At 42.2% G+C, this 144,179-nt stretch overlaps 2 protein-coding genes across 2 annotated transcripts; both read left to right on the top strand.

Annotated features, from left to right (window-relative positions):
- The first annotated feature begins 56,635 nt into the window (after positions 1 to 56,635).
- On the top strand, positions 56,636 to 114,696 carry Mbtps2 (membrane bound transcription factor peptidase, site 2). Its single transcript, XM_070040720.1, has 11 exons — positions 56,636 to 56,838; positions 64,271 to 64,419; positions 66,043 to 66,277; positions 71,696 to 71,799; positions 76,616 to 76,743; positions 95,104 to 95,222; positions 96,398 to 96,578; positions 103,674 to 103,768; positions 105,102 to 105,297; positions 107,916 to 107,991; positions 111,269 to 114,696. The coding sequence occupies exons 1-11, from the start codon at positions 56,764 to 56,766 to the stop codon at positions 111,489 to 111,491; spliced, it is 1,581 nt and encodes a 526-aa protein (XP_069896821.1). The 5' UTR covers positions 56,636 to 56,763; the 3' UTR covers positions 111,492 to 114,696.
- Yy2 (YY2 transcription factor) lies at positions 91,153 to 92,785 on the top strand. Its single transcript, XM_070040721.1, has 2 exons — positions 91,153 to 91,278; positions 91,396 to 92,785. Exons 1-2 carry the CDS (start codon positions 91,213 to 91,215, stop codon positions 92,410 to 92,412), a joined length of 1,083 nt encoding a protein of 360 aa, XP_069896822.1. The 5' UTR covers positions 91,153 to 91,212; the 3' UTR covers positions 92,413 to 92,785.
- Positions 114,697 to 144,179: the final 29,483 nt, after the last annotated feature.

Genomic DNA, 144,179 nt, shown 5'->3' with positions numbered 1-144,179 from the left:
CCAGAGTTCAGGTCCACGACAGGCCAAACAAATAAATAAAAATAAAAAAATAAAATGATGTCGTCTTTAAAAAAAAAAAAAGAGTGTGGCCTGTTTATATGTAGCAGTGGCAAAACAGGATATTAAAAAAAAAAGTGGTAGAGCACTCACATTGAGCTGAAGAGCTCAGAGACAGCACTCAGGCCCAGAGCTCAAGACCCACAACCGACAGAAAAAAAAAAAAAAGAAAGAAAGAAAAAAAATAGGTAGGGCTTAGCAGTTCTTGTATAGGCCATTTTGACAAGAGATGCTGGCGCTGCTCTAAGGGAAATGGGAATTCTTGGAAGGCTTCAAGCAGTGGAATTACCTGGCTTGTGCTGTATTGAGCTCATTATTGTTGCTGCATTGAAAATGGTCTGTGGTCTAACCAGTGGGACAACATGGAGAACAATGAAAAGACTAGAGGTGATGGTGACCCAAACAATTAGGAGAAAAGAAAAGAGGCTGAAAATATATTTTAGTAATAGAGTCAAACGTTTCCTTGCTAATGGATTGGATATAGCAGAATGGAAAGAAAGAAATGCCAAGTGTCTTTTTAGTTTCTAAGTGGGAACGGGAACTGGAATACCGGAGCAGGACTGAAGACAGTAGTGACAAAAATACATTTTTTAAGTACTTGACACTGAGCCTGGCACATAGCAAGCTCTTAAGCTGGAAGACATTGGCCAGGTACCGGTGGCTCGCGCCTGTCATCTAGCTACTCAGGAGGCTGAGATCTGAGGATTGCAGTTCAAAGCCAGCCCGGATAGGAAAGGCCATGAGACTCTTATCTCCAATAAACCACAGAAACCTGGAAGTGGTGCTGTGGCTCAAGTGGTTGAGTGCTAGCCTTCAGCTGAAGAGCTAGGGGACAGCACCAAGGCCCAAAGTTCAGGCTCCACGACTGACAAAAAAAAAAAGATGGAAGACATTGCAATTAGGACAGATATATGTCTATTTTTGTCCACAACTCATGGATGATAACCTATCTGCTTTTTTTCCCCTTCCCATCCCATCCTCCCCCAACCCCCCCCACCCAACCCTCCTCCCACCCCCAACAAAATTGTAAAGTTCGTTTTCTGCTTTGATCTACCTTGTCTGATAGTAGGTCATGAGACCCTTTCATTCCAGAAGGTTTAGCCCCATATCCTGGAGGGAGGATAGCTACCGAGAAAAGCCCAGAAGAATCTGCACAGACCAGCTTTGCTAGATTTCCTCACACCATCTATTAGCAATCATGCATGGGCAATAATAGCGCCATAAAAATGCAAAATGACAGGGTTTGGAGCGCTTCCAGATCGCTGAGCATGGGGAGGGCGCTGAAGCATGTAAGCATGATGCTCACCTTTGGTCCTCAGCTCCACCCAGACCTAAGCTCCTCCCTGACCTGGAGTTGCTACCCTACAGCTGGCCCCTCCCTCTCTCCACCCAGACCCACCTGAACTCCCATCTACCTCACTTCCTACCCCCAGACCCTGCTGCTACCTAGGTAGCTAAGGTTGCCATGTGCAATATAGCTCCTCTAATAAACCTTGTCATAATCTTTCTCCTGTGCCTGCCTGCCTCCACGTGGTCCCCTGGCATGGATGTGATGGATCCTTTCATTGATCCTTTCAGTCAGGCCAGGTAGGGAGACTCTGCACCCCTTCTCTCATACCTCACCCTGTGCCTCTCTTCCCTTGTATTCCTTATTTTAAAAAACCTTTACAAGAAACCAGCAAATGTCTTTCCCTGACTTCTGCAAATCAGTCAAGCAAAGTAATTGAATCTGAGAAGGGGACTGTGAAAACTCTGTTTTAGAGCTGGTCAAGTAGAACCCAATGTAAAAACAACCTGGAGCCAGGGGCCAGTAGCTCACTCCTGTAATCCTAGCTACTCAGAGGCTAAGATCTGAGGATCAAGGTTCGAGCCAGCCTGAGCATGAAAGTCTATGAGACTCTTATCTCCAAGTAACCACTGAAAAACCTGAAGTGGAGCTGTGGCTCAACTTGGTAGAGTGCTGGCCTTGAGCGAAAAAGCTCAGGGACAGCGCCCAGGCCCTGAATTCAAGCCCCACAACCAACAAAAACAAGTGCTGGTGGCTCACACCTATAATCCTAGCTACTCAAGAGGCTGAGATCTGAGGAGGGCAGTTCAAAGCCAACCCAAAGCAGAAAAGTCTGTGAAGCCAGCCTAGGCAGGCAAGTCCGTAAGACTATTACCTCCAATTAACCATCAAAAAGCCGGAAGTGGAGCTATGAATCAAGTGATAAAGCACTAGCCTTGAGGGGGGGAAAAAAGTGCAGGGACAGTGCCCAGGTCCTGAGTTCAAGCCCTAGGACCTGCACCAAAAACACAAAACAAAACTGTTTCAAGGAAAAACTAGGAGCCAAGGGTATGATCCCAGACCCCACAGGGGAGGTCTGGAGCATACATTATACTGTGATGTTGTCCCAACTAAGACAAAGGAATAGAGGCTGTCACACTCCTGTGTTTACCAGTCATTGCTTAAGGGTTATCCAAGGTAACAAATCCACAGAGCTTCTTGCTCCCTTTCCTAGCCCTCAGTGCCCAGACCTCCCAACCTAAGCCAAGGTGTTGGAAGTAAAGGTACACTGAATCCAGAAGGAGACAACAGATGTCAAGCAAGGATCTGAGGGGATCAGGGCACTGCGTGTTTATTATCCACCCCAGCCTGTTTTCCATTAAAGCATATAGGCCTCAGCAAAGTTGTTCTTAATGACATTAACATCTTGTTTCCAAAAAGCCTAATCGATTTGGATTCGTCTTGCAAAGTTCTATTATTGCAATGCTGAGATGAGCACTTCTGTTTCTTATTGGTCATTTTCTAATGAGTGTTGAAATGAACTATTTTTTGCAGGGTTTTGGCAGCCTATAAGTCTATTTCGAGTTACTTTTTTTTTTTTTACTTTGTCACATGCATCTTCTATAACCTGGCCCTTTGTCTGAAGTGAAGTAATTCTAGTCCCTTTGGTGACACATGGCAGATGCAGTAAGAGGGGTTCCTCCTCCAGGGTCTGAAGCTGTAACAGTAGCTACCCTGGCACATACACCAGAGATCTCAAATGTTACAGAAACATCATTGCAGCCTATGTGCCATTGAACAAAATTCTTACTCAACTTGAACTTTACCCAAGGTCAGAATCTGCAATTGTGTCACACAACATGCAGGACAATTTTCCAAGTCTCCTTTCCCTTCTGCTCTACAGGCTTTTTTTTTTCTTTTTTCTTTTGTCAATCATGGGGCTTGAACTCTGGGTCTGGGCGCTGTCCCTCAGCTCTTCAGCTCAAGGCAAGTGCTCTACCACTTGGCCCACAGCACCACTTTCGGTTTTGTGAGTGGTTTATTGGAGATGAGAGTTTCACAGCCTTTCCTGCCGGGCTGGCGTTGAACGCCGATACTCAGATCTCAGCCTCCTGAGTAGCTAGGATTACAGGCGTGAGCCACTGGTGCCGGGCCCTGCTCTGCAGTATTTACTAAAAGAAAAGAAGAGAAAAGAAAAGAAAAGAAAACTAACTCTGTAAACACAAATGAATCAGTAACCTTATAAACAACTGAGACCTCCTGAAGAGAAAAAATAAAACAAGACTTGAACTTAAAGGATGTCTCAACAATGCCAATTCAATACTTGGTCCCCTCTTCTTGGCACCCAGCATCATTCCTAATTGGATTGGGACCATGCAATGAAGTTTTGGCCAATAGGATGCAAACCCAACTAACTGAAAGACTGGGCTTCATTTGCAAACTATCTTCAAATTCCTAGCATGTCTTCAATTCATGGCTCAAGCATAGTAGCATTTGTGGGGAAAGCTGTACTGATTGCTGGTGATGCTGCTCCCATGTCCCATCAGCCTATCTCTCTGTCTTCTCCAGTGTTTTTTCTCCTTTTCTACCTTAAAGTAATTTCTAGCACTGAGGACCTTTGACACCTTTAGACCATTGGATATTGGCAATGTCTGGAAACCATTATGCTTTTCATACTTTAGGGAGGAACATTACTAGCCTCTATGGGTAGAGGCAGGGGTGCTGATAAACATCCTCTGAATCACAAGATGGCAAACAAAGGACGATATAGTCTCACATGTCAATAGAACCAGATTAAGAGATTCTGATATTTGTCTTCCCTTCTAAACCTCTGATTCTTCCAATTTCTTTGCCAGCTCTTCATTATGTTTGTCTCCACTAAGATTACCCACTTCACAGTCCTTGTCCCTTCATTAAAAGGTTTAGGGTAGCAGCTTTAATCCCTGGGACAAACATGCTTACTTTTTGCTGGGATATATATATATATATATATATATATATATATATATATATATACATATATATATGTGTATATATACATATATATATATATGTTTATTTTTATTTATTGGTGGTGGTGGTGGTCGTGGGTCTTGAACTCTGGGCCTGGGCGCTGTCTCTGAGCTCTTCAGCTCAAGGCGAGCACTCTACCACTTGTGCCACAGTGCCACTTTTGGTTTTCTGAGTGGTTTATTGGCCATAACTGTCTCCCAGACTTTCCTGCCCTGAGCTGGTTTTGAACCATGATCCTCAGATCTCAACCTCCTGAGTAGGTAGGATTACAGGAGTGAGCCACCAGTGCCCAGCTGCTGGAATACTTTTTATCCCATTTCTTCCTGTTCAGATGGAAAAATATGGACTTCATCACTGAAGAGGATCAAGGCTCAACTTAGCTTTGGAATTAGAAAAGAAGACTGGTAGCTGGGCACTGTGACACAAGCCTGTAACACTTGCTACTTGGAAGGCAGAAATGGGGTAGGGGGTTCACCATTCAAGACCAGCCCAGGTATAACATTTCAAAAGACTCCAGCTCAAAGAATGACTGGGGTTAGGAGCATGTGCCTGGTATCCCAGCTATGTGGAAAGCACTGTGACTGGGTGCAGAGGTGTGTACATGTCATCCCCAGAGATACATGAAAGCACAAATAAGAGGATCACAGCCTGAGCATGAAGCAAACTCCTACATCAACCTGAGGCCATGAGTGGGGCTGAGAGAGATGGTAGAGAATAATAGGAGTGATATTGGTCAAGACATATTGTACTCATAAACTGACATGTTGAATTGAAACAACTATGTAAAGACAAATTTTTAGTTATATCAATAAAAAGAGCATCCGTCAAAAATAACTAATGCAAAAAGCTGGTACTGTTGAAGGACTAAAGAGCCTGTCTATAGCAAGTGTGAAATTGAAATGAAGGAAGGAAGGAAGGAAGGAAGAAAGAAAGGAAAAAACTTTTATTTCTGAACCTGGCAGAAAATAAAAGTATTGTCCATGTCTATGAGTTTGCAGGGTTTTGGAGCCTGTAATTGAGCCAAGAAGACACACAGCCTGACTTCTATTGCATCTGTTTTACCCTGGGGACCCCATTTGGTAGGAGGAAGGGGAGAACAACTAGTAAAAGATTGGGCCAGGTGCCGGTGGCTCACACCTGTAATCCTAGCTACTCGGGAGGCAGAGATCTGAGGATTGCAGTGCAAAGCCAGCCCTTGCAGGAAAAGTCCATGAGACTTTTATCTTCAATAAACCACCAGAAAACCAGAAGTGGAGCTGTGGCTCAAAGTGCTAGAGCACTAGCCTTGAGCAAAGGAGCTCAGGGATAGAATCCAGGCCCAGAATTCAAGTCCATAACAGATTTTAAAAAGAGATTAATTTGGATCTTCCTAAATCCCTACAAACTCTCTAGTTCTTAATTCTTAATATCATCTCAGAGCCAGATGGAAAAATTATTAACTACAAAGGTTCAAAGTAGGCATGTGCTCAGCACTCTAAACCCAGTCTGCAGAAAGCCAGAGAGTAAAAAGAAAGATATAGCCAAAACTAGATTACATAGAATCAATCTTACAGAATCTTCTCTGTGCCAACTAGAGTTCTAGGCACTAGGGATACCTCGGTAAACAAAACAGGAATTCCTGCTCCCTTGAATCTTACATTGTAAACAGAACCCTGAAATCCAGCTCTAAGCAAGCTGTGAATAGTGAAGCAGGAACTTGTGGGGTAGGGAACCCAAATGACTGACAGTTTGAGGGAAAGAAAACAAAATTTGTTTGGGTAATGTTAAGTTTGTGATGTCTAGTACCTATCTAAAATGGACCTGTTAAAAACTGATATCCCTGTATGGAGTTCTGGGAAGTCTAGGCTGTAATCCAAACTTAAGGATCACCACTGTGAAGATGGTGCTTAAGACTGTAGGCTATATTTAATTTTTTTAATTTAAAAAGCGGGCTGGGAATGTGGCTCAGTGGTAGAGTGCTTACCTAGCATGCATGAAGTCCTGGGTTCGAATCCTCAGTACCACATACACAGAAAAAGGTAGAAGTGGCGCTGTGGCTCAAGTGGTAGAGTACTAGCCTTGAGCAAAAGCAGCTCAAGGACAGTACCTAGGCCCTGAGTTCAAGCTCCAGGACTAATAAATAAATAAATAAGAATAAAAACTGGAGGCTAAACCAGTTGCCAGTGACTTAAATCTAGAATCCTAGCTACTTAAGAGGATGAGATCTGAGGATCACAGTCCAAAGCCAGCATAAGCAGGAAAGTCTGTGAGAACTCATCTCCAGTTAACCATTAAAAAGTTGGAAGTGAAGATGTGGCTCAAGTGGTAGAGCACTAGCTTTGAGCACAAAAGCTGAGGGACAGCGCCCAAACCATGAGTATAAGCCCCAGGACAGGCACCCAAAGAAAGACAGAGAGAGGGGGTGGGGAGAACTCAGATGATCTAGAAGTCAAGTAGAGAGAAGCAGAGAACTGGCATTGCATAGGTAAAAACGTTTGAGCTATGTAAGCATACCATGGCTGATTAGTTTGTTTTCCGTTTTTCAGGGGAGGGGTTCTAACAGAAAACATGGGATCAAGTCAAATATTGCAACCTTATATACTTCCTCCTTATGAAGAGATGGCTGAGAATAAAGGCCAGCAAGAGTACAGCCTGATCCAAAAGTGGTCACTAGCAACCCATCCTCTCCCACCTCAGGGAGATAGCTGGAACATCTTGTCTTGCTTCTAAGTTTAGGAAAACAGAGGCATAAATATTCTTCTTTTCCTTTTGTTCCATTATGACCATGCTATTTTAAAAAAAGGCTTTTTTTTTCTTTTTCTTTTTCTTTTTCCTTTTTCTTTTCAAACTGGTCTTGGAAGCTGAACTCAGGGTCTGAGCACTGTCCCTGAGCTTTTTCATTCAAGGCTAGTGCTCTCTCTTACCACTTGAGCCACAGCTCCACTTCTGGATTTTGGGTGATTAATTGGAGATAAAAGTCTCAATAATTTTCCTGAGTGGACTGACTTTGAACTGTGCCATTGGCACACAGAATGGATTTTTTCCTTTCTAAGTGCTTGATGGTGCAATGAGGTTGAAATCCATAGGCCAGTTAGATAAGGGAGGAACCATTTTCTTTCTTTTTTTTTTCTTTTTTTTTTTTTTTTTTTGCCAGTCCTGGGGCTTGAACTCAGGGTCTAGGCAATGTCACTTAGCTTCATTTCATAGCACCACTTCTGGTTTTTTTCTGTGTATGTGGTACTGAGGAATCAAACCCAGGGCTTCATGCATGCTAGGCAAGCACTCTACCACTAAGCCACATTCCCAGTCCTGGAAGGACCATTTTCCTCAACCTTTTTTTGTTACTTTTCTTTTGTTTTAAATATAATTCTATTGTTTCGCAATGGTACAGAGGGATTACCATTTGATAAGTCAAGTAATGAGTACATTTCTCCAGCCTAATTCGTGTTTGTTTGTGCTTTTTTTTGTTTTTGTTTTGTCGTTCATGGGGCTTGAACTCTGGGCTTGGGCCCTGTCTTGGTGCTCTTCAGCTCAAGGCAAGCGCTCTACTGCTTGAGCCACAGCACCACTTGAGCCACAGAGCCACTTCCGGTTTTCTAGTGCTTTATTAGAGATAAGAGTCTCACGGACTTTCCTGCCTGGGCTGGCTTTTGAACCACGATCCTCAGATCTCAGCCTCCTGAGTAGCTAGGATTACAGATGTGAGCCACTGGAGCCCGGCTTTCCAGCCTAATTCTTTAGGTCAACTGAAATGTCTTTAGGAATAAATGCTCAGTATAACTATGCAAGATTCCAGTACATACAAAGGTCAAGACACTGCTGTTGGTGAGGATAAAGAACATCATTGTGCAATAAGCAAGGTATGGTTAAGTTGACAGAAAAAGCACTGATTCAATTCAGTAATAATACTGCTGGCCACTGAAGAATACAATATAAAACATGTCTTCAAGGAATTCAGTTTGGTAGAGTCTCTCCTAACATGTTCATTAAAGCTTCTCTCAGTGGTGCCTAGAGTTGAAATCGAGGGTAAGCCAATGAATAATATATGTCAGATCATTTCAAAGGTAATAAAGCAGTGAGTTCTATATTATTTTTAATATTTATTACTTGATCATAAAAATCTCTCTAATCATATATAGCAGGGTTTGGCAAACAATAGCTCTATTGCCTGTGTTTATAAATAAACTTTCACGGGATCAGAGCCATTCCTATTCAATTATATATTGCCTAAGACTATATTCCTCCTACAAAAACAAAATAAAGTAGTTACAACAGAAATGGCATGGCCTACAAAGGCTAAAATATTTATTACCTTCCCTTTCCAGCGAAAGACTGCCTAACTCTGTTGCACTATCATGGCCACTTTCTCCAGGTCATTCAATTCTTCAAAATATTCCGTGTTTTCCCTATGGGAAATGGCCATGTTTAGTTCTATGTGTTAAAAAAAAAGAATACTCTTGTTCACGAAATGATTTATAATCATGTGCAAAGCACATTATGGTATATTTTTAACTCTTCCAGCAATATACAAAAACATATAATTATAACTATTGTTTATTGCCTCATATTTCACTGAATTATTTGAAATAAAATTTGCTTTTATAAATGAAAATGTATTCTACACGTGGTAACTAATTTTATAAAAAGGGAAACTTTTGTGCTTGAATTTTGACAAGCTCTTGTAGAACAAAGAATCACTCTGTGTTAATGTAAGTTGATTTATTCTATTTTTATTATTGCCCAGCAACCTCAGTTTCAAATCCCAAGTTCTAACTTCTTTTAATAGCCATAGAGGCATTATATGAGTTCCAAGGATTCATATTAAGCTCTTACAAAGTGTATTTTGAATGTAGCCCACACAAACACTGAAACATAACTCTGGGACAGCTGCATTAGAACTGAGGCTGGTTTCAGTTACATTTATTTTTTGAATATAGCAAATACCCAGCAGTGAAAAACCCTTTAACAAACTAAGATACTAGCTGGCATTAGATTAATACTTCAGTGGTCTTTGTGATCATCAGAACACTGGCGCCACAGCCAAGGGGCCTAGGAGGTGTACCATCATGGATTTGAACTTTCTTCTTCGCTGTCAATAATTATTTCATTCCCCCTATAACCAACAGGTCTACTATCTTTTGCTATGTGAATTGGGATTGGGATTTAGTGGGAAGGAGAGCTTTGGTTTTTTTTAAAAAAAATTGTATTGTTATTATAAAGGTGATGTACAGAGGGGTTACAGTAAGTAAGGTAAAGAGTAAGGTAAAGTAAGGTAAGTAAGGTAAAGAGTACATTTCTTTCTGGACAGTGTCACCCCTTCCCTCGCTCTCTCCCAGTTTTCCCTCCCATCAACACTCACAAATTTTTCAGCATAGTGTCTAGTGAGTATCACTGTTGCATTTGTTCACCCTTTGACAGTCCATTTCTGTTCCCACTTACCCTCCCAAAGACAGATAAATGAACAAAAAAGACAGAAATGAAAGCCAAGAGAACACTGGTTTGTTTTTGAGTTATGCATAAAGAAAATACTTCTGAAGCCCTGAAGAAATAAGAAGTAGGCAAATGTAAGCTTAGAAAACCTCACAGATAAGGAAATAGAGGTGTGGCTTAAGAGGTAGAGTGCTAGCCCCATGTGAAAAAGCCAAGCCAGAGCCTAAGGCCCTGAGTTCAAGCCCCAATAGTAACATAAAAATATCAAAAACCTCACAAGTGATCGTACTGAATATTCATAGTCTTCTTCATTATTGCCATATAGACACATCATTCTTCTAGTCCCTGAGTTCTCTTCTAATGGTTTCTTCTAGACGCCATTCATTGAGTGATTGGGGAGTGTTAGATCTCCTGCTCCAAAGGCTGATGTTGTCAGAGAGAGAGAGAGAGAGAGAGAGAGAGAGAGAGAGAGAGAGAGAGAGAGAGAGAGAGGCAAAGCCACAGAGCTACTCACTAGACACTATGTTAAAAATAAACTCTACAGCTTGTGAGTGGGGACAGGAGGGAGTGAGGGAAGGGGAGACATTGTCCAAAAAGAAATGTACGCTTTACAGTTACTTATGTAACTGTAACCTCTCCACACATCACCTTTACAATAACAATTAAAAATTTAAAAAGAAGCAACCTAGACCAAGTACAGTCTTAGGGAGAAGAATATGCCTTAACTTGAAAATATTTTGGAAAGTAAATCTTTTTCATCTGTCTTCAGAACCAAGGGCAGAATTCATTTGGGTTAGAGAAAGGACTTGCAAAGATTGTTGTTGATTCTGAATATATTGCATGTCCATATTTTATCAGAAGAGAGGAGTTTATCCATCAGCAATTTGCTTCTGTCGACAGAATCATAACTGGTACCTTTCTCATTAAATGGATAAAATTGTATCCTCACGGAATTCATATGCTGCTCTCCTAACCCCTAGTGCCTCTGAATGTGACCTTATTTGGAAATAGAGTCAGACAGTGATAATTAGTTAAGATGAGGACAGGCTAGAGTAGGTGAGCCCTAATTCAATATGACTAGTATCCTAATAAAAGGAGACATTTGGACAGACAAGTATATTGGTCGACATGTGAACAGCAAGTCAAAGATGAGGGTAATATATCTACAAGTTAAAGGGTACCAGCAAACCATCAGAAGCTGGATGGTGCAGATTCCACCTCAAAGCCTCAGAAGGAATCTACCCCATTCACATTTGACCTTTCTATTCTCCAGAACTGTCACATAGTAACATTCTGGTGTTTAAGCTGCACTGTTTGTAGGACTTTGTTACAGTAGCCTTTGGGAACTCATGGAATTGAATCCCCATCAGATATGCCTTCAGCACCTAGATGTGCACAACAGCACAACTCTAGTATATAGAACAGTACTCCCCCCCCCAGAGTTATTCCTTTAGTAGCCCATTCTAGAGAAAGCACAGTAAACTAGATAGAGATAGATACATAGATAGATAGAAGATAGATAGATAGATAGATAGATAGATAGATAGATAGATAGATAGATAGATAGATAGATAGATAGATAGATGCTAGATAAAAAGATAGCATCAACTTTATATTATTTAATCAACTATAGTATAGTATACTGTATATAGTATACAGTCAACTATATACTGTATAGATTCATGTTCTTATGTGTGATACTAGAGGTTGATCATCCCTAAACCTAAATTCCGTACTCCAAAATGCTTCTGCGTTCAGATCTAGGAGAATTTTGGATTTTGGATTTTCAGATTGAGCCTATTTAACTGGTAAAAACTATGTAAATATTCTAAAATCTGCAAAGCTCCAAATCTGAAATGTTTCTAGGCCCAATCTGTAGTTAGTTCGCTTTACCATTCCTCTGCTAGAGCAGCTATTTTTCACAGCTTATAAATGTTTTGCTTCCAGTATACAAACTAAAATGTCTTAGTAAATGAACCATAACCCATACATTCTGTCCTTATCTCTCACTGGATTAGAATAAAAATAATATCTGGAAAAAGCATTAGTTCCAAGACACAAATAACCAGGATACTCACTAAATGTTTTTCAAAATCAAAGTATACACAATTGCTTTTAGTATATACTCTCATTTTTTTACTTTCTATTATATTTTCATTATTTTTCTGATGAACAGTATATAGAACCCACCAAATCTTTGTGTTTGAAGAATTTTGCTTCACTAAGCTAAAATATCTCTAATGAATTATTCAAATTCTATCTTTATAACTATAATTAGATGATAAAAATCTTAACAAAAGAATAGTAGAAAAGACTCATGCCTGAGTGACTTGCTCCTGTAATCCTGGCTACTCAAGAAGCTGAGATGTGAGGATCACTGTTCAAAGCCAACCCAGGCAAGAAAGTCCTTGAGACTCTTATCTCCAATAAACCACCAGAAAAGTAGAAGTAGAGCTGTGGCTCAAAGTAGCCTTGAGCAAAAAAGTCCAGGGATAGTGCTCAGGCCCTGAGTTCAAGCCCCATGATTGAATAAGGAGGAGAAAGAGAAGAAGGGGAAGGGAGGAAAGGAGGAAGGAAGGAAGGAAGGAAGGAAGGAAGGAAGGAAGGAAGGAAGGAAGGAAGGAAGGAAGGAAGGGAGAGAGGGAGGGAGGGAGGGAGGGAGGGAGGGAGGGAGGGGGAAGAGGAGAAAAGGAAGAAGAAGGAGGAGGAGGAGGGAGGGGGAGGGAAGGGGAGGAAGAAGAAAGGAAAAAAAGAAGAAGTTGTAATCAGAGAAAAAGATTTGGAAACTTGTCTGTGAGCAAATCAATGACATGATTAAACTGGAAAAGAACATAATGGATGCATACGAGGCTAAGACATAGCCAATGTTTTCTCTGTTGCTTTTACGATATCAATCATTTCATTAGACAATATTGAAAGATAGGTACTACTATTATGTTCCTGACTTTATAGATATAGAATGTGAGACATGAAGAAATTCTATAGATAGCTGAAAGTCCCAGAACTAGCCAGTGGAGGGATTTCCCAGGCTGCCTGACTCCAGTCTCAACCTCCACCCACCCACCCCCAAGTGATGCAGCCCCTCTATATCCAGTCACACACACACTTAGATTTCATTTCTCTCCATCTGCATGTGGAAGTTGTGAGGCAATATTGAAAGACAGGGATTGCAGGAATGATTCAATGACATTAGAGGGTAAGATGAGTTGAGGAAACTGATTTTTCATTCTCTTAGAGTACTTAATTCTATTTTCTAATTGTAGGTTCGTTTTTATAATTCTTGTTATGGTTCTGAAAGGTAGAGTTGTTTGCCTGGCATAGGGATTGTTATGGAAGTTGCTTGGAAAGGACTGTTGCAGAAGTAGGTATGAGGGAAATAGGGTAACATGGGGTAGAGTCTTAGCAGGGATGTGGTCTCAGCTTTAGAGTACAAATGGCACCTCCACAATAAGGTGTCAGCAATGGCACTGCAGTATTTTGCACTCATTTCAGCGGTGGGGGGGGGCGGGGGGCGGGGGTAGGTAGTTCAAAGAGATAGTATTTGGCAAAGGGCAGCTCTTTACAACAAGCGTAGCCAATATGCCCTGTAGCGTGGGTGGAGAAAAATGAGGGCACTCACAATAAAGGGTCCCAGCAGCATCCATCTACAAAACGTATTCTTTTCAGAAGTTGTTTCCCTGAATCCTCCAGGTAAACCTGAGAGAATCTGCACTGTTTTCAAACTCAATTCTCACCATACCAAGGCCAAACTATTCATAGATTTTTTTTCCCTTTCAATGCTAGCAAGCAGGCTTCATATAATAAAAGCAGGGGATCTTTAACCAATACCAAAAATAGAAGAAGGCTAGCTGTCTATAATTTTGCAAGGAGGTCTCTCTATGCATTTGACATGAAGATCTGCCTCCTAGTATTTCCCCCTCTTTTGTTAGTTTGCTTTCTTCACTTCCCTTTCTCTACCTCTGTTATTTTTTTTTCTTTCTCTCCATTGGTTCTTTGGTGTCAGCTCTAACTCTATCCAAAGATACAAGTACAACACACCATGGACTTCCACCATGAACACTGAATGAGGTAAACTTCAAAATGAGTGACCATGAAATTATGTCTCTGGGTCAATGAACTAATTTCAAAAAAGTTAACCATGCTTTGATCCATTGTATACACTGATCAGCCATATGAGCTATTATTTGAAGATAGGGTTCACTGATCTGACAAGGATTCTAAAACACGGGTCTACCTCTACAATGTATTTCATTTGGCAATGTTGAATCCCTCTGTAGACCAAGGATTTTTTTCCTAATTTATAAAATTTTATGTTATGTGATAAATTATAAATTTATTTTTAAAGTCTATACCAAAAATATTTCTGGAAACACTTTTCCCCTGTTTGGTACAGAGTTGAGGTGAGAAGACAGACATTATTTCATATTCTCATGGTAAGCTCCCCAACCAGATAGTTAAACCCAGCTATTCATGTTGACATCACTTGATCCAAACATAACAGCATAAGCTCATGGATTCTTACTTGTGCCACAGACCCCTTTGCATCTAGTAAGCATATGAGCACCTTCTCTAAATTTTAATGTACACACATATAAAAATACCAATCACAAAGCTAATCAATTATATTTAAATAGCAATCAACATATTAAAAGGAAATCTGTGATTATATTTATTAGTGCTTTAAATACAAGGTCTAGGGATAATTTCATTAAGTGTTATAATTTCCAAATAATGAGTGTAAATATTTGAACAAATGCAACAATGACAATGTAATTGGAACAAGTATAATGTTCCATTGATTTACTATGGTTCATTGCCTACTCATAAGAAATAAATACTGCTAAGACTTGTATACAAAATGCCTACGTACACACAATACAAAAGACAAGTTTGTGTCGCTTTCCATCAAATTGAATGCCAGGACTAGTTACTTGGTTCTCAGGAAGCCCCAGTGGACAGTGTACCTTTTGGGACTAAAGATCTTTGGGAAGTCAAACAGATGACCACTGTCTCCTTAAAAAGCACAAATAAAGCATTTCTATGAATATTTGCACTTCAAAACACCCACAAACTTGGAATATGCAACTTCAGGAGTGCCAGGCATTGGTGGCTCACATCTGTAATCCTTGCTACTGAAGAGACTTACATGTATCATGGCTAAAAGCCAGCTCAGGCAGAGTAGTATGTGAAATTCTTACTTCCAATTAACCCCCAAATAGCCAGAAGTGGAGAAGTGGCTCAAATGATAAGCCAGCTGTGAGCGACCAAGTGAGAGTTCAAGGCCCTGAGTTGAAACCCTGGTACTGGCACACTCATAAAAGAAAAGAGAAAAAGAGGGCGAGGGAGAGGGAGAGGGAGAGGGAGAGGAAGGAAGGGAAAGAAGGGAAAGGAGGAAGGAAGGAACGAAGGAACGAAGGAAATAACAGGAAGAGGGGGGAGAAAAGAAGATCGATTCAGGGGTAGCAGATAGCTTGGCAACACAGTGTGAATTATGTGGTTTGTAAGATGTTAACTGCAGTTGGCTGTTCTGAGATGGGTGTTGTCCTCCATCTCTATAAAGCTGTTTCTGACCTGTTTTCTTTCTTATCAGTCTATCAGACAAAGCCTTTGAATTTGCTTCTAAGTGTTTCACTGGGTTCTTGCAATTAAAATACTTGATATTAGTGAGCAATTATGACCTAGATTGAATAAATTTGAGCTTGACTCATTTTTCTATTAATGTAATAATCCCTCATGTTTATTCATAATTCTTCCATTCTGTCTGTATTTACACATCTCCCTCACATGAAACATCTTCACAAAAAAGTATGCATAATAAATTTCAAACAGGTCATGTAAATTTCTGCCAAATTTGTTTTTTCATTGACATTTTTGGGTAAACATTTAATTCTCAAATGAACCTCAAGTGAAATCAGTCTCAATCTCATAAACTAACACACCAAATCTTTTTTTTTCCAATTCCCACTCTATAAGGTTTTTCTGCTCCTAGCAGAAAGCATATTTTATGCAGTTTGTGGCTGCTCAACTGTTCTGAGCTTTCATTTATTTATTCAACAAATATGTACTCCTCTTTGTTATCTGGAGATGTGATGATACATGAGGATTGTGACAGATAAACCTAGCTACACATTAACATGATTGATGGATGGAATAACAAAGAAAGGATCTGAATGCTTTGGAGGGTCCACTGAGAACATTAAAGAAAGACTTCAGGGAAATGGATGGAGCTAGAAGGAATCATGTTGAGCGAGGTAAGCCAAGAACGAAGAGACAAACAGTACATGGTCTCCCTGATAAGTGGATGCTAAATCCAAAATGTTAGGTGATATGACAAAACTAACAGGACTTAAGAAACAAAGAACTCCCACTCATCTGGTTGAACCACTACTAAATATCCCCATGCTGCTGATCACATATATGGTATATAACATGTGAGCACCGTTATATATTACAGACTGTGATAGACAATTTGCTCCAGGAAAGTTAGAATGAACTTGTGACTTTAAATGAGCATCATTATTCCACAATACTGTGAATTTCCTGAAATTATGTAATCACTTAATCACAATCAAAAAAAAAAAAAGAACCTGGGGAAGGGAGGGAGGGAGGGGATGGTAGGGGGAAAACAATGGAGGGGGTAACAATGTTCAAGAGGAAGTGTACTCATTACCTCACTCATGTAACTGTAACCCTCTGTATAGTATCTTTACAATAAAAAAATTAAATAAAAAGAAAGACTTCAGCAAGGTGTGGGTGCCTGTGTTCCTAGCAACTCAGGAGGCTGAGATCTGAGACTTGAGGTTCAGAGCCAGCCAGGGCAAGGAAAGTCCATGAGTCTCCAATCTCTGATTAATCACTAAAATGTCAGAAGTGGCAGTGTGGCTTGATTGGTAGAGTGCTAGCCTTAAGCAAAAAAGCTCAGGGACAGCATCCAGACACTGAGTCCCAGCCCCAGGACTGGCATATACACTCACTCACACACACACACATAGAACAATATAAAAGAAATGCATGAAAGTAATTGCCTCTAAGGAGGGAAGAAAAGTGAGAAAATAGCAGATTTCACGTTTATAATGAAGAAAAGTGGGAAAATAGCACATTTCAAGTTTCTAATGATTTACCTTTGCATAAAAGTGGAACACATTTGATAAAACATTCATTATTAGCAATTATGACTTGTAGTTTGGTCTTTGTACTTTCATATATTAAAAAAATAAGGGTACATTTCTAGAAATAAAATTAAAGATAAATATTTTTTAAACATAAATGAATTAATTTTAATACAAAATGGAGATGGTTCCAGTAGTTAATACTTGTGAAGAAAGTTTAGAATTAGGGCTGGGAAGGTGGCTTAGTGGTAGAGTGCTTGCCTTGTATGTATGAGACCCTGGGTTCCATTCCTCAGCACCACATAAGCAGAAAAAAGCCGGAAGTGGCGCTGTGGCTCAACTGGTAGAATGCTAGCCTTGAGCTGAAGAGCTAAGGGACAATGCCCAGGCCCAGAGTTCAGGCCCCACAACGACAAAAGATTAGAATTAGTTTTTATCCATCACTAATATGGAAATGTTATCAAACTCATAAATTTCATATCAAGGCGTCCTGAAATTTTACATGGTCCACTTCGAAACCATTTGACAACAAAATGCCTGAGTCCTGAAAGTATTCTTCAACTGACTGGCAACAAGTGGTAAGTAAATATTATAGCTTCCTTGATCTTTGGATGGGATCTCCCTGAAGTATATATTTTACCTCTACAACCAGGCTAAATTCTACTTGCCCACCCCTTGATAACACATGTTAGATTGACTGCCTTCCCTTCCTTTTTAAATTCCCCATCCTTTACTGGTATTTCCTAGAATCAGATTCCAAATAAATGATTTATATTTCAATTTCCATTATTGTATATATCAGTTAGGTGTTAGGAAACAAATGTGAATGGAGAAGTGAAAGGTTTAAAACTGAGTACCTGGCCAGACACAATGGCTCACATCTGTTACTCCAGCTACTTGAGAGGTAGAAGTCAGAAGGACCATGGTTCAAGGCTATCCCTGGCCAAAAGTTAGCAAACACACCCAACTCAATCTATAAGCTAGGCATAGCAATTTTTAGTGGCTATTGGAGACTCATGAGTCTCCAGACTTTCCTGCCCAAACTGGCTTGGAACCGCAATCCTCATATCTCAGCCTCCTGAGTAGCTAGGATTATAGGCATGAGCCACTGGTGCCAGACCTCTAACTTATTTCTAAGTCTCAAGTAAACTCCATGTTGTTGAAGGGAATCTACTCTTCAAAACAGATCAAAGCTGAGCCTTGACTAAAGATCTTAATTGTAAATTTATGAAGTATCTGAATTTACAAAACGTGACTCCTGAGAAAGTGAAATGTGCCTCATGATAAGCCCAAGCATAGAAAAATAGTAATATCCTGTTCCATTCATGTTGCTGAGATTGCTATCTTTTGCATTTATTTTAATTAATTTTTGTCTTAATGTTAATTGTTTCAAAATTGTTTATTATCTATTCCAGCATATTAGGACTAGCAATCTTATTTTCCATTTCCTGCCTTCTGTCCAAATTCAATATAATCATAAAATGGAAATTCATCTGATCCAATAAGCTTACCTTAAACAATACCATACTTATTGTTTTTTAGGTAGTAAATTGACAGATACTCATTGTAAAAGAAATGTAGAAACTGGGTTCCAGTGGCTCACACCTGGAGTTCTAACTACTTAAGAGGCTGAAATCATGGGATCTTGGTGCAAAGCCAGATGAGCAGAAAAGTCTGTGAGGCTATTATCTTAAAATTTATTGGCAAAAAGCCAAGATGGAAGCATGGCTCAAGTAGTAGAGTGCCAGCCCAACAAGCTCAAAAACACTGAGCTCAAAGCCGAGTACCAGAAAAAGAAAAGTGGAAATTTCCCAAAGGAGAAAGACGCTCATAACCCTACTAGAGAAATAATTATTATTAATGTACTGGCAAAAATGTCTTCTATACTTTTCTATATGTTTGTATGCCTTATATAATCAAGATCATAAAACACACATTCCACTTTGAAATCATATTTTTAATCCATTCAATGTCATTCAGTGTCTCAACATTCAATGCCATTCAATGTCTCAGCATCATTTTCAAAGTAGGTAATTTAGATAGCTAATTCCAATTTGCTGAAGATTTGGATTGTGTTTTCTGTTTTCAGTACTTCAAGGAACATTTGTCTACATTTAATGTTGGGCACATCTAGGATTGCACATCTAGGATTGCTCCTTTTAAAAGAGGATTTGTAGCCAGGTGCTAGTGGTTCACACCTGTAATCCTAGCTGCTCAGGAGGCTGAGATCTGAAGTTCGAGGTTCAAAGCCAGCTTGGGTAGGAAAGTCCATGAGATTCTTATCTCCAATTAACCACCAGAAAACAAGAAGTGGTGCTGTGGCTCACAGTGGTAGAGGGCTAGCCTTGAGCAAAAGAACTCAGAGACAGCACTCAGGCAGAGTTCAAGCTCATGGCCAACAATAACAATAAAAAAAGCCAGAAGTAGAGCTATAGCTCAAGTGGTAGAACCCTAACCTTGAGCAAAAGAACCTCAGGGACTAGCAAGATCAATAGAAAGCCCACGGATTGGGAGAAGATCTTCACTAGCCATACAATTGACAAGGGTCTCATATCTAAAATATACTTGGAACTCAAAAAATTAAATCCCCCAACAACAAATCCTCAAAGAAACAACTGCCCAATAAATAAGTGGGCAAAAGACTTAAAGAGAAACTTCTCTGAAGAAGAAAGAAGGATGGCCAATAGACACATGAAGAAATGCTCAACATCCCTAGCCATAAAAGAAATGCAAATCAAAACAACATTGAGATACCACTTCACTCCAGTTAGAATGGCAAAAATCAAGAACTCTAACAACAACAGATGCTGAAGGGGATGTGGACAGAAGGGAACCTTACTGCATTGTTGGTGGGAATGTAAATTTGTTCAACCACTTTGGAAAGCAGTATGGAGTTTCCTCAAAAGACTTCACATAGAGCTCCCCTATGACCCAGCAATCCCACTTTTGGGCATTTACCCAAATGTTTACAAACAAGACCACACTAAAGCTACCAGCACAACTATGTTTATTGCAGCCTTATTTACCATAGCTAAGATATGGAACCAACCCAGATGCCCCTCAGCAGATGAATGGATCAAGAAAATGTGGTATATATACACAATGGAATTCTATGCCTCCATCAGAAAGAATGACATTGCCCCATTTGTTAGGAAATGGAAAAACTTGGAAAAAATTACATTAAGTGAAGTAAGCCAGGCCCAAAGAAACATAAGTCCCATGGTTTCCCTTATTTGCAATATCTAGTATATGTATGAGTCAAGCAGAAAAGGTCAGATAATGTGATGTTAAAAAAATGAACCCTCACCTCCATGTTTATTGCAGCACTGTTCACAATAGCTAGGATATGGAAACAACCTAGATGCCCCACCACAGATGAATGGATCCAAAAATTGTGGTATCTATACACAATGGAATATTATGCAGCCATTAGAAATGACAAAATAATGGCATTTGCAGGGAAATGGATGGAGCTAGAAGGAATCATGTTGAGCGAGGTAAGCCAAGAACGAAGAGACAAACAGTACATGGTCTCCCAGATAAGTGGATGCTAAATCCAAAATGTTAGGTGATATGACAAAACTAACAGGACTTAAGAAACAAAGAACTCCCACTCATCTGGTTGAACCACTACTAAATATCCCCATGCTGCTGATCACATATATGGTATATAACATGTGAGCACCGTTATATATTACAGACTGTGATAGAAAATTTGCTCCAGGAAAGTTAGAATGAACTTGTGACTTTAAATGAGCATCATTATTCCACAATACCGTGAATTTCCAGAAATTATGTAATCAATCACAATCAAAAAAAAAAAAAGAACCTCAGGGAAGGGAGGGAGGGAGGGGATGGTAGGGGGAAAACAATGGAGGGGGTAACAATGTTCAAGAGGAAGTGTACTCATTACCTCACTCATGTAACTGTAACCCTCTGTATAGTATCTTTACAATAAAAAAAGAAAAAAATGAACCCTTAGATATGTATTTTAATGTTTTTTTCTTTCATGCATGTGTTTCTAACGCATTTATAAGATTACTTCTTTGTTGCTTTGTATGTCCCTCCCCCACAGTATAACCCCTGCTTTCACTATATTTGATGTCAGTGTAACTTGTGGAGGAGATGGGGAAAAACAAGTCGTTTAAGGATACAGGTGAACCTGTAGCAACAATGAGAAGTACAAGTTGTCATGTGCAAAACGAGCTTTACAATGTCGGTGGGGGGGGGCGGGCGGGGGGGGGGGGGGAGGAAGGATTGGGATTGGGATTGGGAGGGGGGAGGCTGGGAAGGGATGTGAAGGGTAAACAAAGGAGGAGGCTGCAATGCTTGGTAAGAAATGTATGCATTATCCTGCCCATGTAATTGTAACCCCTCTGTACAGTATGTTCACAAATAAAATTAAATTAAATTAAAAAAAAAAAAAGAACCTCAGGGACAGTGCCCAGACCCTGAGCTCAAGTGGGAGGAGGGGTGTTAAGTTGTTATAGTTTTTAGAATCTATCACAATTGCAGTGAACTGACTCTTCTTGTAACTAGTTTTTTAAGTAATTGACTTCCCAAGTAGTAAAGTGCAGCATTTTAGCTTCCAATCTATATTTCCCCAACTGTCTTTCATGACTGAAAGAAATGTAACAATCTTTTCTTAAGACCATGTGTCTATGTGTTTAGTTTGAAAAGCCTGGTAGCCATAACCATATGTCTTGATAGCAAAGGGTTTAGTGAAGTTCTGGATTTTTGCACACCTAACACAGTTATGTTCACTATAGCCAGCAACTTCTATAAGGGCAGATATCTCTTGTCTCCTATGTCGGCATAAGGCATAGTCATTTCTCCATATCAGTGGGTTCCAGGATCCATTGTAGATACTGAAATCCGCAACATTCAAGTCAGTTATATAAGCCTAGTCTCAGTGACTCATGCCTGTAATCCTGACTATTCACAAGACTGAGATCTATAGAACTGAGTTTCAAAGTCAGCCCAGATAGAGCACTCTATAAAAGCCTAGCTCCAAAATAAACAGCAAAAATAAACAGCAGGGAAAAAGGCATGACTCAAGGAGTAGAGCACCAGGTGAGTAAGACAGAGGCCCTAAATTTAAACTCTAGTACTAGGAGGGGAAAAATACGCTTATATAAGTGTAGTACTTGTATAGAACTATATATACATGCTTATTTGTACTTTAAATCATTTATAGATTGCTTATAATATTTGATATAATGTAAATGGTATATACATTATTCAGGGTTTTTTGTTTGTTTGTTTTTGTCGGTCATGGGGCCTGAACTCTGGGCCTGGGCGCTGTCCCTCAGCTCTTCAGCTCAAGGCTAGCACTCTACCACTTGAGCCACAGCGCCACTTCTGGCTTTTTCTGTGTATGTGGTGCTGAGGAATTGAACCTAGGGTTTCATGCATGCAAGGCAAGCACTCTTCCACTGAGCCACCTTCCCAGCCCCATTATTCAGGTATTGTTTAGGAAATAATGACAAGAAAAAAATTGTATATATTCAGTACAGTTTTTCTTGTATTCGGTTGGATGTGAAAATGCAGAAACTATGGATAAAGAGGACCAACTAGCACATAGTAAAAGTCCCCAAGCCATCTATTGTCAGCAGTCATCTGGCAAGGTTTATCTCAATTTATATTCCAACCAATAAGGAGAGTGGCTTCTTATTCATAACCTCTACCAGCTAATTTGGGGGCAAAAATTCTGCATATCCTGTAAAGACTCAATTGTTTGAAAAGATACAATTTTATAGCTTAAACAAACAAAGCTACCACAAGGAGGCACTCAGCCAGACATTGCTGGCTCATGCCTGTAATCCTAGCTACTCAGGAGGCTGAGATCTGAGGATCATGGCTCAAAGTCAGCCTAGCAGGAAAGTCCTTGAGACTCTTATCTCTAATTTGCCAGCAAAAGGCCAGAAGTGGAGCTGCGGCTCAAGTATACAGCACCAACCTTGATTGAAAAAGCTAATCTAAAGTAATAGGCCCTGAGTTCAAGCCTCAGTACTGTCACAAAAAAAAAAGAAAAAGAAAAAAAGAGCATGATTTGTATTTAGATTTCATAAAAGTTATATAGTTTTTCCTTACTCAAACATTCCAAATAAATTTCAGTTTCTAATAACTGAATCAATGATCAATTTTAAAGTTTTCAATTCAATTTATAGTTCTTCATGGCCAGTGGCTATAATATTGGATAGTACTACAGAGGCTGGCCCTTTGAGTAATTGTCTTTTTTGTGTCCCATTAGCATTTAGCAAGTTACCCACCACTTGAGCATTATTATCCCTGTTTGCAGATGAGGACATGAGACTCGGAGTTGTCATTCATATAAGATCATATGACAAGGAATTTGTTCAGGCTCACATCTGTGCATTTGGATCCCAAAGGCTAAATCCTTTACTGATTCTACTAGCTGAGAGAACATTGGAATTAAACATCTGTGTTAGGTGTGTAAATATCTGGGACTTTCCTAGACACTTTGCTTTCATGACATATGGCTATGGCTATCATATTGCCCAACTTAAAAACACAGACACATGGTTTTGACAAAAGATGTTTGCACTTCTTTCAGGCGTAAAAGACAGTGAGAGACATAGTTTGGAAACCAAAATGTGGGAATTTGAGGACATTTCAATAATTTATGGCAGTGGCTTCCAACTTCTTTGAAGCAGTGGAGCCCTTTTGTCCATATCTTACATACATCCCCAATACATAAAATCATCAAAAGCGAAGCTTTTCTATTAAATCATAGGTAAAAGTTGCCGGAGCACTGGTCACTCATGAGCCTCTTTTGTCACACCTTCTCCTCACTATGCAGCCACTAAAGTAGTACCCCAGGACCCCACATCACCTGCAAAGAACATTTAAAACCCACATATCAGTTGGGCACTTGTAGTTCATCCCTATATCCTAGCTACTTAGAAGAGAAAGATCTGAGGATCACTGTTCTAAGCTAGCCAGGGCTGGAAAGCCCATGACATTGTTATCTCCAATAATATATCTTGTCCTCAGCCTTTCTTTCTTGTTCTCTTTCTTTCTGCTTTGTGTGTGTGTGTGTGTGTGTGTGTGTGTGTGTGTGTGTGTGTGTGTGTGTGTGTGTGTGTGTGTGTGTGTGTGTGTGTGTACACACTGGACTTAGAGCTTGAACTCAGGGCCTGAATGCTATCCCCAACCTATTGTGCTCAATACTATTGCTCTACCACTTGAGCCACAGCTCCCCTTCAAGCTTTTATTTTTGTCAGTTGTGGGCTTAAACTCAGGGCCTGGGCGCTGTCCCTGAGCTCTTTTGCTCAAGGCTAGTGCTCTACCACCTTGAGCCACAGTACCACTTCCAGTTTTCTGGTGGTTAATTGGAGATAAGAGCCTCACTGACTTTTCTGCCCAGACTGGCTTTGAAATGATCCTCAGATCTCAGCCTCCTGAGCAGCTACCAGCACCTGGCTTTCTTCTTCTTGACTTGTATAAGGTACACAGATTTCCTCTGCCATGCTAACTGCCATAACATACTGCCTCACCACAAACCCAGAAACTGTGAGCCCAACTAACCACAGATTAGAATCATGAGTCAAAATACATCTTTCTTTATCTCAGGTGTTTTGTCACAGAGATGGATAGCTTACTAATACAAGCAAAAATCTAGTGCTGGTGTAGTTCTCAATGTTATAGAAGAAAAATTTAAGACAATCACATTACAAATCAGGAAGTTTAAGTGAATGGACATAAAGTTGTTACACTCCAGTTGAACTGTTAAAATATTGCTCAAAATGAATTATAACAAGATATATATATAGAGAGAAAGATATATAGAGAGATAAAGACATACATAGACTTTATTATGTGTATGTATATACATATGCATACACATACATATGCAACATCTAAGTATCCTTGATGGTTTGGCCAATGCAATGACTATTGCCTCCATCAAAAACATTACTGTGCCTTCAGTAGATACCTATTTAAAAATATTTACAGGGAAGAATATGGCATGTTGAAGTAGACTGTGGAATCAGAATGACTGGATTTGAATGCCTAATTTGTCACTTACTAACCCAACTTTCGGTGAGATCCTGAACTCTGGAACTGTACAGTTTTCACCTCATACTGAAACTTTGTCTAGTAAAAGCTAAAATAAAGGTAGATGGGATAGGCAAACTAATACACTAGTCTCTCAATCTTGGAAGCAAGAAGCAAATCTGATTCACTTTTGTCTCCCTAGTATTTAATCCAGTAACACACAGGAAGTGATTACTATTACCTAATTGTTTAAAAACAAGGATTCTAAATTCTCAAAGGCCAGGGCTCCATCTAGTCCCATCATTTACCAACCATGTGAATTTGGACACAAAATTTCACTCCCTGATATCAATCTCTTTGCTTATAAAATGACAAAATTGAGTGACACTATTTATAGAGATGATGTATCTCAGTGGGTGGCACATGGTAGAAGCCAAAAAAATACTAAGCTAGCTGGGTGTAAATGGCTCATGCCTGTAATCCTAGCTTCTCAGAATGCTGACATCTGAAGATTGTAGTTCAAAGCTAATTGGAAAAGGAAAGTCTGTGAGATTCTTCTGTCCAATTAACATCCAAAAAGCCAGAAGTGGAGTTGTAGGTCAAGGGGTAGAGCACTAACTTTGAGCATAAAAGCTCAGGGACAGCACCCAAGCCCTGAGCCCAAGCCCCAGGACTGGCAAAAAATAAGCTAAAAGCAAATAACTGTTTAATTAAATTGACCTGCTAAGTGATTGTAGGCTGAATTTACCTTTCTGAGTGACTTGAATCTCAAATCAATTTAGGGTGAGGAGAAAATACTGGCTTTCAGAGTGTACATTTCATAGCTGAAATGTACAGTGTGCTATTTGGGAAGTGTGAATTCACCAGGTGAGCTGAGGGAAGACAAAGAAATCTTTTCAAACTCTCCTGGATAAACACAAAATACTGTGCAGAAGGCTGTGTGTGTGTGTGTGTGTGTGTGTGTGTGTGTGTGTGTGTGTGTGTGTGTGTGTGTGTGTGTGTGTGTGTGTGTGTGTGTGTGTGTGTGTGTGTGTGTGTGTCACCCAGCCTATGGGGGGGTATTGATTTGTTGTTTCCAGGAAGAAATGCACGTTATTCATTTTTAAATAGGCTGTCTGGTTTGGGAAGGTAACTTAGTGACTTTGAAGTAACACACTTGTGAGTTTTAGGCCTTGGTTCCTTTGGAAAGAAAGGGTGCTGCTTGACTCCGTGATTCCACAAGAGAGGTCTGAGCTTGCTACAATGATTAATGGAGGAAATTTACCTGGTCCTGGTCTTTACCTGTTCCTTGCTCTATTCTCAGTACACCATCAAGCTAGAGTTCATTTTGGTGATAACTTGCATTGTACTGTCTTTTCCCATCCAGACAAATGTGTTGTTCTCCATGAGGGCTTGAAAATTTCCTAGTCCATGATCACATCACCTGGTACTTATTTTGTTTCCAAACATTTCTGCAACTCTGCACAAGTTTGTCCTCATAACTACCCAGTATATTAACATATTGACCTCTTTCAGCCTGGGGAAACTAAGGCACAGGTGTAGAGATGGAAGGCAAAAGGCATGAAGCAAGGGGAGCTGCAGAGACACCTAAGACCTAATTAATAGATTAATTAGGTTAAGTAATTGCATAGCAGATGGTGGTTTTTCTACTAAGAGAGCCACAGGAAAAATAGTAGGAAAGTAAACTAGTACAACAAGAAGTAGTGGTGTGGCTCAAGTGAGAGATCTAACCTTGCGGGGAATAAAAATCTGTAGGATAGCACGTAGGCCCTGAGTTCAAACTCCAGGACTAGCACCAAAATAAATAAACAAACAAAGAAAAATTCCCTACTCCAATTCATCTATAGTATATGAAACTCCTTAATAGGCTGGGTGTCAATGGCTCAAGCCAATGATCCTAGCTACTCAGGAGGATAACATGTGAGGATCATGGTGTGAAGCCACCTCTAGCAGGAAAGTCTGTGAGACTATTTTTTGGACAGTCCTGGGGCTTGAACTCAGGGCCTGGGCACTGTCTCTGAGCTTCTTTTACTCAAGGCTAGCACAATACCACTTGTGCCACAATGCGACTTCTGGCTTTTTTGGTTTATGTGGTACTGAGGAATTGAACCCAGGGCTTCTTACATGCTTCTCAAACACTACCACTAAGCCACATTCCCAGTCCTCTGTGAGACTCTTATCTCATATTAACAACCAAAACACTGCAAGTGAATCTATGGATCAAGTGGTAGAACCCTAGCCTTGAGCACAAAAGCTCAGAGAGAGTGTTCAGGCCCTGATTTCAAGCCCCAGGAGCAGCACACACGGAAAAAAAAAAGCAGTACGGAGGTACCTCAAAGAACTAAACATAGATCTACCATACAATCCAGTGATACCACCCTTGAGCATATAGCCAAAGGAATGTGAGTCAGGATACAACAGAAGCCCCTGCACACCCATGTTCATTGCAGCACTAGTCACAATAGGCAAGCTATAGAAACAGCCTAGATGCCCTCAACAGATGAATGGATCAAGAAAACATGACATAGGTCAATATATGTCTATATATGTGTGCATATATATGTATATATACACAATAGAAAATGGACTATTTATTATTCAGCCATAAGGAGAATGAAAATTTGCCATTTGTAGGGAAATGGACGGATCTGGAACCCATTATATTAAGCAAAGCAGGACAGGTTTAAAAGGTAAAAAAAAAAAAAAAAATCATGTGTTTTCTCTCACATGTGGATCCTAGACTTAAAAGATGGAGATTTCTCTAAACATGTGTGGGATCCTATGTATATATGATCAAACTGATTAAAGTACACTATATGCATGTATGCAATGGCATGGTAAAGAACCATTTTGAATAATTAGCATGTCCTCTCTGGGGTGGAGGGAGGGAAATGAGCAGACATAGAGGGTAAAGGAGGGTGCATGTGGTCAAAATGCTTTATGTACAGAGGTGAAGATGGAACATGAAAGCATGCTGAGACTGGTCAGAGAATGGAGTGGGGCGGGAGAATGACAAAGGAATGAAGTGGGTGAATCTGATCAAGATTCAATGTATGCATAAATGAACATGTTATAATGAAATCTCTTGTACAAGTAATGGATGCTAATAAAAGAAAATTAGTCACAGCAAAAGCTCACAGATTGGGCTGGATTAGTCTTCACCACTTCTGGCTCCAGGGAGAATTAGTCCAGAAGTCCCCTTTTAAAAACACCTGGACATCTGCCAGGCCCTGAGTTCAGTCCCCAGCACCACAAAAACAAACAACAAGCTGGGCGCCAGTGGCTCAGGCCTGTAAAATCCTAGCTACACAGGAGCTTGAGATCTGAAGATTCAGGTTCGAAACCAGCCTGGGCAGGAAAGTCTGTGAGACTCTTATCTCCAATTGACCACCAGAAAACCAGAAGTGCCTGGTGCCAGTGGCTCACGCCTGTAATCCTAGCTACTCAGGAGGCTGAGATCTGAGGATCGCAGTTCAAAGCCAGCCTGGGCAGGAAAGTCCATGGAACTCTTATCTCCAATAAACCATCACAAAACCAGAAGTGGCACTATAGCTCAAGTGGTAGAGCGCTAGCCTTGAGCTGAAGAGCTGAGGGACAGTTCCCGGGCTCAGAGTTCAAGCCCCTAGACCAACAACAACAAAACACACACACACACACACACACACACACAGACACACAGACACACACACACACACACAAAACCAGATGCAGCACAGTGGCTCAAAGTGGCAGAGCACTAGCTTTCAGCAGGAAAAACTCAAGGACATCACTCTGAGGTCAAGCCCTACGATTGACTTCCTAGTCACCCCCACACACACACAAAAAAATGAGGTAATTTTCTTTTCTTTTCTTTTTGTCAGTCATGGGGCCTGAACTCTGGGCCTGGGTGCTGTCCCTCAGCTCTTCAGCTCAAGGCTAGCACTCTACCACTTGACCCACAGCGCCACTTCTGGTTTTTCTGCTTATGTGGTGCTGAGGAATCAAACACAGGGCCTTATGCATGCAAGGCAAGAACTCTACCACTGAGCCACCTTCCCAGCTGGTAATCTTTTTTAAAAAAATGTTTTGAGATTAGACCATCCTAGAGTTGAATAGCCTTGTTTGGTTGAGCCTCTAAGTATAGATGCACAGAACCCTGAGCTCAAGGCTCACCTCCCCTGCAGCTGTTCCCCTGGCTGTCATCACTAGATGACCTTTCCTAACCTTGCTCCTGCTGGAGGGACAAAACTAAAGACGTGTTGTAAACACTTTTTCCCAGCAGGCTCTATGTCAGGGGGATTAGGATGCCACCTGGATTGTACCCTGATGGAATTACTGACCTCAGTGCCCTAGAATGGCCTCTGCAGTTATTTTTAAGCCAAGTAGTTGAGAATTAGTCATCACCTAGAGTTTAAGATGTGTATTCCCTGGCCCCATCACTGAAAACGTTGCCCAGTACACGTGTAATATATTTACCCTCCAGTGTAACATCTAAGAAAACTGCTGCTTTGTAACAGTTTGTGTTCTAAGCCAGCAGGATGGATCATCTTCAGTCTTTGACTGCCCATGTTGGTCTCCCAAAAGAAATTGCTTCTGTTTTTTTTCCTACAAGAAGGCTTGGGGCAGGTGGGATCTGCCATCATCCTGATATCACACAAACCTAGAGCAGTCAGAGAATTTCTCCCTGGATCAGCAGATTGGTAGAAAGGATAGAAAACAATTTCTAGCTTGGGAACAATTTCCATAAAAGCAAGGCTTTGGGGTTGAGGATCTGTGCTGCTGCTCTTTTTGTATGGCCCCTAAACTCTAGTCTGCCAGGCCACTTGGTTCCTGTGGGCTGAGTTCTTGGCAAGCTTGGCATCTCACTGAACAGCATGGTCCTCCTGTAATATCTGCCAGATTCACTGCAGCCTTGCCCTCTGCCTGTTGCCTTCCTAGCTGCTGAAACTCTATCCACCCTTCCCTGGAGCTCCTGAAATCTTTCTACAAAGAGAAAGTTCAATGGACTCTTATGGATTCATGAAGGTTATACCCTCATCAGGGACCTACTTGAATCACAGCATGTTGTAAGGGAAAGTGCATGGTCTGTCCTATCATGGTTCAAAGCCAGCCTGGGCAGGAAAGTCCATGAGACTCATATCTCCAATTTAAAAAAGCTGTAGGGTGCCATCCTTGAGCAAAAGGAGCCAAGGGAAAGCCCAAAGTTCAAGAAGTCCCAGGACCGGCAAACAAAAAAGAAGAGCTGAGGGGGTGGAGGGACTAGTTATTTAGTGGGTACAAAGTTTGTGTTGGAGATGCTGGAAACATTTATGCTACAGATAACAGTGCTGGTTATTCAACACTGTGAATGTAGTTGATGCCACTAAATTGGACAGATCTTTTGTTGTGTGTGTCAGTACTGGACTTGAACTTGAGCACTGTCACTTAGCTTTTATGCTCAAGGCTAGTGCTCTACCACTTGAGCCACACCTCTACTTCTGGCTTTTTGGTGGTTGATTGGAGCTAATAGTCTCATGAACTTTTCTGCCTGGGCTGGCTTTGAACTTCAGATTCAGCCTCCTGAATAGTAGGATTATCAGTGCTCAGCTGAAATTAGTTGTTTCTAAATGGTATAAATAATAAATATTGTTATGTGCGCTTTAGCACATTTTTTAAAAGTTAAAGCTGTGCAGTATGAGTCACTGTGAGCAGGCTTTTTTGCTTTCAGCACCTTCCACCTGCTTTTCCTCTCAGTACATCCATGGACAGCAGTTGGCACCTAGAAATGCTCAGATTCAGAAAACAGACGAACTTACATATGAAGGAGAAAGGGAATGTACACTAAAGAGCTCATCGCTTCAAGCAGAGTTCTGTTCACCAGCGCTGCCATGGCCCCACAGAGTTACAAAAACACTTGTCATAGAGAGTCAATGCCTGTGTTCCTAGAGCAGCAGAGAGGAGGAGAAGTCAAACAGGAGGGAGGAAGGAAGGAAGAAGATACCTTCCCCTGCAGCAGGTGGGAGGCCGGAGCTCATGCCTGAGCCCCACTCGTCTCTTACACTTCTTGTGCTGCACAATAGTGGGAGAAACCTCAGCTCGTAGCAACCATTCTGTCCCAACAAGGCAGCTTCTCTGGTGTTTGTCCAAGAGTAAAATGGCTCTTTAGGGATCAAAGACTTAATTCACATGACAAGCAAGGTTTACAGCTGGGCAGAATTACAGTTTGGTGCTTCTTTTCTCCTTTCTGTAATTTATTTCTAGTGTGTTAGAAAACCCAGATTTGGGGGGGGGGGGGCGGAAATGAATGCAAGTTTCTTTTTCAATTAAGATTATCTGCAGTGAAATTTCCATTACACCCTCAAACCTCAAGATTTTAAAAGACACCATGAATACTTATAGATATGTCTCTCGATGTGCTAAATAATTCCTTGAAGGTAATACTCTACAGTTTTTGCTGTGTCCCTGAGCTTTCTCCAGAGGCACATGGCAGTTTCAGGCAAAGATCAACACTCCAAAGAACAGTAGCCAGTGGAAGCCTATTTTGGTTTGATTGGGAGAGGCAGGACTGAAGCCAAAACCTCCTGACTTAAAAAATCCAGGCCTCTTTTCCAAAATACCCGTCTGAACAGATGCAATGCAAGGCTTAAGATCAGATTTCTTGGCCAGAATCAAAACCACAAGTCATCAATATGAGAAGCTCTGAGGAGAGAGAAATAAAGCACCTAAAATTCAATATCTTTAGAACTAAAAGGAGTTGATTCAGACCTTAATCCTTCAGGCTGTGCTTGTCTCCAGCAGCAGGGGCTTAGCTGCCAGTGTGCATGTCACCTTGGTTGAAGGTCTATCAGAGAAGCATGAATAGGCAGAACTGGGTGGACCTAGCACTGAGGGAGCTTCCATTGCCTTAGGTTATCTATAGTTTAAACTACAATGTCGAAATAATAGGGAAACCTTGGATTTGGAAAGGCATTCACACAAAAGGAGTATAAATTAGGGCTGGGAAGGTGGCTCAGTGGCAGAATGCTTGCCTTGAATGCATGAGGCCCTGGGTTTGATTCCTCAGCACCACAAAAGCAGAAAAAACTGGAATTGGTGCTGTGGCTCAAGTGGTAGAGCACTAGCCTTGAGATGAAGAGCTGAGGAACAGTGCTCAGGCCCAGAGTTCAGGCCCCATGACTGACAATAAAAAGTATAAATCAGTTAATGAGACATCATGGGGGGAACATTGTCCAGATTCTGAGCTGCAGTGCAGGAAAGTAAGGCATCCTGGGTCTCAGCTAGCAATGAAGAGTAACCAGGGAAAGAGGAAGAAGGCTAGGAAAGCTATTCCAACCAGTGCCTGATTCAGAAGAATCAGCAGTTCTCGGACACAAACTAGATGGTCACAGTAGAATTTGGCATCAAGTAACAGAGAAACAACTAATACTGGTCTAAACTTTGATTTGCTCAGCAGTTATAGGTGTCTGTGAGCAGTTCAACAATGTCACTGAAGGAAGTGGTGCTGTAGCTCAAGTGGTAGAGCGCTCGCCTTGAGCTGAAGAGCTGAGGGACAGTGCCCAGGCCCAGAGTTCAGGCCCCACGACCGACAAAAAAAATAAATAAATAAACAATGTCACTGAAATTTCAGGCTTTTTTTCAATCCTTTTCTACCATTCTCCAGCATATTGACTTTTTGCTCTTGAACGGTCACGTGACTTTTTGGATGACCTTTTAACCTAATGGTTACAAAATGGTTGCCACAGCCATTAGCACCATTTCCTCATATAACTATCCTCCATGGTGGAAAGGAAGGGAAAATATTTCTGAAAGAGTGCTTCTTATGCCGGGTGCTAGTGGCTCAGGCCAGTAATCCTAGTTTCTCAGGAGACTGAGATCTGAGGATCACGGTTCAAAGCCAGCCCAGGCAAGGAAAGTCCGTGAGACTCTTATTTCCAATAAACCACTAGAAAACAGTAAGTGGCGCTATGTTTCAAATGGTAGAGTGCTCACCTTGAGCTGAAGAGCTGAGGGACAGTGCCCAAGCCCAGAGTTCAAGCCCCACGACCGACCCAAAAAAAAAAAAAAAAAAAAAGAGTTGAGGGACAGCATCCAGGCCCAGAATTCAAGCCCATAACTGACACAAAAAAAAAGTGTGTTTCTTATGTTTTATTGCTAGAGTCACATCACTGCTCTCAAGAGAGAGTACCGCTTAGCCTTTTAATTTTTTTCTCTAATGTGAGGGGGACAAAGAAAACTAAGTAATCCTTCTTCTGGGATAATGTGGCCATAATATCTGCCACAGTGTGACAAGGAGAGTGCAGCTGGGATCTCCCAATCACACAACCCGGAAACCAGGCTTGGACAGACAGACCAATTCCACACCCCTAGTTTGCCTATGGAGAAGGGATTTGTAAGACTTTTATTCAAATGTGGAGCTAAGTTTTCAGTCGAAGGTCTTTAGTGCAACAAATGTAAAATTGCCTCTTAAAAAGCTTCATTTAGGGGCTGGGGGTTTAGCCCAGTGGAAGGACGCCCGTCCGGTGCGCAAGGCCCTGGATTCGGTCCTCAGCCTTGGACTGGGAATATGGCTTAGTAGTAGAGTGCTTGTCTTGCATGCATGAAGCCCTGGGTTCGATTCCTCAGTATTACATACACAGAAAAAGCTGCAAGTGACGCTGTGGCTCAAGAGGTAGTACTAGCCTCAGGGACAGTACCCAGACCCTGAGTTCAAGCCCCAGGATTTGAAGTTTCATTCATGAGATGCTTTCCTTATAAAAGAAAAATGTGGCCCTTGCCTGTAATCCTAGCTACTCTGGAGGCTGAGATCTGATGATCGTAATGAAAGCCAGCCAGGGCAGGAGCATCTGTGAGCCTCTTATCTCCAATTATCAAACAAACAAAGAAAAGCTGGAAGTGGAGCTGTAGATCAAGTGGTAGAGCTCTAGCCTTGAGCACCAAAGCTCAGGGACAGTGCCCAGACCTTGAGTTCAAACCCCATGACCGATGGGACTGAAGGGAAGGGAAGGGAAAAGGAAGGAAAGGAAAGAATGCTAAAATCCATCGTTATTCCCTGCCAGGACCAGGCTGCTGCTATCATTTAACTGCTCACCATTGCATCCAGGTTAGGAACCTCTAGCTTCTCACAGGTGAGGGGTAATATCATCCTGCAGCTGCCCGACCCCTTCCCAAGAAGTATGATTGGATGAAATCGCTCCTTTTAAAGCCTCTCACACTTTTGTCAGGTGGCAGTGGCTCACACCTGTAATCTTAGCTACTCAGGAGATTGAGATCTGAGGGTTTGAAGCCAGCCCTAGTAGGAAAGTCTGTGAGGCTCTTCAGTCAACCACCAGAAAACAAGATGAACTGTAGCTCAAAGTGCTATAGTGCTAGCCTTGAGCAAAAAAGCTCAAGGATAGCATCCAGGCCCAGAGTTCAAGCCCCAAGACCAACAAAATAAAAATAAATACTTATAATTTTTTAAATGCCCCTTGGGAAGCCAGAGCCTCAAATTAGTTCCTGTGGCTTTCTAAAAATCTTGACAACTAAGTATCCTAACAAAACCAGATAAATTATCTTCTACCAACACAATTCCAAATCATAACGGTCAGCAGATACAATAGTTGCAACTGATATTTAGGTAGAATTTACTATAAGCCAGAAGCTTCGTTTCTTTCTCTTTTTTTAGCCAGTCCTGGGACATGAACTCAGGGCCTAGGCACTATCCCTGAGCTTCTTTTGCTCTAGGCTAGCACTCTACTACTTGAGCCACAGCACCACTTTTGGCTTTTTCTGTTTGTGTGGTACTGAGGAATCGAACCCAGAGTTTCATGCATGCTAGACAAGTACTCTACCACTATGCCACATTCCCAGCCCCCAGAAGAAGCATTTCTATAGCTCTTTTGGGAGGGGAGGTCCAGTCGTGGGGCCTGACCTCTGGGCCTGGGTGCTGTCCCTCAGCTCTTCAGCTCAAGGCTAGCACTCTACCACTTGAGCCACAGTGCCACTTCCGGCTTTTTTCTTTTTTCTTATGTGGTGCTGAGGAATCGAATCCAGGGCCTCATGCATGCAAGGTAAGTGCTCTACCAATGAGCCACCTTCCCAGCCCCTCTATAGCTCTTTTTATGCTCTACTTAGTCCTCAGAAGCAATCCTGTGAGGAGGTGCTTTTATCATCATCCACTTCACAGAGGGGGAAACTGAGGTACTGAGAAATTTGGGAACTTGCTTAATGTCACACAACTAATATAACAAAGCCAAAATTTTAATGTTGGACAGCCAGCCCCCCGAATCTATGCTATTAATCATTATACGGAATCTTTTTAGCCAGTCCTGGGGCTTGAACTCAGGGCTTGGGCTCTGTCCCTGAGGCTCTCTATGCTCAAGGTTAGCCCTCTACCACTTGAGCCACAGCACCGCTTCCAACTTTTTCTGTTTATGTGGTACTGAGGAATCAAACTCAGGGCTTCATGCATGCTAGGCAAGCACTCTACCACTGAGCCACCTTCCCAGCCCTCTACTGCCTTGTATCCCCAGAAAATGCTTAATGTTGTAATCAAACACAACCAAAATACTGAATAAACACAGCTCCCAGAGGCAGTAGAAAACGTGGAGATGACGAAGGAATAATAGCACTGTCCTCCTTTGTTTATTGGTGCCAAGGATCTGCTGTGGTTGTTAAGTCACAGCAGCATCTGTTGGGCTGCGGACCACTTCATCTGAACAGGGGCATGCTGTGTTAATAACAAGTCTAAGTGGAGAGTTTCTAATCCAAATATTTGTGGAGAAAAAGCGGTCTCTGTAGCTGGGGTTGCTCTGAGCCAAGCAAGAGCCGACACAGCATGTTACGATAGAGTTGTCATTTAGGCTGCGCTCCACATTTTCACATAATGGAGTCTTTGTGGATTTTTAAAAATATATAAACTAAACATGTTGTTTCTCATTCAGTTACTTCAGAGAGATTTTATGGCTGCCTGCCTAATGCTTACATGAAATAGCTTTTGTCTTAACACTCGGCATCATTTGGTATCAATATTTGAAACACAGTGTTTTCTCCATTGCCTTTAATTTACTTTGTACCTTTTTTGTTGTTTGTGAAGTGTCACATGCAAAAATCACTTTAAGAGCCGGGCGCCGGTGGCTCACGCCTGTAATCCTAGCTACTCAGGAGGCTGAGATCTGAGAATCGCGGTTCAAAGCCAGCCCGGGCAGGAAAGACCGTGAGACTCCTATCTCCAATAAACCACTAGAAAACCGGAAGTGGCGCTGTAGCTCAAGTGGTAGAGCGCTCGCCTTGAGCTGAAGAGCTGAGGGACAGCGCCCAAGCCCAGAGTTCAAGCCCCATGACCGACAAAAAAAAAAAAAAAAAAAAAAAAAAAAAAAAAAAAAAAATCACTTTAAGAAGGTGTTTATGCATGTAGATTTAATTCATAGTTCATTTTCAAGATTATTCATTAATTTATAAAACGTACAGGATTTGAGTTCTGATGGCTGTTTAGTGAGCTAATGTTTCTAGGTTATAATGGTGAAAGTAAATCAGTCTCTGACTTTGACAATGTCCTGAGGTAGCCCTGACTTTCTCAAGGGGAGTACAAAAACTCCAAAAGCTCAAAGATAATATTTAGGGGATGGAGGGTGTAGGTCAATGGTAGAGCAAATACCTAGCATGCACAAGGCCCAGGTTCAATGCTTAACACCAAAAATAAAAGAAAATTTATGTCAGATGTTCAGGATTTACAGTCATACAATATACTCAGCCAATGGATGACTCTATAATGACCTCATCCAATTCTGGGGACATGATTACCTCATCTTAAGCTGGCTCATTTCAACGACACAATGGGTGACATCAGTGACATGTGTGGATATAGATGATCACCAACAACTACCCTAATTCAACTTCTCTCACTATTAAAAACACACTTGACTATAAAAATATGAGCAGTCAGAATGAAAACCATTATGCACTGCTGAGATTGTTCAAAGTTAATGGTGGGGCTGGGAAGGTGGCTTAGTGGTAGAGTGCTTGCCAAGTATGCATGAAGCCCTGGGTTCCATTCCTTAGTACTACATAAAAAGAGAAAGCCAAAAGTGGTCTGTGACTCAAGTGGTAGAGTGCTCAGGGACAGTGCTCAGGTCTTGAGTTCAAGCCCCAGGAATGGCAAAAAATAAAAATCTCATTTGCGGAGTCCCACTACTGTAAAGAAGAGTCTGGAGTTGGGCAACAATGGCTTATTAACCTATCCTTTGCTTTACTCTAAGGCACAGTAGTTTTGTTTGACTTACTTGAATGGTGTTTATAATATTATTTTAGGGGAGGAGCTTAAGAATGGCTAAATCTTTGAGTGAAAATACACTTTCACCTCTAATCCACAGTGTTTAGTTAACATCAAAGAACTCAAATTAGTAAACTACATTCCAGGGTAGCTAGGCAAATATGGCCTTCAGAATCTGCTCCAGGTTGGGGGTCTGGAAGTTTGGTTTATTTTCTTTTGCTTGTTCTGTCATGTTGGGGTTTGAATCCAGAGATGCCCTGGGATTTTTCTGTTAACTTAGGGAGTTTTGTAGTACTTGATTTTGCTACCTTGCATCTTGTATATACATTTGTCTAATCTGGGGAGGGGAAGGGGAGTAACAAAAAGCTGAAACAAGGACACAGGATGACCCATGGCGACAAGGATACCCACAGGACAGTATATTGGAAACAAACTATACAACCTGGGGTGGGGGGTGGAGGAGTGTAGGAGGTGGGAGGAGGGAAGGGATAGTGGGACAACAACAAGGGAAGGAATGGACAAGTAATGTAGTCATTGCCTTACTCATGTAACTGTAACCCCACTGTATAACATCTTTACAATAAAATTAAAAATTTTGGGGGGTCCAGTCATGGGGCCTGAACTCTGGGCCTGGGCACTGTCCCTCAGCTCTTCAGCTCAAGGCTAGCGCTCTACCACTTGAGCCACAACGCCACTTCCGGCTTTTTTCTTTTTGCTTATGTGGTGCTGAGGAATCGAACCCAGGGCCTCATACATGCAAGGCAAGCACTCTACCACTGAGCTACCTTCTCAGCCCTAAAATAAAATTTTTAAAAGGTGTTTTAGAAATAATTTATCACTGACAGAAAGAGAAAAAAGAATCTAGCACACCTAGCATCTTAAGCACAGCATTTTTCATGCATTTTTATTGTTATTGTAAAGGTGATATACAGAGGAGTTACAGTTACATATGTCAGGTAATGAGTGCATTTCTTTCTGAACCATGTCACCCCTTCCCTTGCTCACTCCCAGTTTTTCCCTCCCATCCCCAACCACAGCTTATATAGTTCAGTTTCAACATAGTGTCTAGTGCGTAGCACTGCTACATTTGTTCACCCATTATCTCGCCATTTCTGTACCCTCACCTTACCTCCCAAAGCCAGATAAATGAACAAACAAGACAAAAGGAAAAGAAAACCAAAACAAAAGAAAAAAATCTCATTTCCATTTCCTGGAGTTCATTTCAATAAATAGTATTTTATATGATCAGATAGATACACGTAGGTGTTGTGCCTTTGTGATCCTCTCCTAAGAATATCCTCCTTTGGTCTCACTGTGTGTGAATGCCTAGAGACCTGTATACTGTATGTACTTTTTTACCATCCAGTGTGCCTACTTGTAGATAAGACCTGGCATTTTATGTGGTTTTGTTTCACCTTGCCTTTATAAAGTGCAATGGGGACTAATATGCCTCAAAGATTTGCTCCCCTGTTGTGTTAGTAAGACTTCATTGCTATGTCAAATACCGGATAAAAATAATTTTAAAACAGGAAGGATCTATTTTGACTCATCCTTTCAGAGGTTTCAATCCAGAGTTATTTGGCTTCTTAACATCTGGACCTTGGAATAATAATGATGGTGAGGAGCATATGGTAGACAGGAAGCAGAGGGAGTGATAAGAATCCAGGACAAGATACACCCTTCAAAGACACTCCCTTAGTGACCTACTTCTTCCAACCAGGACACACCAAAAAGCCCATTCCTAAAAGCTCATTCAGTAAAAATTTACCATTGGGTTACCCATTGATAAAGTTAGTTCCCTCATGATCCAATAGCGCCACCAACTGGAGAGCAAGCGTTCATCATACACAAACTAACGCCTAACTTCAGAATATTGCTAAAGCCTTTCAGAGTTAGCACAATAGTACTGTGTTTGATCCCATAATATTGCTAAGTCCACATTTAGTGCTTTTTGGAATATCTAAGAACTTGAGAGTGAAAAGGCCTGTTCCCTGTCTTGTTGCTAAAAATACTTGTACTGAGGCCAACCACTACGTGATAGGTCCTGTGGCCTCAGTGACCAACTTCTGCATCCATCCACAGGCCTGCCTCTTCTTTTTTTTTGTCGGTCGTGGGGCTTGAACTCTGGGCTTGGTTGCTGTCCCTGCGCTCTTCCACTTAAGGCGAGTGCTCTACCGCTTGAGCCACAGCGCCACTTCCTGTTTTCTAGTGGTTTTATTGGAGATAAGAGTCTTACACAGACTTTCCTGCCCCGGCTGGCTTTGAACAGTGATCCTCAGATCTCAGCCTCCTGAATAGCTAGGATTACAGGTGTGAGCCACTGGCACCCAGCATGATGATAGGGATGTTTAAGGTGATAAGATGTAACCAAGGTTACATGTTATGTTACATATTATGGCAATGTCCAACCCCCTCCCCAGAATGTGAACACAGTAAAAGCAGAGACCTGCCTCTTCTAAAAGAATACCTGAGACCACCAAATGGTACTGATAAAAGTGCTGACAAAATTCCTGGGGCCAAAGCCAGGAACCCCTGTAATCCTAGCTAGTCAGGAAGCTGAGAACAGGAGGATGGCAATTCAAAGCCAGCCAGTGCAGAAAAATCTGAAAGATTCCATCTCTAGGGGGAAAAAAAAGATGAACTGGAGGCATGGCTCAAGTGGTAGATGATCAGCCAGAAGAAACAAGCCAAATAAGAGCTTGAGGCACTGTGTTCAAGCATCAGAATGGGTGAAGAAACTCTGGGGCCAGGAAAATTGGCGTTAAGTCCCAATGCCTAGAAGTTTATCCAACAAAATAGTCCTCACCCTATGCTTATGTACAGGAGGATAAACAAGGCTGATGATCTTACCTTTTGGCTCCATGATGCTAGGACCTCCGTTTGAGACTGCTTAATTTTTTGAAGGAGCATGTGCACAATCATCCTGGTGGGCCCTAACAAACCTAGGCATGAATAAATGCACGTTACATAAACTCCACCCATCAATCAACCTGCCCATCAAATTTCATGCCAAAGAAAGGAACTTACAACTCCACCCAGACAACTTGCTGTTCTTTATTGACTTTTCCATAAAGGTAGGAAAGAATATTACCTTAGTTTCAGCACTTCCTCAGCAGCCTGCTTTTGTACTCTGGCAGGACACACTTTGGCTTTCAAAAGACTTTTCTACCACTTTTATTACACTTTCTGTCTTGCCTGGATTCTTCCCTCACTAGATGCAAGAACTGAGGATGAACCTGTGCTGACTTTCTCATGAAAATGTGTTTGGCAGAATTTGTTCTGTGATGTGTGTGTGTGTGTGTGTGTGTGTGTGTGTGTGTGTGTGTGTGTGTGTGTGTGTGTGTGTGTGTGTGTGTGTGTGTGTGTGTGTGTGTGTGTGTGTGTGTGTGTGTGTGTGTGTGTGTGTGTGTTTTATTTGGTGTCAGTCCTGGAGTTTGAATCCATGGCCTGGGTGCTATCCCTGAGCTTTTTTGCTCAAGGCTGGTGCTCTACCACTTGAGCCACACCTACATTTCTGGCTTTTTGGTTATTCATTGGCGATAAGAGTTTCACAGACTTTCCTGGCTAGCCTAGCTTTGAACCATGATCCTCAGATCTCAGCCTCCTGAATAGCTAGGATTACAGATGTGAGCCAGTGGTGCCAGGCTTTGTGATGTGCTTTTATAGGTATATCCCTCCTGCTGGGGGGGGGGGGGGTGGAAATGCAGAACTTTCACATCTATCTCTTACTATAACTATTTCCCTATATTTACCATAGGTTCTGGTAATCACTAAGGATCCATTCGGACTTAAATTTATTTACAAGATCTCTAAAGGTGCTAATGGTGGTGGCAGTATCACCAGTAAGAGAACTCTGGAGAGAAGGTAGTATTTAATAGGGGCTGGCTTCAAACTATTGATTCCATGTTACTAGTTATGCCTTAATTTAGCCAAGCAAGTCAGGGTAATTTTTTTAAGGTTCTGACTTCACACAAGAAGAAATTTAGAAAGAAAAAAAAAAGTAAATGCACAATTCTGTATACTGTAGCCTAGGATGGTAGGGACTTTGGGAAAAAATGGAAACCATTTGGCACTTTCAGTAGAGATTTCTTTTTCTTTTTTTTTTTTTTTTGGTCGGTCATGGGGCTTGAACTCTGGGCCTGGGCGCTGTCCCTCAGCTCTTCAGCTCAAGGCCAGTGCTCTACCACTTGAGCTACAGTGCCACTTCCGGTTTTCTGTTGGTTTATTGGAGATAGGAGTCTCACGGTCTCTCCTGGCCGGGCTGGCTTTGAACCGCGATCCTCAGATCTCAGCCTCCTGAGTAGCTAGGATTACAGGCGTGAGCCACCAGCGCCCGGCTCAATAGAGATTTCTGATCTAACATTTGGCCAGGATGGGATCTTCCAAGGCATTCGTGGTGTTCAATATGTTCTTATGTTGGCTTATGTTTCTCTTTCAATTGAAGTACCCAACTCCTAGAAAACATTTTCCTGAAATGAGACCAAATAGCTTAGGCCTCAGAAGCAAATCCATTTTGACTAATAAAAGGTTAATTTTCTAAATAAAGCAAGATGGTTTTTCTTACATGAGAATCTAATTGTGAAATCCTATATCCTTCAATCTAGCAAATTACCAGCATAGACATTTTTAAGCCTATTCAACTTGGATTTGATTTCTCAGCATCAGAAAGAAAAATAATTTCTTGATCATCAGAATCGGAAAGGAGCTGAAGGAACTTGGGCCTCAGCTGGCAATTACCTCCTGAAGTAAACAAATCCATATGCTGGAACCCCCAAAAGATTTGGATCTCTTCCATGACTTTGCTCATCCCTCCCCAACACCCTACCCCCACTGCACATCACCCACCAGCCAATCATTTTCCAATCCTTAATCAATGAACCTTTTGTCTGCCCTTTCTTGGAGATTAGGAATAGTTCCTGTCTTTAATGAGATTTTCTTCCTCAAATTTCTGAAACAAAATATTGTTCATATTTTCATGCAGAGTAGCTAGTCAGGTGTGACTGATCAACTCTCTTAGGCTTCAAGCCAGAATTGCATAAATTGACACACTCTAAAAAAGAAAATTAGCATGTAACATCTGGGTCTCTTTTCACTCAGAACTGCATTGATTAAGAATTAGTCTTCTGGCCATAAACAAATAACTTGGAGCATCATAACCTACAAAGGCAGAGCCTACCACTCCCTCCGGGGGATCGTGCCTTTGTCCCTGGGCATCTAATCAGCCATAAGAGCTAATCATGATTCCAAATGCATCCTTTGAATTGTTGCAAACATTAGCAGCCCAGTTCTGTCTTTTTTATTATAGTCACAGGCAAAAGTCTCCCTTTAAACTGCAGGGGCCACCTGTAGGCTGTCTTGCAGTATAATGTGTGAGCAACAAAACCCTAACAAAAGGAAAATTAGTGTAGTGAAAATAAACAGCAGAGAGCAGAGCAGACTTAGAATAAATGCAAGGGCACATATTTGGTTGTCGGGAGACTTGAGGACAGGCCTATACCCTCCACTTCTCTCAATCAATTCCTTTCAGCAGATCCAAGAACCAAACTGTATTCACAGTCACTTTTTCTCTCACTAATGTACGTACACATTTATTAAATGTGGAAGTGGCCCTGTGGCTCAAGTGGTAGAGTGCTCGCCCCCAGCTGTAAAGCTGAGGGACAGCGCCCAGACCCAGAGTTCAAGCCCCACAAATGACCAAAAGAAAAAATGTGCCAGGTGCTGGTGGGTCACACCTGTAATTCTGGCAGGCTAAAATCTAGAAGACTGAGGTTTGAGGCCAGCCTAGGCAGAAAAGTCTGAAACACTCTATCTCTAAAACAATCAGCAAAAAGCAGGATTGGTAGCATGGCTCAAGTGGTAGAGAGCTTAGCAAGCTCAGTGCCCGAATTTCAAGCCTCAGTTCTGCCAATAAATAAATAAATAAATAAATGGATAGATGGATAGATGAATGGAGAGATAGATAGTATTTCCTACGTACATAGCACTGTATTAGGTGCTAGGAACAGGATAGTGAGACGTCCACATTCTTAAACTCCGGAAGGTCATAGTCTAGAAAGAAGCCAATTAAATGTTTTTTTTAATGGCTGGGCATTTGATGGCTCACGACTGTAATCCTACCTACTCAGGAGGCTGAGATCTGACGATCACAGTTCAAAGCCAGCCCTGAAGAAATGTCTATGAGATTCTTATCTCTAGTTAACCACCTAAAAACCAGAAGAGATATTGTGGCTCAAAGTGGCAGAGCACTAGCCTTGAGTGTAAAAGTTCAGCAACCACACCCAAGCCCTGAGTTCAAGCCTCAGGGCTGACCCCCAACATTTTTTTTAGTATCTTTGTGATAAAGGCTCTGATAAATTCAAGTCAGGAGCCTCAGCAGTGTAGACAAGGAGAATCTAATTCATGCTAGCTGGAGGTGACATTTACTCTGCTGACCAGGTGGGACTGAGACCCTAGGGAAGAGAAAATAGAGAGGCACTAGCAAGAAGATAGAAGGAAGAGTGGATGGACAGGGTAACAGCCCTATGAAGGCTTGAAAATAACAGACAGTATATGCTGTCATTTTACCTGCAAGGTGACTAGAAGAACAGAGTGAGAAGGCAGTGTGAGGAGAGACTACAAGAGAAGAAACTGAAGAAGAAAAGAAAACAGACTGTGAACATTTCGGGACTTGACCCTAAGGTCAAGGTAAAGTAGAGTTGATTGGCACTCAGTACTTGCCCTTTTTATCCTGTTTTGTTCCTGAAGTTTCAGTTACCCACAGACAACAAAAAAAGAGCAAGCACAGGCTGGAAAGGTAGCTTAGTGGTAGAGTGCTTGCCTAGCATGTATGAAGCCCTGGGATCCATTCTTCAGTACCACATACACAGAAAAAGCTGAAGTAGCCGGGCACTGGTGGCTCACGCCTAAGCCTACCTACTCAGGAGGCTAAGATCTGAGGATCTGATCTGAGGATCACCGTTCAAAGCCAGCCCGGGCAGGAAAAGCCCGTGAGACTCTAATCTCGAATAAACCACTCAGAAAATCAGAAGTGGCACTGTAGCTCAAGTGATAGAGCGCTCACCTTGAGCTGAAGAGCTGAGGGATAGCACTCAGGCCCAGAGTTCAAGTCCCATGACCAACAACAAAAAAAAAAGAAAACGAAAAAGCTGAAAGTGGTGCTGTGGCTCAAGTGATAGAGTGCTAGCTTTGAGCAAAAGAAGCTCTGGGACAGTGCCCAGTCCCTGAGTTCAAGCTTCAAGACTGGCAAAAAAAAAAGAACAAGTACATTACATGTATATGTATATATATGTGTGTGTATTATGTATATGCATATATATACATATATAAATTTTTGTAGTACTGAGGTTTGATCTCAGTGCCTTTGGCCTTACTTGGCTTGCTTCCTTACGTGGCTGACACTGTACCATTTGAGCCACACTTCCAAACCATCCTTTTGCTGGTTATTTCTGACTTTCCTAATTGGGTTGGCTTCAAATCACAATCCTTCACAGTTCAGGTTCCAGAGAAGGTAGGATTATAGGCAGGAACCATCTGTGCCTGGCTCAGTACAATATTTTGAAAGAAAAACCATATTCTCACAATTTTTATTATAGTGTTGTATTATATTTGCTATATTTTATTAACAGTTCTTGTTGATAATCTTTTACTATGCCTAATTTAGAAATGACACTTTATCATGGGTATGTACATAGTCTGTATAAGGTTTCCAGATATCCTCTGGGAGCTTTTAGATGTATAATCAAAAAATAAGAAGGGAGTACTACATTTTTGCCAGCCTCCACTCTCTTTCTTACAGAGCTATGGTTCCTTGGCAGGCAACATGGACTTCTCTGGCCCTTGATATTGGGTGTAGCAAGGTAATTTGCTCTGATCAGTGCAATATTAGCAGAGAGAGACAGCAAAAGCAATGAATGAGATCGCATGGTTTGGCTTGCCTTTTCATACCCCTGGGATGATCGATGATGACAGTTTGCTTCTGGTAGCTGTTGCTCATGCAATGTAAGCCCTAGCTTAGTAAAGGTGCATGAACCAAACTTGAACCCAAACGGAAGCCTGAAGCCAGCCTCAGTGAGTCACACTGCTGCCAACCAACTGACCTGAAAGGATGAAAGGAAATATTGATTTTGTCAGGTACGGAGATGTGAGGGCTGTGGTGGAACAGGAAACAGGATAAAGTATAAAAACATTATAGTTTTAAGGGGGGAGTGTCATGATCTTTTTTTTTCCTGCCAATACTGAGGCTTAAACCACTGATACCCAGCTTGAGAGCGCCATGAGCATAATTGTATTTCACAATGTTCCTGACTCCATTACAGAGAACAAATTGAAGCAGAGAAGGTACAGAGACCAATTTGGAGATGCCTTTGTCAATCCAGAGACAAATGATAGCTCTGTCTGAGGTGTCTACAGTAAAGGATGGGAAGAATGAAAAGTCACCAAATTCTGTTTAGTAGTCTTTTGGCACAGCAGGACTGGGGGGGATGGGAGTTTCTTTTCTTTTCCTTGAGCCTTCTTGCTAGTACTCTTATCGCTTGAGCCACAACTTCATTTCTGCTTCATTTTTGTTTGTGGTTAGTTGAGATAAGAATCTCCAGGACTGGTAATGGGAAGGTGGCTCAGTGGTAGAGCGCTTGCCTTGCATGCCTGAGGCCCTGGGTTTGATTCCTCAGCACCACATAAGCAAAAAGAAAAAAGCCGGAAGTGGCACTGTGGCTCAAGTGGTAGAGCGCTAGCCTTGAGCTGAAGAGCTGAGGGACAGCGCCCAGGCCCAGAGTTCAGACCCCACGACCGGACCCAAAAAAAAAACAAAAACAAAAACAAAAACAAAAAAAAAGAATCCCCAGGACTTTCCTACTCTGGTTGGCTTCCACCATGATCCTCAGATCTCAGCCTCCTGAGTAGTGAGGATTACAAGTATAAGCCATTGGCACCTGGTTAAGGTGTTTTTCTCTGTTTAATATAAAATCGATTTGCCTCTAAGACCAATAGAAGCACAGTTGTCTTTGAGCACTTAGAGCTCCACAGCTCCTTTAGCAATCCTGTCTAGCTTTATTTTTCATTCATATATTCATTCTACTGCCCTATTTGAATACTGCCCTTGCCAGAATAAGATAGGCATCCTAGCTATCCAAAAGCCACAGTTCAGGAAAGAAAAACAGATATGTATAATTGCAGTAATGCATTCTAAGAGCTGCAATATGCTATAATAAAAGTCAGAAAAGCCTAGAGGTAGGTAGAGGAGCATGTGATCTTTAATGCTTATATTTCTAAACATTGAGACATTTATATTCTATCATGTGAGCCAAAGACTGTCCGTTAGTCATTGATATAACACAGCTGCCTAAATGAAGGTGCCTGGCATCTAGTAAATGCCTAATAAATATTGGGTTTGGCTCATATTTAACCTCTGCCATTTTGCAGTGTGGACTGCCTGTGATCTGAAATGATGATCAGCAGTTTTGCACATCAAAATGAATGTAGTAGCCAGGCACCCCTTGCTCATGTAATTCTAGCTACTCAGGAGGCCGAGGTCTAAAGATTGCAGTTCATAGCCAGCCCCAGTGGGAAAATCCATGAGACTATTATCTCCAATTTAACACCAAAAAGCTGGAAGTGAAGCTGTGGTTCAAGTGGTAGCCTGGAGCACAAAAAGCTCAGGGACAGCACCCAGGCCATGAGATCAATCCCCAGGACTGGCACCAAAAAAAAAAAAAGGTAGCTTGAAGTTTATGGAATCAGAGAAAACATAGAGGACTTCAGTGTTAACTCAGAATCAGGTTTTATTTTTTAATCAGGTTTTAATGACAGGGCTTGAGTTGTCAGGCATTTGGGATATTTATTGGGATTCACAGGCCACTCTGTCCCCAGGTCAGTGCATAGAAAAGCACTGTCCATGTTTACCTAGTTCCATTGCTAGCCTGCCTTTGTTTGTGATTGACACTTGGCTTTCCACAAAGCCTCTGTAGGCAATCCCTGGCATGAAGGCCATGGGGCCCCTGCTTGTGGAATGTTTGCCTATGGAATGGTTGAATGGGCAAATGCAATGTGTTAAAAAAAAATCAGCAAGTAAATTCACATGTGACTGGCTCTTCTTAACAAAGCTAGTTTTAGGATTACAATGCTGGCATACTGACAAAAGATTAAGGAAAATTTCACAACTATTTGAACAGTCCTTAGTCTTTCACTGAACCACAAAGTAACAAATGATCGTGTCAGTGATATGTTCACCTTGATCTCCCCCCAACCAGCCCACAGCTGACTAGGAAGTCTCCAGATAAAATTATGCAGCTCTGAATACAACGTAAGAGTTGGCATGGAAACAAGGATACCACCGATCACCATTCTTGTCGAACTTCACCTATGTGCATCTGTCTGTGCATTTATTACCATACAAAGGACAGTGGCAGGTCTGGATAAGGAAGAGGACCTCAGACTCACATGGGAATATTGAGGGGGCGTGGTCTCCTGCAAGCTGAATGGGAAGTACTTTCATATTTATTTAAAACTCTTGGTTTGTCTGTGAGTATTCCAACCACAGTTAGCACATGGTTTAAGCAGTGTGTTTTACTTTTGAGTTACTAGTCTTCAAATGCCTGGTTATTTAGGCCTGCAAAGTCACATTCTCATAGAGGTATGGCCTCCTTTTTCGCATACTATCTACAGGTAATGGGTGAAGGCCATTCCCTATCTGGGTCAGCTCCAAAGTTCAAGGGGCACAAGGAAAACGAGTCCTGCATCTAGGTATCTCAAATGCCAGAATTAGTCGCCTTATTTCCTTTCATTCCCCTCACTCCCAAGCAAATTCTTGATCAAGGCCATATCTTGGAACCTTCAGAGATACGCTGCATTTGGAGAAAGTACTCCAGCCTTTTGGAGGGTTTGTAGGCCCAAGACCAAGCAGTCCACTCACTTTCCAGCCACTCCTTACCCCAGGAAAGATTAGGCTCTGCCTCACATCTACATCCCTCCATAATCCCTGTGCAGTTCGCCTTGAGCATGTCCCTCAACAAAGATTCTGTGTCTGCTGTTTCTGTGTCTGTGTGTGTCTGTGTGTGTGTGTGTGTGTGTGTGTGTGTGTGTGTGTGTGTGTTTGCCAGTCCTGGGGCTTAAATTCAGGACCTGGGCATTGTCCCTAAGCTTTCTTACTCAGGGCTATCATTCTACCACTTGAGCCACAGCTCCACTTCTAGCTTTTTGGTATGTAAGTGGAGATAAGAGTCCCACAAACTTTGAAGCACAGTCCTCAGATCTCAGCTTCCTAAGTAGGTAGGATTACAGATGTGAGCAATCAGTGGCCCACCTGCACCTGCTTTTTTTTTTTTTTTTTTTTTTTTGGGTCCGGTTGTGGGGCCTGAACTCTGGGCCTGGGCGCTGTCCCTCAGCTCTTCAACTCAAGGCTAGTGCTCTACCACCTGAGCCACAGCGCCACTTCTGGCTTTTTTCTTTTTGCTTATGTGGGGCTGAGGAATCGAACCCAGGGCCTCTGGCATGCAAGGCAATTGCTCTACCACTGAGCCACCTTCCCAGACCCTGCACCTGCTTTTTAACAAGAGTTCTAAAAGTGTGCCAACCCCAAACTCGTTTTTGTTTTTTTGTTTTGTTTTGTTTTGTTTTGTTTTGGTCAGTAGTGGAGCTTGAACTCTGGGCCTGGGCGCTGTCCCTCAGGTCTTCAGCTCAAGGCGAGCGCTCTACCTCTTGAGCCACAGTGCCACTTCCAGCTTTTTCTGCTTATGTGGTGCTGAGGAATCGAACCCAGGCCCTCATGCATGCAAGGCAAGCACTCTACCACTGAGCCACCTTCCCAGACCCCCCCACCCCCCAACCCCTCCCCCCACCCCTGCAAACTACTTTTGATACCAATTTTTTATCTGAGAAAAGATGGTAATTATTAATTCTTACAGAATAGAGTTTTTTGACACAAAAGTGAGGCAAAGATAGAAAATTTGGGTTTTGTTTTTATCCCATAGCACATGGATGACATTTTCTTCTACTGAGCTGTAGTCTTTCTAGAGCTCCAAGTTTCTACAAATATTTACTTCTAATTCCCCATCCTGTCTGTGCCCACAGTCTTATCTCTTGACCTCTAAAGCTATTAATACCCAAAGGGAGCCTGGTCTGGTAGCTTATCCCTGTAATCCAAACTACTCAGGATGTGGGAGGATAACAGTTTGAGGGCAACGAAAACAAGTCAGTGAGACATTATCTTGGAGAATAAGCCAGATGTTAGTCGGGTTCTGATAGCTTATGCCTGTAATCCTTGCTACTCAGAAAGCTGATATCTGAGGACTGAAGTTCAAAGCCAGCCTAGACAAATTTAACCAGTGAAGAGCCAGAAGTGGAGGTATGGCTTGCATGGTAGAACACTAGCCTTGAGCAAAAAAGCCAAGCAAGAACATGAGGCCCTGAGTTCAAGCCTCAGTACTGGCACTAAAATACACATATGCACACACATATGCACAAACACACACACACACACACATACACACACACACACATACACATACACATACACACAGAGCAACAAAAATAACAAACCAAGGTCATTATATTATTCAAGAAGGCTATTTATATTTAGCTGGAAAATAATCTTTGAAATATTATTGTCAAAAGAAATAAATTTTTATTGGCACCCGTAGATATCTGTAGCTACAGATAAATGCCTTTTGATGACTAGCTATTTTCACAGTTAATTGGATAGAAAAGTTATTATTAGAGTTATAAATTATTATGTAGAAGACAATCCTATATTCTCAAAGGAAAAACAGATATTTGCACGATGTTTCCTCTATGAAAATTTTCCTGGACCAAACTTTTGCTGAGCTCTAGAAACATTTTAAAACTACTTTTGTTATCATTTGACTTGGTCTGTCAATATGCTGAAACCTAGTACCACCGCATTTGACCTTTGGCAGTTCTTTTTAGCTGAATGTATAATAATTCAGCAATTTTTAATTGTGTCATTGATAAGATAAACAAGTAAAAAAAAAATACAGCCACGTACAGCTGCTATCCAGTTTGCAGTTATTGCCCAAATCTGTTAAACCTGAATGGATAAAATGTCCTTTGTAAGTATGAGTAGACTATTGAACAAGATCTAAACAGAGCTAGGTACTGGTGGTTCACACCTGTAATCTTAGCCTATTGAGGTTCTTGGTTCAACATTTGTGAGACTCTTATCTCCAATTAACCACCAAAAGCCAGAAGTGGGTATGTAGCTCACGAGGTAGTACTCCAGCCTGAATGGAAAAAGCTAAGCGACAGCACCTAGGCCCTGAATTCAAGCCCTAGTATTAACTGTGCTCATATACTTATTCTTTCTCTCTCTCCTCTCTCTCTCTCCTCTCCCTCTCTGTCTCTCTGTCTCTCTCTGTCTCTCTGTCTCTGTCTCTGTCTCTGTCTCTCTCTCTCTCTCTCTCTCTCTCACACACACACACACACACACACACACACACACACACAAAAATTGTTCAATTTTTTTGGTCATCGGGGTCTGGCCCCAGACCTTGAGCTTTTCTGCTCACAGCTAGCACCCTACTACTTTGAGCCACAGCTCCACTTCCATTTTTAGATGATTAATTGGAGATAAGAGTCTCACAGACACCCCTACCCTGAGTAGCTAGGATTACAGGCGTGAGCCTCCAGCACTGGGTTGTTCCATCTTAATTATAATGTTCAGTGAAAGAAATCTGACCCAATCATCCATAATGCATGAATCCATTTTTTATTGTTGTTGTTGGTTGTGGGACTTGAACTCAGGTCCTTAGCACTGTCTCTGAGCTCTTTTGCTCAAGGCTAGAGCCTTACCACTTTGAGCCACAGCTCTACTTCCAGTTTTTTGGTGGGTTAATTGAAGATAAGAGTCTCATGGGGGGCTGGGAAGGTAGCTCAGCGGTAGAGTGCATGCCTTGCAAGCATGAGGCCCTGGGTTCGATTCCTCAGCACCACATAAACAGAAAAAAGAAAAGCCGGAAGTGGCGCTGTGGCTCCAGTGGTAGAGCGCTAGCCTTGAGCTGAAGAGCTGAGGGACAGCGCCCAGGCCCAGAGTTCAGGCCCCATGACTGGCAAAAAAAAAAGAGTCTCATGGACTTTCTTACCCAAGCTGGCTTTGAACCACAATTCTTAGATCTTAGCCTCCCGAGTAGCTAGGATTACAGGTGGCATGATTCCATTTTTATGGAGTTAAAAATCAAACAAAAATGATCTTTGGTGATAGCAGAAGTGTTTGCTTGCCTAACTTGGCTAATGGTACACGAGTGTACATAACATTGCGCAGTCTAGACTAAGCATTTCACTCCAAATGGCAGACTCCCTAGTGTATTCTTCCCCTGCCTTGGTAAACCTTCAGCCTTACCTTGAGTTGTATATATAATAAACAGTAGTCTTCATTGACCTGCTACCTCCCATCTGCACATCCTGCCAGGCCATGTGCCAGACACTAACAAAACATAAATCATTCTTGTTTTAAGTCTCTGGATATAGGATTTCTTCTCTCCCCACTCCCACCGCCCCCTCAGCGCAAAAAAACCACAAAACCCTAGCTTATCCTGATTGGTTCAATTTAGTGTCATAAATATATAGTGTAATGACCACAGAAGTAAACTATCAGCTTAGATTTCTGAGAAATAATTCTTTCTTTCTTTCTTTCTTCCTTCCTTCCTTTCTTTTTTCTTTGGCAGTTGTGGGGCTTGAACTCAGGGCCTGTGTGCTGTCCCTGAGCCTCTTTGTGTTCAAAGCCATAACACCACTTCAAGCTTTTGCTGAATAGTTTATTGGAGATAAGACTCTCACGGACATTCCTGCCCAAACTGGCTTTGAACTTCAATCATCAGATCTCAGCCTCCTTATTATCTAGGGATATCAGTGTGGGCCACTGGTCCCCAGCTCTGAGACTCTTATTGCCAATTAACCTGCAAAATACTGGAACTGGAGGCATGGCTCAAATGGTAGAATGCCAGCCAGTGAGCACAAAAAGGAGTTCAAGCCCCAGTATTGACGTGCATGCACACACATATACACACACTATTGAACACTAATATTTTAACCGACAAAAGTTGTATATAACATATAGCATGTTTTAAAATATATTACATAATAGCTAAAAATTTTAGTTTTAATTTGTATTGCTCACATGTTCTTTTATCTTCAGTTTATTACAATATGGTGGTTGAAAGGATCGTTCACGTCCATCCCAGGGGACCACCCAGAGGCAGGCAGGCACTGGAGAAAGACTATTACAAGGTTTATTACAGGAGCCGTATTTCCCAGGAGACGAAGCACATGACACCAGTCCCTATCAGGTGTAGGAGGGTATGGGGGCAGGAAGTGAGGTAGGTGGGTGCTCAGGTGGGGCGAAAGAGGGAGGGGCCAGCTGTAGGGCGGAAACTCCAAGGCTGGGAGGAACTCAGGTATGGGTGGAGCTGAGGACCAAAGGTGGGCATAATGCTAACAGTGATATTCTCATTTAGACAATATTGATTTTTACTATGCAGCTGGTTTACAGTTCAACCAAAATGCATATCTGGTGTCCCTCTAAAAATAACAGATTGAATAAAATTGATGTTAAGTAAAAAAAAAAAGTTCAGCTATGGGTCCTTTAAAATAGTCACTTGATAGAAACCTAAAGTGATTTGTAAGGGAACTCATAGCTTTATTCTATGGGGAAATACCTTGATGAATCACAATTCAGGCATTCCTGGATACCATTTTGCATCCTCTGTCTGGTTTCTTCTGCGGCTCCCAGCTGGCTTCTACTACTGCTAAATTCCAGCAACCAGCAGGATTCAATTCAGTGCTTTGTTTTGACTGCTGAGCTCCTGAGGAGAACACCAACTCAGATGAATAACTACATCTTTAGGCTGGGAACAGAATAGCACAATCAACTCATTCCCTACACATTTGAGGTTAAGGGATAGCCACCCCCAGTAGCTAGTACTTGTCCCAGCGAGTGGTCCAGACAAAGCTTCAGACTAACAAAAGAGAAGCCATTTCAATTCTTAAGTTAATATTCTCCTCCTAGAGAAAAAAAAAACTACAAAGTAAACTAGTTGGTCACAGAAGGGTCAATCTTGTAATCCTAGCTATTCTACTCAGGAGGCTGAGATTTGAGGATTACAGGAAGATAAATCCAAGAAACTCTCATCTCCATTTAATCAGCAGAAGCCGGAAGTGGAGGTGTGTTTCTAATGGTAAAGCACTAGCCTTTAGCACAAAAGCTCTGGGACAGCTCCCAGGCTGAGTTTAAGCCCCAGGACAAGCACCAAAAAAATATTTTTTTCAAAGCTTAAAATAGCACTAAGACTCCAGTCACAGGATGCCTAAATAGAAGCTTTTTATAATTCACACCCAGCCATGTCCAAAGAAAATTGAAATCACTCATAACACAACACACATACTTATATGCAAAGAGATGTAAAATTGAGCCATTTCTTTTTTCTAGTATTAGGGCTTAAACTCAGCTAGCACAGCTTTCTTGCTCATGACTGGTGCTCTACCAGCTTAGCTATCCTGGTTAATTGGAGATGGAATCTCATAGGCTTTTCTGACTAGGAAAATGGGCAGGAAAGGACGAGATCAGAATATTTATGCAATATAATTACACCAGCAACAGGAGGGACAGTAGTTCTTGGGTTTAGAAACTGTGGGGTGGGAATGTGGCTTAGTGGTACAGTGCTTGCCTAGCATGCATGAAGCCCTGGGTTCAATTCCCCAGTACCACATAAACAGAAAAGCCCTTAATGGCACTGTGGCTCAAGTGATAGAGTGCTAGCCTTGAGCAAAATAAGCTCAGGGACAGTGCCAGGCCCTGAGTTCAAGCCTAAGGACTGGCAAAAAAAAAAAAAAAGAAAAGAAAGAAAAAGAAACTGCATATTTGCCCACCAATTACGACGCCAGGATGTTAGTGCCCAAGAAAAAGAACATCTTTTGAAACTCTGCCCATGACTATTGGAAAAATACCAACCATTAGCCAACCCATTCCCCCCTCCAAAAAAAAAAAAAGGATCAATAAAAACCTACTTGCTAAGGGTCTCATCACTTGTTTGACCAGTTAGCTTCCTCCAGCTCCCAAACTGAAGTCTCAATAAAGGAGTTTGAGTTGTCTTTTTTTTTTTTTTTTTTTGCCAGTCCTGGGCTCAGGGCCTGGGTACTGTCCTTGAGCTTTTTTTTGCTCAAGACTAGCACTCTACCCAAATTAGACTCAGCTAGAAAACCACGTGGACGTCCAGGTGGACGTCCAGGTAGGAAGAACAAAGAAAGGTTTATTGCCAGTCAGGGGACAGACAAGACCCTATCTCACCAGGTGAGAGGAAGTGAGAAGTGCCAGCTATTGTCTCAGGTGACCTTTTATAACCTCCAGGATTTGGGGGAATCTCATTGCCTTATATGGTCATAGCTATCCCAACAGGGTTTTCTCTCAGGGAAAGGGAGCAGGGGCTGATCATTTGCTGCCTGTACTATGTGGGCCTAGTGTTGCCTAGGGAAACAGCATGTTAAGCTATGAGGGAGGAGGCTTCTGGGCTAACACTACCACTTGAGCTACAGCACCACTTCCAGCTTTATCTGTGTATGTGGTACTGAGGAATGGAACCCAGGGCTTTGTGCATGCTAGGCAAGCACTCTATCACTGAGCCAAACTCCCAGACCTGAGTTGTCTTGTTCATAGATGATTTGATCTCATTTCTACTGTTTCCATACCATAAGATCCTACTGTTCTATATTAATACATGTGTATTATGATCCCAACTTTTGGATATTAATATTATTGTGAAAGACTCTTTTCTACAAAAGTTGAAAGAAATTACTTTCAAAGCTGAAGGGAGATTGCAGCAGGAGGTAGTTGTGAAGCTGAGTGGTAAAGCACTTCCTTAGCTAGTATATTCCAAGCTGTTGGCCCCAACACTGCACATAAACAACAAAAAAGCAGAAAAACAGTGAATATTTGTTTTCTCTCCAGTTAGAGTAGTTCTAATTCAGTGAGTCTCAACCTTGACTGTATGCTGGAATGACGGCTAGATTAAAAAGTACTAAGCTTGGGTCCTTCCAAGCTTCTGATGTAATTGCTCCAGGCTACAGAATGAGCATCTGGACTTTTAACCACCACCACCACCCCCAGGTGATCCTTATATGCAGCCAAATTAACCACTGCTCTTATTAATTTATATTTGGGTACATGTTAGCATAAAAATGTGTGCAAGGGGCTGGGAAGGTGGCTCAGTGGTAGAGCGCTTGCCTTGCATGCATGAGGCCCTGGGTTTGATTCCTCAGTACCACATAAGCAGAAAAAGCTGGAAGTGGTGCTGTGGCTCAAGTGGTAGAGCGCTAACCTTGAGCTGAAGAGCTGAGGGACAGTGCCCAGGCCCAGAGTTCAGGCCCACAGACCGGACCCCCCCCCAAAAAAAAGTGTGCAAACTGGCACCAGTGGCTCACACTTGTAATCCTAGCTACTCAGGAGGCTGAGATCTGAAGATTAGGTTCAAAGCCAGCCTGGGCAGTAAAGGCCATGCGATTATCTCCAGTTAACCAGCAAAAAGTTGAAAGTGGCACTGTGGCTCAAAGTGGTAGCGTGCTAGCCTTGAGTGAAAAAGCTCATGGATGGCACCCAGGCCCTGAGTTCAAGCCAAGCAACCGACAAAAAAGGAAAAAAGAAGTGTGCAGCTATTTAGAGCTCCAAAAAAATTCTTTGCATCTTTCATTCTACCAAGGTGTTGCCATTCACCAAGGCAGTTTATGAATACAATGTTATCTTGATCAGTGTCATCCCTTTCATCCAGTCGTTGGGCCTGAACTCTGGGCCTGGGTGCTATCCCTCAGCTCTTCAGCTCAAGGCGAGCATTCAACCACTTGAGCCCCAGCACCACATCCGGTTTTCTGGTGGTTAATTGGAGATAAGAGCTTTTCCTGTCTTATCTACGTGGGTTTGATTACAGAAACTAATAAAGTATTCTCTAAATAATGAAAAAAAAAAGAGCTTTTCCTGCCTGGGCTGGCTTTGAACCATGATCCTCAGATCTCAGCCTCCTGAGTAGCTAGGATTACAGGCGTGAGCCACTGGCCCTGGTCTTGCTTCCTTTTTTATTTTTAGGTTGGAGACCTGGACTCGAACTCAGTACCTTACACTTTTGTTCACTGGCTGGCGTTCTACCAACTAAGCCACGCCTCCAACCCTGAAAACGTTATTTTTATTAGAGTCCACCAATATATTCGTTTATCAAAAGTCATGGAAATGAACAACTAGGAACTGTATGATGATTTCACTATCTAAATTACTTTCGCAAAAGTAATGTCATTAACTTAAATATGGATGACTATGATAATTACTTCGGGTGATCCCAAAACTTTGTCAGCTTAAACGGAACATCAAACCTATATCACAACCAGGGAGAAGAGCAGTTACAAGCGAGGACCAAAGCCTGGGAACCCATTACATCCACGGCAGCACCAGCCAAGCGGTTCCCGTCAGCACTACGACGTCAGAGTGTCACAGGAAAATAAGCCCTACACCACCTTCCGGTATGTGTGTCTCTACAGGAAATGTTCGGTAGGAAACATGGCAACCAGAGCCAAGGAGCCGGAGACAATGGTTCCTGCGCAGATGTTGAGGCCGTAAAGCACGCCGGGCGGTCAGTCGGGTTGCAGATCGCAGGGAGGAAGACGGCGGGGTTCGCCTTCTGTCCGCTGCCGCTATGATTCCGGTGTCGTTGCTGGTGGTGGTAGTGGGTGGCTGGACTGCAGTTTACCTGACCGACTTGGTGCTGAAGGTGAGGGCCTCGGGCCTAAAGCTCAAACCAGCGGTGATCAAGCGCCGCTCGGAGTGCAAGGTCCTGTGCCGCCTGAGGCCTTTTTCTTCCTCTGCCAAATGCCTCCCAGGCGCGACACCTTTCGCCCGATGCCCACGTGCGGCCTACTGCCAGGCGCCGTGGCCCCGGTGGAGTCAATAAAACCCCTGCGAGCGCGGGAGGGGTGTGGCGGGAGGCCCGCGCGGCTGCCGCATTGCGGGCGATGGGTTCCTGCAGCCTGGGAAGCGGCGATGGTGGGCTCGGGAGGCCGAGTACCTGGGAGGGAAAAAAAAAAAAACATCCATTTAGGACAGGCCTTGTTTTCCCTTATTGTTAGGCGATTACAACCCTGTTAAGGATTCTGGTATTGGAATGAAACTAAATCAAGTTGCGATTTCAATTCGTGCTCTCAAATTCAAAAGTGCCATGGATCGCGCGTGGAATCAGCTGCGGTTCCAGTTAAAATGCAGGTTCTGTTCTAGCAGGTCTGGGGTGAAACCTAAGATTCTGGATTTCTTGTAACCATTTCGCAAGTGCCACCTGTGTTGCTAGTCCGCCGACATTCTCCAAAGTAGCGCACCCCCGGGACCCGGAGTGTGATAGGGTGAAAATAATTAGAATACTGTATAAATGTGTGGAGATGTTAGTCCCCTTTGTATAATCGATACACGTCAATCAAAAAGTGTGCTTAAGTAAAGATTCTTAAAAGAAAAACAAAAAGAAGCAGCCGGGAGCCAGTGGCTCACGCCTTTAATTCTAGCTATTTAATAGGCTGAGATCTGAGGATTGTGGTTTGAATCAGCTGGAACAGACAAATCCTTGAGGCTTATTTCCAATTAACCACCAAAAAGCTGAAAATGGAGGTCGAAAACACTAAGTGACACCATCCATGCCCTCAGTTCAAACCTCAGTGCGGGCACCAAAAAGTATGCTTAAATCCAAAGGTTTAGATTACTAGAATTCTGCTTTGCACCTGCCCTCCCCCTCCCATTTTGTGCCTGCTCTGGGGCTCGAACTCATGGCCTCATACTCGTTATACTCCCCCCACACACACAGAGATGGTGCTGTACCACGTGAGCCATGACTCCAGTTCCTGCTTGAGTGAGTGAGTGTGTGTGTGTCCAAGTCCAAGACCTAAACTGGAACTTCGTGTGTGCTGCTTTCACTCATTGGCTGGCAATGAATGATGCTTTCCCTTGTTAGCTAGGATTCTATGACCTGAGCCACACCTATAATTCCCACCTCCAGCGTTTTTCCTAGCCAATTGGAGAGATGAGTTTTTTGTCAGGACTGGTGACAAACTGAGATCCGCAAATCTGAGCCTCCTCTGTAGCTAGAGTTACAGGGTGGGTTACCTGAATCTGTCAGATTGTAATTTTTTTTTTTTTTTTGGTCAGTCATGGGGCTTAAACTCTGGGCCTTAGCACTACCCTCGGCTCTTCAGCTCAAGGAGAGTGCTCTACCACTTGGGCCACAGCACCACTTCTGGTTTTCTGGTGGTTAATTGGAGATAAGAGTGTTATGGACCTTCCTGCCAAGGCAGGCTTTGAACTGCGATCCTCAGATCTCAGCCTCCTGAGTAGCTAGGATTACAGGCATGAGCCACCGGTGCCCAACAGATTGTAACTTTTCTTTTTCCTTTTAAGAGTACTGGGGTTTGAACTCTGGATTTCATGCTTTATAGGCAGTCACACTACCACTTGAGCCACTCTACCAGTCTACAATCCCCCCCCCCCTTCACTGTTGCCACATATACAGTCCATTTTTCAGTTACTTGGGAATAGTGTCAAGAAATTAGGGATACCTATATAGGCACATACTTTAAGCAATCTTTTGGAATGGAATATTGGTGAGACATATCTGGAATAAATCATATAAATTCTCAAAGAATTAATACATGTTTTTGTTTTTGTCAGTTGTAAGGCTTGAACTCAAAGCCTGGACACTGTCCCTAAGCTCTTTTGCTCCAGGCTAGGGCTCTACCAACTCTGAGCCACAGTGCCACTTCTGGTTTTCTGGTGGTTAATTGGAGTTTTATGGACTTTCCTGCCTGGGCTGGCTTTGAACAGCAATCCTCAGATCTCAGCCTCCTGAGTAGCTAGGATTACAGGTACAGTGGTACCTGGCTTACAAATACTGGTTTTGTTGTTGTGGTTGTGGTTGTTGTTATTGTTGAGTGCTAGAATTTGAACTTGGGGCTTCACATTTAGGAGGCAGTGGATGCTACAACTGAGCCACACTTTTAGCCCTATTCTGTACTAATTATTTTTTTTATTTTTAAGATAGGGTCTTGCTTCCTACCCGGTACACTCTAAGCCTGGGAGAGGCCAACTTCTCTTAGGCTTCCAGTTGTAGCTTGAGTAAGTCTCCCCCCACTACCACCCAGCTCTTGGTTGAAAAGGAGTTGTGTGTGTGTGTGTGTGTGTATGTGTGTGTGTGTGTGTGTGTGTGTGTGTGTGCATGCCCCCCACTATCACCCAGCTCTTGGTTGAAAAGGAGTTGTGTGTGTGTGTGTGTGTGTGTGTGTGTCTCTTTTGTGCCTGAGTTGGCCTTGAACTATGATCTTGATTTCAGCTACCTAAGTAGCTAGGATTATAAACATGAACCATCCAACTCCAGCCATCCTACTGTTTGAGCTAACATACACACATACTACTGTAAAATTATCTACTACAGGATAGTGTATTATATATTTCACAGTAGTGTTATGTGTGTGTGTGTTAGATAATAACAGTGAAACAAAGCGATATGTGTATTTTTTGCTGTACTCTTTAGGAAGGCTGAGCCCTGTCACTTCCTAGCCTTGGTGATTTGGGGCAAATAGCTACTTGTGCTTTGCCTTCTTATCTTTAAATAGGGATAATAATAGGAAGGGTCTCCTGAGATTATGGAAATTACATTCAAATGTCCACATAAAGAATGGCTTGCTACTTGACCTGAGGTTCAAGAGCCAGCAACACTTGTAGGATCTGGGTCCTTTGTTAGAAGAGAATCCCAGACCTGCACAATCAGAATCTGTATCGTCACAAACTCCCCAGGTACTTACTCTGCACATTTGGGTTTGAGAAGCACTGTCATAAGCTGTACAGTGACGTTGAAAAAGAAAAGAAAAGGCTACCTGATTTCCAGTTATACATGTGAAAAGAAAAACCCAAGCCGGGCGCTGGTGGCTCACGCCTGTAATCCTAGCTACTCAGGAGGCTGAGATCTGAGGATCGCGGTTCAAAGCCAGCCCGGGCAGGAGAGACCATGAGACTTCTATCTCCAATAAACCACCAGAAAACCGGAAGTGGCGCTGTAGCTCAAGTGGTAGAGCGCTAGCCTTGAGCTGAAGAGCTGAGGGACAGCGCCCAGGCCCAGAGTTCAAGCCCCACAACCGACAAAACAAAACAAAACAAAACAAAACAAAACATCAGGTGTCAATGACTCATGCTTGCAATCCTAGCTACTCAAGAACCTGAGAGCTGCAGATCATGATTCACAGCCAACCCAAACAGGAAAGTCTATGAGACACTTATTTCCAGTTAGCCACCAAAAAGCTGAAAGTGGAGCTGGAGAGGGCTAGCCTTGAGTAAAAGAGTTCAGGGACAGTGCCCAGGTCATAAAAGCCTCAAAACTGACAAAGAAAAAAAAAGAAAGAGAGGGGGGAGGGAGGGAGAAAGGAGAGAAAGAGAAGGAAGGAAGGAAGGCAGGCAGGCAGGCAGGCAGGCAGGCAGGCAGAGAGAGCGACAGAGCGAGAGAGAGAGAGGGAGAGAGAGGAAGAGAAAGAAAGGAGGGATATAGCATCTCATCAAACTTGTACAATTAGTCTCTGGTCAAACGTGAGCGATGATAAAAGTGCCACCTTAATTTCAGGGGCAAGCATGAGCACAAATTCCTGAGCAAAAGCCCAGAACATCTACCTGGAGAATAAATACAACTTGACTTTTAGGAGCTTGCATTCTGAGCTCCTGCACTTAGTATGCTGTTCTACCTTGAGTTTCTTTAGCATCTCTGCAATAGGAGTTGTGAGTCACTCCTTTTCAAGTCCTGGAAAACAAGCAGACTTAAAAGTTACCTGAAGACAAAATAGAGACCATTACAGACCCAATGCAAACAGATAATTGTGTTCAAACCAGACATTTGTGGATGTGTGCCAGTCCTGGGGCTTGAACTCAGGGCCTGGACACTGTCCTTTAGCTTTTTTTGCCCAAGTCTAGAGCTCTGCCACTTTGAGCCAGAGCTCCACTTTCAGCTGTTTTTGTTTGTTTGTTTGTTTGTGGTTAATTGGCAATAAGTTTCATGGACTTCACTGTCCGGGCAACTTCAAACCACTATCCTCTGATCTCAGCCTCCTATTTAGTTAGGATTACAGTTGTCAGCTACCAGTGGCTGGCCCAGATAATTTTTTTATGACTACAATAAGACGAATAGCCTTCTAAAGCAAATAAGTTTCATTCATAGTTGGTCATCAATCATGACCATGAAGCACTAACTGTAATTATCAGCTATATAACAGAGCTTTATATTACAGACAAACCTATATTATCCAAGGACTTCAAACCTTCCTAAAGAAAAAGACTTGTGGCTGTGTATAAACTGCTATACCCACAACCTCTAGGAAATTTAAGAGATATTACTGATACCAAAATGACTTAAAATAAGTTTTGTATTTTGTGTGTGTGTGTGCCTGTGTGTGTGTGCGCGCCAGACCTGTGGCTTAACCCGCGGCGAATTTGTTCTCAAGGCTAGCATTCTACCACTTGAACCACAGCTCCACTCCCAGCTTTTTTGGTGTTTAATTGGAGATAGGAGTCTCAAGGACTTTGCTGCCTGGGCTGGATTCAAAGTAAAATCCTCACATCTCAGCACCCTCAGTAACTAGGATTACAGGCATGAGCCACCAGCACCCAGCAAGTTTTGTGATTTTACATTATCAAAATTGGCATTCAGAAGAAGAGAGCACTGATTCTAACTTCTGTTGAAATGGTTGAGGATCTTTTAAAATAATAACCATATAACTTATTTCTTTTTTTGGGGGGGGGATCTGGTCGTGGGGCCTGAATTCTGGGCCTGGGCGCTGTCCCTCAGCTCTTCAGCTCAAGGCTAGCGCTCTACCACTTGAGCCACAGCGCCACTTCTGGCTTTTTTCTTTTTGCTTATGTGGTGCTGAGGAATCGAACCCAGTGCCTCATGCATGCAAGGCAAGCGCTCTACCACTGAGCCACCCTCCCAGCCCCATATAAATTATTTCTGTGGAAACAAACCTGTACTATCTTGCGTGGCAAGTATTAGCTAAGTGAAGCTAGTCAGTGTTTGAAGTAGAACAAGTCTGAACAAAGATGGATAGGGATGGTGCCAGATTTCAAAGATTTAATACCCAAAAGGGAAGTACATTGACTTTTACATTATTTTATGTTTTAAAGTGTTATCTTAGATATTAATAACTAAAAGATATGAAAATCAATCTGTTTCTGTTCACCCTTTTAAATTTGACTACTAGATAATTTAAAATTGCATGAATCTTACTTAAGAGTACCAGTGGTTCACGCCTATAATCCTAGCTACTCAGGAGGCTGACAACTGAGGATCACAGACTGGAGCCAGTCCTCGCAGGCAAGTTCATGAGACTCTCACCTCCAATTATCCACAAAAATCAGAAGTAGAGCTGTGACTCAAGTGGTAGAACCCTAGCTTTGAGCACAAAAGCTCAGAGACAGTGCCGAGGTCCAGAGTTCAAGTCCCAGGACTAACCTAATTTTTTTTTAAATACACACACACACACACACACACACACACACACACACACACACACACACACACACACACACACACACAGAGTATTGTATTTGTAACTCACATTTTAGTTTCTAAGCAGAGGTCAGGAAACTGTGTGTGTGTGTGTGTGTGTGTGTGTGTGTGTGTGTGTGTGTGTGTGTGTGTGTGTGTGTGTGTGTGTGTGTGTGTGTGTGTGTGTGTATTTGCGCATACCATCATGCGTGTGCACGCACCAGTCCTGGGGCTTGAACTCAGGGCCTGGACATCAATGCTGAGCTTTTTCACTCAAGGCTAGTACTCTACCACTTTAGCTACAGCTCTACCCCTGACTTTCTTGGTGGTTAATTGGAGATAAGTGTCATGGACATTCTTGCCAGGCCTTGTTTTGAATCAGAATCCTCAGATCTCAGCTCCTGAGTAGATAGGATTACAGGCCTGAGCCACCAGCACCTTGCAGTATGATTTTTTTTTTCTGTTGGTCTTGGGGCTTGAACTCAGAACCTAGGCCCTCCCCTGAACTTTATTTATTATTTATTTGCTTAAGGCTAGCATTCTGCCACTTGAGCCCCAGCTCTACTTCCGTTTTTTTGGAGGGGGTACTTAATTGTAGATAAGAGTCTTGTAGACTTTCCTGCCTTGCCTGGCTTCAAACCCTCGTCCTCAGATCTTAGCCTCCTGAGTTGCTAGGATTATAGGCATGAGTCACTGGTGCTGGGCAGGAAATTTCTTTTTTTCTTCTTTTCTTTTCTTTCTTTCTTTCTTTTTTTTTTTTTTTTTTTGTCCTGTCGGTAGGTCATGGGGCTTAAATTTAGGGCCTGGGCACTGTCCCTGAACTCTATTACTTAAGACCAGGGCTCTAGTGCTTTGACCACAGTGCCACTTCTGGTTTTCTGGTGATTATTTGGAAAAAAAGAGTCTCATGGACTTTCCTGCCTGGGCTGGCTTTGAACCACAAGCCTCAGATTTCAGCCTCCTGTGTTGCTACAATTACAGTTGTGAGCCACCAACACCCGGCTGTGTAATATCTTTTTAAAGCACTATAATTGTTAAATATTACAGGTTTTGTGGGCCATATAGGATCCCTGTTGCATATTCTTGGTTTTTTATTACCTTTTATTATAATGACAAAAAAATTGATGTTATTCTTAGCTCCTAAGGTGTACCAAAAACAAAACAAAACAAAATCAAAAAAACAAGCTGTAAGCCAGATTTGGCATGTGGGACAGTTTGCCAGCCCCTACCCTTAGCAGTTCAGCTAGTCTAGAGAGCCATAATACCCTGAATAAGAACTGGTAAAGCATTTTCTTCCCATTTCAATAGACAGTATTTTAAATGGTCAGAGGAGTTACACTTTTGTGCTCCTCTCCTAAGGGTATCCTCCTTTATTTATTTATTTATTTTTTGCAGGGGGAGGGTATCCTCCTTTAGTCGGACTGTGTGTAAAGGCCTAGATTCCTGTATAGGTGATCATGTCCAATTATATTTTAGATCTAGTTTCCACGTAGGAGAGAAAACTTGCACTATTTGTAAATAGTAAAGCTTTTAAGATGATAAACATTGAGCAGTTCCCATCTAGATTTTTTATAGAAAAATGCTTTTATTATGTTATACCTGGTTCTTAAATTTGAGTTGTATGAAACTTTTCTTTCTCTCTTAGTCATCTGTCTATTTTAAACATTCTTATGAAGACTGGCTGGAAAACAATGGCCTGAGCATCTCCCCTTTTCACATAAGATGGCAAACTGCAGTTTTCAATCGTGCCTTTTACAGCTGGGGACGGCGGAAAGCGAGGATGCTTTATCAGTGGTACTTTTGATCTTTTCTTTTTGGTTTAAATTAGTCATTGGGATCATCAGAGATTACTTGTTAGATTAACCTTTATATCATTTCATTTTGATCTATGAAGTTTTAAGATATTGACAGTAGAAAAATGTTTTGGTTTTTAGCTGAGCTCTTACCTACATTCCCAGCTACAAGGAAGGCAGAGATCAAGAGGATCACATTTCTAGGCCAGCCTGGGGGCCAGGAAGATTAGCAAACTCATCCCAGGGCTGGAAATGCAGCTTAGTGATAAGTGCTTGCCTAGCTTGCTTGAAGCCCTGGGTTCGATTCCTCAGTACCACATACACAGAAAAAGCTGGAAGTGGTGCTGTGGCTCAAGTGGTAGAGTGCTAGCCTTGAGCAAAAGAAGCTCAGGGACAGTGCCTAGGCCCTGAGTTCAAGCCCAAGGACTGGCAAATTAATTAATTAATTAAGTAAGTAAGTAAATAAAATAATTCATCCCATGGGAAGTATAAATAAAAGGAATGTGGTCCAGGCCAGCCTGGGCAAAATGTGCAAGACCCTGCCAGAAAAATAACTGAAGAAAAAAGGACTGGGAGCTGTGATTCCAGTGGTAGAGTACCTGCTTAGCATGTGAAGCCCTGGGTTGAAACCCCAATACCATCCCCCCAAAAACATACCTTTTTTTCATACAGCTTTTTTTTGTCAGTCCTGGGGCTTGAACCCAGGGCCTGGGCACGATCCCTGAGCTCCTTTTGCTAAAGCTAGCACTCTACCACTCTACCACTTGAGCCACAATGCCACTTTTAGCTTTTTCTGTTTATGTAGTACTGAGGAATCGAACCCAGGACTCATGCATGCTAGGCAAGCACTCTTACCACTAAGCCACATTCCCAGCCCATTCATACAACTTTATTGTGTGAGTCCTGGTCCTGAGGCTTGAACTTAGGGCCTGGGCAGTATCCCTGAGGTTTTTTTGCTCAAGGCTAGTAGAAAACCACTTGAGCCACAGCACCACTTCCAGCTTTTTCTGTTACTAATTGGAGATAAAAGTCTCATGGACTTTCCTGCCTGGGCTGACTTTGATCCACAATCCTCAGATCTCAGCCTCCCTGAGTAGCTAGGATTACATGTGTGAGCCACCATCAACCAGTTCGAAGCTTTTTTTTTTTAAGTGTATGTACCAGGTAGCCTCCCATTCTCATTGGCTTTTTCACTCAAGTCTTGTGCTCTGTCACTTGAGCCATACCTCCACTTCAAGCTTTTTCACTGCCTAATTGAACATAAGAATCTCATAGACTTTCTTTTTCTGTCCAGTCTAGCTTTGAACCTTAAACTTCAGATCTCAGCCTTCTAAGTAGCTAGAATTATAGATGTGAGCCACCAGTGCCAAACTGAGGAGAAACCTTTTTTTTTTTTTTGGAGGGAGGAATGACAGTCAACTTCTTGGGGTATCAGAAAAATTGTAATTTATTAGAATTGATTATAAAGAAATTAGTTGACGTACTTAGTAAAAAAGAGGCAAATTTATTTAATTGTTTTGCCATTATGTTGAAGCTATGAAATGCAGCTGGTCAATGAGTTTATTAGCTCATGCATTCTGAAGGATTGTACATTGACATGTTGGTTTTCTTTTCCACTTGACAGGTTCAATTTTGGAATGGTGTTTGGTGTAGTTGCCATGTTCAGTTCTTTTTTTCTCCTTGGAAAAACGCTGATGCAGACTTTGTCACAGATGATGGCTGACTCTCCCTCTTATTCTTCCTCCTCTTCCTCTTCCTCCTCCTCCTCCTCTTCTTCTTTCTCATCTTCTTCCTCTTCCTCCTCTTCCTCCTCTTCCTCCTCTGCCTCTCTTCACAATGAGCAGGTGTTGCAAGTTGTGGTAAGTACTTTCTTTTTGCTTCAAATAGCTTCGTTGAAATAATTTTGTAGATAAAAAACATGTTTCTCACTAATATAACTACTATCTATAGTATATGAACATGAAAATAAAAGTCACGACTTTTATTTAAAACTGTAATTACAAAATTAAATCTTAAACACTGGGTGAGCTCTCAGCATCTTCCTTTGTTCAGTTCCTCTCTTTTGTAGGATAAATTGTTATATCTTCTTGCTTATATATTTTATTGTAATGAAAGCTTGATTGAATTAAAGCCTCCAAAACTTAAAAAAGTCACATTTTTAAAAATTGCCTGTTTAAACAACAAAAAAAGCATTGATAAGCAGCAGGAATTATTTCATTATTTAGTAGTGGTGGTGGTAGTACTGGCAGAAAACAAATGGGCCATCATCAAGACCAGCAATTGCACAACTCTTTGAATTAATATTGTCTTTTTTGTGTGCTGGTAGTGGAGATTGAACTCAGAGCCTTGTGCTCTTGCTTGGCTTTTTCAGTCAAAACTAAAGTTCTACCACGTGAGGTATACCTCTACTTCCACCTTTTTATTGGTTAATTCGAGATAAGTGTCTCATGGATTTGTTTGCTTGGGCTGGTTTTGAGCCACAATCTTCAGATCTCAGCTTCCTGAATAGTTAGGATTATAGGCATGAGCCACCAACCCTTGACCTCCTGTTGTCTTCTTTTTTTTAATTTTTTTTTTTGGTCGGTTGTGGAGCTTGAACTCTGAGATTGGGTGCTGTCCATGCATTCTTCAGCTCCAGGCGAGTGCTCTACCACTTGAACCACAGCACCACTTCTGGTTTTCTAGTGGTTTATTGGAGATAAGTCTCATGGAGTTTCCTGCCCGGGCTGGCTTTGAACCATGATCCTCAGATCTCAGCCTCCTGAGTTGCTAGGATTACAGGCATGAGCCACCGGTGCCCCGCTCCTGTTGTCTTTTTAAGATATGAAATGATTGTTACATTCAAGGAATAATAATGCTGATTTAATATCTCTCCATCAATAAATTGCATTTTAATCCCATACAGTGTTCCTTTGTGCTTATTATAATTTTAAGAATCTTAACAATATCCATTTAATTCACTTAATTAAAAGCTGGAGATATAGTTCAGCAGTGTAGCATTTTTAATTTTTTTTGCCCATCCTAGGGCTTGAACTCTGGACCTGGGCCCTGTCTCTAAGCCTCTTTGTGCTCAAGGCTAATGCTCTACCACTTAAGCTACAGTGCTGCTTTGAGCTTTTTCTGATTAGTTTTATTGGAGGTAAGAGTCTCACAGATTTTCCTGCCCACGCTGGCTTCAAATGGGATCCTCAGATCTCAGCCTCCTAGTAGTTAGGAGTACAGGTGTGAGTCATAAGTGCCTGACAATTATTTTTATTTTAAAGCACGCATGTACTTTATTTTTTCCAGAACTTGGAAGGAGGCTTGACATTGGCTCACTTTTATTTCACATTTTTACACCAATAGTTCTCATTGCAGAAGTCATTGCTGTTGTATTTTTTAAAATATTCTTATTGATGGAATAGATTTTTATGGGTTGGTAGCAGATTTTTAAAGAATTTGTCTCATTGTGGCCTCTGCTAGACTGAGTGATTATAGGAAAATGTAGCAGACATAGAACTCTTCAAGAAAATGTAAAGCTAGGTGCTGGTGGCTCATGCTTATAATCCTAGCTTCTCAGTAGGCTGAAATCTGAGGATTGTGGTTTGAAGCCAGCCTAGGAAGCAAAGTCCATGATATTCTTAACCCCAATTAGCCACCAACAACAATAAAAAACTAGCTGAAGTGGAGCTGTGGCTCAAGTGGTAGAGCATTAGCCTTGAACAAAAAAAGCTCAAGGACAGCATCTTAGTTCAAGCCCCAGGACTAGCACAAAAAAGAAGGAAAGAAAATATAAGTAATTTTGACATGTCTCTATGAGGGGAAACCCTGAACAGAAGTGTTGGCAAGAGAACCAGATGGTAGCTGGGAAAGAAGCTGGGAGATACAAATGTGGCCTATCTTAGTAATGGTCATTCTAGGAAGTTTTATTTTTACCTACAGGTAACAGTTCTGTGCAAACTGGTCCAAATATGAGGAGACTGTTTCAGAGGGCAGTTAGAATAATTTATGTTAGAAATTATAAGGTCTAAACAAAATTAATGGCAAGGGTAGTGAAGGGAATAGATTCAAGTGGGCTCTTGGAGCAGAGTTCTCAGACCTAGTAATTAATTGAGTAAGAGGCTGCAGGAAGAAGCAAGAGTTGATGATGAGTCTCAGGTTATATGGGAGGTTTTTGTTCACTAAGAAAGAGGATAAGAGGGAAGGAAGCCAGTTTGAAGGAAATATGATCGTTGAAATATCTGCCTGCTAGAATTAGAATGACAAAATGTTATGTAGACCACAAATGCTTTTTCCCTTTGCTTTTCAGTTTATTCTAAGTACTCACAAAAATACTATTAGGCAAGCTGTGCTTTGGAACCTTAAAAAGTCATCAACTCTCGAGTCCACTATGCATATTTATGTATGATTTTAAGCATATTATGTCTCCTGACTTTGATGTACGCCTTAGTAGCTTAAAGAACATATTTTCTTTTTACGCAGTAAGTCCCTACAGCCTTGTTCAGTATTCATTCTCAGAACCCGAGCGCTTTGTGTTGTTGAGAGTATTCTGTGTTCAGTATTCTGGTACATCTAATACCCTGTGTGATCATGGCAGAGACAGATGGTAATCTTGTACTGTTGCCAGTAAATAAGACCTACCATCTGTTGGACTAGTCACACACTGAAATTCTTACCTTATCTCATTCATTTTAACATCTAAGACAAAGAGAAGGAACAAACACTGTATGGGATCCAGCTTACCGATTTATTTGAAATAATGGTAAAGTGACCAGTATATTTTGTGAGACAGAGAATTAATCTTAAGTATGTAAACTGAGAGGTGAGAGATGGGAAAAGTGCTGAGCTGAGCAGATGCCTGCCAACTTGGCGCTGCAGCAGCTCTGTAAAACAAGGATACTGATATGTGTGGAAAACTGGCTCAGTAGAGTATCTGTAAAAAGAATTCCAGGCCAGGCACCAGTGGCTCACGCCTGTAATCCTAGGTACTCAGGAGGCTGAGATCTGAGGATCTTTTCCTGCCTGGGAAGGAAGAGACAATGAGACTCTTAGGTCTACTTAACCACAAAATGCTGGAAGTAGAAAGCTGAAGGACAGCTCCCAGGCCTTGAGTTCAAGCTCCAGGGCCAGAAGGAAAGGAAGAAAGGAAAGAAAGAAAAGAGAAAGAGAGGGGGGGGATGGAGGGAGGGAAGGAGGGAGGGAAGGAAGGAAAGAAAAGAAATTCCAGCTAGGTGCCAATGGCTCACACCTGTAATCGTAACTGCACAAGAGACTGAGATCTGAGGATCACAGTTAGCCCAGGTGGGAAAAAAAAAGTCTGTAAGACTCTTATCTCTAACTATCCTTCCCACCCCAAAAAGCCAAAAGTGGAACTATGGCTCAAAATGGTAGAGCACTACTCTTGAACAAAAAAAAAAGCTCAGGGAAAGCACCCAGGCCCCGAGTTCAAGCCCCAGTATGGCAGAAAAAAATGATGATTACAAAAACTAGTTTAAGGGCCAGAGAATAGACAGTTGGAATCAATGGAATGTAAAAAAACAATCCAAGAAGCATTCTGTGAAGTCTTTTCTTTGGTTAAAAGGTAAAATTCCTCTGGAGTGCAGCACAAAAGTCAACTGTGACTGTTAGAATGAAGTGTGAATCATGAAAGCTCTTAAGAGGAAAAGAAATCAAATTGCTGTTTATATGAACACATAAAACTAAAGTGAAACAGGGACTATTTTCATGAAACAGTACCACCTTTATTATTTATTTTTGATTTCTAATGATGTTATTTTTAGAGTAGTTTTTGGCTCATATCAAAATTAAGAGGACAGCACAGAGGTATCCTGTGTACCTCCCTCCAGCCCTCACACGCTGCTTCCATCACTACCACCAATCACCACCACAGTGGTGAAAGTGTTACAAATGATCAACCTGGACTGGTCAGTTATCACCACCCGAAATCCATAGTTTATGCTGAAGTTCCCTCTTGGTGAGGTAGGAAATCATATTTATTGATAAATCCAAAGCTTTTTATATATCAAGAACTAACAAAATATGATGACAAGGCAAGAATACTGAGCAAAATGTTTGTGACACATACTACAAAGGACCAATACTGTTACTTTTAAGTGATTTTATAAACTAGTGAGAAAAAGGTGAATATTTTAGTAGGAAAAAAATGAGTCATAAATAGGCAACTCAAAAGACCAAAAAAAATAGACAAAATGTACAGGAAAAGTTCAGCTTTACTAATGATCATAAGAAATTTCAGTCAAATTGCAGATTTGAATAAAATAAACTTACCTAAGGATACAGAAGTGTCTATTTTTAGAGACCATTTAGATGATAGAGAACAAATTTCTTTAAAGTTTGTAACAAAAGAATTTATTGCTGGGCACAGGTGGCTCACACCTGTAATCCTAGCTACTCTGGAGGCTGAGATCTGAGCATGATGGTTCAAAGCCAGTCCAGGCAGGAAAAGTCCATGAGTCATATCTCCGATTACCAGAAAACCGTAAGTAGCACTTTTGCTCAAAGTGGTAGAGCAAAAAAGCCTTGAGCAAAAAAGCTCAAGGACAGCACCCAGGCCTTGAGTTCAAGCCCCATGACCATTACCACCACCAGCAATAAGAAGAAAAAGAATGAATTATCTTCTCTGTGAGGCATGTTAAGCATTGAACAAAGATTAGGCCATTGGTATGCCAAGTAGTTTACAATACTACTGTGTTTGAACTTATTAAGTAGGTGCTCTATCACTCGAGCAATCCCACAAGACCTCTGTTTTTAGTTACCTTGTAAACAGTCTGTTTTTGCCCAGAGTTGACCATCTATAACTTAATACTCTGGATTTCAGCTTCCCAAGTAGCTAGGATTACAGGCATGTACCACTCTGCCCTTCTGTTTCTTCTTTTTTTCATTTTATTAATAAGGAAGGTGGAGTATTACAGGAATTTATTACACGAAGTATAATTATATATATACACATATACATATATATGTACAAATGCACATATCAAGATCAGAAACATTAAAAAATTAGACTGTATTCTTACAGTTCACCCCTATAATCCTAGCTAATCAGGATGCTGAGATCAGAGGACCACAGTTCAAAGTAAGCCCAGGCAGAAAATCCTCAAGATCCAATCTCTAAAACCATCAAAATCCAGTCTGGGGGCATAGCTCAAGTGGTAGAGTGCTAGCCAAACAAGCAAGCCCAGCAAGGGCAAGGCCATGGATTCAAACCCTGCTACCTGCAAAAAATAAAAAAAAAAAAACAAACCTGATAATTGCTGCCATATTGTGTCTCTGAACAGGTTCCTGGTATCAATTTACCCGTCAATCAGCTGACCTATTTCTTTGCTGCTGTCCTCATTAGTGGTGTTGTACATGAAATTGGACATGGGATAGCAGCTATTCGGTAATGATACTTACCTTTTCCTTTTCTTTTCCTTAAAAGGTTTTCACTTAAGGTTTATTACTAAAATTTGCTATATTTGGTAAATATTCTTCATTCTGTAGAATTGCCCAGAATACACCCATCATCTATTACTGTGAAGTGGCTATGCTTTTATAGAAAAGATTAATTACTGATAAATACACTCAATCATGTGCACATCTGTGGTCCGAGTCTTCCTCTCCTTTGCCAGCATGATTATAGCCATGGGGAGCTTCAAAGTTTTTCATCTAGTTTTGAAGTTCCTTTTTATTTTTTTGTGCCAGTACTGTGGCTTGAACTCAGGGCCTTGGTACTGTCCCCAAGCTCTTTTTGTTCAAGGCTAGCATTCTTGCCACTTGAGCCACAGCTCTACTTCCAGCATTTTGTGGTTAAGTAGAAGTAAGAGTCTCATGGACTTTTCCTGCCCAGGTAGGAAAAGATCCTCAGATCTCAGCCTCCTGAGTAGCTAGGCATGAGCTACCAGTGCCCTACTAGAAATTCTCTCTTTTTTTTTCAGTTCTTGAACTTGAACTCAGAGCCTAGGCTCTGTCCCTGAGTCTCTTTGTGCTCAAGGCTAACGCTCTAGCATTGAGCTACAGTGTCACTTCCATTGGAATTCTTTTTAATTCAATAATCTTTTTTGGTGTGTGTAGGGGAGTCGTGGGGCTTGTCTGGGCCTGGGCGCTGTCCGTCAGCTTTTCAGATCAAGGCTAGCACTCTATCACTTGAGCCACAGTGCCACTTCCAGTTTTCTGGTGGTTTTATTGGAGATAAGAATCTCACAGACTTTCCTGCCTGAGCTGGCTCTGAACTGTGATCCTCAGATCTCAACCTTCTTAGTAGCTAGGATTATATGTGTGAAGTATCAGAGCCCGGCTTTAATAATCTTTATTCTTTAGATTTGGAGAGGGTGGCAGGAAGTTGCCTTGTGGTCCAAAGTGGCCTGGATCTCATAACCCTTCTACTTCCACCTCCCAAGTACCGGGATTACTGAAGTGCACACCATACCTAGCATATCTTAGTACTTTCCTTGGCGTATCAGTTAAAATAACTTCCTGCCCTCCTGTTCATGTCTTGTACCAGCTAGACAAATAAAACTAAAGTGTTGGGCTTAACAAATATAGAAGATGAAATCTAGGACCTATTTTGAAGATCATTACTTGTTTTTGGTCTTGACTCTCCAGATATGTTATTCTATAGTTATTCCTGACTAGCTATGATGGAAAGTGGGTGAGAGGCATCATAAATTCCCAGCTGCCTCAGTGATAATTATCATCATTATCAGAAACATACTGACAAGACTGTGTTTTACCCTTGGGAATCAGAGTAAAGACAAAGCACTGTTATAATGGAGCGGATTTAGTCACCTACTACTTTCCAGTTGCTTATGAACAATAGTCTACCTACTGGTAATAAGCCCTCATCTTAACAGAACAAATAATGTTATGTAATTGTATGTGCTCATTTTATCTCTTTCACCATTGCCTCCATGTCTTTACTCTTGTGGACTTTTGGGTTTCACATGCATATGGAACTTTTTTTCTGTGGTACTGGGGTTAGAACTCAAGGAGTTCCACTTGCTAAGCAACTATTCTACTACTTGAGCCACACCACAGCCTTGGAAGCTTTTTTTTTGTTTTTGTTTGGTACTGCTTCTTGGGCTTGAACTCAGGACCTTAAGCTTTCTGGTTCATGCTTGACACTACCACTGAAGTCTTGCTGGATTTTTGGTGGTTAAATGAGATAAGAATCTCTTGGATTTGTATGTCCAGACTGGCTTTGAACTGGGATCCTCAAAATCTCAGTCTCCTGAGTAGCTAGGGTATAGGTGTGAGCCACCAGCACCTGGATGAAAACATTTTTAGTAACAGTTTAATTGTTAAATAAATTGATTAATTTTTTAATAAAATCTCATTGCCAAAATCATGGTATTCAGTATATATTATGTGGAAAACAAGCTATGTAACTTGTGGGCAAGGACAGAAGGGGGAAACTGGGAGAAAGTAATGAAGGGGTGACATTATCCAAAAGAGAAATGTACGCATTACCTGAAGTGTGAAATGGTAATCCCTCTGTATAACACCTTAATAATAACAATAAAATTATCTTTTAAAAAACCTTATTGCCAGCTGGGTCTCGATGGCTCCCGCCTGTAATCCTAGCTACTCAGGAGGCTGAGATCTCAGAATCACGGTTCAAAGCCAGCCCGGGCAAGAAAAGTCGTGAGCCTATCTCCAGAAAACCGGAACTGGAGCTATGGCTCAAGGGGTAGAGCGCTAGCGTTGAGCTGAAGAGCTGAGGGACAGTGTTCAGGCCCAGAGTTCAAGCACCATGACTGCCAAAAAAATCTCACTGCCAACAAAAAGTAAGCTGCATAATTGTCTTAAAAATTTGGTATGAAGCCTGGTGCTGGTGGTTCATGCCTGTAATCAAAGCCAGCCCAGGCAGGAAAGCCCGTGAGACTCTTATCTCCAATTAACCACTCAGAAAACGAAGTGGCACTGTGGCTCAAGTGGTAGAGCACTAGCCTTGAGCTAAAGAGCTGAGGGACAGTACCCAGGCCCAGAGTTCAACCTCATAACCAGCAACAACAAAAATTTAGTATGAACATGCTCAGAAGGATGGACAGCTAACAGCTTATTTTGGGGTGAAGGGAAGACAATGTTATTAACTAAATGTTGAGCAAGGGCATCATACATGGTGAGAGCTCTAGCCATTTATAAACATTAATGGTAAAGATCCTAGCTTGAACAGGAGTAAACTTTTCTGTTAAATAATCCTTTGTCTTTATGTGACTATATGAAAACTTGCTTTTGCTTGAAAAAAAATTTAGTATGAAGACATTTTGTTTGTTTGTTTTTCTGTTGGTCATGGGACTTGAACTCTGGGCCTGAGCACTGTCCCTCAGCTCTTCAGCTCAAGGCTAGTGCTCTACCACTTGAGCTACAGCGCCACTTCCTGAAGACTTTTTTTGCATAGCTGTTTGCTCTCGTGAAACTATTCAATGTATTGTGCATTTTAAGAAAGGAAGTGATAAAAAAAAAAAAGTGATGGTAGAGGAAAAACAAAGGAGGGGGTAACAATGCTCGATAGGAAATGTACTCATTACCTTACTCATATAACTGTAACCTCTCCATACAGTATCTTTACAATAATATATATGTGTGTGTGTGTGTGTGTGGTGTATATGTGTGTGTGTGTGTGTGTGTGTGTGTGTGTGTGTGTGTGTGTGTGTGTGTGTGTGTGTGTGTGTGTGTGTAATTTAAAAAGTAATTTTAGCTGGGTGCCGCTGGTTTGCACCTGTAAACCTAGCTACTCAGGAGGCTGAGATCTAAGGCTCACAGGTCAAAGCCAGCCAGGCAAGAAAGTCCATGAGACTCTTTTTTTTAATTGTAAAAATACCCTACAGAGGAGTTACAATTACATGGGCAAGATAATGAGTACATTTCTTATCAAGCATTGGTTGCCTCCTCCTTTGTTTCCCCTTCCTATCCCTTCCCATCTCCCCACCCCTACCCCCCGCCAAAATTGTAAAGTTTGTTTTTTCGACATAACGACTTGTACATCTCATTGTTGCAATGGATCCACCTGTATCCCTACTTAAACGATTTGTTTTTTCCCTTCCCCTCCACAAATTATACCAACATCAAATACAGTGAAAGCAGGGGTTATATCGTGGGGGAGGTCCATGAGACTCATCTCTAATAAACCACTCAGAAAACCAGAACTGGAGCTGTGGCTCAAGTGGTAGAGCACTAGCCTTGAACTGAAGAGGTGAGGGTCAGTGCTGAGGCCCAGAGTTCAAGCTCCATGACCGACAAAAAAAAAATTTATTTTAAAGACAGTCTGAATATTGCATTTGTGTGTGTGCATGCATGCGTGCGTGCGCGCATACACACACTGGTTCTGGAGCTTGAATTCAGGGCCTGGGCACTGTCCCTGAGCTTAAGAGTCTCATGGACTTTTCTGCCAGATCTGCCGTTAAATTGGGAGCATCGGATCTGTCTCCTGAGTAGCTAGGATTACAGGCCTGAGCCACCAGCACCCAGCTGTGACTATTGTGTTTTAAAACATACTAATCTTTCTTTTTTCTTTTTGCCAGTCCTGGGGCTTGAACTCAGGGCCTGGGCACTGTCCCTGAGCTTCTTTTGCACAAGGCTAGCACTCTACCACTTGGCTTCATGCATGCTAGCCAAGCACTCTACCACTAAGCCACATTCCCAACCCAAACAAACTAATCTTTAAAACAACTTAAAAATACACTTAGATAAAACTCCATTATTATTTGTAACACCTAAGACAAATAGTATTAGATAATTTACTTGGATCATACATTTGTGTCCTCTGAAGATAGTTCATGCTAAATCATAAAAATGTTTATAATTTCTTACAGAAGTATTCATCATTTTTATGTATGTCCAGTTTCAGTTATCAACTCGCATATTGCCTTTTAAAGTTTTTGAAGTTATAAGTCTATTCCAGAATATTATGAAATTTTCTTTTTTTTTTTTTTTGATATTTAGAAGCAACTTTATTGAGAAAGTTCCTGCACTGACTGGCCAGGGCCACAGCACAGGCTGGGGAGCTGATACTGCGACTGAAATTTTCTTTTAGAGACAAATCCATGTTGTACAATTTAAAAATTATGATATATAATGTACACGCAATGTTTTAGCTGGAAATACACTTTGTTTTTAAGCAAGAATTTGAATTGCAGTGGACTTTAACATTACATACATTGTTACTTTGGCAAATGTGGTAGTGTTAATAAATGCCTTTTTCTTATGTAATTTCTTAGGGAACAAGTTCGATTTAATGGCTTTGGGATTTTTCTCTTCATTATTTATCCTGGAGCATTCGTTGATCTGTTCACCACCCATTTGCAGCTTATATCACCGGTCCAACAGCTAAGGATATTTTGTGCAGGTAAGAGACTTAATCATTTTTTCAGACTTAATATTTTATTTAATGTTTATCTGTGTATTTGGTTTTGGTTTTCCATGGTTAGTGTTTATGGAAAGTACATTAAATATGACAACCTCTTATCATTTGGTTAATTTATAAAATTTTCCTCAAAGTAGTACAATAAAATAATCTACATTCCAGTTTCTTCTTTAAAAATAATATAAGCCAGGTGCCACTGGTTCACTCCTCACGATTTGAAGCCAGTTAACAAGCGAAAACCCAGGAGTGGATCTCTGGCTCCAATGGTGAAGCATTAGCCTTCAAAACAAAAGCTCAGGAACAGTGCCCCGGCCCTGAGTTCAGGCCCTAGGACTGACACCAAAAAAAAAAAAAAAAAGAGGAGAAACAAAAGAGGAAAAGAAACAAACCCTCAGTTTGAATTAATCCCCATGCTGGGATTAAGGTTTAAGGCCAGGCCAGGCAAAAAGTTAATGAGATCCCAACCTAGCCAACAAGCCATGTGCAATGGGATGCACCTATGATTCCAAGCTGTGTGGGAGGCATATGTAAGACATAGTAAAGGACTGGACCCAGCCAGAAAGCCTAAGACCATAGCTGAAAAATTACTAAAACAGAAGTCAAGTGGTAAAACATTTACTGACCAAACAGAGAACCTACCTTCAAACCTCAATATTGCTCCAAAAACATATCCCAAATGTGTGATATGTAATACAAATCTATCTAACTGGGTGCTGGTGGCTCACTCCTGTAATCCTAGCTATGCAAGAAGTTGGGGTCTGAGGATTTGATTTGAAGCCAACCCAGAGAGGAATGTTTGTGAGATTTTGTTTTGTTTTGTTTTTGTCGGTCGTGGTTCCTGAACTCTGGGCCTGGGTGCTGTTGCTCAGCTCTTCAGCTCAAGGCTAGCACTCTAACACTTGAGTCACAACACCACTTCCAGCTTTTTCTGTTTATGTAGTGCCAAGGAATTGAACCCAGGGCCTCATGCATGCAAGGCACTTGCTCTACCACTGAGCCACCTTCCCAGACCTTGTTTGTGAGACTTTTTATCTCCAATTAACTACCAAAAAGAAGCTGGAAGTAGAAGTGTGGCTGCAGTGCTAGCCTTGAACAAAAGGAGTTCAGAGATAGCTCCCAGGCCCTGAGTTCAAGCCCCAGGACCAGCACATGCATATATACATACATGCATACATACATGAATGCCTGATATCAGTGGCTCACACTAGCTACTCAGAAGGCTGAGCTCTCAGGGTAAACAAAGTCTGTGAAACTCTTATCTCCAGTTAGCCACCTGAAAGCCAGTATGGCTCAAGTGATAGAGCCCTAGCCTTGAGTGAAAAAGCTCAAGGAAAATGCTCAGGCCTTGAGTTCAAGCCCCAGTACTGGTTCAAAAAAAAGGGAAGATCTATCTATCAAAAATTACTCAGAAAGATTGAAAGTAAAATGATAAGTAAAACATAATGGAAATGTGAGTAATAATAAGACTTAAACATTAAGTTGGAAATAGAGTGTTACTTAGTAATGATACAGAATATATCCAGTGTGAAAACTAATAATTGTGCATCTTACTGTAACCAGGACAAAAAGCTATAACAAGAGGTAAAAGTACAAAGAAGAGAGGCTGGGAATGTGGCTTAGTGGTAGACTGCTTGCCTTGCATGTATGAAGCCCTGGGTTCCATTCCTCAGTACCACATGTACAGAAAAAGCCAGACGTGATGCTATAGCTCAAGAGGTAGAGTGCTAGCCTTGACAAAAGAAGCTCAGGGACAGTGCCCAGGCCCAGAGTTCAAGCCCCAGGACTGGCAAAAAAAAAAGTACAGAGCAGCAGAAATGTAATAAAGGTTATTATGTGTGTGTGTGTGTGTGTGTGTGTGTATGTATACACACACACACACACACACACACACACACACACACACATATAATTTTTTGCTAGTCATGGGAGCTGACAGCTCTTCAGTTCAAGGCTAGTGCCCTATCACTTGAGCCACAGTGCCACTTCTGGCTTTTTTCTGCTTATGTGGTGCTGAGGAATCGAACCCAGTGCCTCCTGCATGTGAGGCAATACTCTATACTGAGTCAACTTCCCAGCCCAGATAAGTGTATTTAAAAGGCTATGGAGAGCTGGGAAAGTGGCTTAGTTGTAGATTGCTTACCTAGCATACGTGAAGCCCTGGGTTCGGTTCCTCAGTTCCACATACACAAAAAACCAGAAGTGGTGCTGTGGCTCAAGTGGTAGAGGGCTACAGTTGAGCAAAAGAAGCTCAGGGACAATGCCCAGCCTCCGAGTTTAAGCCCTAGAACTAGTTTTTTTTTTTTTAAAGGTTATAGCATCTCAAATTAGTGAGGTTAAAAAAAAATAGCTAAGGGCCGGGTGCCTGTGACTCACACCTGTAATCCTAGCTACTCAGAAAGCTGAGATCTGAGGAATATGGTTCAAAGCTAGCCTAGTCAGGAAAGTCCATGAGACTCTTATCTCCCAGTTAACCATCAAAGATAAGCATAATGGAGCTATGGGTTTTTAAAAATAATTTTTATTGAGATTAACTGATTATATATTTCACAAATTTCACAGTATTGTGAGATAGCGATACTTTAAAGTCACAAATACATTTTAACCTTCACAAGGCAAATTGGCATTATTGTGGTATATAACGTTTGTGAATTCTATGAGCTTTGACAATACAATTTCTTCCACATCAGGTGATATGTACATTTCTTTCCTTTTGCTTAGTGTCAGCTGTTCCCTCCTTTCCTCTCATTCCCTCCCTTCCATGGCTGCCTTTGAGTTGTTTAGTTCGTTTTCATCAATGTCCAGTGCAGCTGATGGGCCCTCTGTTGTATATTTTCCCGTTTCCCTCTGATTCTGTGTCCTCCTCCTAGCTTCCCTCAGATGTGCATATGTATATACCATATATGTGCTTAAGAACATGGAGTCCTTTAGAAATGATATGACAAATCGAATGAATGTCCTGTTTCTTGAGTCCTGTTTACTTTTTCATATCTCCTTGCATTTTGGATTTAACATCCAAAGCATCCATGTGCAGTATGTGTCTCTGCTTTTGGCTCACCTCGCTCAAAATTATTTGTTTTAGTTCCATCCATTTCCCTGCAAATGCCATTATTCTGTCATTTCTAATGGCTGCATAATATTCCATTGTATATGGGTACCACAGTTTTTGGATCCATTCATCTGTCGTGGGGCATCTGGGTTATTTCCATCCTGGCTATTGTGAACAGTGCTGCAATGAACATCGAGGTGCATGTGGCCTTGTATCCTGGTTCCTGTTGCTCAGGGTAGATGCCTAGGAGTGGTATGGCTGGGTCATAGGGGAGGGCTATGTTTAATTTTCTAAAGTACCTCCAGATTGCTTTCTAAAGTGGTTATATTAGTGTACATTCCTAGCAGCAGTGCAGTAGGGTTCCTCTTTCTCTGCATCCCTCCCTGCATTTGTCATTGGCTGAATTTAGGATGTGGGCCTTTCTGACTGGGGTAAGGTGGTATCTCAGGGTTGTTTTTATTTGCATTTCCTTTACAGCCAGGGATGGTAAACATTTCTTCATGTGTTTCTTTGCCACTTTTATCTCTTCTGAAAAGTCTCTCTTTAGCTCCCTTGCCCATTTCATGATTGGTTTGTTAGATTTGGTAGGAGTTAGTTTCTTGAGTAGTTCCTTGTACATAATGGATATTAGGCCCTTGTCTGATATATTGCTAGTAAATATTTTTTCCCAATTAGTTGGCTGTCTTTCTAGTTTGGTAGCTATGTCTTTAGCTGTGCAGACTTCTTATTTCAAGGTAGTCCCATTTGTCGAGTCTGTCTCCAATTTGTTGTGACCCAAGGACTCTATTCAGGAAATTCCTGCCTGTGCCTTTAAGGTCTGTCCAGCAGTAGTTTCAGTTTTTGGTATTGTGGTCCCTCCCCCGTTGTTTCTTTTGCCTAGAATTGCTTTGGGTATTCTAGGTCTTTTGTTGTTCCATATGAATTTTTGGATTGTTTTCTCTATTTCAGTAAAGAATGTCATTGGGATTTTGATGGGAATGGCATTGAATTTGTATATCATATTTGGTAGTATGGCCATTTTCACTCTGCCTATCCAAGAACATGGAAGGTCTTTCCATTTCCTGGTATCTTCTATGATTTCTTTCTTTAGGTTTTTGTAATTTTCTCTAAATAGTTTCTTTACAACTTTGCTTAGGTTAATTCCTAGATATTTTTTTGAGGTTATTGTGAATGGGGTTGTTTCCTTGATTTCCCTTTCTGCTTGTACATTGTTGGTGTACAGAAGGCAACTGATTTTTGTGGGTTGATTTTGTATCCTGCTACTTTGCCAAAGTGGTTTATAAGCTCTAGAGTTTGTGAGATCGTTAAGGTATAATATCATGTCATCTGCAAATAGGGATAGTTTAATTTCTTCCTTCCCTATGCGGATCCCTTTAATGTCCTTTTCTTGCCTTATTGCACTGGCTAAGGATTCCAGAACTATATTGAAGAGGAGTGGAGAGAGTGGGCATTCTTACCTTGCTCCCGATTTTAGGAGAATTGTAGGTTTTTCCCATTTAGTATAATATTGGCTATTGGTCTGTTGTATATGGCTTTTATTGTTGTAAGGAATGTTCCTTCTATTCCTATTTTATCCAGAACTTTTAACGTGAATGAATGTTGTATTTTATCAAAAGCCTTTTCCACGTCAATGGAGATAATCATGGGGTTCTTGACCTTGGATCTGTTGATGTGATGGGTTACATTTACTGATTTATATAGGTTAAACCATCCCTGCATCATTGAGATGAAGCCTACTTGGTCATAATGTATGATTTTTTTTTCATGTTTCTGGATTCTGTTAGCTAAGATTTTATTGAGGAGCTTTGCATCTGTACTCACCAAAGAGATTGGTCTGTAGTTCTCTTATTTGGTTGGGTTTTTGCCTCATTTGGGGATGAGTGTGATATCGACTTTATAAAATGAGCTTGGGATTGCTCCCTCTGTTTCTATTTCTTGGAAGAGCTTGAGAATATGGGTATTAGTTCCTCTTTAAAGGTATTATAGAATTCTGTAGTGAATCCATCTGTTCCTGGGCTTTTCCTTGTTGGAAGACTTCTGATTGCTTCCTCTATCTCATTGTAAGTTATGGGCAATTTGTATTTCTATAAAAATTCATCAATTTCTGCTAGGTTTCCCTTCCTTAGTGTAGATTCTGGAAATCATTCTTTATAATTGTTTGGAAGTCTTGGGTGTTTGTTGTAATTTTTCCTGTGCATCCCTGATCTTATTGATTTGAGTCTCCTCTCTTCTTGGTTAATCTTGCCAGAGGTCCACCAATTTTATTGATTTTTTTCAAACACCCAGATATTTGTTTTATTAATTTTATTTGTAGTTTTCTTAGTCTCTATATAGTTAATTTCAGCTCTTATTTTGGTTATCTCACTCCATCTAATAACTTTGAGTTGTTTTTTCTTGCTTTTCTAGCAGTTTTAGTTGCATAGTGAGATTATTTCCTTGGTCTGTTTCTATTTTCTTGATGTGTGCACTGAGAGCAATAAATTTGCCCCTCAGGACTGCTTTTGCCATGTCTCACAGGTTTCTTTGTGATGTGTATTCATTTTCATTGAATTGCAGGGACTTTTTAATTTCTTTTTTAATTTCTTCTGTGACCCAGGTGTTGCTCAGAAGTGTGCTGTTAAATTTCCATGTATTTGAGTAATTTCTATGGTATGCTTTGTTATTGAGAACTAGCATGATTCCACTATGGTCGGGTATAATACAAGGGATTATGTCAGTCCTCTTGTATTTGCTTAAATTCTTTGTATGAACTATAATATGATCTATTTTGGAGAAAGTTTCATGGGATGCTGAAAAGAAGGTGTGCTGGGCTGTTGTTGGGTGGAAAACACTGTAGATGTAAGTCTGAGAGAATTTGCTTTACGTATTTGGGTGCACCAATATTTGGAGATTATAAATTGATAATGGTGACATCTCTTCTTGGATTGCGCCCTGTGTTAATATGTATTGTCCTTCTTTGTCCTTTTGTATTGATTTTCATGAAAAGCTTATTTTGTCAGATATCAAGATGGCAACTCTTGCCTTCTTGCTGGGAGCATTTGCACAATAGATCTTCCTCCATCTCTTCACTCAGAATTTGTTTTTAATCTTTGGCTGTAAGATGGGTCTCTTGAAGACAACAAATGGATGGATCTTGTTTTCTGATCCAATATGTAGTTCTTTTTCTTTTGGTTGGTGAACTGAGTCCATGAAAATTTATGGTTATTCTAGAGAGGTGCATTGGGTTTCCTGTCATTTTCCTGCTTTCCAAAGATTTCTTCTTTCCTTTCCTCCTGTGCTTACTGTTGGTCTTTTAGTGATATATTTCTGATGTGAATCCCTGTTCTTGATTGTAATCTTCAGATTGTAATCCCTCTCTTAATATTCTTTGCAGGGCTGGCTAATGTTCATGAACTCATTTAGTTTTTCTTTACAATTAAAAATTTTAGTTTCTCAGGCTGGGAAGGTGGCTCAGTGGTAGGGTGCTTGCCTTGCATGCATGAGGCCCTGGGTTTGATTCCTCAGCACCACATAAATAGAAAAGCCATCAATGGTGCTGTGGCTAAAGTGGTAGAGCACTAGCCTTGAGCTGAAGAGCTGAGGGACAGTGCACAGTCCCAGAGTTCAAGCCCCATGACTGACCAAAAATTTTTTTTAGTTTCTCTGTCAAATGTGAATGCTCGCTTCACTGGGTATACCAGTCTGGGTTGGCAGCTACTGGTTCTCAGTGTTTGAATGGTACTTTTCCTTCATTTCTGTGTGGAGAGATCTACAGTGATTCTGATTTTTCCCATTGTAGTATAGTTCCCTCTTTGTTTTTGCTTGCAAGATTGCTTTTTATTGTTCAAATCTAGCGTGTTTACTATGATGTGCCTAGAAGTGTTCCTCTTGGGATCCTGTTTGCTAGGTGTTCTATATGCTTCTGTTATGTAGGTAAGATTTTCTCTTTTAAGATTGGGAAATTTTTCAGTGATAATCTTATTGAATAAGTGTTGTATCACTATGTTCTGGTATTCCTCACCTTTGTTGACCCCAATTATACAAAGGTTAAATTTCTTGGCACTGTCTGCTTGTTCATGGACTTCCCTTTGGCATATTTTGAGTGATTTTTTCCATATCTGTGACTTTTTTTTCCCAATTGCTGCATGTTGTCTTAAGTACCTGATACTCTATTTTCCATTTCATTCACTCTAATAACTATGGCTTTCATTATGGTTTGCATGGAGGAAATGGAACCATTTATGATTTCTATGTTTCTCAAAGTTTTTGTTTGTTTGTTTTTTTTGGGTCCGGTCGTGGGGCCTGAACTGTGGGCCTGGGCACTGTCCCTCAGCTCTTCAGCTCAAGGCTAGCGCTCTACCACTTGAGCCACAGCGCCACTTCCGGCTTTTTTCTTTTTGCTTATGTGGTGCTGAGGAATCAAACCCAGGGCCTCATGCATGCAAGGCAAGTGCTCTACCACTGAGCCACCTTCCCAGCCCCTGTTTCTCAAAGTATTAATTTTGTCTTTTAAAGCAGTGTATACTGCATCTATTTTTGAGTGCATCTCTTTTTTGAAGTTCTGGATCTTTTTTGATAATTCATTTCTTTGTTCTTTAAATTTGTGATGCATTTCTCACTTTAAATCTTGAGTCATTGACTTAATCGACTCTTGGATGTAGCGTTTGTCTTCCATTTCTTTTTTACTTTCACTTCCCTGGGTGGTTCCTGGCCTTTGGGGATGGTTTTCTGTCTTAGCTGCTGATGAATCTTGTAATTTTTTGCTGTGATTTTCGAATGGGGATTCGGGGATTGTTGGAGAAGAATCCCAAACTCTGACTGTTTTGGTCAATAGGTGGCTGCCTTTGCTTGGTTCTAGGTTGGTTACTGGATCAATTGTTGAAGCCTGATCTTAGCCCTAGGCAGGCTGAGACTTGCCCTGGTCTCAGTTCCGTTGGGGGAGGGCTCACCTCCAGCTGCTAACCTGACCCACATAGGGTTCACTCTTGTTAGATTCTGGTGGGCAGACACACTCCACCCTCTGCTGGTTGTTGCACTCAGTTCTTGACTTCAGTCAGGGACAGGTGGATTACGCATCTCCGGCCTGGGACACATGGGTGGGGCTCTTTCAGCCACTTGCTGGAATCCACAGGCAGTTCCGGCCTTCAGCCAAGGACTGGCAGCATAGGCTGCTTGTGTTCCCCCCCAGGAGCACTCTTGGCAATACCTGGTGGGCTGGATGTATTCCACCAGTTGCTGAAGCCCTCTCACAGTTCCTGACTTAAGGCCCGCGGGAGGGGTTGTCAAATTCAGCCAGGGACTTGTAGACATGGGTTGCTGCCAGTCTCCTGCCCAGGACACACAAGTTAGACGTACTCCTCCCACTGCTGGCTGCTGGGGCCTATGGGCCAGTGGTTCCCAACTTTAGCCAGGGACCAGCCACATTTGCGCTCCCTCCCAGAGGGAGGTGTGGTCAAGCCTGGCAGGCTGGGTGTGCTCTGCCAGTTGTTGGGGCGCTTGCATAGTTCCATTGGGACCAATAGGCAAGGTGGTAGTGGGTGGGTCGGGGTCAAGCTCTGGGAGTTACCACCAGTACCAGTCTCCCATAGCTGGGGGGTGGGGGTGATGGTGTCCCCTGTGGGGTACTCACTTATCCTGGAACTGGTTGGGTGCTGTGGCAGATCGATGTTTCTGTGCTCTGTAGGTCATTGGTCGCCACCATGTTCGGCATTCCATTGAGATGATCATGGGCTGGGCCAGGTAGTGGTGGGGGCTCCGGGTCTGGGTTTCATGGTACCTTGTGTATGGTTTGGGTCTCTGTTCACACTGTTCATGTCCTTGAGATTCTTCTGCACTGGGGTTCTACAGACCGCTGTGGTTCTGGGGCCCCCAGTGGCTGCGAACTGGGCCACTTTGGCAGCTTAGTGCAGAGCTGTGCAGCCAGCAAGGAGTAGAGGAGGGGTCCTCACGCTTTTCTGTCCTTGTGCAGGTTCTGAAGTTTTTTCCTTTTCTTTTTTCACTTGCTGTGTTTCTCTGAGTGTTTGCCCTTTTGCTATTGTTGGTCTCTTGGGGAAATGGAGCATTGGAACTCAAACTATTTGGTTGGAGAAAGCTGTGGTATTTCCCTACTGTTCCGTCACCATCTTGGGTCTCCCCCTTGGAACTGTGTTATACGTGGTAGAGCCCTAGCCTTGAGCAAAACAGCTCAAGAACAACTGGGCTTCAGTGACTCACACCTAATCCTAGCTACTTAGGAGGCAGAGTTCTGAAGATTGAAGTTTGAAGCCAGTCTGGATAGGGAAGTCTGTGAGACGTATCTCCAAATAACCCCCAAAAAGAAAGCCAAAAATGGAGCTGTGGCTCAAGTGTTAAGAGTGCTATCTTTGAGCAAAAAAGCTCCAGGACAGTACCCAAGCCCTGAAGTTTAATCCCCAAGATGGGCAACAATGAAAAAAACTAAATCAACATCCCAAGGTGCCTGTGGCTTTCCCCTGAAATCCTAGTTACTTAGGAGGGGGAGATCTGAGGATCACAGTTCAAGGCCAGCCCAGGCAAGAAAGGCGAAGAAGCTCTTACCTCCAGTGAACTACTATGAAACTGGAAGTAGCACTGTAGCTCAAGTGATAGAGTGCTAGCCTTGAGTGTAAAAGCTCAGGGACAGCACCTAACTCCTGAGTTCAAGCCCTACAACTGAAAAGAGAAAAACAAAAGGACACCTATACCATATAGGTATAAGAAAATTCATTTTGGGGTTGGGAATGTGGCTTAGTGTTAGAGTGCTTGCCTTGCATACATGAAGCCCTAGGTTCAATTCCTCAGTACCACATACACAGAAAAAGCCAAAAGTGGTGCTGTGGCTCACTTGGTAGAGGGCTAACCTTGAGCAAAAGAAGTTCAGGGACAGTGCCCAGGTGCAAAGTCCAAACCCCAGGACTGGGGAGGGGGAAGAAAATTCATTTTTAAGGGTCTGTAAAGCTGGGCACTGGTGGTCCCCACCAGTAATTCTAGCTACTTAGGTGTCTGAGATCTGAGGATCATGGTTTGAAAGCAGCCTGGGCAGGAACATCTGTGAGATTCTTCCCTCCAATTAACTACCAGAAAAGTGGAAGTGACGCTTTGGCTCAAGGGATAGACTACCAGCCTTGAGTGAAAAACCCACTAAGAGCATGAGGCACCTGAGTTCAAACCCCAGGACCAGCATGAAACAAAAAAGTCCATGTATTAGTTCCCAAAGAAGACTTCAATACACTGGTAAGAACTTAAGATAAAACTTCCTAAAATTGAGAAATTTATATTATATAACTTTTTCCTTTGTTTTAAAATTATAATTTCATTAAAAGTAAAGATCACTGTTTCTCTGGGTCTGGCTTAATGTAATTTTTTCCAATATCAAGATGCATTGTATTCATAAGCGGCTTTGTTATATGGCCTCTCCTTTGTACAACTACATGTGTGTATATATAAATAAAAATTTTATGTTTATTTATTTTTTGTCGGTCGTGGAGCTTGAACTCTGGGCCTGGACACTGTCCCTCGGCTCTTCAGCTCAATGCGAGCACTCTACCACTTGAGCCATAGAGCCACTTTCCAATTAACTGGTGGTTAATTGGAGATAAGAGTCTCACAGACTTTCCTGCCCGGGCTGGCTTTGAACCATGATCCTCACATCTCAGCCTCCTGAGTAGCTAGGATTACAGGTGTGAGTCATCGGTGCCCAGTTTTAAATACAGGCTTGTTTGTTTGTTTGTTTTTTGGTTGGTCACGGGGCCTGAACTCTGGGCATGGGCACTGCCCTCAACTCTTCAGCTCAAGGCAAGCGCTCTACCACTTGAACCACAAGCACCACTTCTGACTTTTTCTGCTTATGTGGTGCTGACGAATTGAATCCAGGGCCTCATGCATGCAAGGCAAGCACTCTACCAATAAGTCCGTTGAACAATCAACAAGATATATAAAGAACTATAAACCAATTGAGAAGTGATAGTAGCCAGGCACTGGTGATCCAACACCTATAATCCTATACATTCAGGAGGCTGAGATCTGAGGATCCTGGTTTTTAAGCCTGCCCAAGTAGAAAAATCCAAGAAATTTTGATATGAAGTTAACTATCAAAAAACTAGAAGAGGCCGGGCGCTGGTGGCTCATGCCTGTAATCCTAGCTACTCAGGAGGCTGAGATCTGAGGATCGCGGTTCAAAGCCAGCCTGGGCAGGAGAGACCGTCAGACTCCTATCTCCAATAAACCACCAGAAAACCGGAAGTGGCGCTGTAGCACAAGTGGTAGAGCGCTCGCTTTGAGCTGAAGAGCTGAGGGACAGCGCCCAGGCCCAGAGTTCAAGCCCCACGACCAGCAAAAATAAATAAATAAATAAATAAATAAAATAAAAAACTAGAAGAGGAGTGTGGCTTAAGTGGTAGAAAACCAGCCTTGAGTCAAAGAACCAAGTGAAAGCTTGAGGCTCAGAATTCAAGAACCCGTAGTGACACACACAAACACAATCATAGACACACACAAAGAAGATAAGAATATAGGCAAGGGCTGGGAATGTGGCTTAGTGGCAGTGCTTGCCTCGCATGCATGAAGCCCTGGGTTCGATTCCTCAATACCATAAACACAGAAAAAGCCAGAAGTGGTGCTATGGCTCATGTGGTAGAGTGCTAGCCTTGAGCCAAAGAAGCTCAGGAACAGTGCCCAGGCCCTGAGTTCAAGCCCCAGGACTAGCAAAAAAATATATATATATAGGCAAAATGATGAAGTAATTAGTAAGGATATAGACAGAAAATAGAACTGTGAAATCCTAAAGTTCTTTAAAGGAAAAAAAAGATTACACAGCTGGGTGCTTGTAGCTCACACATGTAATCCTAGCTATTCTGGAGGTTAAGATCTGAGGATCTCGGTTTGAAGCCAGCCTGGGCAGGAAAGTCCATGAGACTCTTACCGTAATAAACTACTCAGAAAAGGCCAGAAGTGGCACTGTGGGTCAAGTGGTAGAGCACTAGCCTTGAGCAAAAGCAGCTCAGGGACAGCACCAGCCCCTGAGTTCAAGCCCTAGGACCACCCTCCCCCCCACAAATAAAAGGCTAAATAATAACAAAAAGCATCTATATACAGAATTACCAATCATATTAGAGAATAACCAGTGAAATAAATAAAATGAAAATATTTAAATGCTCTTTGTTCATTAATTAACAAATTAATTCCAGAGTGGGTAGATTGAAAACAAAATCTAAACAGCCCAATAATTACAAGGGGGAAAATCTAAGAGAGTTGATGAGGGATGCCCTGAAAGTTACATAGGTAGAATTCTCTAAAATCTTGAATGAAAAATCTTTTTAAGCTGAGTGCCAGTGACTCATGGCTGTAATCCTAGCTACTCAGAAGGCTGAGGTTTGAGGATCATGGTTCAAAAACAGCCTAGGCAGGAAAGTCCATGAGACTCTTATCCAAATAACCACCAGAAAATTAGAAGTGGCAAATGTGGCTTAAGTGGTAGAGTGCTAGCCTTGAGCTGAAGAGTTCAAGAGCAGCGCCCAGGCCTAGAGTTCAAGCCCCATGTCTGCAAAAAAAATAAAAAATCTTTTTATATCTAATATGTTATTTCACATATACTTCCCAAATTACAGGAAGAAGGAATTTGAAGGGTTTTTAGCCTAGGCTAGCTTTGAACTCTGGATTGTGTCCTGCTTTAGCTCCCTAGTGCTAGGATTATAGGCATGTGCCATTCCAGTGAAAACTAACATTTAGAGGTAGAGAGAGTACTAACGTTTGAACTCTGGGCCTCAAGTTTGCTAGTCAGGACTCTTACCTCTGAGGTAGTCGTGTGTGTGTGTGTGTGTATGTGTGTGTGTGTGTGTGTGTGTGTGTGTGTGTGTGTGTGTTGCTTTGATTTGGTATATTTTGCTTTTGTTTGTTTTGCTTGTTTTGGGGCAAGTTCTGGGGTTTTAACTTCAGGCCTTATTTTTGTTCCATTTTTTCATTCACAATGGCACACTCCCACTTGAGCTACACCTCCAATTCTAGCTTTTTTCTGGTTAATTAGAAATAAGAGTCTGGAGTATTTGCCCAGGCTGGCTCTAAACCACAATTCTCAAATATCAGCCTCCTGAATATCTAAAATTATACTTGTGGGATACTGGTACCTGGATTCTACTAATTAGTCTTTAGATAGGGTATCTCTTCTGGGGTGCCTCTAACCAGGATCTGCCTATGCTGGGATTCCCCTCCTGCTTTGGACAGTAGGCATATTCCACTTCCTAACTCTTCATTGAGAAGTCATCTTGAGAATTTTTCTGTCAAGGATGTCCTCAAACTGCTATCCTCCCACCCTCAGCCTCCCAAGTAGCTAGCTTTATAAACATTAAAAACTAACAATTTTAGCCAAGATAACAATGATACATCTATTTTTGGAGAAACAGAACAAAACTACATTTACATGGTATATTTCAAGAATGCAAGGATAGTTCATCATTAGAAACTCACTTTGAATGTGGGGCATGTTTGTCTTTTAGGGAAACATTTCCTCATCTAACATGGTATTAAGGCAATATTTTTTTAAATTACTACCCTGTCGTGGTAATGGCTTAATATTTAGACTTTCTGATCGCTATCTTGCAATCTAGCAATCTCTTAACTATCACTGATGTTAAGTGTTGGCTTATGAATATAGATCCGTGAAACTAAATAAAAGGAAATAAAGTATACTGGAAGTATAGGCACTGGTGGAGTGCTTGCATCGTGTAAAGGAAGCCCTGAGTTCAACCCCCAGCCCCCCCCCCCACACACACACCCACATAAAACTGTTTAGTAGGGGAAAAGGTTTTCCATTATTTACGGACACTGTTATAAACTTCACAGCTCATCGGGGGAGGGGCGAACATTGGGAGTGGCACTTGAGATGAAATACAGAAATAAAATGTCGAAAAATGTGGTAAAGAACCTCATTGTGCCCCCTGACCGACAAAAAAAAAAAAAAGAACCTCATTGTGAAATTAATATCCATCTAACTATAGCCGTTTGACTTGCTGCAGGAATGCCTAGTTGCAAGTACACACTGATGCATAACACTGGTGGGTAGCTGCAGATATGCGAACGGAGTATGCGCACTGAGTGCCCAAGTCGGGTGCCCGTTTGCTGGGTGAGGTCGGAAGTGGCTATTGTGTACAGGCTGTACACTTAGTGGGCGGGGCCTGCTACAACTGCGCGACGTGGTGGGCGGGGTCTGAAATGGCAACGTAACGTGATCACATGGTGACGTTACGCCGTCACGTGTACGTTTGCTCCCAGAAGCACTTGCTTTTTCCGCTTCTTTCGGTGAGGGTGACGCAGTTTCGAGCCCGCTCTTCCGAAAGTGGCTTTTTCCGTTTGTAGACTGCTTACGCGCTTCTCTGGAGGTGAATTTCTTCACTGACGAGTAGCCCGGTGGCAAATTCGCTACAAAGACTTCAGCCATGGCATCAGAAAACATTATCTATATTACCACAGAAAACGCGGAATTTCCGGCCGATATTCTCGAGGTAGGCGGAGGAGGCGCGGTAGAGGGTCTGCCTGAGGGGGCTCTGACTGTCTACCAGGATCTCAGTGGTGATTGGGCTCACGGTGGTCATTACGACTCCCCTCTCATTGCTCTGCAGCCGTTAGGTATTGGCAGCCTGAGCCACGGAGACCATGACCAGGAAGTGATCGTGGTGCAGACCCGAGAGGAAGTGGTGACCTGCCACGATTCCGAGTGCGTACCCGCCATCCATGAGATCTTCGACCAGGTACCCATTCCTTGCCCTGATATTGATGACGACTTCGAGCAGACCCTGGCCGCCCTCGCAGCTTCAATGGAGTCCGTAGCATACGGACCCAGCTATGAGGGCAACGACAACGATCCCGGCTATGTGTGTGATGCTTACCAGGATCTTGGCTTCAGTTATGAGCACCAAGATAATCAGGAGCTCAGTGGTAATAGCTACCACGGCCAAAAGGAGAGCAACCAGACCGAAGAAGGCACCAGCAGCCAGGTCAGTGATGGCATCAGCTGTGCCGACCTGGGGCTGCAGGAGCAGGTGCAGTTCCCAAACCTGGAGGGTGAGTTCTCCATCGCTATGTGGGCTACCAGTGAGAAAAGTGAGCCTGAGAGCCCCAAAGAAGCAGAAAGTTCGCCTCCCGATTACTCCGAGTATTTGATGGGGAAGAAATTTCCTCCTGGGGGCATACCTGGTGTTGACCTCTCCGATCCCAAGCAACTTGCCGAATTTACTAGCATGAAGCAGAAGAAACTCAAAGAAGATGGGCCGAGAACCACCCCATGTGCTCATCCGGGCTGCGCGAAGATGTTCAAGGATACTGCGGCTATGAAGAAGCACCTGCATATCCACGGGCCCAGAGTGCATATGTGTGCTGAGTGCGGCAAGGCCTTTGTAGAGAGCTCCAAGCTGAAGCGCCACCAGCTAGTCCACACTGGTGAGAAGCCTTACCAGTGCATCTTTGAAGGCTGCGGCAAGCGCTTCTCGCTTGATTTCAACCTGCGCACCCATGTCCGCATCCACACTGGAGACCGGCCCTTCGCATGCCCCTTCGATACATGCAACAAGAAGTTTGCCCAATCTACCAACCTGAAGTCGCACATCCTAACCCACACCAAAAATATGCACAACCACTGAAGATGAGAGAGGGGACAGAAATGTTCCTTCTTTCTACATGCCCCAAAGTTTGAAAATGAATTTTCCGTTAGCTGCTGGTCAGCATTTGTTTGGGATAGAAGTAGTAAGTTTCCAAAAGGAGCGTTTGTACGGGATGTTACTGAGACTGTTCGTCTTGTTTAGTGATGGTGTTTCTGAGAATTTTGGTTTCAATAGACTAATTCGTGGATGTCACATCAAAAAAGACAGTCGCCTGATTGAAGAACTGGTTAAAAACGACTTCATCTTTTTTGGTGGTAGAGTTTCTAGGAACTTTGGTTTCAATAGACTAATTCGTGAACCGTACATCCAAAAGGCCTAATTAGAGAACTGGTTAAAATCTGGACTTTTTATATAAGTACCAATAGCACTTAGTTTGTTTATAATTTTTTTAATTTGTATTTTTAAGTGTTCATGTTACGCTTTTACAACTATGTGTGTCTTTTCTAGAAGTTGACAACTTTGGTTTTAAAAGTTTGCTGTAAAAAATGTTTTATAGATATTTTTCTGCTACTATAAAAAAGGTGTATAGGTTTTGTTTACGATCTTAGTATTGGTTATCTTCCTTGAATTGAGCATATTTTTTATAAATTTTAGCTATACAGAGTAACACAGTTATGTCATCAGTGAGTTCAGACCTGGCAGTCACTTTGGGTTTTTTTTTCAATATTAATTAGGTGCTTTTGAGTGTAATTTGTTTGATTGAAGTAGTGGTTAGTATAATTTTTCTCTTTATTAGTGGATACCTTATATGTAAACATACATCTTGTGTAACAGAAAAATAAAATAAAACAGTTCTAAAAACAAGTGGCCTGCATGTATGTATATATAAATATATGTATATATCATTACTAAAAATACAGGAATGGGAAAAAATTAAAAATTTTAAAACATAAAGGGAACTGGGTACTTGGTGGCTCTTGACATCTACCACTGGCACACAAAAAAAGCAGAAAGGAGGAGGTATAGCTCAAGAAGAAGAGTATCTTTGAAAAAAATGTGTTATTACTAGGACTTGTACTCTGGACATTACACTCTTACACACCTCCTCTTCTGTGCTGATCCTGGAGCTTAAATTTAAGAGCCTGGGCACTATCCCTGAGCTTTTGTCCTCAAGGCTAGCACACTAGCACTCACAGCTGTACTTCTGGCTTTTTTGGTAGTTAATTGGAGATAAAAGTTTCATGGCTTTTTCCTGCCTGAACTGGCTTTGAACTAAGAGCCTCAGATCTCAGCTTTCTCAATAGCTAGGACTACTGGCCTGAGCCACTGTCAACCTGGCTTAAAAATAGGCTTAAAATGCCAATTAAGCCAGAAGCCACGTGCTGGTGGCTCACTCCTTTAATTCTTGCTATGCAGGAGGCTGAGATCTGATTATGGTTCATATCATCCCAGGCAGGAAAGTCTTTGATAACTCTTCATCTCCAATTAACCACCAACAAAAACCAGAAGTGGAGCTGTGGCTCAAGTGGTAGTGCACTAGCCTTGAGTAAAAAAGCTCAGGAACAGTGCCAAGGTCCTGAGTTCAAGCCCAGAACCAGCCCCTTCCCCACCCCACTCCAAAAAAAAGAGTCTCACAGACTTTCCTGCTCAGCATGTTGGTTGGGCCTGGGAGAGAGTGAGGGAAGGGGTGACACAGTCCAAAAAGAAATGGACGTGGGGCGGCGGGATAGAGGAGCGAGAGTGTAATTCCAGCGATCAGGCGCCGCTTATTCCCGCCACTTATTCCCGTCGCTTGTTCCCGCCGCTTATTCCCACTGTTTGTTCCTGCTGCCAAAGCTATGCATCTCCCTGCCACCACCAAAGCTGGCAGCCATATCTGAGGAGGGATTAAAAAACGGATAAGAGCCACAGCAACCGGAAGGTGGGGGAGGGGCGGGGGTGTCCTGTGGCGTAGTTCAAGATGGAGAGACTCACCTTGAGCAAGTGGATGAAGGCCTACTATAAGAGGCAGGGCTTGTCAATTAGATTAGATTGTGATAGATAAAACAGACTGGCACAGCTGGAAGTGAAGACACCATCGAGGTCTTTGGGAGGGGCCGAATAAGAGACACAGCCTCCCTAGGGTAACCTGGGCACATCTACCATCACGACTACCTTATTCCCATTTTTTACTGTTGAATGGTGAACTTGTGGCCTTGCCGATCACAGAAGCCTCTGCCAGAGTCAAGAAGTTTGTTGGGTACATTAAAAATATTATGGACTTGAGAAATTTATACTATATTTATAATAAGCTGTAGGTCACTATTGTGGGTGATTCTAGGAATGATATGAGCTTTTATGTACCTACTATGTCTTCTGGTGACCTGAAAAATGTTTGAAAGTTGAGATAGGGTTTTGATTTTTTTCTTCTTCTTTTTTTTTATGCCAGTACTTGGACTTGAATTTCACACCTTGAGCTCTCTCTGTTTTTCACTCACAAGATGGTATTCTACCACTTAAGCCATCCCTCCAGCTCCAGCGTTTTGCTGGTTAATCTAAATCAGATTAAGATTTTAATACCTGACAGGAAGGCAGCCTCTAACAGAGTATATGCCTACTGTATTTGTTAGTACTCTGCTTCACAGCTTCTCATCACTTTATTAATTCTCAGAATATATGTGTGTTATAAATCTGGCTACCTATATCATTCTTGCTCTTGATGAACTTACTAATGCTTTTGTCTCTTTGCAGGTATCTGGCATAATTTTGTCCTTGCCCTCCTGGGTATTTTAGCTCTTGTCCTCCTCCCAGTAATTCTCTTGCCTTTTTACTACACTGGAGTGGGAGTGCTTATCACAGAAGTTGCTGAGGTAAATAAAGGATCTCTCGTGGGGCATTTTTCACCAGATGTTGTGATATAATACTTAACAATGTTATGTCTTCTTTTTTTTTTTTTTTTGGTGTCAGTACTTGGGCTTGAACACAGGCCCTTTGATTCTTGCTGGGCTTATTTGCTCATAGCTGGAACTCTAACACTTGAGCCAGGCCTCCAATTAAGGCTTTTTGCTAATTAACTGGAGATAGATTCTTGTATCTAGGCTGTCTTTGTACAGGGTTCCTGACATCTCAGCCTTGTAAATAGTTAGGAATACAAGCATGAGCCATTGGCAATCAGCTGGATTGTGTGTGTGTATGCCAGTCCTGGGGCTTGAATTCAAGGTATGAATGCAGTACCTGAGGTTTTTTACTCAAGACTAGTGCTGTGCCACTTGAGCCACAGCTCCACTTTCAGAATTTTTTTGCTGGTTGATTGGAAACAACAGTCTTATTGGGATTGGAGGCATGACTGGGTTGAATAATAAGTAAAGCATCAGGTACTGAGTTCCAGTTCTGGTCTCACAACAAAAAGAAAGAAGTGTCTCATGGACTTTCCTGTCCATGCTGACTTTGAACCATAATCCTCAGATCTCAGCCTCCTAAATAGCTAGGATTACAGGAGTGAGCCACCATTGCCTGGCTTCCAACTGGGTTTTTTTTTTTTCTTTTTCTCTGCCAGTCCTGGGGCTTAAACTCAGGCCCTGGGTGCTGTCTCTTTTTTTTTTTTTCTAAAGTCTAGCACCCAACCACTTGAACCACAGCTCCACTTCCAGTTAATTAGAGATAAGTCTTCTGCCCAGGCTGGCTTTGAACTGTAAATCTCAGATCTCAACCTCCTGAGTAGCTAGTGTTATAGACATGAGCCACCAGCATCCAGCCCCAGCTGGATTTATGTTTTTAAACTGGAAAAATGTCTCACTCTTAGATGATTTATTAGATTTTTTATTTTGTTAATTGTCTAGATATATAGATCTTAAATTCAAAGGTAAATTGTTTTATACAGTATGCAAAATATTCTACTGAAATAGCTCAGTTTATATTGTTTGCTTATATTAATCATAATTTATCTTTTTTTTTCTTTTTCTTTTTGTTGGTTGTGGGGCTTGAACTCTGGGGCTGGGATAACATCTTTATATATTGTCTGATTTGGTTTTGCCGTCCTTCCAAGGATTCACCTGCCATTGGACCCCGAGGCCTTTTTGTGGGAGACCTTGTCACTCATTTACAGGACTGTCCTGTTACTAATGTGCAAGACTGGAATGAATGTCTGGATACCATTGCCTATGAGCCCCAAATTGGTTACTGCATAAGCGCATCAACTTTACAACAGTTAAGCTTCCCAGTCAGAGGTATGTATATTAGTAAATTGCGTCCAACACCAGAACTTTGCAGTTACTAACCCTTAGACCATATCTATAGATATTTCATTCTTTTTTAAATTTGTGACAATTGCGGGGCTGGACCTTGGGGCCTCTCACTCTTGCTGAGCTTTTTCACTCAGGGTTAGTGCTTTACCACTTGAGCCATGCCTCCACTTCTGGCTTTTTGCTGGTTAATTGAATATGAACTCAAGCATTTGTCTGCCTGGGCTGGCTTTGAATCTTGAGCCTCATCTTTCAACCTCCTGAGTAGCCAGGATTACAAGTATGAGGCATCAGAACCTGGCTTGCACATGCACTCTGTCTCTTTCTTATTCTATCTCTTTCTTTCTGTTTTCCTTTGGTTGGTGCGGATACTCCGACTTGAACTCAGGGCCTGGGTACTGTTCATGAGCTCTTTCCTGCTCTACTATTTGTGGTATTTTGGTGTTTAATTGGAAAAAAGGGGCCTCATGGACTTTTTTCTTCCTGGGCTGGTTTCAAACTGCAATCCACAGATCTCAGCCTCCTGAGTAGCTAGGCTTGCAGGGATGAGCCACTAGCACCTGGCTCATTCTATCTTTTGTTTAGTTTTTGTTTTTGTTTTTTGCTGGTCCTGGGTGGGGCTTGAACTCAAGATCTGATCACTGTTTCTGAGCTTGCACTCTATACTTTGAGCCACAGATCCATTTCCACCTTTTTGGTGGTTAATTGGAGATAAAAGTCTCATGGACTTTCCTGTCCAGAGCTGGCTTTGAACTGTGATCCTTTCAGATCACAACCTCCTGAGTAGCTAGATGTACAGGTGTGAGTCATGGGAACCTGGCTCATTCTAATTTTTAAAATAAATCAGTAGGGGCTGGGAAGGTGACTCGGTGGTAGAGTGCTTGCCTCACATGCATGAGGCCCTGGGTTCAATTCCTCAGCACCACATAAGCAGAAAAAGCTAAAAGTGGCACTGTGGCTCAAGTGGTAGGGCGCTAGCCTTGAGCTGAAGAGCTGAGGGACAGTGCCCAGGCCCAGAGTTCAGCCTCTATGACTGACAAAAATAATAATAATAAATAAATAAATCAGTAAAAATAAATTGTTACAAACTAATATTCCCCTTGGCATGCATGTGTATTTTCTTTACTATATATTGTTCTTTTGTGGGTGTGTACCAGTCCTGGGACTTGAAATCAGGGCCTAAGCACTGTCTCTGAGCTTCTTAGGCTCAAGACTAGCACTCTACCACTTGGACTACAGCTCCACTTCTGGATTTTCTAGTAGTTAATTGGAGGTAAGAGTCTCAAGGTCTGGCTTTGAACTGTGATCCTCAGATCTCAACCTCCTGAGTAGCAAGAATTACAAGTGTGAGCCACCAGCACCAACTTGGCTTTCATCTCTTTTTTTTTAATTCTTGTGTCAGTCTAGGGGCTTGAAATTAGGGCCAGGGCACTGTCGCTGAGCTTTTTTTTGCTAAAGGCTAGCACTCTACCACTTTAAGCCACAGCTCTGCTTCCTGTTTTCAGGTGGTTAATTGGAATAAGAATCTTGGTGGGGGTACCTCTGGGCCTCTGTTTCCCTTCTGATTTTTTCCTCCCTGCCCCTTTTCTCCCTTTCTGGGTTCCCCCCCTCTATTCTTTGTGTCTCCCTTCACCCACCCTACCATCTCAGTTCCCCTACCCTAGGCCCCTGGGGAAATCCCCTCTGAGAAACTGACAGCCTTGGTCTGGTTCCTACCCCCACTGCCTGTGAGTTACCTTTTTTGGCCTTTTGGCTAGAGTGACCTTGATCAGATTTCTCTTTGGGGAAGTCCTGGCTACTTTAATTCAGCTTAGGAAAGCAAAATGGTTGAAACTAGCCTCAACTTGAGATCTTCCTGCTTCAGCCCTCCTGAATGCTGGAATTACAGGTGAAATGCTAGAAGCTATCAATAGTCTTTACACTGAATGTCTCTGAATTATACTTGATAAATTCAGTTCTTAATACTTCACCTGGGGAAGTGGCACTGTGGCTTAAAGCAGTAGAGCACTAACCTTGAGTGAAAAAGCTCAGGCACAGCACCCAGGCCCTGAGTTCAAGCTCCACAACTGACAAAAATAAAAATGAAATAAAGTAAAACAAATACTTCACCTGCATGAATGAGGAAATACAAATGTGCTAGAGCTCATATTAAAGTTGTGTCTTGCATTTGATGTCATTCCAGCCATGGACTCATGGAGATTGAGCATGTATTAAGGGTCTCACTGTGTGGTCCTGGCTGACTTTAATTATTAGAGTCTTCTGCCTCAGCCTCCCAATTGCTGGGAGTACAGGTGTACACCAACTTGCCTAACTCCTATTTTGCTTTTCTGATCATTATTTTTTTTCTTGTTATATTGAGGTTTAGAACTCAGGGCCTTGCACTTGCTATGTAAATACCCTACTAGTTGAGACATGCCCACACCCTTTTGGCTTTAGTTATTTTTTTCAGATAGAGTTTTGAAGTTTTTCCATGGACTACCCTTGAACATAGTCCTCTTTCCTATGCTTCCTGCATATCTGAGATTACAGGTGTAAACTACCACACCTGGCTTATATTCAGGGGCTGGACTCTAACTTCTTGCCAGAGCTGGCCTAAAATCAAGATTCTCCTGGGGGCTGGGAAGGTGACTCAGTGGTAGAGTGCTTGCCTTGCACGCATGAGGCCCTGGGTAAAATTCCTCAGCACCACATAAGCCGAAAAAGCCAGAAGTGGCGCTGTGTGGCTCAAGTGGTTGAGTGCTCGCCCTAAGCTGAAGAGCTGAGGAACAGCCCCCAGGCCCAGAGTTCAGGCCCCACAACTGACGGAAAAAAAAAAAAAGATTCTTCTTGGGGCTAGGAAGGTGGCTTAGTGGTAGAGTGCTTGCCTAGCATGCATGAAGCCTTAGGCTCGATTCCTCAGTACCATATAAACAGAAAAAGCCAGAAGTGGTACTGTGGCTCAAGTGGTAGAGTGCTAGTCTAGCATGCATGAAGCCTTGGGTTTGATTCCTCAGTACCACGTAAACAGAAAAAGCCAGGAGTGGTGCTGTGGCTCAAGTGGTAGAGTGCTATCCTTGAGCAAAAAAGCTCAGAAACAGTGCCCAGGTCCTGAGGTCAAGCCCCAGAACTGGCAAAAAAAAAAAAAAGATTCTTCTTATCTGTGTTTCTCAAGTAGGTGGGATTACCATCATGAGCCATATTGTGCCCTCACTAAAAAAAATAAAATAAAATAGGTCAGGCGCTGGTAACTCACGCCTGTAATCCTAGTACTCAGGAGGCTGAGATCTGAGGATCACAGTTCAAAACCAACCTGGGCAGGTCCATGAGACTCTTATCTCCAATAAACCACTAGAAAATGGGAAGTGGCGCTGTGACTCAAGTGGTAGAACGCTAGCCTTGAGCTGAAGAGCTGAGGGACAGCGCCCAGACCCAGAGTTCAAGCCCCATGACTGACCAAATTAATTAATTAATTAATTAAATTAAAAAAAACAATCCTGCTGGGAATGTGGCTTAGTGGTAGAGTACTTGCCTAGCATGCATGAAGCTCTGGGTTCAATTCCTTAGTACCACATATACAGAAAAATCCGGAAGTAGCTCTGGCTCAAGTGGTAGAGTGCTAGCCTTGAGCAAAAAGAATCAGGGACAGGGCCCAGGCCCTGAGTTCAGTCCCCAGGACTGGCACAAAAATAACGCCTACCGATAGGTATTTGTAAATAAATTTTTAGAATTTTGAATTCAGATAAATAAGAAAATACCTGAGCATAGTGTTTAGAACACAGTATTCAATAAATGATAGGTACTGCTGTTGTTACTTGAAATGATTGCTTCCTGTGGTCAGAGCCTGGGGCTTTCATATTAGAGATAATAACAATGAGAAAATATCCTTTTTATGCAGCTTCTTATCCTTCTGAAGTAAATAATAATACTCTCCTTTTAAAAAAAAGTCTTAAGGACTTTCCTTCTCAGGCTGGCTTCTAACTATGATCCTCAGATCTCAGCCTCCTAAATAGCTAGGATTACAGTTGTGAGCCAATGGAACCACACATATGTGTGTGTGTATCTATACACATGCACACACACACATATACATATTTGTGTATATATATGGTTGTCAGGTTGGTTGTGGGGCTTAAACTCAGGGCCTGGGCACTGTCTTTGAGCTTTTTTGCTCAAGTCTAGTGCTCTACCACTTTGAGCCACAGCTCCACTTCTGGTTTTCTAGTGGTTAATTGGAGATAAGAATCTCACAGTTTCCTTCCCCGGCTGGCTTTGAACCACAGTTCTCAGATCTCAGCCTTCTTTTTTTTATTTATTTATTTATTTATTTTTTGGTCCAGTCATGGGGCCTGAACTCTGGGCCTGGGCGCTGTCCCTCAGCTCTTCAGCTCAAGGCTAGTGCTCTACCACTTGAGCCACAGCACCACTTCTGGCTTTTTTCTTTTTGCTTATGTGGTGCTGAGGAATTGAACCCAGGGCCTCATGCATGCAAGGCAAGCGCTCTACCACTGAGCCACCTTCCCAGCCCAGATCTCAGCCTTCTGAGTAGCTAAGAATACAGGTATGAGCCACTGGCACCCCGACTTCCAACTTTTTTGGTGGTTTATTGGAGATAAATGTCTCATGAACTTTGCTGCCCAGATTGGCTTCAAATCATGATCTCAGACCTCATTTTCCTGAATAGCTAGAATTACAGGCATGAGCCACTGCTGCCCCACAGGAACCATATACTTTTTCTTTTTCTTTTTTTGTTGGTTGTGGGGCTCGAACTCTGGGCCTGGGCGCTGTCCCTCAGCTCTTCAGCTCAAGGCTAATGCACTACCACTTGAGCCACAGTGCCACTTCTGGTTTTCTGGTGGTTTATTGGAGATAAGAATTTCATGGACTTTCCTGCCTGGCTAATTTTGAACTGTGATCCTCAGATCTCACCCTCTTGAGTAGCTAGGATTATAGGAATGCACCGGTGCCTGGCTAGGAACCATATTCTTTAATGTTGAAATATTTTCCAATTTCTCTAGCCTCTAGAGCTACCTAACATCTTCCAAAAGTTTTCCTAATAGACCATTCTCCACTATCTGTTTCACTAAGAAAGGAGTTACTGGAGTTACTATTGCTAAACCTTTTGAGACCCTGAAACGCCAGCTTCATGGATAAATTAAATTTATTTATTTATTTATTTATTTTGCCAGTCCTGGGGCTTGAACTCAAAGCCTGGGCACTGTCCTTGACATTTCTTTTGCTCAAGTCTTCACTCTACCATTTAACCACAGTGCAACTTCTGGCTTTTTCTATTTATGTGGTACTGAGGAATTGAACCAGGGCTTCATGCATGCTAGGCAAGCACTCCTACTAAGCCACATTCCCATCCCAAGTTGAGTTAAATTTATGAGGGCATACCTCATAAAGTCACTGTGGTTTCTTCCTTTATTTTTTGTCGGTTGTAGGGCTTGAACTCTGGGCCTGGGCATTGTCCCTCAGCTCTTCAGCTCAAGGCTAGCACACTACCACATGAGCCACAGCGCCACTTCCGGTTTTCTGGTGGTTAATTGGAGATAAAAATCTCAGGGACTTTCCTGCTGGCTTTGAACCATGATCCTCAGATCTCAGCCTCTTGAGTAGCTAGGAATATAGGTGTGAGCCACTGGTGCCCAGCTCACTGTGGTTTCTTGATTTCAAATTAATTGAATCTCCTTTCAGAGTGTGAAATTAAACTACAGCAAACAGCTGTCAAACTGAACTCTGAATTATACAACTCCTTTCATATACATGTGCCATTTTCCTTTTATGTGTGTGTGTGTGCCAGTATTGGGCTTAAACTCAGTGCCTAAGTGCTGTCCCTAAAGTGTTTTTGTTGTTATTGTTGTTGTGTTTGGGTCAGGACTACTGTCCTATCACTTGAGCCACAACTTCACTTCCAGATTTTTTTGGTGATGATTGGAGATAAGAGTCTCATGCACACTCCTGCCTAGGCTGGCTTCAAACTACAATCCTCAGATATCAGCCTCCTAAGTAGCTAGGATTACAAGCATTGGCGACTGGTACCCAACTACTTTTTTTTTTTTGTCTTAAAAAAGCTAAATATTTCTAGGCGCCATTGGTTCACACCTATAATCCTACCTACTCATGAGACTGAGGTCTAAGGATCATGGTTTTAAGCCTTTCCAGACAGAAAAGTCGCAGAGACTTTTGTCTCTAATTAACAACAACAACAACAAAAAGCCAGAAGTGGAGATATGGCTAATGTGGTAGAATAGTCGCCTTGAGCAAACAAAAGCTCAGGGACAATGCCCAGGCTCTGAGTTGGAGCCCCGGTACTAGCACAAAATAATACTAAATATTATCCACATATCAATGGCTCACAGCTATAATCCTAGGTAATCATGAGCCTAAGATCTGAGGATTGAAGTTCAAAGCTAGCCCAGACAGGAAAGACAGTGTCCAGGCCCTGAGTTCTAGTCACCTGACAGGCATACACACAAACATACACAACACACACACACACACACACAAACATACACAACACACACACACACACACACACACACACACACACACACACACACGCCAGGCATTGGTGGCTCACGCTTGTAAACCTAGCTACTGGGGGGCCAAGATCTGAGGATCACTGTTCCGAGCCAGCCAAGGCAAGAAAGTTAGTGAGACTATCTCCAATTAACCACCAAAAACTTGGTGGTTTTCTGATTTTAGAGTGTAACCTTGAACAAAAAACCTAAGGGACAGCATCTCATCCCAGAGTTCAACTTATAGTAAGGGCATACAAAAGTTAAGTGTTTGCTATAAATACACTTGTATGAACTGAGTGCTGGTGGCTCACGTCTGTAATCCTAGCTACTCAGGAGGCTAAGATCTGAGGGCTGTGGTTCAAAGCCAGTCCAGACAGAAAAGTCCCATGAGAGTCTTATCTCCAATTAACCATGCAAAAAAAAAATGGAAAGTGATGCTGTGGCTCAAGTGGTAGAGCACTAGCCTTGAGCACAAAGAAGCTTGGGGACAGCGCCCAGGATCTAACATCAATTCCCACAACCTACAAAAAAAAAATCCTTGTACATAAGTAATTCTAATCAGCACTGTGTTTTTCTTCAGCATACAAACGACTAGATGGTTCCACTGAATGCTGTAATAATCATAGCCTCACAGACGTCTGTTTTTCCTACAGAAATAATTTTAACAAGCGCTTGGTAAGTTGTCCCCAAGGCCTGTCTGATTTAATTTTTACAAAAGAAGTAAAAAAAAAAAATGGGGCTGGGAAGGTGGCTCGGCGGTAGATGCTCGAGTTGCATGCATGAGGCCATGGCTTCTATTCTTCAGCACCACATCAGCAGAAAAAGCCAGAAGTGGCGCTGTGGCTCAAGTGGGAGAATACTAGCCTTGAGCTGAAGAGCTGAGGGACAGTGCACAGGCCAAGAGTTCAGGCCCCATGACCAACCAAAAAAAGATATGACCATAACCCCCACTCTGTACATCACCAGTAAAGCAATAAAAACTAAAAATAAATAAATAAAAAGTCAAAAAGCATGCTGGGCACCAGGGGCTCATACCTGTAATCCTAGCTATTCAGGAGGCTGAGGTCTGAGGATCATAGCTCAAAGCCAGCCTGGTCAGGAAAGTCCCTGAGATTCTTATCTCCAATTAACCAACAAAAAATCGGAAGTGGCTCTGTGGCTCATGTGGTAGAGCACTAGCCTAAGCTAAAGAGCTCAGGGAGGGCTGGGAAGGTGGCTCAGTGGTAGAGTGCTTGCCTTGCATGCATGAGGCCCTGGGTTCGATTCCTCAGCACCACATAAGCAAAAAGAAAAAAGCCGGAAGTGGCGCTGTGGCTCAAGTGGTAGAGCACTCGCCTTGAGCTGAAGAGCTGAGGGACAGCGCCCAGGCCCAGAGTTCAAGTCCATGACTGGCAAAATAAATAAATAAATAATAAAATAAAGAGCTTAGGGACAAGGTCCAGGCCCAGAGTTCAAGCCCCACAACCGACCAAAAAAAAAAAATCTTAAGTGTTATCTATGAAAATTTTTCCTATTGGCTCTATTTAATTTGGTCGTTTTATATACATCTCTGAATTCCAGATGTTATATTTTTTCTGAGATTCTTTAAAAATTTATAATGGTCTAATATCTTCTATGACCAGAGTACGATATTTGAAGGTAAGTCTATACACATAAATGACACTTCCTTTTTATGAACTTTATTCCTACTATCTAGATGACATGAAAAACATATTGAGGGGCTGGGAAGGTGGCTCAGTGGTAGAGCGCTTGCCTTGCATGCATGAGGCCCTGGGTTCGATTGCTCAGCACCACATAAGCAGAAAAAAAAGCCAGAAGTGGCACTATGGCTCAAGTGGTAGAGCGCTAGCCTTGAGCTGAAGAGCTGAGGGACAGCGCCCAGGCCCAGAGTTCAGGCCCATGACCAGACCCCCCAAAAAAAACAAAAAACAAAAAAACATATTGAAGCTTGTGTTTTTTGTTAGTAAATGAATCATTTTTAATATTGACTACTTTTTTTTATTTATAGCATACATGTCTACCTGCCCGGAAAGCAGTTGAAGCTACCCAAGTTTGTAGAAGCAATAAAGATTGTAAAAAAAGTTCAAGTTCAAGTTTCTGTATAATACCTTCTTTAGAAACTCATACTCGCTTAATAAAAGTGAAGCACCCACCCCAAATTGATATGTTGTATGTAGGACATCCATTACATCTTCACTACACTGGTGAGTATTAAATAGTATGGTAGAGCCTTAGAAAAACATTAATATCACGTATATTGCCAGGCACCTGTGGCTCACGCTTGTGATCTTAGCTATCCAGGAGGCTGAGATCTGAGGATCACAGTTTCTAAGCCAGCCTAGAAGAGAAAGTTCATGAAATTCTCATCTCCAATTAACAACCACCAAAAAGCCACTCTAAAACTGCGGCTCACGTGGTAGAATGCTAGCCTTGAGCAAAAGAGCTCAGGAACAGTGCTCAGGCCATAATTTCAAGCCTCAGAATCCACACACACACACAAACCATAGTTTCTTCGGTAGAAACTTAATACAAATCCCTGCATTGATTTTTTTTTTAATTATAAGTTTGGTCACTTGTTAAAGGGCTTAAGCTTTTTGGGGAGGAGGTCTGGTCGTGGGGCCTGAACTCTGGGCCTGGGCGCTGTCCCTCAGCTCTTCAGCTCAAGGCTAGCGCTCTACCACTTGAGCCACAGTGCCACTTCCGGCTTTTTCCTTTTTGCTTATGTGGTGCTGAGGAATCGAACCCAGGGCCTCAGGCATGCAAGGCAAGCACTCTACCACTGAGCCACCTTCCCAGCCCCTTAACTGTATTTTTTGTCTTCTCTTTTTCCTTCTTGGGGGGGAGTCATGGGGCTTGAACTTGTCCCTGAACATTTTTTACAAAAAGGCTATGAGCCACAGCCCACTTCTGGTTTTCTGGTTAGTTGGAGATGAGAATTTCATGAACTTTCCCTTCTAGGCTGGCTTAGAACCGTGATCCTCAGATCTCAGCCTCCTGAGTAGCTAGGATTATAGGCCTGAGCCACCAGTGCCCAACTTTGCTAGCTTGCTTCCTTGCTTCCTTTTTTTTTTTTTTTTTTTTTTTGGTACTGGGTATCAAACCCAGGACATTGCACCAAGTACTTTGCCACTTGCCTACATCCCAGTCCTAAAATGCTTAAGCTTTAGTGAAATTTAGGCATCCAATAACCTGAATTTATGAAGCAAGATAGAGAACTTACCTGAAGAAAGTGATGCATTTTTCCTTCTCCACTATTTATGCCCAAAACAAATAGATGATCTCTCAGATGTTCTCAGTTCATAAATTCATCTGGGCTCTCCAATTGAGTGGCAGTAGCTGCATCCCCTCAAGAAAACCAGGATACATAGTGACATGACTAGTTTATGCATAACACATGGATTTTGTATGATTAAACTAAATAAATAGCTTCTCCATTCCCCATGTTGCTGGGCACCAGTGGCTTACGTCTATTATAGTGGCTGTTCACCAGGCTGAGATCTGAGGATGGCAATTTGAAACCAGCCTAGACAGAAAAAGCGCATGACTCTTGTCTCCGATTGCCTAGCAAAAAGCCAGAAGTAGAATTATTAAGTACTGGCAAGAAAGGAAGGAAGGAATCCTTATCGTACTTTTTCTGTTAATAGTTTACCATACAATTCACTCATTCAAAGTGTACAATTCAATGGTTTTTAAATTTCTATTGCTTCCCCAATCCCTGTAGCCCTTGGCTATCACTAATGTAATTTCTGTTTGTATAAATGTGCTTCTCTGGGGCATTTCATATAAGTGGAATCTTTTATGATTATCATATTTCATGTAGCATAATGTTTTCAAGGCATCTTTGACAGATTATATTTTCTTGATTCATCCATTAGTTAATGGATATGAGTTTTATATTACTCTAAAAAGCTTTCTCATTGCTTTGTAGTCATCTATCGAGAAACAGTTGGACTCATTTTTCTTACTGGTTTGACACTAACTGACTCTAGACTGTGAATATTAAATACAGTCATGACATATGAAGAAATGAACCTACTTTGAGTAATACAGAAATGTGTATTTATTTATTTTAGACAAAAATCAATATTAAGGCCTCTGTAGTTGATAGTACTAATTGGTGGATAGCTTTATTTCACTCTCACCTGAAAACATCGTAGAGCTGGGTGCTGGTAGCTCACACCTGTAGTCGTACCTATGCAGGAGGCTGAGATAGGAGGATCATGGTTTGAAGCTAAGTCTGTGAGACTTTTATCTCCATTTAACCACCAGAAAACTGGAAGTGGCGCTGTGGCTCAAAGTGGTAGAGTGCAAACCTTTAGCAAAAGAGCTCAAGGACAGCACTCAGGCCCTGAGTTCAAGCCCCATGACACTAGGCTATTAATTTTTTATCCTGCCTTTTTAAAATTTTATCTGTGTGTATTTGTCAGTACTGGGGCTTGAACTCAAGGCCTAGGTACCATCTCTTAGCTATTTCCACTCAAAATTGATACTCTACCACTTGAGCCACACCTCCACTTCCAGCTTTTTCTTGTTAAGAGTCTAGGATTTGTCTACTTGGCCTGGCTTCAAATCACAAACCTCAAATTACAGCCTTCCAAGTAGCTAAGATTACAGGTGTGAGACACCCATGTCATTTAATGCAATTGTTCTTTGTTCATTGGTTTTATATATGAGGAATATAGTCTAGTTATATATGCTTTAAAAAGATGTTCTCAGCCAATTTAATAGGTTAGCCTAATATTGTACTATATGGTAAATTTCAGAATACTTCTGGTTATCGGTTATGAAAAATATTCATAATTTCTTTTGTTTCCTTTTTTAGTGAGCATCACCAGTTTTATTCCACGTTTCAATTTTCTAAGCATAGATCTGCCAGTGATTGTGGAGACATTTGTCAAGTATCCTTTTGGTGTTAAAAAAAAAGATTTAAAAAGTGTGTTTTGGGGATTGGGAATGCAGCTTAGTCGTAGAGTGTTTGCCTAGCAGGCATGAGGCCCTGGGTTTGATTCCTCAGTACCACACAAGCAAAAGAAAGTGTTTTGGAGCTTGATCACATTTGCCTTATATAAAACATTACAAATATGAATTTTACTATAAGTATCACTTAATTTAAAAAAAGATTTTGAAGTTGAAAGAGACCAGGTTTATATGGAAGGGCAGAAGTCAGAGAAGAAAGATTGATGAGGAAGGGAATAATGTTCAGATGTGGAAGTGGAGATTCAGAATATAAAAAGAGAATTGAATTAACAGGAAGTTTGTAACAGATAAATGAGTTTGTTATTAGCCAGGTAATCGATTCTGCCAGATTTGGTCTTCTTAGTCCTGACCTTTATAACATTAGTGGGGATATGTAAATCCAGCACCCTGGTCTTAAGGAGGAATGCTTGAGGAAGATCAAACTGGTTTCTATTGCTGAAATAGTAATTCAGAGGACAAAAATTTTATGTGGTCTTTAGTATGTTATGTTTCCATGTGTATAAAAGATGACTTTTAGGGCTGGGAAGGCGGCTCAGTGGTAGGGTGCTTGCCTTGTATGCATGAGGCCCTGGGTTCGATTCCTCAGCACCACATAATCAGAAAAAGCCAGAAGTGGCACTGTAGTTCAAGTGGTATTATGCTAGCCTTGAGCTGAAGAGCTGAGGGACAGTGCCCAGACCCAGAGTTCAGGCCCCACAACCAACCAAAAAAACCAGATGACTTTTTAAATCAGTTATTATATAGAATTGAAATATTGGAAATTTTTGGAAGTACTTTTTGTGCCAGCACTAGGAGTCAAACTCAGGGCTTAGACACTGTCCTTGAACTTTTTCTCTCAAGGCCGATACTATACCACTTGAGCCACAGCTCCACTCCAGCTGCTGGTAGTTAATTGGAGATTAGAGTCTCATGGAATTTCCTGCCCAGCCTGTAGATAGGATTTTAGGAGTGAGCTACCAGCGCCTGGCCGAGAGACTATTGTCTCCATATAATCAGAGAAAAAGCTGGAAGTGGTGCTGTGACTCAAGTGGTAGAGTGCTATCCTTGAACAGCACCCAGGTCCAGAGTTCAAACCCCAGGAGACCCCTCCCCCCCCACAAAAACAAAGAAATGAAAGAATAAGGAAAAAAACAGAAATGGAATACAAACGAGCACTTGCTAAAATTGTGTATAACCAAGACTGTACCTTGTACATTCTGTACCTTTGTCACAGAGAGACTTGCTATAACCTTATAGATGATAGCAAAAGAAGGCAGGGCTCACAGTCAAAATCTGTATTTCAGGGCTGTGAATACAGCTCAGTGGTAGAGTGCTTGCCTAGTATGCATGAAGCCCTAGGTTAGATTCCTCAGTAGCACATACATAGAAAAAGCCAGAAGTGGCACTGTGGCTCCAGTGGTAGAGTGCTAGCCTTGAGCATAGAGAGGCTCAGGGGCAGTGCCCAGTCCGTGAGTTCAGGCCCCAGGACCACCAAAAAAAAACCTATATTTCTTTTTTTCTCTTTCTTTCCTCCTTTTCCTTTATTTTATTGTTAAAAGACTACAGTCTTCCAGGCACTGGTGGCTCGTGCCTGTACTCCTAGCTATTCCAGAGGCTGAGCAATCTGAGGATCCTTGTTTAAGTCCAGCCAGGGCAGGAAAGTCAGTAAGATTCTGGCACACACAAAAAGTAGATTCCCAAGGAATAAAGTCTTCCTAGGGGTTATATAGACTGTCTATAAGTGGTTTACCTTTTTTTGTTTGTCAGGGCTTTTGAACTTCAAAATAATACATATTCCGTGTGTGTGTGTGTGTGTGTGTGTGTGTGTGTGTGTGTGCACGCGCGCGTGCGTGCGCACATGGGCATGCGTGTGCGCCCATGTGTGCTTGTATGTGATTATATATATGTGGCGGTCCTAGTACTTGAACTCGGCCACTGTCCCTGAAATTTTGCTCAAGACTAGAGCTCTAACACTTGAGCCATAATTTCACTTCTCGATTTTTGGTAGTCAATTGGAGATAAGAATTTTAGTACTAGCCGGGCACTAGAGGCTAGTGCCTGTAATCTGAGCTGCTCAGGAGGCTGAGATCTGAGGATCATAGTTCAAAGCCAGCCCAGGCAGGAAAGTCTGTGAGACAGTTATCTCCAATAAACCACTAGAAAACCAGAAGTGGTGCTGTGGCTCAAGTGGTAGAGCGCTGGCCTTGAGCTGAAGAGCACAGGGAAACCACACCCAGGCCCAGAGTTCAAGCCCCACGAAAGAAAGAAAGAATCTTAGGACTTTCCTTCCACAGATTGGCTTTGAACCACAATCCTCAGACCTCAGCCTCCTGAGGGCTAGGATTGCAAGTTTGAGCCGCCAGCACCCTGCTGCAAATTCCTTCCTTCCTTCCTTCCTTCCTTCCTTCCTTCCTTCCTTCCTTCCTTCCTTCCTTCCTTCCTTCCTTCCTTCCTTCCTTCCTTCCTTCCTTCCTTCCTTCCTTCCTTTCTTTCTTTTTTCTTTTTTTTTTTGGGTCCGGTCGTGGGGCCTGAACTCTGGGCCTGGGCGCTGTCCCTCAGCTCTTCAGCTCAAGGCTAGCGCTCTCCCACTTGAGCCACAGTGCCACTTCCGGCTTTTTTCTTTTTGCTTATGTGGTGCTAGGGAATCGAACCCAGGACCTCATGCATGCAAGGCAAGCACTCTACCACTGAGCCACCTTCCCAGCCCTCTTTCTTTTTCTTTTTTTTTGCCAGTCCTGGGACTTGAACTCAGGGCCTGGGCACTGTCCCTGAGCCTCTCTATGCTCAAGGCTAGCACTTGAGCCACAGTGCTGCTTCCTACTTTTTGATGGTTAATTGGAAGTAACAGTTTTATGGACTTAACTGCCAGGGACTCACTTTGAACCAGGATTCCAGATCTCAGCCTCCTGATTAGCCAAGATTATAGGCATGAGCCACAAATTTCATTTGGTATTTTTTTTTTGCCTTGTCTTTTTTGGTACTGGGGAGCAAACCCAGGGCGTTGCATTTGCTAAGGAAGCACTTGCCACTGAGCTACATCCCAGCCCACAAGTTGTGTTTTGAAATAGTAGAGAACTAAGAAGAAATGTTAGAGAGTTAAAGAAAGCAGAGAATTGTATTGTAATCTCAAACTCAGTCCCAGTCCAGTATATTCTGATTGCCCCAAAGGTGGTTTCCAGTTGGACCTCACAGCTGGCTCCTTAACTGATTTTAACTCAGGTACCTGATTTCCCTCTCTGGAGCTCTGGCTATTGTGAATGCTGTCCCCTGTTTTGCCTTGGATGGTCAGTGGATTTTAAACTCTTTTCTGGATGCTACCCTTACCTCAGTGATTGGAGACAATGATGTCAAAGATCTGATAGGATTTTTTATCTTACTTGGTGGCAGTGTACTTTTAGCTGCCAATGTGACCCTGGGACTCTGGATGGTTACAGCACGGTAATATTTGCTCTCTTCTGACAGAATCTCCGAGTTCCCTTCTATATCTGTGTGGTAATATCCATTGCCATTAACATCCTTATTTAGTGTGAAATGTATTTCTTTTTAGTTGCATCATGGCCAATATCATTGAGCTCCTCCTATATCTAGAGTACCCAAACTCTGTGGTGTAGGATGAGCAGAAGGAATGAAAGGCATAGTCCCCAACTCCATTTCTAGTTTTAAAAGACTGAATGTACAAATCTCACCTGTTTGTGGAACAATTTCTAAACAAGTACAAATTCATTCATATAGTACCATGTCCTGTGATTACATAGCATATTGAAGTAGTACAAAGGAGAGCAGAATTGAATAGAAATAATTAGGAAAATGTGTGTGTGGCTCTGGGAATCAAACCCATAGCCTCATATGCTAGGCAAGTGCTCTACCACTACACTACAGGCCCATCCCCAGGGAAAACCAGTTGAAATATCATCATTAAGGTGGATGTGGTGGTGCACACCTGTAGTTCCAGCACTCAGAAGATTAAAGCAGGAAGATTGCAAGTTTGAGGCCAGCCTGGGATCCATAGCAGGTTCCAGGCTAGCCTTGCCTACATATATAGCAAGACCCTGTCTCAAAAGCAAACCAAACAAACAAAGCACACCATCATTTCTAAAGATTTAAAAGAAATCAAATTTTGGCCAAGTAGAAAGGTGAATGTGTTCATAGCCTATATTTCTTATCCTCTGTCATATTTAAGAAGTATTTTAAACGTGAATGGTGTATTATTTTATACTCTGAAAACAGAAGTCTGATTAAAATTAAGTTTAATAAAATTCTATACGAGAATCTGCCTATATGACCGGAAAATCGTTGTCAGATGACACTAACAGACAAATTAGGAAGGAGGGCCTATGATCTCATGAGACAGTTTATACCACAAGCATTGCCTCTTTGATAATGTGTGCTGCAGGAAGTATCTCACACAGCAGCATGTAAGCTCAGGCACTTAGAATTGAACCTCAGAAATATGCCAGGTTCTCTGATCACAAGACAGAATATAGGATCTTTAGCAGACCTGGTCACCATTCTCTAGAGTTCTGAAGCTCGGGAGCCTTCCAGGGAAGATACTGACCCTTGTTGCAGCTGAGGCCATCTAAGGCCTATGTTCCTGAAGCATTAAACCCCAAGCTGCACTCTGTCCTCACCAGCAGCTCCCGTGTTTCTCTCTGTTGGGTGATCAGTCACCTAGCTCTTGCTTTCAGTGTCTCCCCTGAGCTACCTCTGTGGATCCACAGCAGTAATATGGTGAAAATGGCTTGCACATGAGACAGTATAAGGGTGGATTTGCCAAAGCCTGGGACTAGATTCTTAAACCGGACAGGCCTAGTCTTGTATCTAGTCAATGGGCCCCGTGCAAAGTTGTTGCTCTGAGAAACATGGGAGCAAGCTATTTTCTTCATGCACAATGCACACTTCTGTCTTATACTCGAGAGGTGACAAAAGCAATAATTCATTAGTAGCCAGGTACCCGCCTTCACAAATTGAGGTGTTCCATGGAGTTACCTTTTTCAGATTATTAGCTACTCTTTAAGCACTAGAACTTTTAAATCATTTTTAGAAACTTTTTTAGATTGTACTACAAATTTGCCTTCCTTCTTAAACAAAAATTATGTATATTGGACATCATTTTAGCATTTTATTAATGACCTGGGTTTTCAGAATTAAAAATCATACAGATCGCTGGTTTCTCCAGAAAATATGGCATATACATGTTCAGTAAACAGTCATTGGGGACCAAGGTATATTAAGCATGGTTATGCTTAGACCTGTTCTGGAAGTTGAGCTTGGGGAAATGCCATGAAATATTCATGTAATTAATTTGATTACATGTATTAAGTGGCTTATTAATGAAAATGTTATATATTGTGCGCATTGGTTTTTCAAAATTGAAAAAAAAAGTTTGTTTTGCCGGGCACCAGTGGCTCATGCCTGTAATCCTACCTACTCAGGAGGCTGAGATCTGAGGATCTCTGTTCAAAGCCAGCCCAGGCAGGAAAGTCCATGAGATTCTTATTTCCAATTAACCACCAGAAAACTGGAAGTGGCGCTGTGGCTCAAGTGGTAGAGTGCTAGCCTTGAGCTGAAGAGTTCAGGAACAGCACCCAGGCCCAGAGTTCAAGCCCCATGACTGACAAAAAAAAATGTTTTGCAGTACTAGGGATGGAACCCAGGGCCTCATGCTTGTGAGGCAAGTATTCTACCACTAAGCCACACCCTTCTCCCAAGAGGGAAAATAGTAAGAGGAAATCCTATCCATTAACTACTTCTTTTTCAGAGTCACAGAAAAAAAAGGCATTTTATTTTAGCTGTTAGTCTGCTGTTAGGTTGGATAAGGGTTTGAGAATCACCCTGCTAGGAAAGTCTGAGCAGATGAGTAACATTTGTATAGAAATGGCCTATTGCATAAGAAAGGAAATGTGTTTTCTCTGTTGAGCTTGATTGTGGGCTCTTTATAGCAAGGACCATGTCATATTCAGCTTTGTGTCCCTGACACAGTGCATGAGACATCATAAGTACTTAATTAATGTGGTTGAATGGATGGTGATTAGTGTTATTTATGGATTAGCAAAGCATGTTTCTATTTAAGTGATCTGTAAAAAGGGTTATTGAATATTTACTGTAAATAAATGTTAACATAAAAAGAACTTGGAAGGTCTTTATGTCCCTGGTGTATCATCATCTTTATGGAAAGAATCCATTTTGATTTCCATAGAGCAATTAGAAAACTGGATCATTTTTGAGGATTTGGAAAAGGTATTCTTTCTGTATTGTCACTTTGTTCAATAGTAAAACTTGATTCCAGTGTTCCTATTCTGCATTGTTTACATATTTGAGGGTTTTTAAATAATCACCTACAACCTTTAAAGAATGTATATATTCTTTTCAGCATCTCAGTTTGAAGAGACATGCAATTAGACATGACCTTTTGATAATCTCTCTTGTAGTTACTGTTCTAACAGCCAATTGTAAACGTGCTTCATAGTTGTTTGGTCCTTGGTCATCATTCTGACCTATGGTATTTATTGAATGTTATGTGGCAGTAGTGCACAGGTAGTTTTTTCTATAAATCTTTGTGCTGAAATTCATTCTTAAGCTTTTATTTGACAATGTCACGATTGCCCACATTTGATGTTTAGTAATAAAAAAATAAATGTATACCAGCATTTTATGTTTCTCGTTTTTTGTCTTTTTTAAAACTGCACTTTTTTTCTCTCAAAGTTCTTCCCTTTACATTGAATAACATCTTTGTTGTTTTTAAATTCTTGATTCTAAAAGTGGCCTTGCATTTTATTCATATAATCTACATGTTTTTGCTGGCCTCAGAAAGGAAAAAAGTTTTTTTTTTCAGTTGTGGGGTTCTGCTCAAGGCTTGAAGTCTACAAGTTTGAGCCATGGCACCACTTCCCATTTTTGAGTGGTTAATTGAGATAAGAATCTCACAGAGACTTTTAAGCCTGGGCTGGCTTTGAACCACGATCCTCAGATCTCAGCTTCCTGAGTAGCTAGGATTACAGGTGAGTCACTGGTGCCTGGCAAAAAAAGTCTCAAGTGAAGTTCTTGTGTATCCTCAGTACAATTTTGGAAATGGTTTGTTTATGAATGAAAAAAGTCCATCGTATTTCATGAGTGCTGGACAGAATTTTTCTGTAAGTTCACCTGTATTTTTAGAGTGTGTGTGTGTGTGTGTGTGTGTGTGTGTGTGTGTGTGTGTGTGTGTGTGTGTGTGTGTGTATCCTCAGTACAATTTTGGAAATGGTTTGTTTATGAATGAAAAAAGTCCATCGTATTTCATGAGTGCTGGACAGAATTTTTCTGTAAGTTCACCTGTATTTTTAGAGTGTGTGTGTGTGTGTGTGTGTGTGTGTGTGTGTGTGTGTGTGTGTGTGTGTGTGTGTGTGTGTGTGTGTGTGTGTGTGTGTGTGCTAGTCCTGAGGCTGGACAGAATTTTTCTGTAAGTTCACCTGTATTTTTAGAGAGAGACAGAGAGAGAGAGAGAGAGAGAGAGTGTGTGTGTGTGTGTGTGTGTGTGTGTGTGTGTGTGTGCTAGTCCTGAGGCTTGAACTCAAGGCCTAGGCTCTGTCCCTTTCTGTCTCTTACCATTTTTGCTCAAGACTAGTGCTCTACCACTTTAGCCACAATTCTTCTTCTAGCTTTGTTGGTAGTTTATTAGAGATGAGCCACACAGTCTTATTGTCTTATCTCTCTTTCCTGCTCAAGCTGCCTTTGAACCACAATCCTCAGACCTCAGCCTATTGAGTAGCTAGGATTACAGGCATAAGCCACTGGTACCCCTTAATTTCTGACATTTTTAGTAGTTTATTGGAGATAAATGCCTCATGAACTTGGCTGCGCAGGCCAGCTTCAAATCGTTATCTCAGATCTCAACCTCCTGAGTAGCTAGGATTACAGGCATGAGACACCAGTGTCCAGCAACATATTTGCTTTTAGTCTAAAACAAATGGGTATAATACCTTTGAGATGAATTTTTTTAGATGAACCTTTTTAATCCATCTGTTTATAAGCCATACTTATTGAATTATCCATTGTCTATTCGACCTTGGCAGATGAATTCATGAAAGGAAAACCTATATTTCATAATATAATACTACAATAGGCTACAATCAGGGTGGAGGTGGAAAAACTGGCTAGAGGAAGTGGTATTCTAGTAACAAAAATGGCTAGAGGAAGTGGTAATTCTAATTATAAAAAAAGTTATATTGTATAGTTTAATTTTCCATTGGATAATACACCTTGTTTTCTTGTGCCAGTCCCTGGGCTTGAATTCATGACCTAGGCACTGCCCCTGAGCTATTTCTATTCAAGGTTAATGCTCTTCCATTTGAGCCATAGCTCTACTACTGGATTTTTGGTGGTTAATTGGAGATAAAGAGTCTCACAGACTTTCCTGCCCATGCTGGCTTTGAACTATATTCCTCAAATCCCAGCCTCCTGAGTAGCTAGGAGTATAGGTGTAAGCCACTGCCTCCTGGCCAACACTGCTTAAATTTATTTAGCTGAAAGTTAATATGTAGTCATAAATTGTCCCACCTTATTCACTAAAGGCTTTTCAAACTTCTCTACTGATGTGTTATTGACACTGTAGTACTCGAAAACTAAGAAGAATCTAAGAGTCCAATTCTGCAATTGGTTCTCCATGGTATAAAACAAAGTATTACTTTACCCTGATTTAATGTGTGTTTTGCATCGTATTAATTAGATGTTATAAAGCCGCTACACCCCCCCCCCTCTCTTCTTTCTCTCTTCTCTCTCTTGGTAGTCATGGGATTTGAAATCTGGGCTTGGGTGCTGTCTCTGAGCTCTTCAGCTCAAGGCCAGAACTCTAGCACTTGAGTCCCAGTGCCACTTCTGGTTTTCTGGTGGTTAATTGGATATGAGTCTCATGGACTTTCCTTGCTGGCTTTGAACTGCGATTCTCAGACCTCAGCCTCCTGAGTAGCTAGGATTACAGGCATGAAACACCAGTGCCCGGATTCTGTCTATCTTTTTTGCTGGTCCTGAGGCTTGAACTCAGGGCCTGGGCACTGTTCCTGAGCTTCTTTTGCTCAAGGCTAGCACTCTACCACTTGAGCCACAGCGCCACTTTTGGCTTTTTCTGTGTATGTGGTACTAAGGAATTGAACAGAGGGCTTCAAGCATGTTAGACAAGCACTCTATCACTAAGCCACATTTTCAGCCCACCATTACCTCTCTTAAATATATAACACTCCTGACAGACACCAGTGGCTCATTCCTGTAACCTTAGCTATTCAGGAAACTGAGGTTTGAAGATTGAGATTCAAAGCTAGCCCAGGCAGGAAAGTCTGTAAGACTCTTTTCTCCAATTAAGGATAAAAAATGAAGTTGGGTGATGGTGGCTCATGTCTATAATCCTAGCTACTCAGGAGGCTGAGATCTGAGGATCACCATTAAAAGCCAGCCCAGGCAGGAAAGTCCATGAGACTATTATCTTCAGTTTACCACTAGAAAACCAGAAATGGTGTTGTTGGATCAAGTGGTAGAGCACTAGCCTTGAGCTAACGAGCTCCAGGACAGCGCCCAGGCCCAGAGTTCAAGCCCCATGACTGACCAAAAAAAATTAAAAAATAAGAAATGCCAGTAATGGAGCTGTGGTTTAAGTGGGAGTGCACAAAGCACTAGCCTTGAGCACAAAATCTGAAGGACAGTGCCCAGCCTGAATTCAAGCCCCAGAGCCTCATACCAAAAGTAAAATAAAAAGAGCCAGGCATTGGTGGTTCACACCTGTAATCCTAGCTACTCAGGAGGCTGAGATCTGAGGCCTGAGATTTAAAGCTAGTGTGGGCAGTAAAGTACGTGAAACTGATCTCCAATGAACCACCAGAAAATTGGAAGTGGTGCTGTGGCTCAAAGTGGTAAAACACCAGCCTTGAGCAAAAAACTCAGGGACAGCACCCAAGCCCCATATTCAAACACCATGACCAACCAAAAAAAAAAAAAGAAAAAAAGGTGTGATACTATTAATGGTACAAAAATTAGACTTCTAAAAAGTTAGAATTGCAGATCTTTTTTTGTCTTTTGTTGTTGTTGTTAGTCATGGGGCCTGGGTGCTGTCCCAGTGCTTTTTCCCTCAAAGCTAGCACGTTACCACGTGAGCCACTTCTGGTTTCTGGTGGCTCATTGGAGATAAGTCTCACAGACATTCCTACTTGGGCTGGCTTTGAACTATGATCTTCAGATCTCAGCCTCTTAAGTCACCAGGATTACAGATATGAGACAGGTGCCCAGCTGCTGCTGCTGCTGCTGCTCCTGCTGCTGCTGCTGCTGCTGCTGCTGCTGCTGCTTCTTCTTCTTCTTCTTCTTCTTCTTCTTCTTCTTCTTCTTCTTCTTCTTCTTCTTCTTCTTCTTCTTCTTCTTCTTCTTCTTCTTCTTCTTCTTCTTCTTCTTCCTTCTTCTTCCTTCTTCTTCCTTCTTCGTCGTCGTCGTCGTCGTCATGGGACTTGAATTCTGGGCATGAGCGCTGTCCTGGAGCTCTTCAGCTCAAGGCCAGTACTCTATCACTTGAGCCATAGCACCACTTCCAGTTTTCTGGTGGTTAATTGGAGATAAGAGTCTCACAGACTTTCTTGCCTGCTTATAGGTGTGAGCCATTGGTGCCTGGCAATATAAACTGCTTTCTTGAATGGCAACTCCTTTGTACAACTACTTGAAGATAGTATTTCAAAAGTTAAAAAAAAAGTGGTTACAGAAAAGAACCTCCCAATTTTGGAAGTGGAGCTGTGGCTCAAGTTCTAGAGTGCTGGCCTTAAGTAAAAGAAACTCAGAGGTATCTTTACAATAAAAAATATATATTAAAAAAAAGAAGTTTAACCCTAATCTTGAGCAAACTAAAAAAGAAAAAAAGGGAAAAAAAGAAACTCAGAGACAGTACATAGACCCCAAATTCAAGCCCCAGGACTGGCAAAAAAGCAATAGTACATTTGTTATTTGTGGATGAAAAAAATAGAACATGAATCCAGGCACTAGTGGCTCATGCCTGTAATCCTAGCTACTTAGGCTTGGATTTGAAGATCATGGTTGGAAGCCAGCCCAGGTAGGAAAGTCCATACAAGGGTCTTCTCTAATTAAGCACAACACACACACACACACACACACACACACACACACACACACACACACACACACACACACACACACACACACACACACACACACACACACACACACACACAGAGCTGTGGCTTCAATGGTAGAGAGCTAGCCTTGAGCAAAAAAAGCTCTGCAAGCCGGGCGCTGGTGGCTCACGCCTGTAATCCTAGCTACTCAGGAGGCTGAGATCTGAGGATCGCGGTTCAAAGCCAGCCCGGGCAGGAGAGACCGTGAGACTCCTATCTCCAATAAAACCACCAGAAAACTGGAAGTGGCGCTGTAGCTCAAGTGGTAGAGCGCTCGCCTTGAGCTGAAGAGCTGAGAGACAGCGCCCAGGCCCAGAGTTCAAGCCCCACGACCGACAAAAAAAAAAAAAAAAAAAAAGCTCTGCAAGAGTGCCCAAGGCCCTGAGTTCTTGCCTCAGGACCCACACAAAAAAATGAAGGAAGGAAGGAAGGAAGAGAGAGAGAGAAGAAAGAAAGAAAGAAAGAAAGAAAGAAAGAAAGAAAGAAAGAAAGAAAGAAAGAAAGAAAGAAAGAAAGAAAGAAAGAAAGAAAGAAAGAGAAAGAAAGACATGAAAGAACACAAAATATATACACAGAGGGCAAAGAAAGCATAGTTTTCTTCTTTCTGGCCACTCCAATTTATTTTATTTTATTTTTTACATGCCCCTTTACTCCAGGTACAAAACAGGAGGAAGTATCTGGATGTCAGTAGCTCACAACTGTAATCCTAGTTACTCACGAGGCTAAGATCTGAGGATCAAAATTCAAGCAAGCCCAGGTAAAAAAAAGGTCCATGAGACTCTAATCTCATAATTAACCACCAAAAAAAGAAAAAAAAAGCTGGAAGTGAAGCTGTGGTTCAGATGGTAGAGCGTTCCTTGAGCAAAAAAACTTAGACAGCCCGGAGAGAGTGGCTCACACCTGTTACCCTAGCTAGTTAGGAGGCTGGGATCCTCAAGTCCAGGTTCAAAGCCAGCCCAGGCAATTAACCACCAGAAAACTGGAAGTAGCATTGTGGCTCAAAGTGGTAGAGTGTTAGCCTTGAGCCAAAATGCTCAGGGACAGCTTTCAGGCCCCATCACCGACCAAAAAAAGTTTTAATATATAAAATGCTTAAAGTGGGCTGGAAGGTGGCTCAGTGGTAGAGCACTTGCCTTGCATGCCTGAGTCCCTGGGTTCGATTCCTCAGCACCACATAAGCAAGAAGAAAAAAGCCGGAAGTGGCGCTGTGGCTCAAGTGGTAGAGTGCTAGCCTTGAGCTGAAGAGCTGAGGGACAGTGCCCAGGCCCAGAATTCAGGCCCCACGACCGGACCCAAAAATAAATAAATAAATAAAAATAAAATGCTTAAAGTTATCACATCTATTGCACAGAGATCATGTGCATCTAATGGATAAAATCCAGGAAGTTAACATGTCTGGGCCTTAAGCAACAGTTAATTTACTCCTCTGGAGTACTGAATAATCCTTGAGTGCACTCTGTAAATAAAGGCCATTAAATGAAGCTTCAGTCAGGGTGTTGAAAAGACAAGCAATCATCTTTTGCTTTGTTTCCAAGCATTAGGTAATTTTTCTTAACATTAGTCAAACATTACATATAATATTCAACCCACCCTAACAGACACAAACCTAGTCTGTCAGGACTTGAAGTAATAAAGAGACATGAAAATATTTAGAAACTAGGGCTGGGAAGGTGGCTCAGTGGTAGAGTGCTTGCCTTGCATGCATGAGGCCCTGGGTTCCATTCCTCAGCACCACATAAGCAAAAAGAAAAAAGCCCGAAGCGGCGCTGTGGCTCAAGTGGTAGAGCGCTAGCCTTGAGCTGAAGAGCTGAGGGACAGGGCCCAGGCCCAGAGTTCAAGAACCATGACCAAAAGAAGAAGAAGGAGAAGAAGAAAAGAAGAAGTAGAAGGAGGAGGAGGAGGAGGGACTTAAAGCACATTCAAGCTTCTGCCATAGGAAAAAAGAAAAAACACTAACCTTGTGCTTTTGATTCTGTATCTACAGATTTTTAGGCTATTTAGAGTACCTTGCCTTTAGAATAATTATCTAAATACATTTAACTAGGCCTAGTGATTCCATTACCAAAGACGATTAATTTGGCTAAATGAACCCCCTAGGCATGTGATAATTACTTCTCAATCATCATAGGTTCATAGGTTACCTAGGTTACCACAGCTCATGAACTAAATGCTAACCTATTAAGTTACTGAAATGACCAACAGATACCGCATATTCAGACTTGGCGTAACTACTGACAGAAATTTCCCAAATAGATCTGATTGTTTTTAATCTCATAAAAGCTTATTTGTAATACCATCTTTCCTCCTCAGATGGTTTTTACAAAGTATCCTCTTGGTGAGAGAGAAATCAAAGAAAGCAAATATTATAATAGAACAAAGCCTATTCTGAAGAGCGGGTTCCCTCTGGAATTCTGTTTTCTGAGGCAGAACAAGATTCTCTGATTAAAAAGCTCCAATTCTCTGAGACTGTGTTCATGGCTGCAGTGTGTAATGTGATCCCATATTCATATTAAGATTATTCAGCTGAGGAAAACACAAGAACTCACACAAAGCTTTCCCTTTTGAAAGTTACTCCTGTTTCCTTTAAAAAATCAATAAAATCTATGACACTGCATGTTGGTGCCAAAATGGCAAACCTAAGGCTTGTTGACTGACTGCTTTGCTGTGTTTGTTTTTGTGTGTATGAGTCAGTATTGGGGCTTGAATTCAGGGCTTACGCACTATCCTTTAGCATTGTTCACTAAGGCTGTTGCTCTACCACTTGAGCCACACCTCCACTTCTGGTTGTTTGGTGGTTAATTGGAGATAAGAGTCTCATAGCCTTTTCTGCCCAGGCTGTCTTTGAACTGAGTTCCTCAGATCAGATCTCAGCCTCCTGAGTAGCTAGAATTATGGACATGAGCCACCAGTGCCCAGCCTTGTTTCTTTATTTCTTTGTTTTTTCCTGAAAGCAAAGGCAAACTCAAAAATCACAGTAACTCAAAACAGCATGACCAAAAGTAAAACTTGTAACCATGTCATGGAAACACAGGAACATAAATTCTATTCCAAATAGATCATTAATCATGTTCCTGACAGCGTGGAATGCAGAGTTTAGCAGACAGGCGGAGTACTTTGTAGAATAGTACAGTCTGGGGTCACTTGAGGAGCTGTAAGTCAGGAATTCAAAGATCTACAGATTTCTCAGGCCTGTAAAATTTCAAACTGCTGTCGAAGCCCAGCATGGTGTTAACCACGTCATGTTTTGATAAATAATAATGTTGGGGAAGGCATTATCTGTATCTTTTTTACCAGCACAGGGCTTGAACTCAGAGTCTGGACTCTGTTCCTTAGGTTTTTTCACTCAAGAATAAGGCTCTACTGGGGGAGAGGAGAAGAGGGTGCAGAAAGAAGGGAAGAAGGGTGAATGCAATCACCCTTGTACGCAACCACCCTGCTCTGCAGTATACATTCATTATGTGGGAAATTGCCTGTGTAACTTTGCTGGCAAAGATGGGGAGGGAAAACTTGGGGAAAGGGAAGAGTAATACTGTCCAAAAACAGAATGTAATCATTACCTGACTTATACAATGGTTGCCCCTCTATACAACACGTTAATAGTCACAATAACATTGTTTTCTTTTAAAAAAAATTGAGGCTCTACCCGTTGAGTCATGCAGCTGCTTCTGGCTTGTTGGTAGGTAATTGGAGATACGAGCTTTATGGACTTTGTTGGTGGTATTGTTCCAGTCCTGGGGCTTGAACTCAGGGCCTAAGCACTGTCCCTGAGAATTTTATTTTATTTTATTTTATTTTATTTTTTGCTCAAAGCTAGCACTCTACCACTTGAGGCACAGTTCCATTTCTGGCTTTTTGGTGATTAATTGGAAATAAGAATCTCATGGACTCTCTTCCTGGACCAGTTTTGAACTGCTATCTTCAGATCTCAGCCTCCTCAGGAGGCTGAGATGACAGGCATGAGCTATCAGACTCAAACTGGAAAGCATTATTTATAATTGTCATAAAAGATAGGACTTTATAGATTCTTATCACAGAACCCCTCATCTAGGAGTCTAACTTGGATTGTTTGTTGTTCGTAATTGGTTTCACCAGAGGATTTGGGGTCAAGATAACTTTGTGTAAGTTCTCTCTGAAACCTTTGGCAGGCTTGGGAACATGAACCCTTACCCCCGAGGACCAATCACATGATGGTAACATCGCCAGGTCATGGGAATGCTGATGAAATGGCTTTAGCTTCCTTCTGTGGGAGGTGTATAATCTTAGGATTCTGAGTATACTTCTGTTCATAATTCCAGGCCCTGATTTCCTAAGGCTAGATAGAATTTCTCACTGGAGGCCAAATAGGCTCCTCAAATTCAACATTTCAAAGCTTAGCTCTCTTTCTCAAAGAGCCATTTCTTCTTCCTGTTTTCCCTATTCAGATTAATGATTACATTCTTCAATATCACCCTTCATCCAGCTGTTGGCAGAAACTATAACCACCCTGGAGTCCTCTCTTCTCACCATGGAGTTTTTCATAAACATAGCCCACTGCTGTGCTTTGCCCTGAATTTAGGGGGCCACTGCCTTGATTTGGGTCTTTCTCTTCTTACCTCAATGCTACAGTATTCGTGACTAAACTCACCATTGCAATCTCTTGTGACGCCTAATAATAGTCTTGACACTTCAAAACATGAACATAGCTGGGTGCTGTAATTCTAGCTACTCAGGAGACTGAAATCTGAGGGACATAGTTTGAAGTCATCCCAGATAGGAAAGTCCATGAGACACTTAAATCCAATTAGCCACAAAAAAATAATGGAAGTAGAATTGTAGCTCAAGTGATAGAGCACTAGTCTTGAGCAAGAAAGCTCAGGGACAGTGTACAGGCCCTGAAATCAAGCCCCAGGACCAGCACAAAAAGAAAACATGCAGATACCTATGTTACTTCCCCTATTTATACACTTTCTCTGATCTCTTTTTTTTTTTTTTGCCAGTCATGGGCCTTGAACTCTGGGCCTGGGCGCTATCCCTCAGTTCTTCAGCTCAAGGCTAGCACTCTACCACTTGAGCCACAGCGCCACTTCCGGCTTTTTTTTTCTGCTTATGTGGTGCTGAGGAATCGAACCCAGGGCCTCAAGCATGCAAGGCAAGCACTCTACCACTGAGCCACCTTCCCAGCCCTCTCTGATCTCTTTTACAATAAGGAACCTAGAATCAGAACAAATCTGATTCCTTTCGTATGCCTGCCAATTTCCCTATGCACACAGAGCCTTATACAGTCAGTGTCCTCACTAGAACTAACATCCTCTCATTAATTTAGCTGACTCCTATTCAGCCTTCAAAACCCAGCTTAAATATGACTCGATGGAGTCACTTCCCACCATTCTCTGACATCTGCTTAGTTATTCCCACAGATATTCTGCAGAAAGTCAGAAAAATATAGAATTTTACAACTGGATGCCTGGCACTGGTGGCTCCCATCTGTAATCCTGGCTACTCTGGAGCCTGCCATGTGAGGACCATTGCTCAAAGCCAGCCCAGACAGACATGTCTGACTTTTGTGGGACTTGGACTCTGGGCCTGGGCGCTGTCTCTGAGCTCTTCAGCTCAAGGCAATGCTCTATCACTGGAGCCACAGCACCACTTCCAGTTTTCTGGTGGTTCATTGGAGATGAGTCTCATGGACTCTCCTGCCCGGGCTGGCTTTGAACTGCAATCCTCAGATCTCAGCCGCCTGAGTAGCTAGGATGACAGGCGTGAACCACCAGCGCCTGGCACATGTCTGACTCATCTCCAGCAAAAAACTAGAAGTGGATCTATGGTTCAAGTGGTAGAACAGCCTTGAGCAAAAACACCAAGCAAGAATGCAAGGTCCAGTACCAACTAGAAGGGGAGCTGAATATGTTTATAGATGAGAATCAAATATGAAATTACTGTCCCAGGATCAAGGAGCAAAATTTAAAGTAAGATATGAGCCAGGTGCTAGTGACTCATGCCTGTAATCCTAGTTACTTAGAAAGCTGAAATCTAAGGATTGCTAGCACTCTACCACTTTAGCCGCAGCTCCACTTCTGACATTTTCTGAGAATTTAATTGAAAATAAAAATCTCATGGAGGACTGGGGGGGTGGGGTGAAGGATGGGAAGGGATGGGAAGGGGAAACAAAGGAGGAGGCTACAATGTTTGATAAGAAATGTACTCATTATCTTGCCCATGTAATTGTAACCCCTCTGTACAGTATTTTCACAATAAAAAAAAATCTCATGGAGGGGAGGGAATGTGGTTTAGTGGTAGTACTTGCCTAACATGCATGAAGCCCCGGGTTTGATTACTCAGTACCACATAAACAGAACAAGCCAGAAGTGGCACTGTGGCTCAAGTGGAAGAGTGCTAGCCTTGAGCCATAAAAGCTCAGGGACAGTACCCAGGCCCTTAGTTCAAGCCCCAGTACTGGCAAAAAAAGAGAGAATCTCATGGACTTTTCTGCTCAGGCTGGCTTTGAACTAGGATAATCAGATCTCAGCTTCCTGAGTAGCTAGGATTACAGGCATAGCCACCAGCTGGCTAATTCAAGGATTTTAAACATTGTTTTTCAAACTTCTAGCTCCTAGGCAATATGATTTCTCAGAAAAATTGTTTTAAGAGCAAAAATAAATCATATGTACTAACATGAAGAAAACCAATAGTATACAAAATGATTACTAAAACAAAATAAAGCCAGATGCAGGTGGTTCACAATTATAATCTTTTTTGGGGGGGAGGGGTCCGGTTGTAGGGCCTGAACTCTGGGCCTGGGTGCTGTCCCTCAACTCTTCAGCTCAAGGCTAGCGCTCTACCACTTGAGCCACAGCGCCACTTCCGGCTTTTTTCGTTTTGCTTATGTGGTGCTGAGGAATCGAACCCAGGGCCTCATGCATGCAAGGCAAACACTCTACCACTGAGCCACCTTCCCAGCCCCACAATTATAATCTTAGCTAGCAAAAACAACTAGTAAAAAGCTTTAAGTGGGATGGCTCAGTGGTAGAGTGCTTGCCTTGCATGCATGAGGATCTGAGTTCAATTCCTCAGCACCACATAAGCTGGAAATGGCACTGTGGCTCAAGTGGTAGAGTGCTATCCTGGATTTGAGGAGCTGAGGGACAGCACCCAGGCCCAGAGTTCAGGCCCTGTGACTAACAACAACAACAACAAAAAGCTTTAAGTGGAGGTGCCTTTTAAGAACTAGAATGCTAGCCTTCAGCAAAGGCCCATTTGGGTGCAAGGCCCTGAGTACTGGTGCACGCGATTATGTGTTTGTATTCTGGTCCTGAGGCTTGAGTTCAGAATCTGGGCACTGTCCCTCAGCTTTTCTACTCAAGTTTAGTGCTCTACCACTTCAGCTACAACTCCCACTTCTGGCTTTTTGGTGGTTAATTGGAAATTATAGTTTTATAGACTTTCCTGCCCAGGGTGGCTTTGAGTCATGATCTTCATATCTTAGCCTTCTGAGCTGGTAGGATTACAGGCATGAGCCACTGGCACTTGGCCGAGCACTTTTCATCTTAAAAGACTTGCAATAGAGTCATTGTTGGTCCATCTGCTATAGTTGCTTTAGGCTTTTATCCTTGGATAAAAGGAAACCCCAAAGTTATTTTCCTATCCAATTTAGGAGGTGACATTGGAAATTCAGTTGGCAGGCTGCAGTGGTCAGAAGCAGAAGATGATCAGGATCAGAAAGATATCAAGTTGTTCTTAATGAAAAACATCCTTGCAAGGCCCCTAGGGTTTACATCAGTAATCTTTGCTATTCAGGAGGCTGAGATCTAAGATTACAGTTCAAAGCCAGCCTGGGCAGAAAAGTCCCATGAGATCTATCTCCATTTAACCAGAAAGAAACTAGATATGGAGCTTTGGCTCAAGTGGTAGAATTCCAGTCTTGAGAAAAACAACAACAACAAACAAGCAAAAAAACAAAACAAGTGAGACAGAGAGGCTCTGAGCTCAAGCACAAAAAATAAATAAATGCATACAATAATAAAACCTAAGTCCTGCTAGATCAAATCCAAAGTTGTAATGATAACTTTAAATCTAAGAATTGTTCAGGGTCCTTGGAGGAGCATCTGAGTTGGGATTTGAATTCAAGGCCTGGCAAAGTCCCTGAGCTTTTTCACTCAAGGCAAGTGCTCCACCACTTTGAGCCACAGCTCCACTTCTGGTTTCTGATGGTTAATTAGAGACAAGAGTCTCACAGGCTTTCCTGCCCAGGCTGGCTTCAAACGATGATCCTCAGATCTCAGCCTCCTGAGCAGCTAGGATTACAGGTGTGAACCATTGGCACTGAGCTAAATCTGAGTTTTTCCTTGTTTTGTGATAGGACATGTCTGTCATCAGAAAAAAAAACATAGACATAGAGTATTTAACACCATTTTTCCTACTTGTTACAAAATAAATCTAGCTGGAGAATAGTATTAAAATCAAAGGTCTTGTTTATAGACCAAGATTTTCCATTATTTAATTTGTATCGAGGTCCGTAGTAGTAGAATATTTTCTCTTTAATCCTTTTTTTTTTTTTTTTAGTCCCAACTATGTTTTCACTCCCCTTTAATGGCAAATAGGCATTCCCATCTTCATTTCCCAAGAAGTAGAAAAGCACATAGCTGCCATAATCATTTGAGGAGTGGAGAAAGTCCTCCCTTCTGAGTTCCAATGAATTTCTTAATCCAGTACCTTAAGGCTCGATGTTTCCTTTAAGGAATAAGAATCAATAAGCACTGAGTGGAGCTGAGTGCTACTGGCTCAAGCCTAACATCCTAGCTAGTCAGGAGGCTGAGATCTGAGGATCACAGTTCAAAGCCAGCCTAGGCAGGATTATAAGTACGAGCCACCAGCATCTGTCTTGTCTGTGAATGCCTAGAGTCCTGTTATCATGTCCAGTTATATTTTAGATCTAATTTCCATATATGAGAGAACACATGGGCCACTTGTCTTTCTGAGTTTTGGCCACACCTTTTTGAGTTTAGTGTGTAAACTCAGGTGCTACGTGAGTTCACACTATCTACTTAGGTTAGCTTTCAGTAATTACTTTGAAGAACCTGATTTCTGACATTTGAACCTGCAAATCGGGCAGGAAAGGACAGAGCAAAACTGTTGTGAAATGCATTGCATCTCTGCGGATACTGGTAACTGGCTATCTTACAAATCATACAAAAGATAGACAAAGGTTAATTATAGGGAACAGAGAGTACCCTAATCACAAAAGCCCAAATGCCTCCCAAAACTCACAAGAGTATGCCCTCCAGTGTTTTAGCTGAAGATAGCAAGGACATTTCTCTTCAGTCCAATTGTTCTAATTGTAGGATGGTGTTAAAATTTAGATACCCATCTCTGGGGCATATTTCTTGCTCCTCCAGCTGATATTGGGGCCAGGCTACTAAGATCAAAGCAGTTGCCTTTCCTTCAAATGTAGCTGAACTTCAGCTGGGCTGCCACTGGATGGTTCATACTTGTCATCCACCTCCTCTGGAGGCTGAGATCTAAGGATCACAGTTTGAAACCAGCACAGACAGGAAAGTCCACGAGACTCTTATCTCCAGTAAACAACCCCCTCATCATTCTGGAAGTGGAGACGTGACACAAGTGGAAGAGCATCAGCCTTGAGCAAAAAGGCTAAGGGACAGCACCCAAGCCAGAGTTCAAGTTCCAGTGCCAGCACCTACACAAAAAATGTGGCTGAACTGGATTCCTCCTTTGTTGTCTAAGAGAAGGATAAAAAGAGCAACTTCAGGAAGTGAGTTGGAAGCCTGTTTAATCAACCTTGATCTGGGGGGCCAGAGGATTAAACTTTGAGGACCCCTTTGTTCTCCAGAGTCTATATCCCACTGAAGGAGATTTAGTGGGTAGATACCCCAGCTGCTAGAGTCTTGGATGTCATCAGGCCACTCCTGGTACAGGAAAGCCTGTCTCCACTGGGCATGTGTCTCTTTATCTAGTTAGAGCTGACCCAAAGTGTTTTACCCCTAGAGAGGAGGGGTTTTTGTTTGCTTGTTTGTACTTATTTTTATTGGTCTAGGAGCCTGGGTTCTGTCTCTGAGCTTTTTTGCTCAAGGCTAGTGTTCTACCACTTGGAGCCACAGCTCCAATTGCAGTTTTCTGGTGGCTAATTGGAGATAAGAGTCTCACGTACTTTCCTGCCTGGGCTGGCTTTGAAACTGCAATCCTCCAATTTCAGCTGTGAGCCCCCAGTGTCTGGATAGAGAGGAGTTGTAACAACATTTGTAACTGATTTGACCATAAGTTAATCTGCCACAATTCCTTGGCCCTGAGAAGAGACGAGACTGGTCCTTGGCCTCTGCTTACACTCATTAAGACATGATCTGGTTATCTCCAAAGCAAGTCTTATTGAGGAGAATTGTTAGGACCCATTGCAACAATGAGATGTACAAGTCCTTATGTCGAAAAATGAACTTTACAACTTTGGCTGGGGGGGACTGGGGGGGGGAGATGGGAAGGGATGGGAAGGGGAAACAAAGGAGGAGGCAACAATGCTTGATAAGAAATGTACTCATTATCTTGCCCATGTAATTGTAACCCCTCTGTACAGTATTTTCACAATAAAAAAAGAAAGTTTAAGTAAATGTAAGAGATTAGCCTGAGAGCCAGGTACCAGTGGCTCATGCCTATAATCTTAGCTACTTAGGAGACTGAGATCTAAGGATCTCGGTTCAAAGCCAGCCTGGGCAGGAAAGTTCTTCAGACTCTTATCTGCAATTAACCACCAAAAAGCTGGAGATAGAACTGTAGGTTAAGTGGTAGAGGACTAACCTTAAGCAAAAGAAGCTCGAGACAGAGCCCTGGTCCTGAGTTCAAGCCCTAGGACCAGCACACACACACACACACACACACACACACACACACACACACACACACACACACACACACACACACACACACACACACACACACACACACACACACACACACACACACACACACACACCCCAACTGGAGGTTAGCCTTAGGTACAGAAAATCCAGGGAGTTGGCACAGTAAAGCAATTCCAATACCTATCCACATGCCACTCAAAGTACCAATTGACAATGCTTTCAGTCTCAGGACCCTATCTGAGTTACTTGGAAGGCTGAGAAATACAGCTGGTCCTAGGAGTGACTGAAGAAGTACTTCTCTTCCTTCCCCTTTTCTCCTTGCCCATCTCTGCTTCTACTGTCCTTCATCGCCAGTCTGGGAAAGGAGACAGAAAGCTGTTCCACCACGGTTAACAGATTTAAAGAAAGAAAATTCCAAAACGAAATGCTTTCCCATAACTTTGTGATATTCAACTCCTGACTCAGGTTTAACAAATCCTTTTTTCCCCCCCAGTCCTGGGCCTGAACTCAGGGTCTAGGGGATGTCCCTTAAGCTTTTTTTGCTCATGGCTAGTGCCATACCACTTAAGCTACAGTGCTACTTCCAGCTTTTTCTGAGTAGATTATTAAAGATAAGAGTCTCATGTAGGGGCTGGGTAGGTGGCTCAGTGGTAGAGCTCTTGCATGAGGCCCTGGGTTTGATCCCTCAGCACCACATAAGCAGAAAAAGCCAGAAGTGGTGCTGTGGCTCAAGTGGTAGAGCGCTAGCCTTGAGCTGAAGAGCTGAGGGACAGCGCCCAGGCCCAGAGTTCAGGCCCCACGACCGGACCCAAAAAAAAAAAAAAGGAGTCTCATGGACTTTCCTGCCCAGGCTGGCTTTGAACCCCAATCCCCAGATCTCAGCCTCTTGAGTAGCTAGGATTACAGGTGTAAGCCACCAGTAGCTAGCTACCATTTTTTAATTTTTTTTTTTTTGATCTGAGATCAAGATTCTAATTCGGTACCTGATGCTTTTGCTCATTGGCTAGGACTCTACTTACTGAGCCATGCCTCCAACCCCACACTTCTGTCACTGGAGAGTGAACATTGAGTCCCTTCAGTTTTCCTGGTTACATGGGGGAAATAAACCCACAAGTTCTTGAGATGCATTCATGAAAAGCATTTCAGGGTGTCTCACAAAAAGGAGACTCTCACAAAGGCAGTTTTAGCATGCTATTTTAGTTGAACAGCGTTAGAGTAAGGAGAAATAGAAAAAAGAGAAAAGCATTTCCTGTTCCCCAAGGGAGTTAAAGACTTTCAAATACTTTTCTTCAGCTATAGATGATTCATGTGATATGTGACATTACTTCATACTTTGGGTATGTTTTGGCTCAAAAGAACTCACGTATTTACCATAAAAATCCTATAACATATATATTCTAAAATCTTTTACATTTGTCAAACAAGAATTATGGTTGGCTATGATAGCAACATACCACAATGCATGATGTTCCCATGATGTTAGGTCAAAACTCCAATTTCACTGGAATTTTAAAACAAGAGAGTAATCCTTTTCTGGTGACTTCATGTCACTGTATGAGTCATACCCAAAATATCCATCTTCTGTTCTCTGAAACATGGATACTCTTGTTAAAATTGCTTACCATATATATTCAAATGATGTGATTCATTCCCAGTTAAAGGAGCTGTGGAAAGTGTGTGTTTGTATATGTGCTGGTGCTAGGGCTTGAACTCAGGGCCTGGGCTCTGTCCCTGAACCTTTTTGCTCAAGGCTAGCACTCTTTTTTTTTTGGTGGTGGTGGTAGGGCTTGAACTCTGGGCTTGGGCACTGTTCTTGTGCTCTTCAGCTCAAAGCGAGTGCTCCACTGCTTGAGCCACAGTGCCACTTCCGGATTTCTAGCGGTTTATTGGAGATAAGAGTCTCACGAACTGCCTGGGCTGGCTTTGAACCGCGATCCTCAGATCTCAGCCTCCTGAGTAGCTAGGATTACAGGCGTGAGCCACCAGCGCCCGGCTAAGGCTAGCACTCTTATAGCTCCACTTCTGGCTTTTTGGCGGTTAATTGAAGATAAGATTCTCATAGTATGGCGCTGGAAATGTGGCTTAGTGGTAGAGTGCTTGCCTAGCATGCATGAAGCCCTGGGTTCGATTCCTCAGTGCCACATAAACAGAAAAAGCCAGAAGTGGCACTATGGCTCAAGTGGTAGAGTGCTACCCTTGAGTGCAGAGAGGCTCAAGGACAGTGCCCAGGCCCTGAGTTCAAGCTCCAGAACTGGAAAAAAAGTTTCTCACAATGTGATCCCCAGATCTCAGCATCCTGAGTTTCTAGGATTATAGGCCTGAGCCACCAGTGCCTGGCTTTAGACAATTAAATTTAATCTTTGGTTTTATTACCAATGCTCATTAGTTGAGCCACAAAGAGTTTTCCAAAGTTTTACTCAACTTTAATTCAAGATTTTTAGCACAGTGGGGAGCTCCTCCTTCTCCTCCTCCTCCTCCTCCTCCTCCTCCTCCTCCTCCTCCTCCTCCTCCTCCTCCTCCTCCTCCTCCTCCTCCTCCTCCTCCTCCTCCTTCTTCTTCTTCCTCTTCCTTTTCTTCCCCCCCTCTCCTCCTCCTCCTCCTCCTCCTCCTCCTCCTCCTCCTCCTCCTCCTCCTCCTCCTCCTTCTTCTTCTTCTTCTTCCTCTTCCTTTTCTTCCCCCCCTTCTCCTCCTCCCCCTTCTTTTATGCTGGTACTTGATTTTAAACTCAGGGCCTGGGCAATATCCCTTACCTTTTTTGCTCAAGGCTAACTACTACTTAAACCACAGCTTCATTTCAGGCTTTTTAAATGATTAATTGAGGATAAGAATCTCATAGACTTTCCTGCCCAGGCTAGCTTCAAACTACAATCCTCAGCTCTCAGGCTCCTGAGCTGCTAGTATTATAGCTTTCAATGTGTCTTAACCTCAGTTATGTCATATATATTTTAGAATCATTACTTTCTAAAAATTGCCCTTACATTTTTCTATATTTTCACTATTTTAATAACCTTTAATTTTGACACATACTGTTTTAAACACATGCACAGGTTTGCAAAAATAGTACCATGAGCTTATTGTATACCCTTTACTTAGAATCCACAAGTATTGACATTTTGTTCCATTTGTTTAATCAGTGTTTCTGTTTTTTCACATATACATTATTTTTCTCTGAACCATGTAAGAATACATCAGGGATATTATGTCCCTTTACTGAAAATGCTTCAGTGTCATTCCTAGGAGCAAGTACATTTTATATATAATCACTGTACATTGATTAAAGTTAGGAAATTTAATAGTGAACAGTGCTATTGTTTTATTCTCAGTCTGTCTTTGTTCTACTTTGGTCAATTGTCCTAATAATGTCTTTGATGGCTCATTATTTTTTCTTGGTTCAGGATCCAATTCAGAATGAAATACTAATGGATGTATTTGTCATCTCTCTTTAATCTTTCATCTGGAATATTTCCTTAAACTTTCTCGAGCCTGACTTTTTTTTTTAATGAAGAATATAGGCCATTCATTTTGTGGAAGGCCTCTTAGTTTGCATTTTTCTGATGCTTCGTCATTATTACATTCAATTAGTGCGTTTTTGTCAAGTAAACCAAAGAAATATTAGGTTCCTCTTAATCCAGAGGCCTCTGATGCTGATTTGGTCCTAGCATTGCTTTGTCATAGTAAAGTTCTGGATTTATGTTTTCCCATTTGCCAGACAAGCATGGCACAAGCATGATAAAACCTGATTCTTCTTCTTAGTACTGTTATTGTGGGGGGGGGCAGTCCTTGGGCTTGAACCCAGGGCCTGGACACTGTCCCTGAGGTTTTTGCTCAGGGCTAGCACTCTACCATTTGAGCTACAGCTCTAGTTCTGACTTTTTGGTAGTTAATTGGAGATATAGCACATGATCTGAGAAAAAAACCCTGCATCTTTATCTTCTTAACTTCTTTTAAAAAGTCCTTTAAAAGCAAATTCTGGACTGGGAATATGGCTCAGTGGTAGATTACTAGCATTCATGAAGCCCTGGGTTCGATTCCTCAATACTACATAAATAGAAAAAGCCAGAAGTGGTGCTGTGGCTCAAGTTGTAGAGTGCTAGCCTTGAGCAAAAGAAGCTAAGGAGGGCTGGGAAGGTGGCTCAGTGGTAGAGTGCTTGCCTTGCATGCATGAGGCCCTGGGTTTGATTCCTCAGCACCACATAAGCAAAAAGAAAAAGCCGGAAAGTGGCGCTGTGGTTCAAGTGGTAGAGCGCTAGCCTTGAGCTGAAGAGCTGAGAGACAGCGCCCAGCCCCAGAGTTCAGGCCCCATGACTGACAAAAAAAAAAAAAGAAGCTAAGGGACAGTGCCCAGGCCCTGAGTTCAAGCCCTGGGACTGGCAAAAGAAACCCACAATAAATTCTGCTAGCACAATGATATATCTGTATGTCATTATGAAGCAGGATGGATAGATGAGGAGATAAAGTAAATTATTTTTCAGCAAGTATTGAAAAGGGCTAGACTCAAAATTAAAACCAAGTAGTAAACTTTAAAAAAGCACATAACTTCCTCACACAAACCTTTTAATGTTGATTTACAAGATTAGAAGATTAATGAAGAGGCTATCTAAATCTGCCTTCTCCTTTGAGATGTAGGAGGGACTATATAAATCTGTTATATAACATATATATATATATATTATATACACACACACACACACACACACACACACACACACACACATATTATATGGCTCATAGCCTGTAATCCTAACTATTCACAAGGCTAAGCTCTCAGGATGGATGTGGGAAGCCTGCTTAAGTAGGAAAGTCCTTAAGAATTTTCTCTCAAATTAACTAGCAAAAAGCTGGAAGTGGAGCTATGGCTAAAATGGTAGAGAGCCAGTCTTGACCAAAAAAAAAAAATCCTAAAGAATAATATCCAGGCTCTCAGTTCAAGGCTTCATATTGGCACAAAATAGAAGTTTGAAAATGTGATTTTTTTTTTTTTGGTCTTTCATGGGGCCTGAACTCTGGGCCTCTGCGCTGTCCCTCAGCTCTTCAGCTCAAGGCTAGCGCTCTACCACTTGAGCCACAGCACCACTTCTGGCTTTTTCTGCTTATGTGGTGCTGAGGAATCGAACCCAGGGCCTCATGCATGCAAGGCAAGCACTCTACCACTGAGCCACCTTTCTAGCCCCCAAAATTTGACTTTTAGATTATTAAAGGCCAAAGTTCTTGGCATGATGAATATACATATTTTCCTTTTTCTGTCGGTCCTGGGACTTGAAATCAGGGCCTGAACTTTCTTTTGTTCAAAGCTAGCGCTCTACCACTTGAGCTACAGCTCCACTCCTGACTTTTTTTTGGGGGGGGGGTCAGTAATGGGGCCTGAACTCTGGGCCTGGGCACTGTCCCTCAGCTCTTCAGCTCAAGGCTATCACTCTACCACTTGAGCCACAGCACCACTTTTTCTGTTTATGTGGTGCTGAGGAATCAAACCCAGGGTCGGTCTCATGCATGCAAGGCAAGCATTCTACCACTGAGCCACCTTCCCAGCCCAACTCCTGAGTTTTTTTGGTGCTTAATTAGAGATAAGAGGTTCACAAACTTTCTTGCTTGCACTGGCTTTGAACCCTGATCCTCAAATTTCACCCTCCTGAGTAACTAGGAATATACATATTTTAATAGTATCTTTAACCATATCCTTAAAGTGCAGGACTTTGCTGAGGAGCATTGTTATATGCCAGGCGATACACAAGATAAACAGACAAAATATGTGGCGGTATAGAGGGGAGGGACTCTTCGTTTGTGGTGGGAATCCTGCAGTAACTGCTGAGGCAGGGGTTTAGGTAGACCCTCAGGACCTGACAGACGGAAGTCATGAGACCAGCTTTAAAAAGAAGAAGTTGCAAAGGGAGCCAAAGATTTTTAAATAAGGGTTTGTCAACACGTATAAATTTCCTTGCTTTGAAGAAGCTCCAAGAAGATCCAAGTACAGGAAAACGAATATTTATTCTTTTGACTTTGTATGCCAAAATAAAATCTCTCTTTTTCTTCTAGCCTTTTCTTAAAATAACAATTGTCTGCATGGTGAATGAGTGGGGTTTAAAAGAGCCATTGAGCCTTGTTGGTTTGCTTTTCTGCACTTATTTCCAGTACTGTGCAGCAATAGCATTAGAAATTCTATAGACTTGGAATTAAGACTGACCCACAAGCCATGCTTTGTTCTGCTACAAAATGTATGGCCTTGAATACATTACTCAGTCTTACTGTTTATACATTTTTTTTGGGGGGGGGGTCCAGTCATGGGGCCTGAACTGTGGGCCTGGGCACTGTCCCTCAGCTCTTCAGCTCAAGGCTAGCGCTCTACCACTTGAGCCACAGCGCCACTTCCAGCTTCTTTCTTTTTGCTTATGTGGTGCTGAGGAATCGAACCCAGGGCCTCAGGCATGCAAGGCAAGCACTCTACCACCGAGCCACCTTCCCAGCCCTGTTTATACATTTAAATGAGTGAATAAACTTTGTTCGATTGGAAAGATTGGAAATAATCCATTGAAAGAACACATAGTTCTTTGACAATTCCATGGCCCATGCTCGTCATTCAGTGATGGAAGGTAGTTTACAGACAATATAATGAAAAGTTAATGCAAAATGACCTGGAAGCTGGGAATGTGGCTTAGTGGTAGAGTACTTGCCTAGCATGCATGAAGCCCTGGGTTCAATTCCTCAGTACCACATAAGCAGAAAAAGCTGGGAAGTGGTGCTGTGGCTCAAGTGGTAGAGCACTAGCCTTGAGCAAAAGAAGCTCAGAGAGAATGCCCAGGTCCTGAGGTCAAGCCCAAGGACTGGCAAAAATAAAAATATAAATAAATAAATAAATAAAAAATGACTTGGAGCTGTGTGCTCTGGGCGCTGGTGGCTCATGCCTGTAATCCTGCTACTCAGGAGGCTGAGACTTCTATTTTTTATTGTCATTATAAAGGTGATGTACATAGGGGTTACAGTTGCATAAGTCAGGTAAAGAGTACATTTCTTTCTGGACAGTGCTTGCTCCTTCCCAGGTTTTTCCTCCTGTCCCAACCCAAAAGTTATATAGTTAATTTAGGAAGCTGAGATTTGAGGATCAAGGTTCTAAGCCAGTCCATGCAGGCAAGGCTTATTTTCAGGTAACCATCAAAAAGCAGGAAGTAGAGCTGTGGTTCAAGTGGTAGAGCACCAGCCTTGAGTGGTAGAAGCTAAGGTACAAGCACCCAAGCCCTGACTTCAAGCCCCGAGAGCAGCACAAAATAATTTCAATTAAGAGAGAAATTCAGTGGCACATACTGCATTAACAATGTTATGAAATCACCTTCATCTATTCAGTTTCAAGATATCACCCCTAAAAGGAAAGTTGTACCCATAAGATAGCAAATTTCCTATCCTAACATCTCTGTCTCTTTAACTTTAGGTGTTTTAATCTATATAATCACATGCAGGTAGTGTTTTAGAACTAGCCTCTGTTATACATATACCATTTATATTATTAAGTAATTGTACAAAAGAGTTGCCTCAACAAAGCAGTTTATGAATTTAATGAGTGTTAGTCATTGTCACTCTTCTTAACATTCTCATCCCTCCCTCCCAAACTCCCTCACTGACTATTTTTGTCTAGTCCTGGGGCTTGAACTCAGGGCCTGGGCGCTGTCCCTGTGACTCTTGTACACAAGGCTAGTGCTCTACCACATAAACCACAGCTCCACCTCCAGCTTTTTCTGAATAATTTATTAGAGCTAAGAGTCTCACAGACGTTTCTTCCCAGGCTGGCTTCAAACCTCAGAACTCAGCTTCCTTTGTAGCTGGGATTATAGGCGTGAGCCAGGGGTGCCTGTTTTTGAGGTTGACTCATGTTGTAGCATGTATCAAGGCCTTTTTCTCTCCTTCCCTTCCCTCCTCCCCTTCCCCCTTCTTTTCTTTTATTCTTCCTTTCTTTTTCCCTGTGTGTGATGGTACTGAGGCTTGAACTCAGGACCTGGGATGTGTCCCTTAGCTTTTTTTCTTTTTAAAACTCAAGGCTGGTGTTCTCCCACTTGATCCCCAGTTCTACTTCTGGCTTTTGCTGGTTAATTGGAGATAACAGCCGCATGGATTTTTTTCCACCTGGCTTCAAACAAAGCTTCTCCGATCTCAGCCTCCTGACTTGCTATGCGCATAGGCATGAGCTACCAGCACCAGGTCAGGACTTTATTTCTTTCTATGGTCAAATTATGCCCCCTGGTATAAATGCAATATACTACATTTTTGTCTATGCATTCATCTCTTGATACACATTTTGAGTTGTTTCCACCTTTTTAAGCATTTTTTACTTATTTAATGAATTTTGTGTGGGTGCCATCCCGGAGCTTTTGTGCTCAAAGGTAGCAATCTACCACTTGTGCTACAGCTCCATTTCCTGCTTTGCTGGTGTTTAATTGGAAATAATTAGCAATCGCCATGTCCCCAGCGTACCTAAGGCCAATTCCATGAAATGCTCACACCAGAGCCCAAGCAGCCACAGTATTGTCCCTGAGCTCTTCAGCTTAAGGCCAGTGCTTTTTTTAACATTTGAGTCACAGCGCCACTTCCGTTTTTTTTGGGGTTTATTGGAGATAAGAATCTCACCGAGCTGGGCATCCGAGGCTCACGCCTGTAATCCTACCTATTCAGGAGACTGAGATCTAAGGATCGCAGTTCAAAGCTAGACCCAGCAGGAAAGTCCGTGAGACTCTTCTCTCCAATAAATCACTCAGAAAGCCGGAAATGGCGCGGTGGCCCAAGTGGTACAGCACTCGCCTTGAGCTGAAGATCTGAGGGACAGCGCCCAAGCCTAGAGTTCAAGTCCCACGACTGAACGACACCCCCCCCCCACACACACACAGAAAGAGTCTCAGATCTCAGCCTCCTGAGTAGCTAGGATTACAGGCGTGAGCCACTAGCGCCTGAGACGAGTTCTTTTTTAAATCAAACTTTTAAAGCCTGTAGTATTCAAATGGCTGGGCGAGTCCCACATTCATGTCGAAAATAGGCCAGGGAGTGATCCAGATTTTTGACAGCCATGCTAACCCTAATAGCTAAGCCAAGTTTTTAAAAGAGGAAATGATTTCACCACAGCTGCACACAGGAGACAGGGAGGCAGAATGATTTCAAGGGCCCCAAATGAGATGGTGAAAAAGCGAAAATAAATAAATAAAAGTACAACAACAAGGCTTTGGTGGCCAGGGTAGCTGCTATGGGCAGCCAGCTCTCTCTGACCTTCTCAAGGAAGGTCTGGGACCAATATATGTGTGTGTGTGTGTGTGTGTGTGTGTGTGTGTGTGTGTGTGTGTGTGTGTGTGTGTGTGTGTGTGGATGTATATATATTATATATAGATATATAATATATATACATATATATATGCATATATATAGTCAACCTCCTTGTGCTTGTGCTTGTTACAGCCTGTGGATGTTTCAGTAAGTGCCCTAGATCCTCTGCAACCACCAGCACCTCCTTCTTTTAAACGAAAGGCACATTTATTTATTTTTTTTGCTTTTGACTTCCTCCTACTCTGTAGGTAGTTACTGTTGCTAGCTATACAGGGCTGTGAGGCTCTTCTTTGCTTAGCTGGATAAAAACTCCATAGCTAATGTCCACCTTGGCCTAAAGGCTAATAAGCAAGCGCACCCATTTGTTCTGTAGCACACTAAGAAGCATTTTCTTAATCCGGTCACCTAGGGTTTTTCACTCTAAGCTTTGACATTATCTTATTATCCAGGTTGTTACTGCCCTCTAACCTGGTACCCTCTCCAACACGCCTAGGAAGCTACGAGCTCTTTTTGTTTTGTTTTGTTTTTTTTTTTTGGTTTTGTTTTGTGGGGCCTGAACTCTGGGCCTGGACGCTGTCCCTCAGCTCTTCAGCTCAAGGCTAGGGCTCTACCACTTGAGCCATAGCACCACTTCCGGCTTTTTCTGCTTATGTGGTGCTGAGGAATCAAACCCAGGTCCTTGTGCATACAAAGCAAGCACTCTACCACTGAGCCACCTTCCCAGCCCGTACAAGCTCTTTTCCTTGCAGGAAGAGCTCACACCATCTGAGCGAGTGGGAGGGAGGCTGACTGGTTCAAGGAAGCCAGATGATGCTTTACCACTTGAACCATACCACCTCTTCTGGCTTTAAACAATTTTTTTTCTCAGTCGTGGGGCCTCTCTCAGCTCTTCAGCTCAAGGTGAGCGCTCTACCACTTGAACCACAGCGCCACTTCTGGCTTTTTTTCTTTTTGCTTATGTGGTGCTGAGGAATTGAACCCAGGTCCTCATGCATGCAAGGCAAGCGCTCTACCACTGAGCCACCTTCCCAGCCCCAACTGTTAATTTTTTTTACTTGCAAATGTATCTTTATTAATTTTTGACATTGTGGGAAGACACACATATATGATATAGCTTCCTACAACAGGTATATTACAACACAGAAGAAGATAATATCTAGGATTAAAGAATAATGATACTTTTTAAAAATTACATTTTTCATTGTAAAAATAGTGTACAAAAGGTTACAGTTACAAGAGTAAGGTAATGAATATATTTCCTATCATTTTGTTACCTCCTCCTTTGTTTTTCCCTACCATCCCTTCCCTCCCACCTCCCTAATGATACTTTTATCCTTAAATTAACTTATAATATTCTTGGTCTTCCTCAATGTTCTGAACCTTCTACTTCATTAATGCTGTGACTGGAGAGTGATACTTTGATTACATTTTAATTCAGCTGGAAGACTTCTGCAAGTAATTGTTTTGCTAAACAATGTTATTTTAAAGGTAATGTATAGAGGTGTTACAGTTACATAAGTCAGGTACTGAGTTCATTTCTTTTTTTCTTTTTTGCCAATCCTGGAGCTTGAACTCAGGGCCTGAGCACTGTCTCTGAACATTCTGGTGGAAAGGCATGGCAGTTCAAAGTTGTTCAGCTCATAGTAGCCAGGAAGCAGAGTGATAAGAAGGGGCCAGGATCTATATATTCTTTTTTATTTTTTTTACAATTGTTATTGTAAAGGTGATATATAGAGCGATTGCAGTTACATACATACAGGTATTGAGTGCATTTCTTTTTGGACAATGTCACCCCCTTCCCTTTCACTCTCCAAGTTTTTCCCTCCCATCCCCATCCATACGGTGTATAGTTCATTTCCACATAGTGTCTAGTGAGTACTACTGCTGCATTTGTTCACCCTTTGTCCTTCCATTTCTGAGCACCGCCCCCATCCCAAAGACAGATGAACAAACAAGACAAACAGCAGCAAAAAAAAAAAAAAGCCCTTGTTTCCACTTCCTGGAGTTCATTTCAATAAATATTATTTTAAATGATCAGATACACATTGCTTTCTCTTTTATTTTTGTGCCAGTCCTGGGGCTTGAACTCAAGACCTGGCTGCTGTCCTGAGTGGTTTTTTTTTTATTGTATTTTTTAATTATTTTTTGGGGGGGGGTTCTGGTCATGGGGACTGAACTCTGGGCCTGGGTGCTGTCCCTCAGCTCTTCAGCTCAAGGTTAGCGCTCTACCACTTGAGCCACAGGGGCCACTTCCGGCTTTTTTTCTTTTTGCTTATGTGGTGCTGAGGAATCGAACCCAGGGTCTCATGCATGCAAGGCAAGCGCTCTACCACTGAGCCACCTTCCCAGCCCTTTTTTTTTATTGTTGTTGTTCTAAGGCTAGCACTCTACTACTTGAGCCACAGTTGGCTTTTTGCTGATTAGTTTTAGCTAGGATTATAGGCATGAAACACTGATACTGGGCTAGCAGTAAGCTCTTCAAAAGCACATCTCTGGTAGACTACTTTGACCAGCTCAGGCACCACCACTTAAGTTTCCGCTACCTTCCAAATAGTATCAGCAGCACTGAGGACAAGGCCTTCAAAGCATGAACCTACGGGGCCGTTTCATATCCAAAGCAGATCAATTGGATCAGGGACCTCCTGTGTCTTTTGTTGCAGGATGAGTTGAATTCTGTGATGTGAAAACAGCTGTGTAATAACATTTACCATGGCAATGTAACACAACTAATTGCTACAACTGGAATGATTATTGGTCTTGAAATAACCCTGGAAGCAAGGAGCCTCAATTGTAAAATCCAGGCTATTAGAACATGTTTCAGAATCCAAATCCAAATAGGTACTTATAGCCCAGCTGGAGGTGTTAAAAGAGACCTTGAGCCTTTGGTTTCTGTCCATGTCTTACTTATAAGCTTGCCAAGATTGTGTCACTGGCAAAGCATTGAGGAATTCTTGCAGTAATTCTTAACATTAACCCAACAACACTGATTCCATATTATGCTCATTTATCTCTATTATTATGGTAACATTTATGAAGCATTCTTGTTAAAGTCTACATTTGTGTGTGTGTGTGTGTGTGTGTGTGTGTGTGTGTGTGTGTGTGTGTGTGTGTGTGTGTGCTGGTCTTGGTGCTTAAACTCAGGGCCTGGATGATGTCCCTGAGCTTTTGTGCTCAACAATAGTGCTCTATCACTGGAGCCAGAGTCATGGACTTTTCCTATCCTGCCTGGTTTGAAACCATGGTTCTCAGATCTCAACCTCTTGAGCCATTAGGATTACAAGTGTGAGCTGCCAGTTCCAGCTCAGTTACATAATTCTCAGGTCTGCTGCAAAGTAAACACAATGAGCTCAATGTGAAAAAAAAACTGGGGCTGGGAAGGTGGCTCAGTGGTGGAGTGCTTGCCTTGCATGCATGAGGCCCTGGGTTCCATTCCTCAGTGCCACATAAATAAAGAAATAATTTTAAAAAATCTTTAAAAACTCAAACATAAGGGAAGTAAGTGCAGGTATGTGACTCGTGGTGGTGCAGAGTATGGAGAGGCACACGTTCAGACTGTGGATCCCTGGCCACATACAAGCCAAGGGCCACTACATTCTAGTGACCTGAGTCTAGAGGAATGACAAGAACTGGAAAAGATGGCAGGAAGAAGTAGAGCAGTAGCCAGAGTTAGAGCTGAGAGCCATATGACCCAGCTGCAGTGGGTTGGGTTCTCTTTTTGTTTGTTTAACATTAAAAAGCTTCATTTCCTCACTCATAGCAATCTCATTGCTGCTGTGTTCAACACTTCACTCAGACTCATGGTTCTCTATTCTGTGACTCACTGGCTACTTCCTTCTCACTCTGCCATTTCACTAGGAAGCCTCCATATTTGTTACTGCAAAGAAAGAGGAGAAAGCAATCCAATCCTGCACATACAGGTGACACCCACCACAACAGATTTCCACAAACTTGGCAGCTAAAAATAGAATGGATTCTCTCAAGCTGTTTAAGAGTAGAAATAAAAGTCCAGGAATCAAAAGGGCCATCCTTCCTCCCCTCTGAAGGCCCCAGGCAAGAATCCTTCTTTGCCTCCTTTTTGGTGGTTCCTAGCACTGGTTAGTATTTCTTGGTTTGTATGCAATAGTGTTGGGTTCTTGTAGGACAGTTAAAGACTGAGCCAAGGGCTCAGTGGTAGAGTACTTGCTTCACATGCATGAAGCCCTGGGTTCGATTCCTCAGTACCACATAATAGAAAAAATTGGAAGTGGTACTGTGGCTCAAGTGGTAGATTGCAAGCCTTCAGCAAAAGAAGTGCAGGGGGCAGTGCCCAGACCCCGAGTTCAAGCCCCAGGACTGGCAAAAAAAAAAGACTCAGCCAAGCTGCCACTGGGGAGGAGGGGGAAGGTGTATGGGCTGAGGTTAATATCCAGGTCCTCTCTACTGTTGTAGTGGCTTGGGCATTCACTGATCTAAATGTGTATTGCAGCAGTTCTTGTGGAGGGAGATACAACAGTCTATAATATTAGGAAACGTTTGCCCAGGGATTTTTATTTACTTATTTTTTGGCCAGTCCTGGGGCTTGAACTCAGGGCCTGGGCACTGTCCCTGAGCTTCTTTTGCTCAAGGCTAGCGCTCTACCACTTGAGCCACAGCACCACTTCCAGCTCTTTCAAATTTGTGTGGTATGGAGGAATCAAACCCAGGGCTTCATGCATGCCAGGCAAGCCCTCAAAGCACGAGGCCACCTTCCCAGCCCTGCCCAAGGATTGCGTTCGCGCCATAAACGAGGGTTCTAGCCCGGAGATACTTGGGCTGTGTTGGCCCTGCTCTGGTGGAGGACCAGCCACAGATCCAAAGCAAGAGGAAACACCAGCCGAG

Source organism: Dipodomys merriami, unplaced genomic scaffold (assembly GCF_024711535.1).
Source record: "Dipodomys merriami isolate MVZ:Mamm:240054 unplaced genomic scaffold, mDipMer1.0.p SCAF_3, whole genome shotgun sequence".
Lineage (NCBI taxonomy): Eukaryota > Metazoa > Chordata > Mammalia > Rodentia > Heteromyidae > Dipodomys > Dipodomys merriami.
This window is presented reverse-complemented; position numbering and strand designations above follow the sequence as displayed.

Bases quoted from the DNA above. Each gene is read 5' to 3' on its own strand.
- Mbtps2 (XM_070040720.1), top strand. From the start codon at position 56,764: ATGATTCCGGTGTCGTTGCTGGTGGTGGTAGTGGGTGGCTGGACTGCA. The intron at 71,800-76,615 runs GTAATGATACTT...GTAATTTCTTAG, and splicing joins CATGGGATAGCAGCTATTCG to GGAACAAGTTCGATTTAATG. The intron at 107,992-111,268 runs GTATCCTTTTGG...ATTTTAACTCAG, and splicing joins ATTGTGGAGACATTTGTCAA to GTACCTGATTTCCCTCTCTG.
- Yy2 (XM_070040721.1), top strand. From the start codon at position 91,213: ATGGCATCAGAAAACATTATCTATATTACCACAGAAAACGCGGAATTT. The intron at 91,279-91,395 runs GTAGGCGGAGGA...ATTGCTCTGCAG, and splicing joins TTCCGGCCGATATTCTCGAG to CCGTTAGGTATTGGCAGCCT.